Genomic DNA, 118,727 nt, shown 5'->3' on the forward strand with positions numbered 1-118,727 from the left:
TCCCCACGGCACAGGCTGCCTCTACACCTGCTGCTGCTTCCGCTCCGTCTGCCACTGGTGATTTTAATACTGCCAGAGGCTTGACAGGGTCTGCCCCGCTTCCCGAACGTTATGGGGGCGACCCTAATTTGTGCAGAGGTTTCCTGAACCAGGTCAGTATCTATCTGGAGATGGTACCTCAGGCCTTTCCGTCTGACAGGAGTAAGGTGGGCTTCGTGATTTCTTTACTCTCAGACAGGGCCTTGGCATGGGCGAATCCCCTTTGGGAGACACAGAAACCTTTAGTACACAATTACCCTAAGTTTGTTGCGTCTCTAAAACGGGTATTTGATGTACCGGCACGCTCTGCTTCGGCTGCCAACTATTAATGTCCATTCGGCAGGGTACAAGGACGGTTTCGGACTATGCTATTGAGTTTCGCACCCTGGCCGCTGAGGTTGGTTGGAATAATGAGGCTCTCGTGGCTGCTTTTTCTAATGGGCTCTCGGATATACTTAAGGATGAGATTGCGGCCCGGGACCTTCCCAGTGATTTGGAGGAATTGGTCTCTTTTTGTATCCTTATTGACTCACGAATCCGTGAGAGACCATCCTTCCGGGAGCGCCTGTGGAGGCCTCCTATACGTTTAGCCCCGAGCTTTTCATCCCCACCCGTGCCTCCCTCTCCTCCCATGCCTCCTGGTCTCGACACTTCGGGCTTTGTGGAACCCATGCAGCTTGGATTTACTCGTCTCTCGGTTGAGGAGAGGGCCTTTAGGAGGAGGGAGGGTCTCTGTCTTTACTGTGGTAAAGCAGGGCACCTGCTGCGAACTTGCCCTACACGTCCGGGAAAACGCCTGCACCTAAGGCTCCAGAGGGGACAGTCCTTAGGTGGCGTCTCGGCGTCCCCAGATGTCCAGAAGGATAAACCTCTAGTCTCGGTGGGTCTCACTTGGGGCAAGATTTCCGTCATTTCAGAGGCACTCATTGACTCGGGGGCAGCGGGCCTTTTTATTGACAGCACCTTTGCTCAGAAGCACTCTATTCCGTTGCAGCTTCGGACTGCTCCGCTTGCCATTGAGGCGATTGATGGCAGACCGTTACAGCCTCCGCAGGTCACCCATGAAACCGCTCCTTTGTCTATGGCTGTCGAGGCTCTCCATCATGAAATTATTAAACTTCAGGTGATACACTCTCCTCATTATCCTGTGGTTTTAGGATATCCATGGTTGCGCAAACATAATCCCGTGTTTGATTGGGTAAGGGCCGAAGTCTTGGCATGGTCGCCTAATTGTTCCAAAACATGCCTAGGGAGAGTGGTGAAGGTGCTAACCACTTCTCCGGTCTCTTTGTTGCCTGAGGAGTATCAAGAGTTTCATGATGTTTTCGATAAGGGCCGGGCTGGTGAGCTCCCACCTCACCGCCCGTACGATTGCGCCATTGAGCTGCAACCTGGTGCCATACCCCCTCGAGGTCGAGTCTACCCATTATCTGTCGCAGAGAATAAGGCCATGGAGGAGTATGTTGCGGATGCGCTGTCCCGGGGGTTCATCCGTAAATCCTCTTCCCCTGCTGGGGCCGGATTCTTTTTTGTAAAAAAGAAGAGCGGCGAACTGAGACCCTGTATAGATTATAGGGGGCTCAACCGTATCACGGTTAAAAATGCCTACCCGATTCCACTCATTACCGAGTTATTCGATCGCTTAAAAGGGTCCAAGGTATTTACAAAGCTCGACCTGCGAGGGGCGTATAACTTAGTAAGGATAAAGGAGGGCCACGAATGGAAAACCGCGTTTAACACCAGGAGCGGGCATTACGAATACCTAGTTATGCCCTTCGGTCTCTGCAATGCCCCCGCGGTTTTCCAGGAATTCATAAATGATGTCCTAAGGGACATGCTCCAACAATGTGTGGTGGTATACCTAGACGATATTTTGATCCATTCCACCTCCATAGAAAGCCACCACGCTGATGTAGCCCGAGTCCTACAGAGGTTACGAGAGAATAATCTCTTTTGCAAATTGGAGAAGTGCGAATTCCACCGCAAGCAGGTCACCTTTCTGGGGTACGTAATTTCAGAGGTCGGTTTCGCTATGGATCCTGAAAAACTCTCGTCTGTTCTCGAGTGGCCACGACCTGTAGGTCTCCGCTCCCTTCAACGGTTTCTCGGCTTCGCTAACTATTATAGGAAATTCATTCGGAATTTTTCCTCTATTGTTAAGCCTCTTACGGACATGACCAAAAAAGATGGCAATGCCTCTCTTTGGTCCCCAGGGGCCTTCTCCAACCCATACCTACTGGTGAGAGGCCATGGTCTAACGGTAACACAGTTATCCTCATGGTTGTTGACCGGTTTTCTAAAATGATACACTGCATACCATTCAAAAAGCTCCCTTCCGCTAAGGAGTTGGCTACAGTTTTTATCAAGGAGATCTATCGGCTACATGGGGTTCCCAAAGTCATACTTTCTGACCGGGGTAGCCAGTTCGTCTCGAGATTTTGGAAGGCCTTCTGTGCGCAACTGGGTATCCAACTCTCCTTCTCCTCGGCCTACCACCCACAATCCAATGGGGCTGCGGAAAGGGCCAATCAGGGCTTGGAGCAATTCCTGCGGTGCTACATCTCGGACCACCAAAATAACTGGTCGGATCTGCTACCCTGGGCGGAATTTGCTCATAATAGTGCTGTCTCGGCCTCTACCCGGTTCTCCCCTTTCATGGTGAATTATGGGTATCAGCCCTCCATGATTCCTGATAATTTCACTTCCCAGGGGATTCCGGCACTGGAGGATCATCTCCAGCAGATCCGTTCCACATGGGTGCAGGTTCAGGAGGCACTTCAACGCTCACAACAGTGTCAGGAGCTCCAGGCTAATCGTAAACGCCTACCCGCGCCTTCCTATCAGGTCGGGGAGAGGGTCTGGTTATCCTCTAGAAATCTCCACCTCCGGGTGCCCTCCCAGAAACTGGCTCCCCGGTATGTGGGGCCTTTCCGTATCCTTCGACGGGTAAACCCTGTGGCCTATGCCCTGGATCTTCCTTCTAACATGCACATCCACAATGTGTTCCATGTCTCTCTGTTGAAACCTCTGATCTGTAATCGTTTTACTACAGTCACTCCTCGCCCCCGTTCGGTGACTGTAGACAACCATGAGGAGTTCGAGCTCCGCTCCATAGTCGACACTCGTTGGTTCCGTGGGAAGCTCCAGTATTTGGTCCATTGGAAGGGGTACGGTCCCGAGGAGAGATCTTGGGTTCCAGCCTCAGATGTCCATGCTCCCGCTCTCCTTCGTGGCTTTCACTCGCGTTTTCCCCTGAAACCCAGCCCTGCTCCGCGGGGAGGGGGTCGTTGAGGAGGAGGTACTGTTATGGTCTAGCTGCTTTTCTGCTGCATTGCTGGAGGCTATACAGCCTGGCTGGGTTGCCATGGCTACACTCCTGTCACTCCTGTGACTCAGCCCATTGTCCAGCCCACAGCCAGCCCCTTTTGGCTATTTAAGCAGCTAAACTTCTCTTCCTCCTTGCCCTTGTGTTGTTTCCGGCTGCAAGTGCTATTGCTGTGTTCCTGTGTTCCTGAATTCCTGTGTATGACCTGGCTTTCTCTGACGTCCATCCCGGCTCCTGATTCCTGGCTTGTTCCTGACTTCGCTGATCTCTGTGTTCCTGAGCCCGGCTTGTCTGAGTATCTGTCTTGGTTCCTGACCCCGGCTTGTCTTTTGGTATATGCTTTTGGATCACGATTTGGCTTTGTTCACTATTGTCATTACAATAAAGGTGATTGCATTTTACGTTTTGTGTCCGTCTGGTTCCTGGTCCCTAACAATACACGTGTGTGTGTGTGTGTGTGTGTGTGTGTATATATATATATATATATATATATATATATATATATATATATATATATATATATATATATATATATATATATATATATATATATATATATATATATATATATATATATATATATACAGGGCCGGCCCAAGTCAAAATGCCTCCTGGGGCGAATTTTAAAATGTCCCCCCCAACTACCCTTTCTCTCCCTCCATCCCTGCCACCCCCCCTTGTACTTACCTTTCAGCAGTCCTGCGGCGAGTCTCCCTGTTCGGTCTCGGTGCCGAACAGGGAGACTCGCCGCAGAGGAGTGAGAGGGGCGCCGAGCGGGTACTGACAGCTTGGTAAGTGAAAACCACTCGGCGCACCTTTCTCTCTCTTTCGCTTCAAAAGTTCCGCCTGGAGCGGTTGCCCCACTCGGCTCCATTGTCGGGCCGGCCCTGTATATATGTATATATAGATATACTTGACTTCCACAGCGGTACCTTTTTCCTACTTTACTTAACTAGGATGAATACCTAGCTCTGCCTCAACAAAAATGTCAGCAATGTGTGCAAATACAGTATCTCACAAAAGTGAGTACACTGAATAAATGACCCTCTGCTACAATGTAAAGTAGTGAGTACAGCCTGTATAACGGTGTAAATTTGCTGCCCCCTCTACACACTGCCATTAATGTCTAAACCTGGGCAACAAAACTGAGTACACTCCTAAGTGGAAATGTCCAAATTGGGCCCAAAGTATCAATATTTTGTGTGGCCACCATTATTTTCTAGCACTGCTTTAACCCTCTTGGGCATGGAGTTCACCAGAGCTTCACAGGTTGCCACTGGAGTCCTCTTCCACTCCTCCATGACAACGTCACTGAGCTGGTGGATGTTAGACCTTGCGCTACCCCAGCTTCCGTTTGAGGATTCCCCACGGAAGTTCAACAGGGTTTAGGTCTGGAGACATGCTTGGCCAGTCCATCACCTTTACCCTCAGCTTCTTTAGCAAGGCAGTGGTCATCTTGGAGGTGTGTTTGGAGTCAGAGGCGTATATAGGGTATGGCAGCTATGGCACGTGCCATGGGCGCCATCTCAACGGGGGCGCCGGTGAGCGGCTTTTAAATACCGTTTTTTTGTTGTTTTGTTTTTTTTTTTCATGCGGAGGAGAGAGAGGGGCGCCTAGCAACCGCTCGGCGCCCCTCATTCTCCTCCACGAGCCCTCTACCCCCGTCCCAGTGCCGGCATTTCATGATGAGCGCCGCAATATGACATCATTTTGCGGCGCTCAGCAGTGAAGCAGCGGGCACCAGCGAGCGGCTTTTAAACACTGATGCGGAGGAGAGAGAGGGGCGCCGAGCAAAAAAAAAAAAAGCTTTTAAAAGCTGGTCGCTGGTGCCCACTGCTTCACTGCTGAGCGCCGAAATATGACATCATATTCCGGCCCTTAGCAGTGAAGCAGCGCCGGGCAAAGCAGCAGACCAGCAGTGCAGGAGGAGGACACAATACTCGTCGTGCTCCCGTCTCTAGGTGAGGGAACTACAAAGGGGGAGAGGAAGAGGGTAGTAGGGAAAGGGGTTAGAAAGTGACAAGGGAGGGAGAGGGGGTAGTAAAGAGTGTGTGAAACTGTGAATTAATGTATGGATGCATTGAGTGAATGAGGGAGAGCATGAGTTAATCTTGCTCTCCCTCATTCAGACAACTCATGCTCTCACTCATTCAGACAATACATTCACAGTTACTGTATTGTCTGAATGAGTGAGAGCATGAGTTGTCTGAATGAGGGAGAGCATGAGTTAATATGGGGATAAGTGGAAGGGCAAAGATGGCACTAGCAACATGTGTCAGCCTTGGGGACCAAGATGGCACAGGCAGGGTTAGGGTGTATATGGGACAAAGATGGCACAGTCCGGACTGTTTGGGGACAAAGTTGACTTGTGCTGGGCTATTTGGGGACAAAGATTGTAAATCTAATGTGTGTTATCTGGGTGCTGGTCAGGTTCTATGTGGGCAGTGTGGACACCAGGGCTGGCTTTGGGGTGTGCAACCTGTGATCTATGTCCGTAATTTAGGGGTTTTTAAATATACCTTTTAATGCCATGTTTTTATGTGAATTCCAATTGATCTTTACCTGCAAAGCTGGGTTTTTGTGTTATTCTGTAGATCCATATGTGCTATGCTATGTTTCCATGCATTATGTATTTGTACCTGCAAATACAGGGTTAATATGTCTTATTCAGTTAATACCTGCAATGCTGTTTCCATGTATTTATGTGATCTATACCTGCGATGCTACGTTTCATATATTATTATTGTATACCTGCAAATACAGGATTTGTATGTCTGATTCTGTTTATTTGATATATACTTTCAGTGCTGAGATCACAAGTGAATTTCAATTGATCTGGGTTTGTGTGTTAATCTATACCTGCTATTGGCAGCAGGGACTAACTATATATATATATATATATATATATATATATATATATATATATATATATATATACATGGGCAGAGCAGGGGCTAGTAAATGGGTTTTAGATATTTGGATAGGGGCGCAATTTCAGTGCTTGCCATAGGCGCTATTTTCAGTAGATACGCCTCTGTTTGGAGTCGTTATCATCTTGGAATAATGGCCTGTGGTCCAGTCTCTGAAGGGAGGGGATCATGCTCTGCTTCAGTATGTCACAGTACATGTTCACATTCATGGTTCCCTCAATGAACTGTAGCTCCCCAGTGCCAACAGCACTCATGCAGGACCATACCATGACACTCCCACCACCATGCTTGATTTTAGGCAAGACACACTTGTCTTTGTACTCCTCACCTGTTTTCTGCCACACAAGCTTGACACTATCTGAGCCAAATAAGTTTATCTTTGTCTCATCAGACCACAGGACATGGTTCCAGTAATCCATTTCCTTAGTCTGCATGTCTTAAGCAAACTTTTTACGGGCGGTCTTGTGCATCATCTTTAGATGAGGCTTCCCTCTGGGACGACAGCCATGCAGACCAATTTAATGCAGTGTGCGGTGTATGATCTGAGCACTGACAGGCTGACCCCCCACCCCTTCAACCTCTGCAGCAACACTGGCAGCACTCATACGTCTATTTCCCAAAGACAACCTCTGGATATGATGCTCAGCACTCAACTTCTTTGGTCGACCATAGCGTTGCCTTTTCTGATTGGAACCTGTCCTGTGAATGGTGACCCTGTATGGTCTTGCCCACAGTGCTGCAGCTCAGTATCAGGGTCTTGGCAATTTTCTTATAGCCTAGGCCATCTTTATGTAGAGCAACAATTCTTTTTTCAGATCCTCAGAGAGTTCTTTGCCATGAGGTGCCATGTTGAACTTCCAGTGACCAGTGTGAGTGAGTGTGAGAGTGATAACACCAAATTTAACACACCTGCTCCCCATTCACACCTGAGACCTTGTAATACTAACGAGTCACATGACACCAGGGAGGGAAAATGGCTAATTGGGCTCAATTTAGCCATTTCCATTTAGGGGTTTACAGGATCAGGCTGTGTTTTACATTTTGTACCCATGGGACCAAGGCTGTTTTAACACTTTTGCGGTGCTCGTGTTTAGATATAATTTCCTCCTCACTTATTTAGGGTACCCACACAAGTTATATATTGTTTTTTCAGGACAAGAAGGGCTTTCTTCAGATACCATAAAAGATCCCATAAAAGAATAATAAAATATGATGAAAAATTTAAAAAAAAAAAAAATCTGACAAATCTTTTACTCATCCAAAAAGCTAAAAACATGCTAAATAGATTTGACTATTTGTCCTGAGTTTAGAAATACCCAATTTTTTTATGTTTTTTTTTGCTTTTTTCTGCAAGTTATTGGGCAATAAGTAGCGTTTTGCTATTTTAAAACCAATTTTTCCCAAAGCTGGTCATTCTGCCCCATGTGCTATTTCGGGTATCTTTGAAGCCAGCCAAACCATATATCTTTGAAAAATAGACACCTCAAGGTATTTGAAATGCTGGTATTTTTAACCCTTCCCATGCACTAATTCTACTACCACCCTTTGTCAAACTTTGTGGTAGTAATTTATTTTGTTTTTTTATCACTAAAATTGTGCTTCAGGTATAGATTTACAGCTCCTGGTATACGTCACTTTCAAACAAGACCACAATATGTGTTCAGGAACATCTCCCTAGTACAGTGATACCCCCATGCATGGGTTTGTCTGGTGTTTGGGAGGTAAAACGCCACATTTAGGAAGTGCGCATTTTTAAACTTGGAACTTTTACATCTGGTCCTACTGCCCCCATGTCCTAATAGGGCCATCTTTGAAGCCAGATAATTCAATTTACCCAATCAAACCATATATTTTTGAAAACTCGACACCCAAAGGTATTTCAAATGCTAGTATTTTAACCCTTCCCATGCATGAGATTCTACCACCAGCCTTTGCCAAAGTTTTTGGCTATCAAGCGGAAGATACAGCGCTAATTTTAGCACTTGCTCATAATAAACTTTTTTTTATTTTATTCTTTTTGGACTGTTTTTACATTTTGTTGGAACTGGATGGTTCCTCTGATGCATAATAATTTTTAAATGTTACCATATATATATATTTTTTTTTAAATATTTTACTAATCACATAGTGATTAGAAAGCTGGGCTCCATTGACTTGCATGGTTGAATGCAGTACCTGTATTGAACCTGCAAGTGGAGCCAGAGTTCTCTAGAGGGTCTTTTTTTTACAAGGCGGCCGCCATCTTGCGATTGGCGAAATCACTCGCAGTGGCAGTTGTGACAGCTCTCTGGAGCAGTCACAGTGCGTCCTGGGGTGAGTGTTCGGTGTTGCTGAATGCCTCATGATCAAGGCATTTCAGCAACACCATTGAAGTTTAGGAGGTGATTGTTAATCGCCTCCTAAACTTTTAAAACGTACGTCCACCGCCACACAGTGTATGGCGGATGTTGACGCCCATGGAGAGGGGCCAGACATTGATCACTTTCTAAGCTTGTTTAATGTCATGACGTGTCAGACACATCATAGGTCGTTAAGTGACCGTTTTGCATGACGTGCCGGACCCGTCAATGGACGTTAAGGGGTTAATGGCTGTGTCTTGAGTTATTTTGAGGGGATGGCAAGTTTACACTGTTTTACAGGCTATACACTCACTACTTTACATTGTAGCAGTGTTGTCACATGAAAAGATATTATAAAATATTTACAAAAATGTAAGGGGTGTACTCACTTTTGTGAGATTATGTGAAAGGGAATACTTTTTTATTATAGTGTGTGTGCTTATGGGTGATGCTATAAAATAACACCAAGCACAATCATTAGTCAACAATACCCGAGTGGAAGTATATCTCACACATGGCATTCCTGGTCTCTTCCCTTTGCATTATTACATTAATTATTAAATTATTTGTTTTAGTTATTTGATAATCTAAGCTTCTGATATTGTTAACCATATAAATAAAAAACTTAAGTGACAGTGGAGCCAACTTTCAGAAAAACTACATTTGGCATGCTCCTCAAAAAAAAAAAACAGTAAGATAAATAATGCCCAGTAAATTAGTGAAGATATACCTATCCAACAATGTTCCAGTAAGGCTCAAATCATAATGGAACCACGAAAAATAAAGTATACCAAGAAATGTGTGAATCAGTTATAATAATGATTACAATGAAATCAAAATCTGTGTGATTTCACACTCACATTTACTATAGCCACCGAAATACGGTCTCTAGCATGTACAGGCGTTGTGTATCTCTATGCTCCCTTTCATCAAACAATGGGTTCTTATTGAGGTGCAGAGGGAATCAAGGAAACTCCCCCCGATAATACACCGTACTTTAAAAACAATCTTTAAAAACATGACAAGTGGTTGACTTGCGCGTAAGGTCCGTTTGTAAAAAGTCAAACGAAGAAACGTGTATCGGTGGCAGTCCGGCGTCCACCAGAATTCCATCAGCGTTTTCATCTTTACAGCAGTCAGAAAGAAGACACTACCACTACGTCATGCACAACATTTTTCGCCGCTAGAAGCATTATTCACTGTCCTGAGATAGAGGAAGGGGTCAGAGTCAGAGTCTTAAAACAAAACCAGAGTTAAAGCCTCTTGGCATCAGAGTATGAAGGTTGTATATCCATCTAATTTCTACTATTCCTAAACTTTTCTCCTAGTCGCCCCCTCTCCAATGGGTTTACACTTTTTCTATACCCATAAAACTGAAGAGAGACAGATTGTTTTGATGGCATAAGGCAAATACAGCAGTAAGATTTTTTTTTAATGCTTTTATATGCTCATTACACGTCCTGCTTATATAATAGAGATTGCACAGACACTGATATATAAATGGAGGTGTCACATGTAGTTCCTTAACTTAAAAAAAAATTCAGTATGTGTTATAGAAAGTTCTCATATAGGTTTTTTTATTTATTATTTTTTTTTTAAAGATTTCAGATGTTTTTTTTGTATTAAGATAGCCTTTACTTAAATGCATGTTATACTATGTACTCATCTATAAATAATTTTAGGTTTTTCCTTGTTACACTACGAGCAGATGTGTGTGTATGTATGTGTGTATGCATATATGCATAATCGTTGTCTTAGTGTAATTGATATGCTTGAGGCGTGCCTGAGGGTTGAATAGGTCATAAATTCCAGGGGGTCTGTATCAGGGTGATAGATCTCTTGGGCACTGTTTTAAGACCCCAGGTGGTGATAAGAAGTCTCATTTGGGCCAGGGAGACATAACTTCAAAAGGAATATCAACCAACCAATCAATGGGTACCTTCTCCCATATGACATGCAGACATTCAGCGACACTCACCCCAGCTGCGAGTGATTTTGCCACTCGCAAGATGGCGACGTCCTTTAAAAATAAACAATGGAGTTGAAAAGAGTTCTCAGGAGGGTCTGGAAAGACCCTCCTGAGAATCTGGCTCCACTTGCAGGTTGAATACAGGTACTGCATTTAACCATGCAAGTCAGTGGAGCCCAGCTTTCTAATCACAATGTGATTAGTAAAATAAATTGAAAAAATTAAAAGAAAATAGTAAAAAATAAAATATATATATAAAAATATTTTCATGAGCAAGTCCTAAAATTAGCGCTTAAGCTTAAAACAATTCTCGCATGGAAAGAGTTAAAATACTGGCATGTTAAATGGCCATGGGGTGTCTACTTTAAAAAAATATATGATTTGACGGGGTAAATTGAATTGGCCGGGTTCAACAATGTCCCAATTAACACCGGGGGAAGGATGACCACACGTCACAAAAAATGCACATTCCCCAAATGTGGCCTTTTATCCCCCAGAAATCCGATGTTGCTGAACACATATTGGGGTGTTGTGTGACAGTGACATATACCAGGAGCTGTAAATTCATACCTAAAATACCTAAGTGTGGGAAAAAAATACACACAAAAAATACTACTGCAAAAATACAGAAAAAATACTGGTGGTAAAATGTGTGCATGCAAAGAGTTAAAATACCAGCATTTGAAATACCCTGGGATGTCTAGTTTTCAAAAATATATGGTTTTATAGGGCACACTGAACAGGCTAAGCTCAAAGATGTACCAAATAGGGCATGGGCAGTGGATCACCAAATGTCAAAGTTTAACATTGAAACATGTGTATGCCCCAAATGTGGCCCATTTGCCCCCACACATTCATGTGGGGTATCACTGTACTCAGGAGATGTTGCTGAACACATATTGGGGTGTTTTATGACATATACCAGGACCTGTTAATTCATACCTGAAGTAAAATGTGTGTGAAAAAAATGACTACGACAAAGTTTGACAAAGACTGGTGGTAGAATTAGTGCAGAGAATTTGAAACACCCTGGGGTGTCTAGTTTTCAAAAATATATGATTTGATGGGGTTAATTGCATTGGCTGGCTTCAAAGATACCCGAAATAGCACATGGGGGGAAGAATTACCATATTTGGAAAAAATGGTTTTGAAACAGCAAAATGCTACCTGTACTTATTGCCCCATAACATGCAGAAAAAGAACATAAAACTGGATATTTCTAAACTCAGAACAAATAGTACAATCTATTTTGCATGTTTTTTCATTAGTTTTTATAGATAAGTAAAAGATATTTTCAAGTAAAAGTTAGAAAAAGTCATCTTTTTCTAACTTTTTAACCATTTTTTTTTTTAGAGTAAATAATATGATACAATCAAAACAATGACATCTAAAGAAAGATGTCTTCTTGTCCTGAACAAACAAAAAAAATTATGTGGGTTCAGTAAAACGGGAAAGAATAAAATTACAGCTAAACACGAGCAGCGCAGAAATGTTAAAACAACCATTGTCACAAAGGGTACAAAAAATAAAATCATAGTATATTTCAGATAGGCTTTTATTCATACAATTCCTAAAGGATTTTAAGTAGCAACAATATTACATTTAATCACAAAACTATATTAGAATACCCTATTACACATACTGTAATCCAATTACATTTGACACCTCAGGTGTTATTTTTTTAGAATGGTGTCTATTAGGATGGGCAGGGTTTGTAGTCCCTTCAAAATCAGAATTAATGAGCATATAAGAAACATTAGAAAAGGTTTCTTACAGCGTAGCGTATATCTGCAAATTTTGCCTTTCAAAATAATCCGGCTCTCCTCAGTTTCATGGGTATAGGCATGGGTATTAAAAAAGTTAGAACCCATTTGAGAGGGGTGACAAATAGAAGAGCTTAGAAATGGCAGAAATGAGATATATGGAGATACAACATTGACACTTTGATGCCAAGATCTTTGATTTTGAGCTTTATCACAAAAATATAAATTTTTAAATTTTTTTTTAAAATGTTTAATATAATAAGATACCCATCCAGTCAACTTTGGAAGGGTTAATCTTCCGAGATGACTATAAAAATACATTCCCCTTCTACTACTTCAGAACACAGAATAGGCTGTCTAGTAGCAAAACATGTTATGCATGCATCACGTAGCTATATTTAATAAAGCATTTTCTTTTGCTCAATTGATCTTCGAGCGATACATAATTATATTGACTAATGCCCTATTTCCAACCCTGGTCCAGTTTTTGTTTAATCTCCCGATTGAAAAAAACACAGAATTTACTAAATTCTGGATGTTAATGTGCCTTGAGGACTGGGTTGGCAACTACTGGCCTAGATGAACTTTTAAGTGTTGGGATGAAATTTAAATTAGCATGGTTTATATATATACACACCGATGTAAGTTATAATTACATTTACATGGCATATCGTCAGGATACTTTTTAACCATATATAAATTGTAAAACAGGTTTAGAGGCCGTTTATTCTATTACATAGCCAGATTTAACAGGTTTTTTTTTCCATGCATTCAAATGTTTTCCTGGAATAGAAGGGCCTGACTAAAAAGTAGAATACTAATCATAATATGATTTTGAAACGTTAGCAATGTTTTCAAAACCAATAAAATAAAAAAAAATGTATGCAAGAATTAGAATAAAATCATAAGGCTGTAACAAAGGGAATAGATATGCACCATCGCAACAACAGTATATTAAGTTGTTATGCTGTTGCCAAGACTTTAAGATTAGATTGAATGCATTTTGGGAAACAAAGAATATTCCATTTTAAAAATGACTACTGGTTGACTAGAATTAATCTGAATGATGTCATAAATTCTTCCTGGGCTAAACTGGCAACAAAGAGATGTTTCAACTAACTAAATATGCAGGAAAGTTTTCAACCGGTCTATAGCTTTAATATACTTCCTGAGTTTAACAGTTACCTAGAAAACAATACAGTAATGATTCAAGTAACTTTTCATTACAAATATAATAATGAAAATTAACAGTATTATTACTAAGAAAATGTATGCATACAACCTGCAATGATTCTTTTACATTACAAATTTTGTAAGAAAATAATAAATGAACAGAGTTTGTGTGCTATGGGGAAATGTAGGGGGAAAACAAGATTTTGTACATAATAGGAACATATGAACCCCATCAGGAAATCCAGGTGAAATTAATATTTCACTGATTGAGAAGGCTTTGTCCTCATTGTAATATGCAAAGTCAAACTTACTAGACATGATGTGAAATAGCTGATGGAGGGATATTTTAAAACTACTGTCTAATCTAACAAAAAATGTGAATTAGAACAATATGTCTGTAAACACGTACAGAAAGTAGGACTTTTCATAATCTACCCGTCTGCATAATGACATTCACAGTCCACAGTTGGCATAATGGAATGCAGAAAAATATCTATATATAAACCTTTGTTTATCCATATGTTCCTTACAAGCAATCAGCATAATATAAGCACAAAGAAAGTCCAATTGCAGTTGAATATATAATTATTCTTTAGAAGGAAGACAAAATCATTCTCTGAAAGGAAATACTTCTTCAGAGGAAAAGCCAAGGTCTTGCAGAAATCTAAAATAAAGAACAAAAAATAGGTATAGTTCACTGGATTAAATTACCCAATAGATGCCTTATGAATGCAGTCCAAGCACTAAAATAGGGAAAACATGTAAATTCATGTAAATGGTAAGGAGGCATCATCTTGGAAAACTATTCAGAGCAAGAGTAAAAGCACCAGATTTTTTAAAATTCCAATATAAAATATATTCAGTAGTAAAATACTGTATATGTAGCTAGACATGCCAAATATGTGACTACCCCATACAAATGTATGTAAGAATATCAATATAATGTTTTCTCAAACTCTGTTTTTGTGGTTAGATCAGTGGTTTCTGACCCAGTCCTTAAAGAACATCAATGGTCCATTTTTTTTTTCTATTTCAATCTCTTTGTCTTCAGGACTTGGTTGGTAACCACGGGCCTAGATGACCTTTTAAGTGTTAAGATAAAATTTAAATTAGCATACTTCATAAGAGATGCACCTATGTAATTTATCATTACATTTACAATGCATATTGGCAGGATACTTTTTACTCATATACAGATGATACAGATTTAGAAGTAGTTTATTATATAACCTAGCCAGATTTAACAGTCTTGTTTTTTACATGCCTTCAATTCCATATGATTTGGAAATGATAACAATGTTTTGAAACCAATAAAATGAAAAATATGGGTGTATGCAAGTATTCAAATAAAATCATAAGGATGTGACAAAGTTAATATTTATGCACCATAGCAACAACAGTATATTAAGCTGTTTTGCGGTTGTTAAGACTACAGAAGATGTTATGGCATAATTAATTCTGAATGTCTCATAGATTTAATTATCTCATAGATTCTTAAACTGAAGGAAGTTAAAAATACACCTGTAGATATACAGAGGATGAGGACTGGAAATGTGACCTGAAATGTCATGTAAACTTATATAATTTATTTGGAGGTGTATTAAAATCTGAAAGATCAGTCTTATAATTGTTATGTGCCTCAGGGCAGAGCGTTGGAACTGTAAAGACAGAACAGATTACATCATATGACATCAGGATGCACAGCTGACATGTCCGTCAGAACAGCTTCTGCAGTAAAGAAGAAAACGCTACAAACATCCGTCAGCACCAGCAAGTGAGATGAAATCTTGTGATCACATAAGCACCTCTCTGGGATGCCGCTAGCTGCTATTGTGGTACAAGAAAGCAGGAAATGTCATAATAAATATTGCAGGAAGAGCAGAGAAAAACATATTCGTTTTTGCATACTTAAATATGAACTGTTGAATCTACGAAACTATAACCTTTAAAAAATAACTCAATATTGCTTCTCTGTTGCAATGTACCAAGAAAATGCCTGGCCTGAATCATAAGCTAGCCCATAAACATTTAAGAAAAATAAATATTGCGTGTAGCATGGGTCTTCAGGGTTTGCAGTCATTACCGTATTCCTTGATCAACAAATCCATTGGGACCACAGATACATATAAGCACTTTGGAGTCTCTTTCACTTCTTCTGATAGTGTCTGACAACAGCTGCAATGATATGTGGCCCTTATATCCATTCCATCCATTGCTAGGCTCAGAAAGTACAAACTGGGCTTCAAATCTGAATGAAAATAACAATAGTATGATTAAATATTACATCGTTAAATGCCTGGCATAGTTTAATGGAGATGTGATGGGTAGAAATACTCAGCATCACATTAATTATTTAGACCAAAACACACAGCAGAACAATTGACATTATCTTCAAATATTTCATTATTTCTATTTTCATTTAATCTGTAAAATAACTAAAACCTCCAGTGCCCATCACAGTGGTTCTCTTGGGCTAAGATAATGTTACTCCAATTGTCTTGGTTGACACTGGAACCTTGGTCTGTTTTGCAGGCTTTTATGTAAATGGCACAGACAGGGATCCTCTGTTGAGCCCAAAACCCAAACCAAACATGGGAAAATGACAGTTCATCCAATGAACCCATAAAATCGGGAGGTAGCTGCCTGCTGAGAAGCCACACACTTGTAAGCTTAAATGTTCCCAAAATTCCTCCTGCAGCTGCTTAGCCACAACAGAGACATGTTATTGTGCCTCTGGTCACCTCTTTGTTTTTCTCCAAGTGGAAGGAATGGTGTTTGGTCACAGAGTCATCTTTAAAAGTAAAATAGGACTGATAAGCCTTTCCCAGGAGACCCACAACTACCCAGTCTCTGAACCCATTGATGGAGCTTCATTCTTGGAGATGCAGTGCAATGGAGGTGGACACTGACTAGCTATTCCACAGTATTTCAAGTTTTTTTACACAGTAAAGATGAGCTGGTGGCTGTACAGATATCAACCTCCATTGAAACTGTTGTGGCCCTCTAAGGTAAACCTAGGACCAGGGAACATTTCCCTTTGTCCTTGGGTAAAAAGGGCCCTGCTTTGCCCACCAAGTTCTGGCACTGCCTGCCCTCTTTGTGACATTATATGGGCTAGTCATGCTCCTTGTGAGACCTGTCCAACCAACCCAGCTTCTATATGGAGGAGGACAGCTATTCTGGTCCCCAGATACATTCATAACAGATTAAGCAGGAAACACATGCCCACACAACTAGCAACCCAGATGGATCTGTGATCAGGTGTCAGCCACAAACCATTATCCCTTCGCCACCAAATGTTACAGTAGGAACTATGCATTCCAGTAGATAGCATTCTCCTGGCATCCACCATACCCACATTAATCGATCAGACCTCCAGATAGTGAAGCGTGATTTATCACTTCAAAGGACATATTTCCAGAGTCCAGTGGTGGCATGCTTTTCACTACCCCAGCCGACACTTGGGATTGCGCATAGGGATCTTCGGCTTGTGTGCAGCAGCTGCTTTACCATGGAAACCCATTTTGTGAAACTCCCAACACACAGTGCTTATGCTGCTGTTACTTCCAGAGGCAGTTTCAAAGTAAGTGATGCTACAGAGGACAGGTGATCTGTTTATGCACTATATGCTTCCACACTCACCAGTCCTGCTCTATAAGAATGTGTGGTCTACTGCTATGTGGCTGAGTTTTTACTCCTAGACACTGATAGCACTTATAGTGGATGGGGCACATCAAGTAGCGTCAAAATTCCCCAAACTGACTTGTGGCAACCTATAATAGTGCCCTGCATAATGATTCTACTGCTAATGTTTGTCTATGGAGATAGCATACCTATCTGCTTGATTTTATACCCGTTAGCAATAGATGTGGCTAAAACACCTAAACTCAATCAGGGGAGTGTACACATACTTTTGGTCACGTACGGAACAATCTCATAGATAAACCAATTAATTTTCATTTTTTTTGCGGTAATACATTTTTTTTCAACATAAACAAATATCTCAGACTACAGTTCCTTTGGCAAATTTTGGAAAAAGGTTTCTCTCTTACATGTTCTATGTTTTGCATAGAGCTTAGGTTTGAAATTGCGCTTGCTACTTTTCTGCGGGTTAGTAGGAAAAGTTTTTCTCTTCGCTTATCGTGGTTTTTCAGCAGGCACATTATGCAAGGTACATTACAAAGTAAAAAAGTAACAGCCCAGCAGAAAAACAGCAAACGCTATGAACCTTTCTAAGAAGGTACGGAAAATGACTTGTTAACCAAGGGCAACGTCGCATGAAAACACACGAGAAACAATCTAACTAGAGACATAAGAAGGCAGACAAGTATATGCTACTGCAAGTGTTCTATTAAAAATAATTTATTACTTTTTTTTTTTAAACTCACAATGAATAGACATATCCAGCTGATGGTGGTATTTCTAAAAATACACCTTGAGCATATATAGATGTATGACGGTATAAGTCCTTAAGGGATTCAATATTACCGCCTCCACTAAAGGCAAATCATTATTACACTAGAGATTTCTCATACATAAAATAATTTTTTCTTGTAAGATATATGACAAATGTCCCTGCATACAATTATATACCTGAAATTAAAACAAGCCAAAACAAAGAGGTTTTTTTTTTTATTTCTAATATACTTTACCGCTTATCTGTTACACAAAGTTTGTCGATTTGTTCTCTCCATAAAATATCATCCTCTGTTTTGTTGAAAAATATCAGCTTGACTTTTCTGAGGGTGGGGGATTGGGGGTGGTGAAACAACATTAAAATAAACAAGTTATTTTTTTATTTTGGCATTAAAACAATACAAAAATAAAATCCACTAAGCAATGCCACTTAAAGGTCAATGTCATTTTCATTTATATAGGAAAAATAGGAAAAAGTAACATTGCTGTATAAAGTAATGTAGCTTTTCATTAATGACAATTGTGTTATATTTCATTTTGTTTCAATAAACTTCTTTTATCTGCAGACTTGAAGGCTGCCAGTTTTGTCAGTTATATGATATTTCGGGGGGCTTTCTCAAACACTCTGAGCATGTCCATGCATACCATTATATACCAGAAATTATAATTGTATAGACCTATACACTTCAACCACTACAGGTATGAAACTTCCCAGCAGAAAGATGAAGCTAAATAGACCAATAATGTAATAATCCTCTTGGCTGTTGAGCACTAGTGCATAATAACTGCGCTTTTGCCAATCTATATAATAAGACTTACCTGTTGCTACTGGAACAAAAAAAAAAACGACTTGATAGAAATACCATGATCCATACAAAGCGTTCACTAAAATATTAGGTGCTGTAATCAATTACCTGCCATGCTAACATAGCACATTGTGCGCAGCAATTATTTCTGCAATACTAATGATTTCATACCATGCTTTTCAACAACGTATTTATAAAGTCTCTAGCCTTTGTTGTAAAAGTTGACTGTTGCTTACATTGAACATTTGCAGAAATTATGTATGCCCTTCAAGATTTGGTACTTACAGCTATACAGCTAGGTCTCTATAACAGTATACTGTATGAATGAACAGACATATGAAAGTAATATTCACCTGAGGTTTGAAACATTATGTAAAACATGCCCCAGTAGTTGTATCATTGGGGTTATACCAGTTCCTGCTGACAAAAGAAAGACATCCTCCACGTTTCCAGTCTGGGACATCCTGAAATCTCCCTGAGGGCTGCTGATGGAGATATAATCACCTGTATAAATGTAAAATAAATAAACACACCACTCTAATGCTGATGAATTAGAAAGCCATAATAAAAATGTAATGAAGTGACTTAAATACATAGAGCATTAACACTACGAAAGTGTGTGTAGTTAATTCCAAATATTAGCCAAAGATAAATGTCCAATTTAAATATATATATATTATATTCATTGTATTTTCACTAAGCCATAGGTTTGCAGATGGGTTAAACATTTCAACTCCACCAATATGCATTAAGAACAGCTCCTGTGAACACTATACATTATGCCAGGCTAACTGATTTGTAACTATACATCATGTGGGGCTAACGAATAAACAGGCCTAAGTCTAAGTGATACCAAAGAAAAATAATCTATAGCCAAATTCACTCATTGCAGCCTTTAGTTCAGGTATTTTCCTGAACTAGATTACCTTTACCCAAGGCAGCATTCAGTTAATGGAAGACATTTTACTTTAGGTAGTATTCAGGAGCTATTTCTGCTGGTTTGACTTCCTTTTCCCAAACTAACAAAGATATAGTTGTGTTACAAAATACTTTCCCCATATTCATTCATGTTCTTCACACTGTTTTTTAGTCAGATCATGCTGTGGGTAGTAATATATATATATATATATATATATATAGGTAATTAGAGAACAAATGGCACCAAAGTCTGATGATTGCTTCATTTATTTGATGTAGAACAAGAAATATACTTGTTTTGAGATTATTTTTCTTATGTGTTAAAAGACTTTAATAGGCAATTGGGTTTTAATTAGGCCAGTCTTACCTAAATCAAGTGTCGAACCTGGCCATTAGACTGGAGGTGTCAACACACAAGGTTCCATAGTCAAGAAAGGCTCAAAAGATATTCTTTAGGAACACTGCAAAGCAGGTGTTCATCAGTCCAGAATGGGTTACACAGTCATCCTACTTAACTACTGTCAGAAGTATATTTAACGGATGGAGAAGGTTTGGGACAGCAGTCAACCATCCCAACAGGGGTAATATTGCTAAAACAACTCAAAGAGCAAATCATAAAGTCATCCAGGATGGCAAAATGCCCCTAAAACAACATAAGGGATCTGCAGGACTCTCGTGTCAGCTAAAGCCAGCGTTCATGACTCCACGTTCAGAAAGACACAGGATTCATAGGGCACCAAGGCAGAGGTCAATGCTCTCTTATCACCTTGACACTCCACAGCAGGACTGGAAAAAATGTTTTGTGAACTGATGAAACTATGGTTGAATTGTTTAGAAAGAACACGCAGTACTATGTTAAAAAGGGCACCACTAACCCACTTGAGATGATGTTGAATGACCTCAAGAGAGCCTTTCACACCAAACATCCAAAGAATATGGCTGAGCTTAAGCAGTTCAGTAAGGAAGAATGGTCTAAATTCCTCCCAAGCATTGTGAGCATGTGAACATGTGTCTTTGTTTGGGTACGTTAATATTTGTGTCTAGTTGTGTTGACTATCTAGGTATGATTATGTTGGTATCTGGTTGTGTATTTTAGTGTGCACATTTGTGTTAGTTTCAAGTGTCTGTGTATGTTCAGTCTTAGTGTCTAGTTGTGTGAGTGTCTGTGTGTTAGTGCAAGTGTCTGCATGTGTGCATCTGGTTGTTAGTGGGAGTGCCCTTCTCGAGGTCATGCTCTGGATCCGCCCTTTGCTCAGCAGTAAAGCTGGGAGCACCGTAACAGAGCAGTAAGACAGAGGCCTTGTGCTCCCATCACAGGACATCAGCAAGGTAAGTGATGGGGAGAAAAGGGGAGATATATAGTGAGAAAGGGGAGATATAGTAAAAATGGAAAGATAAAGATATAGGGGAGAGATGATGAAGAGAAAGGAAGAGGAGATATGGCGAGAAGGGGAGATAATGATAAAGATGAGAGATGGGAGAGAACGAGAATTCAAGACAGGGATTAGTGGCAAAGAAAACAAGAAAGGGGAGATGAAGAGAGGGCAGATAAAGAGGAAATTGAGAGATGAGATACTGAGAGATGGGGAGAAGGGGTTTATGAAAAAAGGGAATGATGAAGAGAGATGGGAGGAGGGATAAAGAGAAATGGGAAAGATGAGATAAACAAAAAGAGGAGACCTGGTGAGAAACAGGGGGAGAGATAATAGAATAAAGGGGGTTAGGAGAAAAAGAAAGCGAAGAGGAGGCTAGATAAAGAGAATGACCAAGACAGATAAACAGAAAGAGGAGAAATAAGCCAAAAGGTGAGGGATAGTGAAAAAGGAAGAGGTAAAGTAAAAGAGGAGGAGAGAAAATATAGATACCAGACAGAAACAGAAAGAGAGAAGGGGAGAAATAAAGTCAGGGACAAAAGAGAGGTGGGAGGAGTTCTGAATGCTGGGGCACGTCCTATGTGTGCAATTTGGGTGCTGGGCAGTTTTGTCGACGTAATCTTGGTGCTGGGGCAAGTTCCATGTCTTCAATCTGGGTGCTGGGCAAGTCCTATCTGTGCAAAAAGGATGCCAGGGCTAGCTGGGATGTGTGACCTGTGATCAATGCCTGCAATGTACCGTGTTTCCCCGATAGTAAGACACCCCCGATTGTAAGACGTATCGGGGGTTTCAGAGGGGTCGGCTAATATAAGCCGTACCCCGAAAGTAAGACATATGTCTTACTTTCGGGGAAACACGGGGGATTTGCCGGGTCCGCCACTCTAAGGGGCCGGGAAGTCCCCACCAAGGCCGGCCTTACGTGTCTGCGGCCGCACAGGATTTAAATTAAAACATCGGGGTTTTTTTTTTAACTTTATTTAACATCCTCCATGTTAAATAAAGTTTTTTTAACTTTATTTAACATGGAGGATGTTAAATAAAGTTGAAAAAAAACCCCGATGTTTTTATTTAAACCCTGTGCGGCCGCAGACCCCTAAGGCCGGCCCCTTAGAGCAGGGCCGACCTTTGGGGTGTGCGACCGCACAGGGCGCCACACTCCAGGGGGTGCCAACCTGCGGCACCCGGCACCCCTCCAGAGACGGACAGTAATGTCCGCCGCTGGAGGAGCAGGCTCGCAAGGGAGCGGTATCGGAGGTCTTTAACAGACCTCCGGCTCCCTTGAGTGATTTTAAGCCGGGTTCAACCCGGCTTAAAATCACTCAAGGGAGCCGGAGGTCTGTTAATGACCTCCGATACCGCTCCCTTGTGATCTGCGCGGCAACAGCTGTTGTGCGCCGGGGTTTCTTGTCAGATCCCGGCGCACAACACTGAAGCCGCGCCCACCGCTGTCCGTGCCCTCTGACCCGGAAGGAGACAAGAACTGAAGAAGAGGAGCGAAGAGGAGGAAAAGAAGCTGAAAGAAGAAAGGAAAGGTAGGAAAGCATTAAGTGAGAGTGGATTGGTGTATATGTGTGTGTGGATTGGTGTATGTGTGTGTGGATTGGTGTATATGTGTGTGGATTGGTGTATATGTGTGTGGATTGGTGTATATGTGTGTGGATTGGTGTATATGTGTGTGGATTGGTATATGTGTGTGGATTAGTGTATATGTGTGTGGATTTGTGTATACGTGTGGATTGGTGTATATGTGTGTGGATTGGTATACGTGTGGATTGGTAGGTGTGTTGATTGGTAAGTGTGTGAGAGTGATGGGTGTTATGCTGTACCATTTCCAATGTCTTTTTCATGATCTAATTATGCTCTAAAAGTACATCATAACTCCCATCACTCTCAATTTTTTCCCAATATAAGACATACCCCGAAAGTAAGACATAGTGGGGCTTTTAGGGATAAAAAGAAAGTAAGACACTGTCTTACTTTCGGGGAAACACGGTAGGTGTCATGTGTATGTTGCACTCACATGACTCCGCCTAGGGTGACAAACATCCTTGCACCAGCCATGTCCATCTGCAAGATCAACACAGCTCTCCATATCGCCCTTGCTACAATCAACTCATCCTCACTTAAGTAGTCTCCTTCTACTGTCTCTGCTCTCCCTCAAACACTAAACAGAGTGTAAGCTTGCAAGAGCAGGGCACTCTTTTCTCTTTCTGTACTATTATCTTTAACGCCTGTTAATAATATTTAAATTGTCTTAATTCCAGCGTTACGGAATCTGTTGGTGCTATATAAATATAATGTAATATATATATCCATGGAACAAACACTAGACAAAGCTGGTTCAGTAGGGGTTGTAAAAGAAACTGCATCATGCATTTTGTATTTGTCAACATAAAAATGCATTCTGTAGGCCACACTAATACTTAAAAAATATAGCTTCAAAATAACAGAAATAAGAAAATAATATTAACCTTACCTACTGCCAAGTGATCTATTTGTGGAGAAAAACATCCATTGGGATATATTTTTATCATTATATATAAATATCGACTATAGTGGTTTGGTGTCTTCTGGTCGTCCAATACTAAGCATTGTGAAACTGGTGTATATGGTTTCACTACTTCTACACCTGAAATGAAAAAAAAAGGTCTGTACAATGTACACAACAATCCACAAAAAACATACAATTTCAGGTAGGTTTTTGTGTTCGTCTTTTGATTTTTACTTTTTACATTTCTAAATTAGGCTCTATCAAACCAGTTTCACATGTTAGACAACAGTTAGTAAAATACAGCAAACTGACTTGGACTGGCCTTCTGGAAATCCAGGGAAAATACCAGGTAAACCAAAGACTTACAGATACTGCTGCACCAGCGGTAGATTGGGTTGTGCAGCCGCCGACTGGATAAACAGGGCCACACACTGCAAAGTAAATGTAACTTGCATCCACGCTTATGCAGCCTGCTGGCTTAAAGTGCCAGTCATCACCACTCTGTTTAACTTAATTTTTATTGGGGTTTTCTCATGTTCACTTTTCATGATATTATCAGTTACAATAAGTCATCTCTACTCTGGACCTGATTATTAACACGTTTTCACCTCACATGGTATAGCTGTAAATGCAGGCGACCACATCAGCCATTTTTTCCAGGGCACATGTAATTTTCACATATTGCTGACCAGCGCATATAAATTGCTGCCCTGCACCAAGTGGGATGTAAAATCTTATGGATGGGAACCAGCTTATCAATTGAGTTATACATCTAAAAAACTGCAAGGGAGCACTGACCTGTGTTGGTCAGCAATGGGAAAATTATTGGTACTCTGGAAAACATGGCTGAGAAAAGCCTGTGTTAGGCTAACACAAGGGTTTGGCATGGGAAGGGTTAACCTGATCAGATGCGTTTTTACAACCAACAGCTAGTCCTCTTAAGCCACACAGACTGACCCAACACCTTGTACATACCAGAGCTCTCCCATAAATTTATTCTGGTTCAGCCTCAGTGACCATTAATGGAAACTCCCATATGATATGGAATTTAGGCTGATGGTCTTCTATGCTGGGTTTGGGTCATCTTGAGGACACAATGAGATCTGTCAATCTTAACAGATGTATGTTAAGATGTAGTTTGGTATGTGTGTGATACTAAGGGCTAGGCCTGGGACGTCTCTCTGTGACAATGGAGGGGCGGAACATCTCACCAGGGGATAAAACTGACTGTTTTTTGGAAAATCGGAGAACCTCTCCTGGAACTTTCTATGGATTTGGAACATCACTGGAAATCCTCCAACTCAACAAGGACATTGAGGTTCCTGCAGATGAACTATATGGCTTTTGTACCATTAGGTTTTTCTCTGTTTCTCCTTGTTTTATTTTTCCAAACTGTATCTATGTCTCAATTGTTATCACCTTTGTTCATATAATTTTTGTACATAAGCACTGTGACATTAGTCAGATTAAACTACATATTAATCCAGTGTCTGTCTCTGTGCTCTAACCGAACTCTACCTTTCAGAGAAAGCCAGAATAAACCACATCACTTAATTGTTTTAGTTAAATTGGGTTTTATACATTTTTGATCCGTTCAATGTGAAACTGGGCGTTATCGAAATGTCCATAAGCTGTAGTCAGCTTTGAACATAGCTTGGTGGTGACAGCGTATTACGTATTATGAGCTTGGTGTGGTTTTTGTGGTGTGTTAAGTGTGTGACCAAAGGTGCTTGTCTCGTTAACCCTTGCACACCCATACCCTATGTGTCCAGTTATCTGATAGAAAACCGTGACATGGTCATACAATTGTAAACATGCTATCAAATGCATTTTACTGCACCAGCAGGGGTGTTATGCCCTTCAAAAGCAATGGACCAAGGGTAGAACTCTCAAATTCATGCTTGAACACAAATTAACATATATTTTTCTGACAGAACGGGGTAAAATAACATTTTAGAAACCACATTTGTCCTGCAGGCCGCCAGTTGGACAACAGCTTATATTATGATCTAAATCAATACATTCAAATCCACATGTAAAAATGTGACATGTTACACAAAGTGCAAGGTGATTTGTCAGACCACTCCCCAAGCTTGCATCCTTTATCACTTATGGTATACTAAAAAGCATTTCAGTAGAAGAAAGTGCTGTATATCTATATTTCACTATATTTGTAATGGTAAGTCTTGGTTCTAAGTGCTAAATGTGAAACAATCAACATTCCATTTGTTTCCAAGACAACTGCTCCAATTTAAGCTCTTTGCTTTGGAAATGTTCTTTATACGTACGGCCCATTAAAGGTTATTCTCTTTTATTAAAGTAACTTGCACAAAATGATGAAGTGTTTTTACAAGATAATGATATAATAAGCAAAACGAATAGCTCTCTAAAAAGAAAAACAACACATGCTGAATTATGAGTGAGGAGAAGCAAAGTCGTCTATTGCTTAGCTCAGTGATTTTCCAAAATGTTATTATGAACCCTGTTTACGTGCACCAACAATTGCCATTTTCTGCATTGTATCCCAGTATATTTCACTGTATTTCATTGTAAAACATGAAACATCACAATATTGTTTTAACTTGATATTGTTTGACGGTACGATGGGGGAACATATACATGTATCTGCTCTGTAAGTTAAAATTATTATGGAAAGCACTGCTCACATCATGTTTCTCCTTTGTACTATACTCTATATGAATCAAACAAATAATAATATATTATATATATTTGGAGTGACAAGGCAGTGTCTGTTTTCTTATATTACTTTTAGCCTGCTCTTACTCTTATTTTGCACCCTCATCCACTATTTTTAACCTTGGCTACTAGACAAGAAGACACACATTGTATCAGAAAGAAGGAAGGGTGTCTGAAAAAAAACCCATGCGCTGATTGGCGGCTTGAAGCATCCAATCAGTGGTCAGATCATAGAGTAAGGGGGGCTATGCAGCATCTCCCTAACAGAAGTTATTTTTTAGCCTTTTAAAGATGGGGCAGTCTGGCACATTAAATTGTCCCTTTAATAGAAGTAACACTAATATGAAGGTTAGCATTGGCAATGAAAATGGGCTTCCATTCTCAGCAAACCTAGAGGCTGCCATTGTTGTTTTGAGTGATTTACCCAACTCAAACACCACACTGAGCAAATCCTTTGTGGCAATGCCAATGAAGTTAAACCTGGGTAGTGTATAGTCTATTTAGGTTTTGTTATGGAATTTCAGAAAGCCCATCATTAGAAGTTGGCTTTCAAATTAATGGGACTAAATCTAAATCTTTCGAGAACAAATTACATTTTGACAAGTATGGGTATTCATAATGTTTTTAAATAGTGGTTAATCCATTGTTTATTCTGGCTGCCCTTGGAGCCATGAAGGAATATTTCCCTTTTCTGGGCAAAACTGGTTTGATCTCAAGTGGAGGTTTCTGTCACCTTCATTTGTACCAATGCATTCTAGTGTATCTTTACTCTAGTCACTCTAGTCACATATCTGCAACAGAGCTTCTCTCCTTGCATTTAAATATTGCTCTATAAATTATGTATAGTAAGGAAGATCACAATTCAATCTTAACATAATTTATCTACCTCCTTATATAGTTTATAATGTATTTCCCTTTTTAAGCCAGAGAAATCTAGTATGTACAGAATAGAAGAACATTTTCTTACCTGCGATGTGTAGCTTGAGGTAAACATGATGTCCCACAGGCACTTGAAGATAACAGCTCTTAGGTAGTTCAAAGCAAAATAACTTGGTATTGTAATTGACATCACTTTTTGAAAGCAGTGTGCACTTCCTATAATAAAGTCCTACAAGACAGGAAAAACATTGTAAAATGATTCACACTAGAAAGTCTACTTGTGTTCCTGTTTCCAATGAACTGATCAACTAAACTTTAAATTTAAACAACCACCAATGTGCATAGGATAGTTTAAGATCAATACAAGATTATAGAAGTTAAGGATCAATTAGACAAACAATAACAAGGTCATGAAACCACATTTGAAAATGGGGGGCTTGATTGAGAAGGATCTATCACTTGATCAAGATTTGTTGTAAAGATAGGCCATATATTTGACTTGGATCACAGCATAAAATAGTAAGTGTAATAGGACTTTGGGTTTTAGTTGTTGGCTTTTATCAGTAAATTGAGCCATTTTGTTCTTTCAGAGTTTAGGGCTAACTGTAATTGACTGAAAATGCCAGAACCATTAAGTGTTTACGCATTTATGGCTATAGAATCTTAAAACAGAACCGACTACTTGTCTGGCATTTTACTAAAACAATAACAGGAAATCAATGGGTCATCATTTAATCAAAATAATACATTTTCATAGAGCGTAAAGAAGGACGAACCCCTAGCTGCTTGTTGGGGATGTAAAAAAATCAGTACTATTATTAATTGACCAAAGCAATAAAGTAGGCTTTTACATTCACCAATAAAACCTAGGTGCAAAGAATGATTATTTTGCAAAACCATGAATGTTATGCACTTAATTTCAAATTGAACAAAAACTATATTTTTGCCAATCATGATCTATAAGAAGTGCCACAAAATTATTTTTTAAATGATAAAACAAGTTGAATTCAAGGAGAGTCTAGCGAACCATACAGCCTCACTAATGAGAAATACTTTATAAGGCATTTTTTAACCTGTACAGGAAAAAAAACTTAAACTACCCCAGGCAGTGCACTGCTTTAATCAGCCAATAAATGCAAGACAATGGCAAGTATTGAAATCTAGTACTTTATGCCCATGTACATTGGGGGTTATCATTAGACCCACTTGCACGTGTGTGCCAAACACCTTTTCTGCAAGCCCAAGACTTGGAGGTATGGAAAGATTGTCAAGATTCTGCGGGGGAGAACTTGTCGTAAATTGCATATAATGGCTGGAGTCTCACATTAATCACCGATTTCTAAATCACCAATAAAATAAACTCTGAAGCTTGTTCACATACCTCTCTGGGAACTTTTAATATAGGAGTCATGTCCTTCTAAATATTTCCCTAAACTTTTCCAGATAATAGGATCCTTCTTCTGAAGCACCACTTCAAATTTCCCAGCTTTTTCACTGACACGAACTGAAAACAAAGTGTAGGGCAGGTTAGTTGTATGAAAGTACCAAAAAACAGAGGACCAGAGAGTTGAAAAACATCTTTGTTGTTCTCAGGACAGACATAGCGACACTTACATAACCACAACAGGTAAAAATCACTATTAAAAGAACCCAAAATATAAGAATTGGAGCACTTTTTACAAATCAATGCTTAAATGTAATTTGACAAAATGTCAACTTTGCAGAGTGGAGGAAAATGTAGGTGTGTTAGAGGTAGCAGGATCGTTATAAGTTATATGTAATTTTATGTCTACCCATTAAGGTATTATAGCAGGAGTCATGTAGCCATGGTTCCTAGAATTATAAATACCAGTATATATTAGGCTCATAACTGCACAATTTTCAGACTGACTCACAGATTTGTCTTTCTGACTCCTTCTACAATGTTTAGGCAGCTGCATTCTGACTTTATATATGTGTTGAGTCCTTTTCATAACGCTTTGCAGCAAATAATGAAAGGTCTCAGTCTTAAAATGATATTAGCAGAAAAATAACGCACTGTGAATTTAGAAAGTAATTTACCTGTATATGTTTTTTTCTAACATAGAGCAGATATAAACAAAAAAGATAAGTAACTGTTACCGGCAGCTCTGAAAGGTTTATTTCCCATGATGCTTCATTTTTACAATCCTACGAGCAGGTCTCTGTTCTCTTTGCTTTCACTGAGCAGAGCTTAAGGGCTAAATGCCAACAGAGATGTGATTTTATTCTCTATTTGTTTGCCTGTTTTTGCTATGGCTTTGTCCATCCCTAGCAACACCCAGCCTTAGTTATTATTATTAATGTTTTATATAGCACCATCAAATTCCACAGTGCGGTACAAAAGGTAGACAGGACATAACAATTAGTATATATAACATAACAAGATGACATACAGAAATACAGGGGAGGAGTGCCCTGTTCAAAATAGCTTACAATCTAGAGGTACCAGTTCCCTGAGTTGCACATTGACTGTATTAGATCTTAAGTCTGACAAATGCAGGAACGAGGTGTCTATTATATATATACACTCACAGGCCACTTTATTAGTTACACATTGCTAGTACCAGATTGGAACCCCTTTTCCCTTCAGAACTGCCTTCATTCTTTGTGGCATACTTTCTACAAGGTGCTGGAAACATTCCTCAGAGATTTTGGTCCATATGGACACGATGGCATCACGCAGTTGCTGCAGATTTGTCAGCTGCACATCCATGATGTGAATCTCCCGTTCCACCACATCCCCAAAGGTGCTCTATTAGATTGAGATCTGGTGACTGTGGAGGCCATTGGAGTACAGTGAACTCATTGTCATGTTAAAGAAACCAGTTTGAGATGATGCGAACTTTTTGTGACATGGTGCATTATCCTGCTGGAAGTAGCCATCAGAAGATGAGTACACTGTGGTCATAAAGGGATGGACATGGTCAGCAACAATACTCAGGTAGGCTGCCACATTTAAACAATGCTAAATTGGTACTAAGGGGCTCAAATGGTACTAACGGGGCCCAAAGTGTGCCAAGAAAATGTCCCCCACACCATTACACCACCAGCTCGAACCGTTGATACAAGGCAGGATGGATCCATGCTTTCATGTTGTTTACAACAGTCTGACCCTGCCATCTGAATGTTGTGGCTGCAATCGAGACTTATCCGACCAGGCAACGTTCTTCCAGTCTTCCATTGTCCAATTTGGGTGAGCCTGCGCCAAATGTAGCCTCAGTTTCCTGTTCTTAGCTGACAGGAGTGGCACTCGTGTGGTCTTCTGCTGCTGTAGCCCATCTGCTTCTAAATTCGACATGTTGTGTGTTCAGAGATTGTATTCTGCATAACTTGGTTGTAACAAGTAGTTATTTGAGTTACTGTTGCCTTTCTATCATCTCGAAACAGTCTGCCCATTCTCCTCTGACCTCTGACATCAACAAGGTTTTTCGTCCACACAACTGCCGCTCACTGGATATTTTTTTTTTTGACCATTTTCTATAAACTATAGAGATGGTTGTGCGTGAAAATCCCAGTAGATCAGCAGTTTCTGAAATACTCAGACCAGCCTGTCTCGCATCAACAACCATCCCACGTTCAAAGCCACTTAAATACCCTTTCTTCCCCATTCTGATTCTTAGTTTGAATGTCAGCAAGTTTTCTTCACCATGTCTACATGCCTAAATGCATTGAGTTGCTGCCATGTGATTGGCTGATTAGCTTTTTGTTTGTCTGCAACAAGCAGCTGAACAGGTGGCCAGTGAGGATAGATAGACAGACAGACAGACAGGCAGATAGATAGATAGATAGATGGATGGATGTATAAATGCTGTGGGTCAGCTAATGCCCCTTAAGTATCTGAAGATGGCAGCACATGGGAATTAAATTAATCACCCAGGTCACGGACCCTACATTGTTTCAATTCTATAGTACATAATGGCAAACAACTTGTGTTTGATGCTGAAAAACAAATAATTTATGTCCAGCAGGACCTCTTTTTTAAGTACAAACAGATGGTGATACGGATGTGGTTCTTTAGTCAGGTTTCTGGTCAAGGTATACACAAAATGTTCTCCTCTACAGAGGTCCACAATGTCCAATTTTTACATTAGATAAAAAGCATCTGGTTCATATACTGGAACAGCTCAATCGAAGCACATACAACCCATACATACATCTAGCGTATTGGTATCTGTCTGCTCATTAATAACCTTTAAACTAAAAGCACTGTTTTCCTTCTGAATTGTGTCTACTGTAGACTGTGTATTGTATCTGTTGCAGACTATTAGCGGGTGGATATGTTGCACAATGAAAAGCAAATCTGTCATCACGTTATACAAACATGTTTAGATATGTGGCCACACTTAGAAATTTTTTTCATGGCAAATAGAAGAAAACATATAATTTAAAAATCATATAAAGAGAGTCTTACTCATACATACTCTGTGAAATGATGTTCACAGCAACATGTGTATTTTGTACTTAAATGTCTAAAAGTCAAATAACTCCTTAAAAACAGTCCAGGCTTTCAATTTTTGTACCTGTTCCGTATAAAAAGGTCATTACTGATTTCTCAAAATTAAGCAACTCAAGTAAGCTTTCAACAAAGCTTCTTTGAGACTCATCTTGCACATTCTCCAAGTGGGCTTCCCATACCACACAGATGACAATCAGGCCACACTGAACGTGTATGACAGACAGATAAATATAGATAAGGTGGTGGCACAGGGTTTAATTAAAAAGTGAAGGTATTGTGTTAGCTTACCGTCAATATCCTTCTCTACCGCATGGTTTAACTCTAAAAGAAAAAGAAGAAGAAGAAGACAACAATTTAAAATACTGCATTGTACATAATAGGGGAATACCCCCAGTGTGCAACAGGAAGAAGGAACTGGTGTTTAAAAATAAATATTCTAAAAACATTTTAAGGAAAATCTTGTTTATTAAACTATACAATGATATTTGTGACACTATGCCTGATGGCAGGGAAATAATTAGTTATTGGCATTACACTTTAACACTGAGGTTTGTTACAGCCTTGTTCGCTCATATTTAACAAGGGTGCCAATATAAGTGGAAGGCACTGTGTATATATCTATAAATATATTCATATTATACATATATTACACACACACATATATATATATATATATATATATATATATATATACATACACACACATATACACACACACACACGTATATAATCTATAAATAGCTGGTGTAGAATCTTCTGTAGCAAGAACTTCGTAAATCACACCAGATGAATAACGCATTATATTCTAATTCACAGAATATTTCTGTATGAATTCCATATGTTTGCCAGAGATCAAATCTCTCTCCTGTATTACACTGCATAATGTAAGACTTATACTATGCTAGCATGATTCAACTATTACCCAGAAACATGTGGTTCAAGTTCATTTTAATTTTAATGTTTTATATGCTGGATCAATTTATACGTAAATCATTTGTCCATTAACTATTATTTTGGACTTGACCCAAAGTAACACCATCATTTTCCTGTAATTATTGACAGCAGCAAATGTTTACATATATATCATGATAGGTTACATTGACACACTACTTGATTATTATAATCAGGATATTAAAATGTGGAACACTAACCACTTACCTGTAAGATGTGGGTATGAGTTGTTGGCTAATAACTACTGACATGGTATGCCACAATAACAGTGCAGTTCCAAAGTTTAGGGGATGATACTATAGGTCCTTCAATTACATTTATACGGTTCTAAATGCAACTACTGCATTATTTTAAAGGCACTCTTGCACCAGCCAAACATATCAATTTCTTCCAAAGACAGAATGGGAACCAAAGGAAATGTTTTGTCTTTTCTATGGGCTCCTGGAGTGGATCATTTGGAGAGCTAGGTGAGCCAAAGATCAAACTCCAATTTTGCAACTGAATGCATTCTCAAGTTGGGTTTGCATGATACAGTCTAGGGTTCTCATGAACTGTGCAATAGGTGCACCAGACAGACATTTAAGCTCCCTCAAGCCAGATAAGCAACATACTGGCCTTTCAGGGTACGCAAAAGGCCCTGAAAAGACTATCCCTGAGCCAAGTGTAGCTCTACCTGCCTAGATTGGGTGTGTTGTCTGGAAGAGGTTTTGCAGAGCCTAGCTTAACTGGGTCTGGCAAGTGGATGGTTGGGCTGGCCAGTCAGGGTCAGCAAAGTTTAACCAGAGAGGGCTATGATTTTACTTTGGTGTTTGCACTGTACATAACACTCGCAGTTGCTGGAAATACGTTTTTCTTGAGCCTGCGTGCCCTAGAAGACCATGCTAAGATCCCTTTAAGGGTGATTTATGACTTTCAGATAAAAGGGGCTTGTCATTATATATATATATATATATATATATATACATATATATATATATATATATATATATATACACACACACACACTATTTTAAATTATGTGTTCATACATACCAATTAATGCAAGATACGAAAAATCTCCAATAATTATTTCTCCCCTCAAGATATTCTCTTGAAGATCAACAATGATTGAATCAGAGCCTATATTCTAATAAAAAGAGAAGCAAAATCACCCAGGAGGTTGCAGTTTATTGAAGCAATATACATAATACCTAACTTAAGGAAGTCTCATTCTGTCAAATTAGAATCATGGAGTTCTACAGTCACTGTATTATGTTCTAAATTTAGAATTTGGGTTTGCGCAAGAATTAGCACTATCCAGAATTTAAGTGGTAGTTGCATTTAAATGCATAAATATAGTAGAGAACATTTTAGCCTTAATGAAGGCTAAAAAATGTCAGCTATATTTGCCCACTAAATCACAAAGTCTTTTGTGCAAAGTTGACATAATATACGCATAACAATATATTATATATCATACATACACACTTTAGCACATATTTATAGTAAATAAATTATGGGGCAATCAAAAAGGTGTAGGCCATTTGCATCCTGGGACGCACCATCATATCTACAAGAAACAGAATCAAGACAAACATTAAATCTTTGCCTGTCCTCTGTAGCATCACCCACTACAGAGTTCCAGACTATGCCCTGGAAGCAACATTAGCATAGGTACTGTATCAAAGCTTCATGAAATGGCTTCCATGGCCGAGCAACTGCACGCAAGCCAAAGATCACTATGTGCCGTGCCATGCCAAGTGTCAGCTAAATTGTTGCAAAGCAAACTGCCACCAGAATGGAGCAGTGCAAATGTTCTCTGGAGTGATGAATCATGCTTCATTATCTGGAAGCCTGATAGACGAACCTGGGTTTGGCGTATGCCAAGAGAGTGCTACCTACTAGAATGTGTAGCACTTACTGTAACGTTTTGTGGAGGAGAGATAATGGTCTGGCTGAAAGTAATTATAAAAGAGCCAATGATTTAAAAAATAGGTAAAAACAGAAAAAAATGGAATATAGTATGTTCTACTGAGATTGAGTTTTAGCATCCTTAGTTACAGCGGAGTAGTATGACACGCCAAAGTCATCTGCACAACTTAGAGGAGCTGCCTGCAATTAAACTGGCTAAACTGAACCTCATTTAAAGCAAAAATATTGAAAAAATAAAATCTCAAGGATCTGGAAAGGGTTCAGGCCATGTTAACCCATGAGATCCTCAAAACAGAACAATGAGGTCCTTTTAAGTTTACAGCAGGACACAAAGCCAAACCGGTTTGAATTGAACCATGTCAGAGGGAAGACTGAATACACTTAATTACTCTTCCTATTGTGCCATCCACGTATTCTCCAAAGTGACGGCCCTGTAAACCAGAAAATAAATCATCTGATCCGGCGTCAGGAATTGGAATCAGCAAATGGAATTAAAGCTTGTGTGTGGATGGCAGGGTTATATCTGAGAGAGGAGTTAGTGATTTTTTCTGTAGCTCTACACTCTTTCCACACAGAATAGTTTTTCTATAAGAAATAGATGAAAAAGCAAGACAGACACTACAGACCACATATAGAGATGGCTAACAAATTGAAAACTATCCATAATATTTAACTAATGGACTTCAAAGCAGAACTGAATAAAGGGTACATATATGCTTTGTATTGGCAGGGTTCATGCAGGGCACATGGGGATTATTTTTCTAATACTCACTTCTAATGATGTTTTAGTTATTATTAGTGCTTTGTACATAAACACTTAATGCGTTGTCCTGTTATATTTCAAAATACACATTTTGAGTGTTCCTGATACTTTTGGGGGGTCTTGCAATAAAGTGCATACAAAAAAAAAGGATTCTTTTTTAAGAAACATTTTCAGTTCACATTCATATTTTTTGCTTACCACGAAGGACCAATAATATCTCACGTATACTACAAATAATTAATGTAAAACTTCAATTTGGAAAAACTTTACATGTTGTCCTTATGTATAACAAAAAACCCTCATTCTTAAGTGTCCTAAAAACATAAAAATATGAGTGGTATACATGAGTAAACACGTATTATTAAGCGCAAACTAACTGGAAGATGATATTCATAATACATTCAAAGTGATCTTCCTAATTACACCTGATTAAAGCACATAAAATGAAGCACCATGTTTTACTAATGTACCTTTTGTTTGGTGTAGATAACAACAGTAACCACAGAATCTGTTTGGAACCAATCAGACCTGGCAATGAAGTAAGAAAAACATGGCAATAAACACAAATACACAGATAGAGGAATCGCTTAAACATTAATAAATACGTAATGAGGAAAATAATTGTATCTGAACAAGATTATTTTTTTCCAGCGGGTTGTTTTCTTTGTTCTTTTTTTTTTGAAGAATCAGTGTAATAATGCATACCAATAATAGTAAGCATTGTTCAGCGACGTGTCCGTTATATGTTCAAGAAAAAAATAATGTCCAGTTATGACATTAAGAAAACAATAAGGTCAGCTTCCAATAAGATACTGTAATGTAAGTATACCCTACAGAGTAGAAAAACAAGCATACATCAACTGCAGGAGGGGAACAAAGGAATACATTGCCTTAAGCTTTCCACGGATAGTGAAAATTATTGATTTTTTTGTTAACTATAACAACATCCCTAAGGACACCTGTTCTGGAAAAATCCATATGAGCACATGAAATGTGTTTGTACTTGGAATGTGCACTCTATTTATAATTTCGCTTTAACACAGATATAACGTGCAGTTTTTTCCAATAGATGCACAATATTAATGTTAAAAAATGCACACAATCGCTCATCATAAAAGTAACATTCAAACGTTTGAAATGACCAAAACTAAAATGCCCCATTTTAGTTTAGGTGGTGTGGCCAAGGGCCCTCTCACTAAGTTCCCTAATTCCCCTTTTCCCCTCTCTGACCATCCCTTCCTTTCCTGCTCTCCCACCTCCCCTTTCATTCATTTTCTCCCCTAACCAGAAACCTTAGCCCTCTCAATCTTCAGAAATTCTCAACCAATTTACTGCCTCTACTCTCCCACATCAAATATGTCAAGCCCTAACCTTGCTACCTTTTTTTTTTACTAACCTTAGTACCTCTGACTTTACCACATACGTCAATAATAAAATTGATACTATCAACCATCTAACTCACCTCCAAGCTTCTTGTACAGATTGTACAGTCGTGGCCAAAAATTTTGAGAGTGACACAAATATTAGTTTTCACTGCTGTCTCAGTTTAGATGATGGCAATTTGCATATACTCCAGAATGTTGTGAAGAGTGATCAAATGAATTGCAATCAATTGCAAAGTCCCTCTTTGCCACGTAAATGAACTTAATCCCCAAAAAACATTTCCACTGCATTTCAGCCCTGCCTCAAAAACACCATCTGACATCATGTCAGTGGTTCTCTCGTTAACACAGGTGAGAGTGTTGACATGTTCAAGGCTGTAGATAATTCTGTTATGCTGATACTGTTAGAATAACTGGCTGGAAGCTTTAAAAGGAGGGTGTCCTTCCTTTGTTAAACATGGTTACCTGCAAGGAAACACATGCTGTCATCATTGCTTGGCACAAAAAGGGCTTCACAGGCAAGCATATTGCTGCTAGAAAGATTGCACCTAAATCAATTTATCGGATCATCAAGAACTTCAAGGAGAGAGGTTCAATTTTTGTCAAGAATGCATTAGGGCACCCAAGAAAGTCCACCAAGCACCAGGACCGTCTCCTAAAGTTGATTCCGCTGCAGGATCAGGGGGTGCCACCAGTGCACAGCTTGGTCAGAAATGGCAACAGACAGGTGTGAATGCATCTTCAAGCACAGCGAGGGTGTGGAGTATGGCCTGGTGTCAAGAAGGGCAGCGCGAAGCCACTTTTCTCCATGAAAAACATCAGGGACAGAGTGACATTCTGCAAAAGGTACATGGATTGGACTGCTGAGGACTGGGGTAAAGTTATTTTCTTTGATCCCCTTTACCGATTGTTTGGGTTATAGGGAAAAAAAAACTTATCCGGAGAAGACAAGGTGAGCGCTACGATCAGTCCTGTGTCAGGCCAACAGTAAAGCATCCTGAGACCATTCACTTGTGGGGTTGCCAAGGGAGTGAGGTCACTCACAATGTTGCCTAAGAACACAGCCATGAAAAAAGAATAGTAACAAAACATCCTTCAAGAGCAACTTCTCTCAACCACCCAAGAACAGTTTGGTGACGAACAATGCTTTTTCCAGCAACTTAGTGGCCCAGAGAACAAAACATCGAAATTTTTGGGTCCTCCAGAGGCGGGTGGACAACCCCCCCCCATAAATTCTGACAGACTCCAAGGATTGATTATGCAAAAATGGGCTGCCATCAGTCAGGATGTGGCACAGAAGTTAATTGACAGCATGTCAGGGTGGAGAGGTCTTGAAAAAGAAGGGTAAACATTGCAAATATTGACTCTTTGCATAAACCTAACTAGGGCTGAAACAACTAATCGATAAAATCGATAATAATCGATAATGAAAATCGTTGTCAACGAATTTCATCATCGATTAATCGGATCGATTTTTATCGATTATAAAAGAGGTTTTTTTCAGAGCAAATGCTCTGAAAAACTCCTCTCCTTATATAATCCGACCTCAAACAGAGATCGGATTATAACACCGGAATCCAGATCCCCCGCAACGCTGCAGGAGACCTGGATTCCCCTCACTGTCGGCCGGTCTCTCACTTCCGTCTCTCTCCCCCCTCCCATCTGCCTCCTCCCCCCTCCCATCTGCCTCCTCCCCCCTCCCATACATCACTCTGCCTCTCTACCCGACACCGTTACTGAAGGCACTTTCCCTGCAGCTTCATAGAAGCCTCAGTGTAAGTGAAGGTGAGTAACGGAGTCTGTCTGTGCGATGCAGACCCCCACCGGCTGACAGAGAATCATCCTCTCTGATAGCCGGTGAGGGTCTGCATCGCACAGACAGACTCCGTTACTGCCCGTCACTTACACTGTGGCTTCTATGAAGCTGCAATGAAAGCGCCTTCAGTAACGGAGCCGGGTAGAGAGGCAGAGCGGTGTATGGGAGGGGGGAGGAGTCAGAGGGGTGTATGGGAGCCACCCTCCAATACACCACTCTGGCTCCTCCCCCTCTCATACGCCACTCTGCCTCTCTACCCGGCTCCCTGGTGTCTTGTCAGAAACGGAGGTTCACAGGAGGCAGAGTGGAGTATGGGAGGGGGGAGGAGGCAAAGTGATTTATGGGAGGGGGAGGAGCCAACGTGATGTATGGGAGGAGGCAGAGTGGAGTATGGGAGGGGGAGGAGCCAGAGTGGTGTATGGGAGGAGGCAGAGTGGAGTATGGGAGGGGGAGGAGCCAAAGTGATGTATGGGAGGGGAGGAGGCAGAGTGGTATATGGGACGGGGAGGAGGCAAAGTGATGTATGGGAGGGGAGGAGCCAAAGTGATGTATGGGCGGGGGAGGAGGCAGAGTGGTGTATGGGAGGGGGGAGGAGGCAGAGTGGTGTTTGGGAGGGGGAAGAGCCAGAGTGGTGTTTGGGAGGGGGAGGAGCCAGAGTGGTGTATGGGAGGGGGAGGAGCCAGAGTGGTGTATGGGTGAGTTATAGTGGTGTATGGGGGGTATTATGAATTTTTAGGGCATATAGGGGGTGTAAGGAATATGGATATTAGGCATATCAGGGGGGCATAAACATATCTGGGGGTAAAAGGTATATCAGGGGGCTCAGTGGCATATAGGGGGTATAAGACATCGATATTAGGCATATCAGGGGGGCATAAAACAAACCTGGGGGTAAAAGGTATATCAGGGGGCTCAGTTGCATATCACTGGCATATAAGGAGTATTAGGCATATCAGGGGCACAGTGGCATATCAGGGGGCACAGTGGAATCTGGCATATAAGAGGTATAAGGCATATATGGGGGCAGAGTGGCAAGCTGGGGGTCAGATGTGCATAACTGGGGGCAGTTTGGTAAATAAAAATTTTTTTTCTCAGTTTTTATTAAATATGAAAAATAGTTAACATATGAATTAATATTTACTAATAACTTTGTATTAAAACCTAGTTTGAGAAGCACCGTGTTTGGGTTCTTGTAGCTTTTATTATTATGTCAGTAAAATAAGAAGGTGAATAGCGAGAGGCCATTGCAATAAAGAGATGAAAGTGTAAATTGTACGTTTTTTATTGCAATTTTTCTTCAATTTAAAATAATGTATTTTTTTATCCGATTAATCGATTAATCGACAAAATAATCGGCCAACTAATCGATTATTAAAATAATCGTTAGTTGCAGCCCTAAACCTAACGTAATTGTCAATAAAAGCTTTTGACACTTATGAATTGCTTGTAATTATACTTCAGTATACCACAGTAACATCTGAAAAATATCTAGGAACACTGAAGCAGCAAACTTTGTGAAGATCAATACTTGTGTCATTCTCAAAACTTTCAGCCACGTATACGCCCAACTAACTAGGTTTTCTGACTCCAACCCTTTACTTGACCCACTTCAATCTTGATTGTGTTCCTGACATTCTACGGATACCACCCTTACTAAAGTTATTAATTACCTACTCACTGCTAAATGCAAGGGGCACTACTACTACTACTTCTTCGCTATTCCTACAGGGCCTTTCTGCTGCTTTGATCTCCATGACACTGCTTTCTCCTGGTTCACAGCCTACCTTTTCTGATCATATCCTTAGCACCTCCCTATCCAGTAACACTTCCCCTCTCAGTCGGTGTACCCCAAGGATCATCTCTAGGACCCCTTCTGTTCTACACTTCTTCACTTGACAATCTAATCCCAACCTTTGGTTTTGAATACCACCTGGATGCTGATGACTTCCAGATCAACCTATCCACTCCTCATCCTGCCCTCTTAGATCAAGTAACTAACTGCCTTGCCTCTTTGACTGGATGTCAGCACGATTACTTAAACTCAATCTTTCCAAAACCATACTTCTAATCTTCCTACTCTCCAATGCTAGCTTTCCAAAAACTGCTGTTTCCATTTTAAAAACATTGCCCACATCCATCCCTTCCTAACACAAGATGCCATTAAGGATCTTATTCTTTTTCTAACATAGGGTCCAAATATTTTTAAGAATTTCTTCAGTGTTAGTCTATTTATTTTTAAATGTATTTTTATAATATTTCACATATAATTAAAAAGTAACACCGTTTAACTATAAAACATGTAAAAACACACCCTAAACATGATAAAAGGGCATGTCACTGCAAATTGTAGCAAGTGTTAATCACAGGTATAATACAATTTATTTTATACAGACATGTGAATTCAATACATACACTATTTTACAGTATTCTACATTGTCTTCATCATCCAACTTATGTAACAAATGAGTGTGAGTATATGTAATAGAACCCATGCAGGTTGAGCTGTATACAGCACACCTACATAGGTCAAACAATTAGATGACTCACATAAACAAGTATTTATTTCTCACAGGTCAGATATCATTTGTTTTGCCATGTCATCATTTTCAGCAATTTGTGATCAGCCTCCTATTCGTGAAAATCCATGATGTAATAACGTGTGAAAAACAACAACTGCAAAAGCTTAGTTCTGCTGCTAACAACTATTGTCAAGAGTTTGATTACACATACTAAAAGAGAAGTATGCAAATGAAAGTCGAGAAATGTGCCTGCGTAGAAATGTTAATTTGGCCACAAGTCAAATTTCAATAAAGAAGAATTTATGACACATGCACCTGTACTAACAGCTTGCAATAGAGACACACTGGACATTGAGGCAATGGTAATTGTCACTTGGAATGAATGATGTTTCAGAAAAAAGGAGACCTTGCTGGACATTTTATTGTTAGAGTGGGAAGATCCACTTATTGGCCTCAAAGGACTGACCCAAGTCTAGGGAGTGACGGATACATTTTCATAATGCTTGCCATGGGGCTGTAAGGAAATTTGTTATTTATGCATACTTTCAAATATATATTTGCATTAAAATCAGAGTTTTTGAGCAATCTGATCACCATTCTTTTAAAATCTTTAAACAGGTAACATCCTATATATGGAAATATACTGCATACTGGGGTGTCATTTCAAGTTATAATTTCCCTAAAAATCAAAATATCAACTTGTGATCTCCTCTGTCAAAATCAACCATTTTTTTTTAACTTTTAAATTGTCCAACACTTCAGGATTTGTTATAGCTTCTGTATTCTACCTTTATGAGAATGAAGTAGGACTCTAATAGAAGTTCAATCTTACTTTTACTAGATTGCTGATTTTCCTGCCATGTTTTTATATTTTTTCCTATAGGGTGTCATACTTACCTAGGGTGTAATTCTCTGTCTGTTACTGCTGACACTTTACTTTGGGGTAGCGTACCTAAAGAAAAAAAGTTTAACTCAACATATCTCCAATTTATCTCCATTCACTTCTGATAAATAGGGGGATATATATTTGACATCTTTGCCCACATTGATGTAAGTGGTCTGTCTTATGTAAGTTTTCATTTCGCACCTGTGTATGTACTATGTGCCGGTAGTTAATATTATAAATGACATTTCACGCTAAACCTTGTGCTGTTTCCAGTACCAGAAAAAAAAAAAAAAAAATGAATAATCAAGTCAGGAAGGAGGCAGTTACATTCTGGGATATGGCATATTCTTAGAAGAAGAGACAATAGAACTTGCTGCAAATCATATACTGCAAATATCTTAAATTACCAAAAATGTAAGCAACACATATGTATTTTGTTGATATGTTTCTTTATGGGAATTATTGATATATTCAATATATAACATTTTAGTAACATAATAAATAGTAGTAAGCCCACTTCCTCAAAAAGAGAATACATGTGATTCTTTGCAATATGAGTAAAAAAAATTTTAGGAGGAAAACGAATACTTCTCTAATATTTGTAATAAATTAATTACTCTGGGAATTAAACATAAGGGTGAAAAAACGCTTACCATTTAAACTTTTTTTTTCCTTCAGTTCTGCCGATGTGCCCTCTAAAAAAAAAAAAGGAAAAATGCTGGTAGTCCCGGCTGTCTGGTTTATACATTTTATTGCTATCACAAGAATGTTCTTTAAGTCCATTATTCCATTAGTCCATTTTCCCTCACTGCCACCCTGTTATACCTGTACAAAACAATAACAATCTGATTTACAAAATGTGTGTGTGTATATATATATATATATATATATATATATATATATATATATATATATATATATATATATATATATATATATATATATATTTACACTGATCAGCCGTAACATTATGACCACTGACAGGTCTAGTGAATAGCACTTCTTTTCATGGCACCTGTCAGTGGGTGGGATATGTTAGACAGCAAGCAAACATTTTGTCCAGGCAAGCTACTGTATATCAAACTGCTGGAAAAGTTAATGCTGGTTCTGACAGAAAGGTATCAGAAGACAAAGTGCGCTGCATTTTGTTGAGATGCTGATCCTTGGTTATTGCATACTATGGGTACTTGAGCATTAGAAATGGACCATGGAGCAATTGAAGAAGGTTGCCTGGTTTGATGGTCGGGTGCGGGTGCGTTGCTTTACGTTTGCATCGCTGCAGCCGGTGAACGTCTGCACGATGCGCTTTAACAATCCCCCTTGCCGGCATTTCCCACGCCGGAAGTGCCGGCACCAGAAGTTGTCTAAGTGTATTGCGTAGATGTCCCCCGCCGGCCCCGCAAGATACCCGGGAGTCTGCTTTGGTAAGTCTGGGGGGGCACATCTTGGGGGCAGAGTGGCAGCATATCTCAGGGGGGACAGAGTGGCAGCATATCACAGGGGGGCAGAGTGGCAGCATATTTCGGGGGGGACAAAGTGGCAGCACTAAGAAAACAATTTCTTTAAAAAAAGCACCTAACTTTTAGGGTACGCACTATAATTGAGCCGATACGGTAATCCACATACACTCTAACACTGTAAGCTGACATACACACTCATGCTAATGGAATACTGTAACACAAACACCACCATAAACGCTAGCACCACACTCTTATACAAATGCACACACTCTGGCTAACAATATACATATATAAAATTATACACTAACATTATGGACACATACACACTGAATCGGATACTACAATACAGTAGACATACTGATTCTGGCACTATACATTTACACACACGGTGCCTCTAGCACTATACATATAGGACACATACACACTGATACTACAATATACACATATTCACAGAGTAACTCCAGCATGACACATATACACACTGACTCTGACACTATAATATACACACACAATGACTCCAGCGCTATACATATATGCACTAACTAGAGCACTTTACATATACACACACACAAACACACTGACTCTCACACTACAGTATGCATCTACTGACTGTAGCACTATATACATACTGACTTCAGCCCCATAAATGTACACACATACACAATGACTGTGACACTACAGTATACAGTACACACACATATTCACTACTCCCTTGTGGAGGCCAGCCACACCACTCTCTATCTTCTGCCATCCTGAATCAGGCACCCTGCAAAACTGTGGGTGTCAGGAAGGAGTTTCTAGTCGCCATGGCGACAAGGACCAAGGCCCTACCCTAAGTCTGCTGAAGGCAGTTGACCAGACACAAAACCACTGACACTCACTCTCCATAGAACCATCACAAAGAATGTCGACAGCCAGCCTAATGGCAGCTGAACAAATGCAAACCCTCAGCAGCTGCTGCATGATCTGTAGAAGCCAGTGCAAAACGGACCTAGCTACTACAAGAAAAAAAGCATAAAAAAGCCATATATGAGACATCTGTCTACCAAAAGTTAATCCGAAGAAAACCACAAGGTAACAAGTAGGGAGGTACCTTTTAAATGTTTGTTCTTTCTACCCTACCTAGATGTGTAGTCTCTTTATCTTGTGAGATGTCAAGGAAATACATACATAATCCATTTTTTGCTGAGGGAGGGCTTTGTAAGCTAGCTAAATTGTGAAGGCTGAGTAACTGAAACGCAAACATAAATACAGAATATAAAAATTCCCACATGTTCTATATAACTGAATTGTATTTTTTAAATGAGAGTTTATTTTTTCCCATAAAAAATATTTTTGCAAATTCACCCTAGGAAAATATCTAATCATTTTCCAGACCATCATATTTAAATGTTACTCTCATAGATCACAATGTAGCTGTAGTTGAATGCGCTCAGCTAAAAATATCTCCACCACTCATATTAGCACTACTTCCATTAAGGTAAACTAGCTATAACATGAAGTCAAGTAATTATATACAGCTATTAAACATTCCAAAAAAGCAAAATTTCACTTGAATTACTGTTGCTTATTACTGGAAAGCATTTACTCTAATGTGGCATTTACTTCAGCACTTCCTTTAGCATAAGCCATTAATACAACGCATGTACAAAGTGTACACGTACTGGAGCCGAATACAGTGTTTCTTACAAAGGGTGATCTACGCAGGGCTGTATGTTACTTCGTTATAAAGAACTATATTCTAGAAGCAGTTACATAGTTAGTGAAGCTGAAGCGTTACATAAATCCATAAAGTTTATACGATGATCAAGATCTATTCTTCATAAACCCATGCTAATTTTACTTATTATCTCTTCATGGAATTTTCCCACAATTGATGTTAAAAGAAGGCACAACATTACTCTTAAAGGGAAAGTTTAACATTCCCTACAGCATTTCCGAGCTATTTTTCTTTGTGCGTTTAACTGTAATTTTCTTCATTTTTGTTTAGTGTACCCACACAAGTTATACATTGGTTTTTCTTCTTCAGAACAAGAAGGGCTTTACTCAGATACCATTTTTTGATATTATCTAATTTCCTATTTAAAAAAAAAAAAACCATGGTGAAAAATTGAAAAAATAAATTTTTTCTGACTTTTATTTTAAAAAAAATCTTTTACTCATCTACTAAAGCTAAAGTCTATTTGTCCTGAGTTTAGAAATACCCAATGTTTCTAATGCAAGCTATAGGACAATAAGTACAAGTAGTGTTTTGCTATTTCAAAACCATTTTTTCCCAAAATCTGGTCAATCTGCAATTTACCCCATCATATACCGTATTTGCCCGAATATAGGCCGCACTTTTAAAGACTTAAAGTGGGGGTGTGGCCATATTTTCAGGGTTTATCGCAGGAATGCGCAATTCGTATCACCCGGCGCCTGGGACATGCAGTTCCGGGCGCCGGGCAGGCAGCAGGGTTAGGATACAGATCCCCCACAGCGCTGCAGGGTACCTGCATCCTACTTTCCGATACGCTGAGACAGCCTCCCCTGCCAGCACTTTCCACGGGGGGAGCTGGCACTGGATATTGTCTAAGCTCATCGCGCAGACGTTCACAGGCTACGGCGAAGTGCATAAACAGCCTACGCTGCCGGCACGTCTGCTCGATGTGCTTTAACAATATCCCTTGCCGGGACTTCCCACGGGGGGAGTCCCGGCAAGAGAGATTGTTAAAGCACATCGTGCAGACGTGCCAGCAGCGGACGTTGTTTACACTCACAATAATTTACCCCATCAAACCATATTTTTTTGAAAAATAGACACCCAGGGTATTTCAGATGGTGGTATTTGTAAGTTTGTGGTAGTTATTTTCTGGAGGTTTTCTTCACACAAAGTTTAACTATGAATTTACAGCCCTTGGTATATGTCACTGACAAACATCACCCCCAATATGTGTTCAGCAACATCCCCAGAGTACAGTGATGCCACCCATGCATGAGTTTATTGGGTTGCTTGGGGCTAAAAGGTCACATTTGAGAGGTGTGATTTTTTTTTTTTTTTTGACATCTGGTCAGTCTGCGCCTATGCCCTATTTGGGACATCGTTGAACCGGCCAATTCAATTTACCCTATCAAACCATATATTTTTTCTAAACTAGACATATTTTAAATGCTAGTATTTTAACTCTTTCCATGACAGGATTTCCGGAAAATACCGCATTCATTTTAGCACTTGCTCATAAAAATAAAAAAATAAATTGTATTTTTTATATTTTTAGACTTTTTTTTGTACATTTTGTTGGAACTGGATGGTTTCCCTGATGGTGACATCACTGCATAATGTTTAATAATCACATTCTGATGAGAAAGCTGGGCTCTACTGATTTGCATGGTAGCACAGCGTTCACAGGAGGGTCTGAAGAGACCCTTTTTTGGAAACATGTTTATTTTTTAATGGCCACCCTTATCTCTTGGGAGAGGAAAAATCTTTTGCAGTGGCATGGACACAGAGAGTCCTAGGGTGGGCAGGCTTTTTGGTTTTCAAACCATTGAAGCCCTTTACAATCAAGTATGCCCCACCATACAGTATATTGCGGACGTTGACGCCCTAGGTAGGGGCAGCAGGGGGCCCATACTACTGTTCTTGATGTTGCTGAATGCCATCAAGACATTACAACAACACTGTTTAAGGAAACAAAGCGATCTTAGATTGCTTTCTAAGCTTATTTAATGCCATGACGTGCCAGGCACGTCATCAGCCATTAACTGACCATTTTTCTGTAACGTGTTTGCCACGTCATTGGTCATTAAGGGGTTAAACACAAAGGCACTTATCTTAAGCAGACTACTACTCCATGGTCTGATAATTCTTTGCCTGAAGCAGCCAACCGGTGGCAAAAAATCTCTCCAACTGAAATTAATGGGGGAGCTTTCCAAGCATGCGCACAGGGGTCTGAATAGCCAGCATTCCAAAGCCAGCACTGGAGCAGACTGGCGCTGAGAATATCACAGGTGGGGAAATCCATTCAGTACATTATTATCCATTAATTTATATAGTGCAATATATTTCACGGTGCTGTTCAACAGGCAAACAGGACATAACAAGTAGTGTATAACATAACAATTATGACAAAAGGTAAGGAGGGCTCTGCTCAAACAAACAAACAATCTAGACAGAGTTAAAGTATATTACACAAGAGGTAAAATTGCCATTCTTTGCAATGGACCAGTCAGACTAGGTAATAATATTAAGGACATAAGCTCAGTCTGAAAGCTGGGGGACTAGAGAAGCTAAGCTTAAAGTAGGTGGGAGAAAGGGAATTAGGATGTTAGTTAATAGAAATCCCTAAACACTGGGTAAATTCTGTAGAATTACTATTATTATTTTATTTTTTACTTCAAAGCGTACCTTTAGATACTGGGAAATGTTTCACAGCCATCCTACCTACAAGGCATTCCTTCAACATTGATTCATAATTAACCCAGCGATGAACCTGTCAACAAAAAAATATACATCTCATTGTATGTTGGTAAGGGCCTTTTTGTTTTTAAAAATTACCAGATCCCCATATAAAACAGCATTATCAATGATTATATAAATATTGTTTTTACAGTTGTAATGACACAACAATAAAACATTCTCTATTAGCTGGTATTGTAATTAAAACTCCATAAGTCTACTTCTTCTGATTTTAGTTATTTTCCTTTTTGTCACATTTCAGCTTCCTTTCCCTTATGTCTGCCATTTCAGACTCTCTTTCTTTTCTCTATGGTTCCCCTCACAAGCAGTTGGAATTTTAGCCACTGTCAGAGCCATGCCAGCAACTGTGAGCCACAACTACAATCAGGCTCACATCAGACTTTTAAGCATGCTGGGACATGTAATGCAACTGAAGAGGTTAAGGAGAAGATATGACAAATAAGTGACATAGTAGATCTCTTACCCTAAATTTTGCTTAGCCACAGAGAACAAATTATATTTTTGTATATGAGAATGAATTAGGTACAACTAATGTGCGTCTTTTAAAATATGTACATGTCTGGGGAAAACAAGCAAACTATGCTTGTATGGAAATTATTATTTCTTCTTTTTCTAACAACTATTAACCAGTGCAAATTTCCCAGCTGCGAACATACCTGATTAAAAAGATCAGTGCCATCTGCTCCAGCGGCTTTCATCAACTCATCCTCTCCCCCTGGGTGATACTCCATGTATGGACTGATGTTATACACCATTCCTGAAACAATAACATAATTATACTGAGTCAAGTTCATTCTGCTTATTGCCACTTAACTCGCTTTTATATTGTACGTACAAATTAAGCCTGCTTCTTGCAAGTAATGGCAACAATGGTTGATAATGACAACAAGTGTTATCCTAACAAATGAATGATAGTCATTAGACTCTATATTTATATGTGAGAACAAATCCTGTAAAATGCACTCATCAGGCTGAAAATAGTAGCCTGTATATGTACTATGCATGTATATTTCTGTTTATATTATGCCAGCAAGCGTATTAAAATACTTACAACAGACTTTCCTGTATAGGGAGATACAGCGAGTGTAAATGGTATACAGCCAGAGATAGCGCTAGACTTTCAGAGACAATTCAGAGAAAATTTATTAAATACTTCCTGACTTTTTAACACGAGATTGACTCTTCCAGGTGCAGTAAATGAGCCAGTTAGAAGCAGTGGGCCAGTACAAATGTTATTTGTCAGGGGTAGAAAAGAATATATTCGGCAGTGAACACACTATTACTGAACCCTTCAAAGATGGGAAAATATGTTGAGATCAACTCTTGGTCTGGGGTAGACAGAACAGCACTGGGTCAAGAGTTTCAAGTTTCCTAATAGAGTGATCAGTACTGGGTCAGGGGTTTCAAGTTGCCTAATAGAGTGATCAGTACAGGGTCAGGGGTTTCAAGTTGCCTACTAGAGTGATAGACACTGTGTTTTCATGAGGTCAGGGGTTTAGGGTTTTCTAATTAACGATAAACTCTAAAGACAAGGTTCCTCTTCTCTTTCTGTACTAGTATGTTCTAAAATGTTCATGTTATTGTGAATTGTATATAATAGATTGAATTGTATATTGGCAAATGTGCGTTCTCCATGTTGAATTAACTCTACACTAAAATGCAATGCTACTTATAAGATGCACTAGGCAAATGCAAATCATAAACCAAGTGTTAATACACTTTAGATATTGGCATACATTATGTCCACATTTATTCCATATTTTCTGGGCAGCAGCAAGACATGAACAATAAACACATTTAAAGCCGAAAACAAATTGCCAGCTATTGCTTCAATAAACTTGAGGCCTTACTACTGTATTTTGCACGCAGAACACATAAGCTCACCTGCATTCCAAATATCTATGATAAGAGGGCAGGCTTTATATAAAACTCCGGGCGTATGTGCTTTGCCCAAAATACACTATTAGAGCCGCATGTTTATTGAAAATATAAATGTGTTGGTCTGGTTTTAAGCGCTGTTTATTTGGTGTTCTCACATTTAAAAGATTGCCATACTGTTCCTTTAACTTTGTTTTGGAAAACTTTGAGATGTGTCACAAGAGGGAAAATGGAACTGGACACAAACTTTTCAACAGTTGCTAAAAGTAATCTATTCATGACAAAAAGAAATCTCAGCAGCAGAATGTTCCAAAATTCATGTCATCTAATTCTAACATTTCTTGTCTCCTTGAAATCACACATGCTAATAAGCATTCATCAAAAATGCCTTTGCGAATCCTTACAGCATGTGTTTTAAAAGAAAGCAATTGCTATAATTATCAAACCTGAACTGAATTAAAAGGAGGGTGAGGTTCCATGTTAGCTCACTTGTATTACTTTTTGACATCTCTAAGAAAACGTCAATTAGTCACTGTACCAAACTATTACTAGAACAAAAGGAACCAATTTAATTTAAATTGATGCTAATTGTATGTGTGAATATTTCTTATTTTTTTTTCTAGTAGACAGCTCTTCATACCAATGTTAAAATAATATCAGTAAAATAAAGTGTGGGTTTTTTTTTTTACCAGAATACAGGTTTGAAATGTAGAAAACCCCAAAATGCTAGAAGGTACATGATGCCTAACTATACAATATAGTATAAACCTCAACAGAACATAATATTTCTTGTATGTACCCCTACAAACATATATATATATATATATATACTGGCTAAATGCATTTTGTAAGGACTAATCGCATTTTATTTCATGTACATAAATACATGCATTTAACCCCTTCAGTCCCAAGGGTTTTTGGTACCTCAAGTCCCAGAGCAACTTTGCCATTTTTGCGGTTCAGTGACTATTCCCCTTTCCTGCAAATACTGTACCCATGTAAACTATATATTGTATGTTCAAGGAGAGATGGAGCTTTCTTTTGATACCATAGCTGAAAGGTTAGGATGAGAAATCTAGTAAAAACTAAAATTAGAAAAAACCCTATTTTTTTATATATATTTTCCCCTCTGTATCCTCACAAAATTAGGTAACGTGATGGAAAATCCCCTCCAAGTTTATCAATTCAGGTGCCCTGATTTCAGAAATACCTAATTTATATAGATTTTCCAGACCTTCGCAGCAGGGATCTACATTATTCTCTGCAAAGCTATAGAATCTTTACATTAGGTACAATGGGATTGCAACTCTAAATTTTAAACAAATAAACCAAAAATACCCACAAAAGTATATATTTCTGTAAAACAGTCAACCCAGACTGCAGACTTCGTATCAGGGTTATATGGGCATTCTTCATATAGCTATTTGGCCACCAATCGCTGTCAAATGTGGGCGCAGAAATGATTTCCTGTGCTTTTTTTCACCAACACTTCTGTGTTGCTTAGATTTTTTTGCACAGGGTATGTGTTACGGCAGAGAAAACCTGCCAAAATTGTTTAGCTTTGTCTCCAGATTACGGAAATACCCCACATCCTTAGGTTTTTTCTTTCTAGAGAGTCCTATCCATCCCTTTGTCACGGACCGGGTGAACAGGTCTGATAGGAGCCCAGGTGCAGGGGATACGAGGGGCTCTCTGGATGGAGCACACACGACAGGAAGCCCTCTAGATGGGGCACACATGACAAGAAGCCCTCTGGATGGGGCACACATGACAGGAAGCCCTCTGGATGGGGCACACACGACTGGAAGCCCACTTGCAGGGCACACGGCAGGTTGTCCACATGCAGGGTACTCAGCTTTGGAGTCCACTTGTGGGGTGCTGGCCGCAACTCAGGAACCAGAACAGGAACAGCTCAGGAACCAAAACAGGAACAGCTCAGGAACCAAAACAGGCAGTCCTATAACGTTAATGTCAAGGCCCATGGGGGAGTAACCGTTTAGATTTTGTGTTAGGGCAATTTTTTTAGGGCTGCAACAACTAATCGATAAAATCAATAATAATCGATAATGAAAATCGTTGCCAATGAATTTTATCATCGATTAGTTGAACCGATTTTTATCGATTATAAAATTATGTTTTTTTCAGAGCAAATGCTCTGAAAAATACCCCTCGTTTTATAATCTGTTTCATTCAGTGTGACTTACAGCAGTTACTACTTACCAGTCCCTCCCTGCAGTCACACTGCCAATTGACCCTGACCATTTCCTATAGCGTCCACATGGCTAAGACACTCATTTAACTGTGAGTATAACATTAATATTTGGGCTGCTGAAACTTAGGGTAGGTAGTGGTTAATTTGTGGCAGTTATGGTTAATGGGGTGTTTAGGGTTAATTTAGGGGCAGTTAGGGTTAATGGGGTATTTAGGGTCAGTTATGGTTAATGGGGTGTTGAGGGTTTATTTAGGGTCAGTTATGCTTAATGGGGTATTGAGGGTTAATTTAGGGGCAGTTATGGTTAATGGAGTGTTGAGGGTTAATTTAGGGGCAGTAACAGTTGATGGGGTGTTTAGGGTTAACTTAGGGGCAGTTATGGTTGATGGGGTATTTAGGGGCAGTTATGTTAATGGGGTATTTAGGGGCAGTTATGGTTAATGGGGTTGTTAAGGTTAATTTAGGGGCAGTTATGGTTGATGGGGTGTTTAGGGTTAATTTAGGGGCAGTTATGGTTAATGGGGTCTTCAGGGTTAATTTAGGAGCAGTTATGGTTGATGGGGTCGTTAGGGCTAATTAAGGGGCAGTTATGGTTGATGGAGTATTTAGGGGCAGTTATGGTTAATGGGGTGTTTAGGGTTCATTTAGGGGCAGTTATGGTTGATGGGGTGTTGAGGGTTAATTTAGGGGCAGTTATGGTTAATGGGGTATTTAGGGGCAGTTATTGCTGACGGGGTTGTTAAGGTTAATTTAGGGGCAGTTATGGTTGATGGGGTGTTTAGGATTAATTTGGGGCAGTTATGGTTAATGGGGTCTTCAGGGTTAACTTAGGGGCAGTTATGGTTGATGGGGTCGTTAGGGCTAATTAAGGGGCAGTTATGGTTGATGGGGTCGTTAATTAACTCTAACGACCCCACTAACCATAACTGCCCCTAAATTAACCCCCACCTCCCAGCAACTTTCAGCAACCCAAATATTAATTTTATAATTATTGTTGGATGAATTGCTGAGCAGTGTGGCCGCTATAAGGAATGGGCGGGGCCAATCATCAGTGTGACTGCAGGGATGAACTGGGAAGCAGAAAGGGGCGGGCCAATCATCAGCGTGACTGCAGGGAGGGACTGTAAGTAGTAACTGCTGTGACATTGAATGAACCGGATTATAAAACAAGGGGTATTTTTTAGAGCATTTGCTCTGAAAAAACCCTCATCTTATAATCGATTCAACTAATCTATAATTGAAATTCGTAGGCAACGATTTTCATTATTCATTTTATTGATTAGTTGTTGCAGCCCTATATATATATATATATATATACAGTGGGGAATTATTTTTAATCACTGCGATGCAGGTATGTAACATCAGCCTGTATATGTACGGGCTTTGTCGCGAATGCATTGCATCGTGAGCCCGTACAGGCGAGAAGGGTTAATATTTCCATTTAGATTTGATACATATTTCGTTTTTAAAATATTCTTTTGTTTTATGGAAGATCAAGAAAGTTTGTTTCTCCTTGTCCTCCCTCTGACCTCCTCTGTACCGATCAAATTGTGATCAGCAAGCATGGCTCCATAATATAGAAATATTCAAGCATTAAAATGATGATGTAGTTATTTCAATTTCTACTTCATCCTTGGGAAGGCTCTCTCAGCTCACAGCATTCTACCGTACGCCATCTTGCGCAGCTTCATTCTGAGTCTCCTGAACCAGAACACTTCTGTTCACTGCGCTCTCTTTACCCTGACTCTTGTAGCCCCTAACTGGTTATCCCAGAATCCCTTGTGCCTCCCAAAAATTGGTTCACCCAACACCTTTTTCCAAAGAGTTCCTGCATAGCCCAGTTATGGAGGAGACAGACAGATGTGTGTTTTCACATAGACACACACACAAACCTTCCCAAAAGCATATGTTCATGTATTAAATGTACTATATATATATATTTAAAGGGGTTTTGTTTTATACTAACATTACACAAGAGTCATGAATCCGGATGGTAAAGGCAATCCATCTACACCTAATATGTTCACTAGGATGGACCAGCGTTTAGGTCTCTTTGTTGCAGTGAACCAAGAAATCCAGGACGTATTTGACGGAGGTCAGGCCGGTGTTTTGTTGCCACACTGGCCTAATGACTGCACAATTGACCTCCAACTTCCCAAAAATCCTGGCATGGAAAGTGTTAAATTGCCACCATTTAAAATACCCTGGGATGTCTAGTTTTCAAAAATATAAGGTTTGGACACTGATTGTTTAAAATATATTTCGTTATATTTAGGCAAGAAACTGTGATATGAAGTGCTTTTTCACACACATGCACACTATAATATATGCTTACTATGGCAGCCTACCTCTAATGCACATCCAGCAGTCATTCTTCGTATTGTGCTTGGAAAGCTCTTCCTCAGAAACCTCAATCAGTCTTCCCCTTAACCCAGTCAGATCTTGACCACTTTTTGCCACTCGAATCCAATCCATAAGACTTCTTCCAGGCTTGAGAGGCACCTAAAAATAAATATAATAATAAAATATATTTTTTAAATCTCACTCACAATTGCTGGGGCACATGCATATGAAAGGATTAGGCAGAATCCCCTCATGCATTTGCAGTGGGAACACTATGAAATGTAACCTCTTAACGACGTGCGTCATGTGCCAGGCTCCGCTTAAACAGTGTTTAACAACGCTGAGATTGGCAGCAGGGGGCCCATGTGCCCCCTCCCCAAGGCATCAACGTCTGCCATTCACTGTATTTAAAATACACCTGATTTAAAATGGTATTGTTTGCGTAAAAGATCAAAAGGTTAAACAATAAAGGCAATTTTTCACAGAAAACCTGTGTTTTGCTCAGAGGAGCAAGCATTTACTGTATTTGCTCGATTATAAGACAACTTTTTTTCAGAGCACATGCTCTAAAAATACCTCTCGCCTTATATTCTTATAAGCCGTCTTATAATCAGACCTCAGATCTCTGCAGGGGACCTGGATGCTCCTCTCTGGTAACCTCCGCTGCTGCCAGCCCTTCCTCTGGGGGCTTCTATGACGGAGTGCCAAGGTGATAGGAAGTGTCGGCAGCAGCAGAGGTTGTCTTTGCTCTTCTGAAATTCAGTGTTTCCGTAGAGTAGTTACCTATTTGCTTTTTCAAATGAATCTCAGATAGAACCATGTTATGGTCACTATTCCACAAGTTCTCTCTTACTTTACTTCAGGTGTGAATTTACAGCTCCTGGTATATATCAAACAACACCTCTACTGTGTCCCAAGTGAGACATGGACCCATGGATCTGTCAAAATTCCATGTTTGAAAACTAATGCGCATGTTCCAATTTTGAACCCACAGTGCCTTAAAGACAAGAACTACCCATGCATATAGGGTATTTCTGTACTCAAGGGGTGATTCTGAATACAAATCATAAGTTGTTTCAGTAATTCTATGTACCCAGTGAAAGAAATGTACTGAAATACTGTTTGGATAGAATGTTTTTTTGTAAAGAAATGGAATTTTATTGCTATATTTAGGACAGACTGTCACTAAAATGATTAAATCAAAAGTGTTAAAATGCTAAAAAAAATATATACTCTTGTTTAGCAGTTTTTCCCTTTCTGGCCGCTATTGGGGCACAACTCCCAGGATACCACATCCTTGTTTAGAAACAGTGATGTGCATCATTCATATTTAACCCTGTAAGTGCCAAAATAAATGAAAACACCAGGCATATGAGGTGTTTCCAAAAACAGGACAAATACCTAAATACACTTTTGGATTTTTTTTCATTTGCACTGGTTATATAAAGTTTTTATAGGTGAAACTGTGAAAAGATTTCCATTTTTTTCTATAATTTTCCAACATTTCTTTGTAATACTAAATGATGGTTTATATAATTATTATTTCAAAAGGAAAAAAAAACAATATATGTGTGGGTGCACTAAATAAGTTAGTGGGCAATCACAGTTCAAAAAATACATAGCAAAAACACAAATACAGCTCTGGTCATTTAGTGCAGACATGATAAAAAAAAATAATAATAATAAAAAAACATCCTGAAGGGGTTACCACTTTTTTTTGAAAAATCTTTTACTCATCCACAAAAGCTAATGAAAAAACCTGCTAAATAGATTCTAGTATTTGTCTTGAGTTTAGAAATACCCAATGGTTTTATGTTTTTTTGCAAGTTATAGAGAAATAAGTACATGCAGCGTTTTGCTATTTCAAAACCATTTTTTTCTAAATCTCGTCATTCTGCCCCATGTGCTATTTGGGACATCTTTGAAGCCGGCCAATGCAATTTACCCCATCAAACCATATATCTTTGTAAACTAGACACCCCAAGGTATTTTAAATGTTGGTATTTTAACCCATTCCATGCACTAACTCTACAAGTTGTCGCACTTGTTTTGTGGGTTTTTTTTGTGTCCGGCATTTCAGCGACATCATTGAAGCTTAGGAGGGGCCACATGGGGTACCTGATACCGATCTCGAGGCATTCAGCAACACTGATCTCTTTCTAAGCTTGTTTAATGCCATGATGTGCAAGGCATGTCATTGGTCGCTAAGTGAATGTTTTGCGTGACGTGCCTGGCACGTCATTTGTCGTTAAGGGGATATATATATATATATGCACACCATATGAACAAAAGTTTTGGGACATCTGACCATGCAGTTACATTACATTCTAAATATATACAGTAGATGATTATATATATATATATATATATATATATATATATATATATATATATATATTGTTGGTCCCTCTTTGCAGCCATAACCACTTCCACTGCTGTAGGAAGGGTTTCCACAAGATTTCCAATTGTTTCTGAATTTTTGCATATTCATCCAGTAGAGCATTTGTGAGGTCAAGAGTTGATGTTGGACAAGAAGGCCTGGCTCTCAATCTCAGTTCCACAATTTCATTCCAAAGGTGTTTGATGGGGTTAAGATCAGGGCTCTGTGTGAGCCAATCAAGGTCTTCCACACCAAACTCATCCAAACATATCTTTATGGACCTTGTGTACTGGGGCACAGTCATGCTGAAACAGAAAAGGGTCTTCCCCAAACTGTTCCCACAAAGTTGGAAGCATATTCAACATTCATTAAAACTACACGCTTACATTGATTCCAACATTATACATACACACTGACTATAAAACTACAGCAGAGTATTCTTCCTCCCAGCATGCTTTCTACTACCACATGTTATTTAATATATGACACTGCTGGGTGCCTCGGTTACCTCAGCTGCACTCGACTCATTATGCACCAACAGACAACCAGGGGTCCCTTGCCTTGGTGCTCCCTCGCAGGGACGCCAAGCCAGAGACACCAGTGCCTGGCGTACCCACCTGATAGTACTGTGAGTGTGCCCCATGTTCTGCAAAAGCCCTAGGTGCCACAAAGTAATTTCTTGTTGACATGACGTTAGAGTTTGTCAAGCCATGCCATAAAGAATCCACTAGTGTAGTAAATGTGCAGGGTCACCTAAAATATTGCATGATTGCCAACAATGGCAGCCTCCAGGTCTACAGATAAAGGAAGTATATTAGAACATTAGATAAAACCAGGTTTTTGTCAATGCTATGTAGGGCTGCAACAACTAATCGATAAAATCGATAATAATCGATAATGAAAATCGTTGCCAACGAATTTCATTATCGATTAGTTGAATCGATTTTTATCGATTATAAAATGAGGGTTTTTTCAGAGCAAACGCTCTGAAAAATACAACTCATTATATAATCCGTTTAGTCTGACTCACAGCAGCAGCTCCTACTTACCAGTCCCTCCCTGTAATCACTGTGACAACTGGCCCTGCCCCTTCCTTCTCCCAGAAGACCAGAACCACATGGCTGTGACACTCATCTAACTGTAAGTATAAAATAAATATTTGGGCTGCTGAAAGTTAGGGGAGGTGGGGGTTAATTTAGAGGCAGTTATGGTTAATGGGGTGTTTAGGGGCAGCTATGGTTAATGGGGTGTTTAGGGTTAATTTAGGGGCAGTTATGGTTAATGGGGTGTTTAGGGTTAATTTAGGGGCAGCTATGGTTAATGGGGTGTTTAGGGTTAATATAGGAGCAGCTGTGGTTAATGGGGTGTTTGGGGTTAATTTGAGGCAGTTGTGGTTAATGGGGTGTTTAGGGTTAGTTTAGGGGCTGTTGTGGTTGATGGGGGTCTTTAGGGTTAATTTAGGGGATGCTGTGGTTAATGGGGTGTTTAGGGTTAATTTAGGGTAGTTGTGTTAATGGGGTGTTTAGGGTTAATTTAATGATGAAGACTGAGGGTTAATTTAATTAATTGAATAAAGTTAACTTAAGGTGCAGTTAGAGGTAAAGGGGGGCAGACTAAGGGGAATCTAAATCCTGGGGGCAGTGAAGATTAACCCAGTGCTTATTTATAAAAGTATGGTGTCAGTGTGATGCGAACGGGTCTGTGACTCTATGAGGGGACTATGAGATATCTGGGGGGTATAAGGCATATCTGGGGAGGATGGAGTGACATATCTGGGGGTATATATGGTATATATAAGGCATATGTGGGGAGGGCAGCGTGGCATGTCTGGGAGGCAGTGTGGCATGTCTGGGGAGGATGGAGTGGTGTATCGGGGGTATAAGGCATATCAGGCACAGTGGCATATGTGGGAGGCAGCGTGGAGTGGTATATGTGGGAGGCAGCGTGGAGTGGTATATGTGGGAGGCAGCATGGCATGTCTGGGAGGCAGCGTGGCAAGCCTGGGCTCAAATGTGCATAAATTGGGGGGCCTGGTTGGGAAATAAAGACAAGAAATGCATTTTATCAAAGTTTTTTTTTATTCTGCTGTTTGTATTTAACATCATTTGTTTATTAAATTATTTAAAATAAATGAAAAATTTACATTCATTTTTTTTATCCGATTAATCGATTAATCGAAAAAATCGGCCAACTAATCGATTATGAAAATAATCGTTAGTTGCAGCCCTAATGCTATGCTCCGTTACTGTATACAGCACTGTATTATATGATCAAGTCAAAAAATATTATTTATGGGAAGGGAGGTATGACATTTGTAAGTTTTTTGGTTAGTATGGGGTTAATTTAACAGGTGCAGGTTTATATGGATACACACAGGGAGCTTGCTGGATAAACAAGGTTATCACATGTCAGTGTTGATCAATTTTCATTCAGGATACATACATATTTCTCATTTCTTTCTGCCTCTGCTAACCAATATGCTAATGCAGCAGATGTTACATTTTATTAAATATTACAATGTAATTTCTAGGGCACATTTTGTGCAAAGCTTCAAAGATGAGTTTAATACAGTGTTTATGTGAGTTCCTTAATAACATTACAAGTAAACCTATCGAGCATGCCAGGGAACTCTCCGAGTTTGACCTAGAGTATCCCAGGAAATTTATGCTTTCCAGGGTCTCTGGGTCAGTTCCTTCTTTCTCCGGGCAGACCAAGCCCACTCCCTGCCCATGTTCTACTTATTCCCCACCCCACTTTTCCCTGCCCAGCTGCCTTGCACTAAAGAAAGTCCAGAGATCAGAACAGAGAGTGCTCCGGGTAGCCTACCCTATGTTGAGGAACAGTACAAAAGTATAAATATGGGTGAATTCTGCACACTAGACTGCACATGGACATACTGCATGGCTAGCTCCTGGAAAAACATCTATATGACAACTGATTCAAGACAAATAATGGTATGATATGGTTTGCAAATAATGGTTTGCAAATAATGGTTTGCATAATGGTTTGCAAATCCTTAGATCATGATAGTCTCCAAGATGAAAGAAAAAAAATGGTCATTATCACTTCCTCACCAAGAACCAACTTGACTCTTTGTCAATGCCTCGACATTCAGCAACACCAAGATCGACATCACGGGCCATGTCTGGCCCCTCCCCGTGGAATCAACATCCGCCATACAGTGTATGGCGGCAGATGCCCGTTTTAAAAGTTTAGGACGTTATCAACGATCACCTCCTAAACTTCAATGGTGTTGCTGAAATACCTCAGCATTCAGCGACACCGAATACTCACCCCAGGACGCGCTGTAACTGCTCCGGAGAGCGGTCACAACCACCACTGAGAGTGATTTAGCCACTCGCAAGATGGCGGCGCGTCCTGTAAAAAAAATAAAATAAAGTTGGAAAAGTTCACCAGAGGGTCTCCAGAGAACTCTGGCTCCGCTTGCAGGTTGAATACAAGTACTGTATGCAACCATGGAAGTCAAAGGAGCTCAGCTTTCTAACCACTTTCTAATCTCAAATGTGGCCTTTTAACCCCAAACACTAGACAAACCCATGCATGGGTGGTATCACTGTACTCGGGAGACGTTGCTGAGCACATATTGTGGTGTTGTTTGATAGTGATGTATACCTGGAGCTATAAATCTGTACCCGAAATACAATTTGTGTAAAAAAAATACAAAACAAATTACTACCACAATCTTTGGCAAAGGCTGGTGGTAGAATCTCAAGCATGGAAAGGGTTAAAATACTAGCATTTGAAATACATTGGGGTGTCTAGTTTTCAGAAATATATGGTTTGATAAGGTAATTTGAATTAGCTGGCTTCAAAGATGGCCCTATTAGGACATGGGGGCAGTAGGACCAGATGTAAAAGTTCCAAGTAAAAAAATGCCTGGTCCTTAAGGGGTTAAGGTCCCGCTACAGCATTTCAATCGGGTTGAGTACTGGACTTTGACTGTACCACTGCAACAGCTTATTTTCTTTTTTCAGCCATTCCATTGTAGATTTGCTGTTATGCTTGAGATCATTGTCTTGTTGCATGTCCCAATTTCGGCCAAGCTTTAGCTGCTGGACAGATGGTCTCACATAGGATGTTTTGGTATACCAGAAGAGTTCATAGCCAACTCAGTTACTGCAATGTTTCCAAGTCCTGTGTCTGCAAAACAAGGCCAAACCATCACCCCTCTGCCATCGTGCTTGACAGTTGCTATTAGGGGTTTGTGCTGATATTCAGAGTTTGGTTTTCACCAAACATGGCACTGTGCATTATGGCCAAACTTCTCCACTTTAGTCTCATCTAAAAGTGACATTGTTCCAGAAGTTTTGTGGTTGGTTCAGATGTGACTTTGCAAACCTAAGCCGTGCTGCCATGTTCTTTTCAGAGAGAAGAGGCTTTCTCCTGGCAACCATTCCAAACAAACCATTTCCTCAGTTTTTTTTTAATTTTACTGTAATGAACTCTAACATTTAACAAGCTGAGGCTTGTAGAGTCTGAGATGTAACTCTTGGGCTTTTTGCAATGTGTCTGAGCATTTCACAGTCTGACTTTGGGGTGAATTTACTGGGAGCTCCATTCCTTGGAAGATTGGCAACTGTCTGGAATATTTTCCACTTTTACATAATCTTTCTCACTGTAAAATGTTAATCACGTCTCTAAGGTCACTGTTGATGCTCTCCTTGTAACTGTGTTAACAAACACCTGAATGCCCCAGACTGGGAAACTGCTAAAACTTTGGCTTTCATAGATTTTGGTAACACTTGCTGATAATTTCATTAGCAGCACCTAAGTCTGCTACTTAGTATCTTAATTCCTGTGGAAGCAGTAAGGGTGCACTTAGATTTTCACACATGGCTTCTCCATTTTGGCTTTATTTTTGTTAAATAAATCATGACACGGTGTACTATAGCATGTGTTGTTTATCTTTTGTTGTATTTACCTAATTTTTAGACAAACTAAGGAACAGATGATTGTTATGTTGTGATATGTCTAGAAATCTAAGAGGGTGCACTTTCTTTTTCACACGACTGTAAGTGTGTATGTGTTAGCATGAGTGTGTTTAGCTGGTATAGTGGACATATGTTAACCTCTTCAGGACCGGGACGTACCTGGTACTTCCTGGTCATACGTCACCGTCAGACCGGGACATACCAGGTACGTCATCGATGATGCGCGATCCAGCGTCGCTATGGACGCTGGGGTCGCGAGAGGCGGCTACTACTGACCGCTGGGTTTCCCCAGCGATCCGTAGCAGCCACTCCCCCTCAATTCCGTGCACGTGATCCCTTTGAAGCGAATCATGAGCACGGAATTAAAATATTTAAATAAAACCGTGGTCTTCAAGGGAAGACACAGTACGAGGACGCCGGTTCTGAAGGAGTTAATATGTATGTGCATTAACATGACTGTGTGTTACAGTGTACGTTAGCGTAAGTATGCGTGAAAAACGCCCACCAGCGTGTACCTTAGTTGCTGGGGGGGTGCAAGAGGCCAATGGGGCCACATGGGTTTACCTGCCCCCCAGTGTAGAAGGTGCCAGCCCTCCCTAGTGTATGTATATGTTTTGTTTTACACAGAAGCAAGTAAAATATTGTAGCAGCTACTGACTTGCATGTAGTTTATTCTCTCATTTGACAGCTTGTTTGACAGCTAGGAATGGTTTTACCAAGTAATGCAAAGTCAGTACCTTCAGTTGAATACTTTAGTTGTGTTGATGCTGATATCGTGACACCGCATGGGGTATTACTGAGGTATTATGAATCAAAGCTAACACAGATAGACTAGACCCTACCTTACTACGACCAACTGTGGCCACTCTCTGCTGGGACCGGGGGGCAGGGAAGGATGAAGACGGGACGTTCAGCATCTTGTTCAGTTAGTAATCCGGAGGCCTTAACGTGACCACAGCGACTAACACAGACAGCTCCGTTCTGTGAGACATGAAGAGAGTGTATGATCATACAGTTGTATTGTCACGTGTAGCTTTCTGACAGACAGTGAATGCGGGGATTTCACACAAACCTTTCCGTTCACTAAACCCCTATAGCGCCATGTATCCCTCAAGCAGAAGTCGGCTCCGCTAAACAGCAGAGAAACCCGGACGTCATGTAACAAAACCGTGAACGACGCCTCTTATTCCCTTCTGTCCAATAGTAAACAGAAAGGGTGTGGCTTACAACCCGTAATGGACTGCCCAAGAAAACCTCTTCTTACTAGTGCGTCCCAAGCCTCGCTCTAGGTTTTGCTTCCGGTTAGTGTATGGTTGTATAGGCTTTGTTTTACAGGGATCTTGATATTTAGGTTTATTTTAGTTATTTAGAATAATAACAATCAGAAGTCCCTTGGCCTCAAGCACAGAACTTCGATACAGAAGGACAATTGTGCCCATGGATATAGGTCATGCTACTGAATTTTATTGCGATCTGTATATTGTCAGTAGGGTAGTCAAGAATTCCATCCCTGTTTGTGTTTAGATTCAAATCCCTATTCTTTCTCATAGTTGCTATGTTCTAAGGAACTCCTGTTTCAGATCCTTAATTTCTTTATAGATTATAGGAATCCATCCCTAAAAAGCATCGACTGCACAATATTTAGTTAATGGGGCATTTTACTGCCAAGTCATTAAAATGCAGCACTAAATGATACATGGCCGTTTTTAAAACATTACAATCCACAGAAAATATCTTCCTGAAGTGATCCAAATTTGTATAAACAAATAGAAAAGCTCATGCAAAAAAATAACTAATTCAGTCTTGTAAATATAACGTTAATTATTTGTCCATCACAGTTTATATATTATATTACTAAACATTCCTGCAAACAAATGATTATATGGTGAAAGCCATTAATGATGCAATAATTATTCAACGTAATTTCAATTATCAAATAAATCAAGCTTACATTTTTATTATGTGAAATATGTTGAACTTTATTTATTTTATTTCTTTTAAATATTTAACACATTTTATGAGGATCTAAAAGAAATAGCAATATTCAATGCTTAATTTCAAGAATCTAATTCAGTCTAGAAATTAACTGCTAAGAGAGAATGTTGCTGTTAACGCAGACTTCTTATGTCTGTACAACTGCACACCTGCGTTCATGCACAGAAGCATCAGTGCTGCCAAAGAACTGATGTAGACCTCCGCTGCTGGTGGCCAGTACTTCCGCCGGGCTTCTATGACTGAGCGCCAGCGTCACATGACCTTCCGGTGCTCCACCATAGAAGCCTCGGCGGAAGTGCCGGCAGCAGTGGAGGTTGTCTGTGCGCATCCCGCAAATGTTCGCCGGCTGCGGGATGCGCACAGACAACCTCCACTGCTGCCGGCACTTCCGCCGTGGCTTCTATGGTGGAGCACTGGAAGGTCATGTGATGCCTGTGCTCCATCATAGAAGCCCCCAGAGGGAGTGCTGGCAGCAGCAGAGGCTGCCAGAGAGGAGGATCCGGGTCCCCATCGACAGGTTTGGCTTCAAATACCACCTCTATGCAGACGACACAAATCTATCTCTCTGCATCTGTCCTCTCTCAGATCAGCAGCTGCCTATCTGGTATCTCTTCCTGGATGGCCTCTCACCAAGAAAAATATGTCTAAGACAGAGCTCCTTCTAATCCCTCCCTCTAACTCTATTTCCCTTTCTGACCTTTCTATCACTGTCGACGGTACTATCTCTCCATCACCACAAGTCCGCTGCCTCGGAGTGACCCTAGACTCTAACCTATCTTTTATCCCTCACATCAAATCACTCTCTAAATCCTGCCACAAATAACTACGGAACATTTCCAAAATTCGTCCATTCCTGACTGCCAGCACCGTAAAAAAAACAACTAATCCGCTCCCTTGTAATCTCCCGTCTTGACTACTGCAACAACCTACTTACCGGCCTCCCTCTCTCCCGACTATCCCCCCTCCAGTCTGTCCTCAATGCCTCTGCCAGACTAATCTATCTCACCCGACGCTCTGCATCTGCCGCACCTTTCTGCGAGTCCCTCCACTGGCTCCTCATCCATAGCGGAATTAAATTCAAAATACTCACTGTATCCTACAAAGCTCTCACTAACGCCACTTCTCGCTACCTAACCTCCCTCATCAGCAAATATACTCAAGCTCGCCCTCTAAGATCCAACAATGACCTGCTTCTTGCATCTTCACTCATCACCTCCTCCCATGCCTGCCTACAGTACTGTACTGTCGCCGGTACTGTACTGTAATGATCGCCTCCTAAACTAACACTCCAGAGAGCGGTCCCAACCGCCACTGCGAGTGATTATGCCACAGGTACTGCATTCAACTATGCAAGTGAATGGAGCCCAGCATTAGGGTGTTGTTTGATGCAAAGAAAATTACTACCGCAAACTTTGGCAAAGGCTGGTGATACAATTTCATGCATGGAAAGGGTTAAAATACTAGCATTTGAAATACCTTGGGGTGTCTAGTTTTCAAAAATATATGGTTTGATGGGGTAAATTGATTTAACTTCAAAGATGGCCCTATTAGGACATGGGGGCAGTAGGACCAGATGTAAAAGTTTAAAAATGTGCACTTCCTAAATGTGGTTTACCTCCCAAACAACCCGACAAACCCATGCATGGGGGTATCACTGTACTCGGGAGATATTGCTGAACACATAATGGGGTCTTGTTTGAAAGCGATGTATACCAGGAGCTGTTGATCCATACCTGAAGTGCAATTTTAGTGAAAAAAAAACCAAAATAAATTACTACCGCAAAGTTTGACAAAGGGTGGTAGTAGAATTAGTGCATGGAAAGTGTTAAAATACCAGCATTTGAAATACCTTGAGGTGTCTAGTTTTCAGAAATATATGGTTTGTTGGGGTAAATTGCATTGGCCAGCTTCAAAGATAGCTGAAATAGCACATGGGGCAGAATGACCGGCTTTAGAAAAAAATGGTTTTAAAATAGCAAAACACTACTTGTACTTATTGCCCGAAAACTTGCAGAAAAAAGCAAAAAAACATTAGGTATTTCTAAACTCAGGACAAATAGTAGAATCTATTTAGCAGGTTTTTTCATTAGCTTTTTGGGCTGAGTAAAAGATTTTTCAAATAAAAGTGAGGGTTTTTTTTTTAAATTTTCCATCGTAATTTTTTTGAGTAAATTAGATAATATGATCAAATGGTATCTGAAGAAAGTCCTTCTTGTCCTGAAAAAAAACAATATATAACTTGTGTGGGTACACTAAATGAGTGAGGAGAAAATTTCATCTATACACGAGCACCGCAAAGGTATTAAAACAGCCTTGGTCCCAAAGGGCACAAAAAGTTAAAAACAGCCTGGGCCTTAAGAGGTTAATGTGCAGGTAAAGTTGTCCAAAATAACACAGGACTGAAAGCAATGGCAGCCTCCAGGTCTACAGTAAACACATCAGTGTTGATACATTTTGATTCAGGATACATACTGATTTGTCATTTCTTTGTGCCTATGATAGGTTACACCAATATCCTAAAGAAGCGGATGTTACATTTTATTAACCCCTCAAGGACAGAGCTGTTTTATTTTGTACTCTTTGTGACAGTAGTTTTAACATAACATTTTTCCTGTGTCTGTGTTTAGCAGTCATTTTCTTTTTTATTTACTGTACCCACAGTATTATTTTTTTCGAGGACAAGTAAGTCTTTCTTTAGATACCATTATTTTGATCATATAATCAAATTTACCATAAAAAAGAAAACTAAAATATGTTGAAATGTTTTCATTTGAAAAATATTTAAAAGTTCAGAAATACTCAATGTTTTTATGGGGTTTTTTTGCAAGTCATTGGGCAATAAGTACAGGTAGCAAATAGCTATTTAAAGCATTTTTTTTGCCAAACCTGGTCATTCTGCCCCCATGTCCTATGTGGGACATCAGTGAAGCCAGTCAGTTAAGTTTACCTCTATCAAACCATATATGTTTGAAAACTAGACAACCCATGATATTTCAAATACTAATATTTTAACTTTTTCCTTGCACTAATTCCACTATTGTCCAAGTTTTTTGTAGTATTTTTTTGTGTTTCTTTTTTCACACATATTGTACTTCAGGTATGAATTGACGGCTCCTTGTATATGTTAATGCTAAACAACACCCAAATGTGTATTTCACAAGTACAGTGTAAATGTGTATTTCACCTGAGTACAGTGATACCACTATTGCATAGGTTTGTCACATTTGGGACATGTGCATTTCAGTTTTTTCAACTTGGAATTTTGACATCTAGTCATCCTGCCCCAGTGTTTGAGACATTTTTGAAGCCAGCCAATTCAATTTACCCTATCCAACCATATATTTTGGAAAACTAAACACCTCATGATATTTCAAATGCTGGTAGTTTAACTCTTTCCACTCACTAATTCTACCACCATTGTACTTTAAGTATGAATGTACAGCTCCTGGTATACGTCACAGTCAAACAACGCATATTCAGTAAAAACTCCTGAGTACAGTGATACCACGTATGCATAGGTTTGGTGTGTTGTTTGGGGCTAAAAGGCCACATTTAGGAGGTGTCTATTGACTTGCATCGATTAATGCAGTACCTCTATTCAATCTGCAGAGTTCTCGGGAGGATCTTGATTGATCCTTGGGAACTTGTTTATTTGTTAAGCACATACAAATATGTGTGCTGAAACACTGTGTATTATTCCCTTGTTGTGGGGTTAGCACAGGTTAAAATCATCAGGAAAAACTAAAGGATTGTCATATATAAAACTTGGAAGAAGGAAGAGAAAGAGGGGATGTGAACTTTTAAATACGGTTTGACCGTATCATGGTTTCTTCCTTTTCAGGCAAAGTCCACTCCCTGCCCATGTTCTACCTGCTCCCTTCACAGTTCCCCCCAAGTAAAGGAAGTTCAAGAATAGCCACACCCTTACAAAGAGCCAGCTCCCAGAAGAGAGAGTTCGCTGGGTAGCCTACTCTATGTTGAGGAACAGTATAAATAATATAGTATTATAGTAGTAAATTCTGCACACTTAGACTGTACATAGACAAATATGATGGTCAGCTCCAGAAACAAAATCCTTAAGAAATAAACATGGACCTGGTCACAATACTCTCCAAAAGTAGAAAGAAAAAAAAAGTTTCATCATCACTTTCTCAACAAGAGCCATCTTGCCTCTTTGAAACACCTATTGTTGGCTCCTTATTCCTAAGAAACAGGTGAAGAGCTAACTGTGAAGTCATTGACAGGAATATATTGGTTTCCGTGACGACTTTTCCGCATTAAGAACTCCCAGCCTGAATTGCTCACATTTTTTCCTCCAGTAATATTCTTCATCAACTTGTCTGGTGTTACCTGTATAGGGTTTAAAAGTGCCACATAGTTCTTACCACTGTGTATTTGTGAAGCACCAAGGGTTTAAACAAGAGATCAGCTTGTTTTATTGGGACCCCCTTTACTTTTTTCTCTGAATTGTTATGTACATACTACTTGTTTTCTCCTGTTTACCTATTGCACAGCACTACGACATATGAAGGTGCCCTATAAGTCAATACATTGTTATTATTATTATGCAACTAGTGCTGTGGAATATGATGGTGCTATATAAAACTATAATAATAACAATAATAATAATTAAAAAAGTTATATAAACAAGCATATGGAGCTACATTTGACAGATGAACAGGTTGGGATTTCCAACAGGTTACACTACAAAGGTAATACTGCCACCGTGTGGCTAAATAAATGTAATGCAACTTTATATCAAAATGTTTTATAACCTATTAAGCTGACTAAAGTATCTCTGGGAATGTGGATTTTATTAAGAAACATACAAATGTGTGTGCTTAAACACTGTGTATTATTCCCTTGTATATATACATATACACACATGCATAGATACATGCCCCCTAGAGGCACAGGCCCCTGTAGTTACACCCCCCTCCTGCAGAAATCGTGCAAAAGTAAAATAACTGGACCACACTCATTTATATAGAAACTATTTAATTATTTGTCCATCACAGTAGTAGCCTCACACATATATTATATACATATATAAAAGCCAGTAATGATGCAACAATTATTCAACGTAATTTCAATAATTAAATAAATCAAGGTTGAACACGATTTCAGTATGTGATTTTTTAAAAATAAAATATGCTTTAATAATTAAAAAAGAGATAAACAATTTCAAAAATATTTTTTTCCCATTGCTTACTGAGTTCTCTTCAGTTCACATCATAGCCAAAAGCTGAATATGATACTGTGACTCTTGAGTGTCAAATCTGCACAAATTAGATTAATAACAAAGCATTGCATATATTGGAAGTGCGAAAAAACGGATTGTATCCAATATTACTAACTCCATCCTGCAAAGTTTAAATAATGTGTACATAGTTAATGAACACTACTTATCTGGATAGCATTCGATAAACGCCACTCTGTTGTTACAGACTAGAGATTATACAGTTTTGGTGGAAGTCTCTTTGTTAGAGGCACATTTTTTTCTTTGCTTTCTTCCAAAAGATCTTTCTTCCAAAAGATCGTCACTTAAATGTAGAATAGTTTCAAGGAAAACATTTCTCATACCTCCTGTGAGTACATTCATGAGTATTTTCACTGGTTGAGGTTCTAGGAGTGATACAGTATATATATATTTTTTCTCTTTTGTATTTTGCTCCCGGAGAATTGTTTTTTGTTTAGTGTCAAGCAGATCAGGAAGGATTGTGTTGGGAAGGACAATACAGTATGTATTATATGGTTTTACTCCATTACTGATGTTCTGGAAGCAATCTTCAGCACTATTGGTTTCTTTGGCTGCATGAAACCTAGTGTGTTAAACTCCATGGGGATCTGGAAGAAATATAAAAAAATATACAATGCTTACATTTAAGGATCTAATTCAGTACAGAAATCAGCTGCTAAGAGAGAAAGTTGCTGTGAATGCTAGACTTCGTATTCGTGCAAACTTTATTTTTAAAAAATTGCCTGTTTTTTGCGTTTGTACAAATCAACAAAAACGAGGGCAATCTCCGACAAAACTAACGAAAACGAATTGCAAAAGTGACAAAAATTTGTTTGGATTCACTAGATTCAAGGACTGCAGCAGACATTTTTCCCCTGTTCCTGTGTAGAGCTTAGTTGGTTAAGACAGTTTTACGCTACTAGCCAAACCTCTAATTTGTGAACAAGTCATTTTTTTTGTTTTCTTTCTATCATATCATGTATTAATCTTCATTGATAAATAAATATTGGTGACCTATATAATACGGTATGTGCTCGATTATAAGATGAGCCTGATTATAAGATGTACCCACCCAAAATTTGAATATTAATTTAGGAAAACAAGAAAAAGCCCGAATATAAGACTATCCTATAAGAAAAAAGTTTTACTAGTAAATATTATTTCACATGTAAACTATTTTTTTCATATTTAATAAAAACTATGATTGAGAAAAATGCATTTGTATTTCCTTTTATTTGCCAACCTGCCCCCAGTTATGCACATCCACCCCTATATGCCACTCTGCCTCCCTGATATGCCACTCTGCTACCAGATATGCCACTCTGCCTCCCAGATATGCCTCTTGACCCCCTATTTGCCACTCTTCCCCCCAGATATGCCTTATATACCACTCTGTCTCCCTGATATTCCTTTTAACCCGCTATATACCACTCTGCCTCCCTGAGATTCCTTTTAACCCCTATATGCCACTCCCTGATATTCTTTTTAACCGCCTATATGCCACTCTGAATATCTGATATTCATTTTAACCCCCTATATGCCACTATTTGAGGTCTGATTAGAAGACAACCTTGCATATAATATGATTATTTTTTTGCTCTGAAAAAACCTTGTCTAATCGAGCAAATATGGTATATATAATATTGGGTTAATTCAGCCCTGCTCCATGGGGCTACATGTGCCAGTGTCTGCTCGCCATAAGCAATTAGCATAATATGTCGACCTGTGCAAGACCTGTGCCCATTAAAAATGCTGTTTAATGACCTAGCTTTATAGACACTTATGTGCTAGAAATGATTTCTTACCAGAGTGTCTTTGCAAGGCCTAAAGTTGAAGTTCTGCAGCAAGACAGTGATGGCTACTTTCATGCTAAGCAGAGCAAACCTCATCCCAATGCAGTTCCTAGGACCATCTCCAAAAGGTAGGAATGTGTATGGATTCTGAATTGCTTTGTTTTCTTTACTGAACCTGGAAATACAGAGAAAGTAAAAGGATCAGCAGTGTCAAGGTAGATGATCTAAATCATAGTTTGTGAGTTGTTAAACATTTTAACTCCAATGTATTATTCCATTATAATATATATATATATATATATATATATATTTATATATATATATATATATTTATATATATATATATATATATATGGGATAACATATGTGAAGGGCTTCTCAAAGAAAAGCCTGGTTGGCATTGTCCATGGCATAGCTAAATTGATGAGATTGCTTGAAAGACATTTCACCAGTTTAACTATGCATTATGAAGCGCCAACCCTTCTTTCAGGAGAAGTCACTGTAATTGGTCCTTCATTCAAATTATAATAATACTGATATGCAATATCACTGAGAAGGTGCTACACCTTCAACTCTGTGTTTTTGTATTGTTTCTGCTCCATCTAGAATTTTCTGCCTATGGTATCTGCTGAAATAAATCTTTTATTTATCATTTTAGAGAAACAATGCAGTACATAACGGCTTCTCCTCGTTTTTCGGCACTTCCCATTGCTTTTTTTTTAAACTCTGCGTAGATATCATCACTTAATCAAGGTACCGTTCTGGACGAAACTCTTCAGGTTCTGGCCATATTTCAGGGTCCATGTGCAGCACATAGGCTGGGATCATTGTGACTGTGCCTTTTGGGATGGTGACACCATTAATCTCCACAGTTTGCTTTGAGACTCTTTCTATTCTCCCTGCTGGTGGAAACATTCTAAGGTTTTCCTGAACCACCATATCCAGGTACTCCATCTGCATCAGGATATCATAGGTTGGGGTGGCCTACAGCAGACATAAATAAAAACATTGTTAGTGAAATTTACTTAATGTAGAAACATACAAGCCATGGTAAAGCTTTTAATAGAAGCCATAAGACCTTGTGTAATAGTGTGTGACATTAAGGCGGGAAGCCAAGCAATTTGGAAAGTGCAGCGAGAGACACTTGTTTTGGCAGTAAATTGGTACATGGGACATAGTTAAGAGTTTATTTATCAAGGTTAGGATACAGTCACTTACCACAGCAGCGGTGAACTAGTATAGGCGGCCAGATCACTGCTGCAAGCAAAAAGCACTAGGCCCTTAAAAAGGTGTCTGGCAACTTCAATTGTAAAGGGAAACATAACACTGGGTTCTTCATAAGTCTCCAGGGTTATTTCAATTGCTAGTGCCATTCTTAATAAATGCACTTAATTCTCTGTGGTTCCACATCTATTCTGTTATACCACTCTGGGATGCTTCCCATCATCGCTGTCCAGTTCAGCCAAGTGGCATAAAATACAAGAAGGTTAAAATATACGATGTACGTTTTCACCTTATTAGGTAGCAATGAATCAATTTCCTCCTGTAGCTTTTGCTGGACATCTGGGTGAGTGGCGAGATTATAAAACAGGTAGGAGAGCGACAAACTTGTGGTCTCATAACCAGCAAGTATAAAAATAATGGACTGAGCCATAATTTCTGCATCTGTTAGAGCTGTGAAGAGAAACAAATGGGTGAAATCTCTCATGAGTCCGCATTTTATGGAAAAACAACAAGACTTGCATATGTATTTGCCAGTACAGTATACCTATCACAACACATAGATGGCATTCAATTCCTTACTTGAAGCAAACGTTGTCATCGACAAAAATGATTATGACAGGTCTGCAGTGATTTATTAGGGGATGATGTAAATGTAGGTATATACACAGCCTCACCTGCTGCCCCTTCCTTACTACTGGGTATCAGGAAATGACATTATATGGTGGTGCTCCACATTTAAAGAAAGTGTTGAACTAACAGGTGTAAACGTTCATGTGTAGTATAAATCAAGTCAGTATTCAGTTTGTTGCGCAGGTATCAGATACTTCCACATACCTTTCTGTTCTCCACTTAGGCACTCATCTGTTGTTCTAGAATCCAGCATGAGCTGCAGTAGGTCTACACGACCCTTTACAGAAAGACAGACACAACTAGATTTTGATAACAGGCTTGGAAAAAGACACTGTGCCATTATGGTATTGAGAATCATGACATGTCCTATCACCAAAAACGTTAAATGTAAAAATATGTGAAAATATTGGAGCAAATTACTGGTTTTGTGCTCAGATCTGCAAAACCAGGACGGATACAAATGATACAAAAATCTTATTCAGATGGTTCTTACCAAATCTGCATATGAAACTGCCATGGTTTTATTTATTGAATGTAGCGACATTAATATTCTATAAGAAACATCGTCTTATGTTCTATGTTAAAACCTAAAATGTCTCAGCAACCCCCGGGGTATGATTTGAGCATGCCTGTAACCTGTCCTATTCTGGCTGTTGACAAATTCTCATCTGTGGGCCCATCTCTTGGGCTACACAGCAAAAATGTCAGTTTGAGAACGATTCAAAACCCCAGTCCTCCTTGGTCTGGTGTTAGGGTGAGCTCACCGAATGGTCTCCCTTCTTCCTCTTGTTCTTAAAGCTAGCCACTGCGTTCATGAAAAACTGTAGCACGTCTTTTGGGATGAATTGCACACTCATCATCTCAAGAACGGGGAGAAGAAATGGAAAAATTACTGAAAAGAAAAAAAAAACAACAGTTTTCATATTGAAAGTATTTAATACAATTAACTATTACTAAAAATACTGGATTATCATCTCATGCACCTGTAGGAACAGGATCTTTTGCAACGGTTAGACTAAAGTAATAACCCTATAGTTTACACGTCACCTTGGGAAACCTATAAATGTATTTTAGGACACTTTAAGCAGTTCCTAGATACCTAGTTTAATGCAAACCGTGCCTCCGGTCAAATTACGTAATGGTAAGAATGCAAAATTACAAAAAAAATACATTTTCCTAATATATAACAAAACAAATAATACAATTAACTAAGATGAAATAATTTCAAAGATAACTAAAAACCCTTATCAATTTAGTCAATGTGTGATATATACATGTAGAATATTCTTTTAGCTTGTGTCATTGTAGAAACAAAATCTTTATCTGCATTTGAGTCTAATATCGTGGACATGGACTGTTCCTATATATAACGGACTAACTAGGGGAAAGTGTGACCTATTTACGCAAGCTATAGACAGTTTTAATTGATTAATGAATTATTTTATTGCAAAATGTGTAAAAAAGACAAGTTCCCTGTATTCGACCATCTACCAGGAATATGTATATAAAACAGCCACGTTGGCTGGAAGTGCTAAAAAGAATGTTAAAATAAAACATTACCAGCAAAGATGAGCAATGGATTGAATAAGCTCAGTTTTAGTATCTTCTTGATGTGTGTTACGAAAGGATCATTGGGTTTATTCAGGGAATCAATATGGACGCTGAATGAAGTGCTGGCTACGACATCCATGCTGTACGCCCCAATAACACTATAAAAGAATAGATGTACAATAAATATTTAAGGATGAAGACACCACAGTATTTTTTAACATTATATCCTATTTAACCCAATAAGGAAAAAGGCATTTTTGCCTCAACTGTAATTTCCTTCTTTCTTATTTAGTGTTCTTATTTATTGTTTCTCAGGACAAGTAGGGCTTCCTTTTGATACCATTTTATATGGATAATCAGTCATTTTGTACAAAATATATCATATGTAATATAAAATATAATATAAAAAGGTTCATGGTTCATGGTACAGTGCCCATGTACCATGAACACAATGTAATATTGTACATTCTGTACATGGGCACTGTACCATGAACACAATGTACAATATTATAAGGAAACATAATCTGCTTTGCCTGCTACTTACTCCTTCATGATACACGGCTCATCCTTGTCTGCATAAACTTGAATATTTTTTACCAAAGCATCTGAGTAATCTTTCATAATCTGAAACATCTGAAACAGAAGAGGTTCAATTAGAAAGATGGATGCCTAATCTGGATTGAGTGAAATAAAAGCAGAATTAACATCTATAGGATGTAGTGTTATTGAGACACCTGGGCAAAATGGGAGACAATTGCGACCTAAATTCATGAATCACAGAGTTTAAAATAAGCTAACTTGATGTCAGCTCACTACAAATGCACACTTGAGAGTGACAACAGTAGATGTGTATGGCGAATTTAGCATTTAGTTGCTGTGTGATCAGTCCCTATTAGATTCAGGTGGATTCTGTAGCGCAACTTGAGAAACTTCTGGTGCCTGTGTTACAATGAATTTTCCAATAGATGAACGATTATGAAGATGCTCGCGGTGCATTTTAATGGAAACCACATAGTGAAGGATCCTGGCAAGTTCTCTCCTTCTGTCAGTGCGATGATCTGACTGAAGAAAACATTCATGTCCTTATCAGACCAACAAAGATCATAGCGAATAGATCTCGCCTTAATTTTCTCTTGCTAGAGGTTCAAAAATAGTTTGTTACAACGTAAAAATGTATTTTTGATTAAAAAATTGTCACAATTACAAGGCATTTTATGATCTACTATAAAAACTAAGTAATTTGATTACTTAGAGTCTTTGATATAAGAAAATACTTTATATGTCTCTCACTCTCGAGTAGTTTTGGTGTGTACATTGGTGTTTTTTTTGGATTACTTGCCTCTTTGAGTCTCCCACTAGTGAATGTAGGTGAGAGAACTGTACGGATCCTCTTCCACTGTTCATCCTCAGCAATAGTGAGTGCCGACTCCATAGGACCATTGAGGCCAAAGTTCTATAAAAAGGTGGAATGAAGAAGTGCTAAAGAAGGGGCAACTTGGTTAAAATCTGTTTTCCACTTTGTTTGTTAACTTACCCGTCTGTTGGTGAAGCTAGTGTAACACTCTTTAACTAAAATAACTTTGATTATTGCAGGGTCCAAAATAGCAAGTACAGGCTGTCTTCCATCGTAAAGCCTGAAATTGTCCATAAAGATGGTGGAAATCATCAGTACAAGGCAGATATTATGTACATATACAATCTTAAAATTATATATAAGAATGCTTTGGAAAATAGATTCATTATTTTCATAATTAACAAAATGGAAAGTGAGTGAACAAAAGAAAAGTATAAATCAAATCAATATTTGGAAACGTGCAATAAGGACTGTAGACGCAGTGGTTGGTCAAGGAAGCTTAATGCAGTAGCTGAAAGACACATCATGCTTACTTCCCTTTGCAATCAGAAGATGGCCAGCAGTGTTATCAGCTCAGCATTGGCAGAAAACAGTGGGACCCTGGTCCACACATCTAGGGTGTGGAGAAGTCAAAAGTGGTCTTCATCATCAGTGGTCTTCATTAATGTTGTGAAGAGAGTTTAACCACTTCAGTCTACTATGGATGTACCTGTACATCTTAAAAAGTCATTCAATAAAGCCCTTTAGGATGTACAGGGCTTTCTTTCGTTTAAAAACCTGGACTCCTCTCTGTCAGCAAAAGCCAGCATCACTTGCTTCCTGCTGACCGATCATTTGTAACTCCTGCCGGGGTTAGTCATAAGGAATGCTCGCTCACGAAATTGGGCATTCCCTTCCGGGAGTCACTGTGGACATTAAGGTCAGCAGAGGATGGGATATTCCTTGCCGGGTCTGTCTAGACCCCCTGCTGGCCATCAGAGCTGGCCTTTGGTGTTCTGGCGCCCTGTGCGGACTACTCCTCTGGCGCCCCCCCATCCCAAAAAAAAGAAAGGAATAAAAACTTGTAACAAAACTCCCCTTTCTCACTATCTATCCCCCTGTATCACTATCTACCACCTCGGCCCCTTCTCACTGACCCCCCCCTTCTCACTGACACCCCCCTCTGCCCCTTCCCCTTACTTACCTTGTTGAGTCCAGCGGTAGGAGCGGGAGGCGTCTGTCTTCCCGTGGTGCGCGCTTCACAGCTGGGCGCCAGAATATTCTGGCGCTCAGGATAAAACGCGGCACTGCGGTGGAGTCACGGAGAGTAAGGGGCGCCGAGCGGTTGCTGAAAACTTCACAAGCGACCACTCGGCGCCCCTGCCCGGGACATAAATGAAAACATTGGTTTTTTTTGTTTGTTTTAACTTTATTTAACATCCTCCATGTTAAATAAAGTTAAAAAACTTTATTTAACATGGAGGATGTTAAATAAAGTTTTAAAAAAACAAAATAAAAAACCCTGATGTTTTAATTTAAGTGCAGAGGGGGCCGTGGCGGACCCCGCGGCGGCGCCCCCTGGAGTGTGGCGCCCTGTGCAGTCGCACAGGTCGCACACCCCAAAGACCGGCCCTGCTGGTCATGCTCTCTCTAGAGGGTACTATGTAAGGGATGTGACCTTCTAGAACATTAAAACATTTATGTGGGGTATGTCTGTAATCAGGGGATATTGCTGAATATAAATTTGGTTATGTTTAACTGTGGCACCTAAACTGTAAAAGAAATTCGAAGAATCTTTTCTTATTAGGATTTTAAGATACTAACACTGGCAGTTATTACTTTTTGCATTTTTCTATGGTTTCAAAAGAAAGTCCTATTTGTTCTGAAAACAAAAAGATATGGAATTTGTGTAGACAGTTACCTAAACAGGGCAACAGAACAGTTTTAAGGCGTATTCATATGCTGAAAAGACACATTACAAAATATTTTGTAAAACAAAGGAACACTTTTGATTTGGAATTTTAAACTCACCCCCATATTTTTCCATATTTCTTGAAGCATTGCATATCAAATTGCACCACTCCCTAGATAGAAAGAAGCACCCAAGACAAACTATTAAAATACTAACAGACTAACAGATAACCATCAGCATAACCAAAGGACCAAAAGAGCTGGGCTCAACCAGGCATTATTTTTTCACTATTACATAGTCAATAACCTAATGATCATCCTGGAAATTAAGAGAGAGTGTGACTGTGATCATGAAGTGAGATGATGTTAAGCCAGGTAGACAGAAGTGGCCAGGAGATAATGGAGTATAGGGAGATAAGCGTCACGTGAAAAGGAGACAGGTGGGGTCTTAGAAAGAGATGGAAAAGGGAGAGATTGGGAAAAGATGTGGATGCAATGGGGTAAAGTGCTGGGGACAAGATTACAATAGTCTGACTGACAATTTAGAGGGGGAGAAGGGGGTTCTGAAAGCTAATATGTGGCAAGAATCATCAGTCCACAGACAAGGAGGGGAGCTGCAGCTTCTACTTATATATATTTTCTCCTGTTTATATTTTAAAGAATGCTTATTAACATACATTCTTCTTTACTGGGGCCACCAGGGGTAGCAAACTATCCCTTTAAATAGATATAGACTGAGAACCATGCAATTGTAGTTTAGCAACAGCTGGATAGTTGCCTGATGGACACCCCTTTCGAGTCTTTACATTCATTGTTTATTGGCTCAATCAGCTAAGGGTTGCAAAAAACCCAACAAAACATTAGTGCAATGTTAGTTTATTTAGTGCAGTATTAATTTACTACATTCGCTTTTTATTTTACATTTGTGAATTTATAGTAACACATAAGCTTATCTGTCAAATGTATGCAATAGTTCATATACAGTTTAAAATCCATGAAAATAATAATTACTCACTTTTCTGTATTCCAGGAATGTGCCAATAAATGGTAATGGTCTGGGTCCAGAAATACCCAACCTCTTAAAAAATCTATATGGATATATTCCATACCTGAAAATAAATAAAATGCAAAAGAAGTGCTGTGTTAAACCAGAATTGCTCTTTCCTATTATTATTACCAATTATTTTTATAGCCCGCATAACAAAACTAGAATTGACAGACTAAGACTTGTTTCCATGTTTAATACAGTTTGGAGTCGGGTGACTTCCACAATTGCACAACTCTTTACACACACACACACACACACTGTAAAGTTACTTTGGAATTAAATGATGTCATTTTCTGAATCAGGCAATTTTGGCTGTACTATTACAGACAACTTACATCATAATATAGTCTGTGCGACTACTTGTAGTTTAAGTAAACCAAGGTACAATTTAGAAAATCTACACAAATTGTAGAATAACTAGCGTGCGTCTGTGTGTGTTACAACACACAAAATAGAGATAATATGGATTAAACCTGGCCATCTTGCCCTACCAAGGCTGCCCGTGCTGCCAGTCTATTTATTCTAAAAATGGTGAAACTTTGTTATGCATACTATTGCCTAATACTAAACAGTTATAAGAAATATTGAACTGAGTTGCATAATAGAGTGTTAGAAAAGAAAAAAAACTGGAGTGGAAAGTGCCCAAGAGTACTATATGTACTAATATATATATATGTATATATATATATATATATATATATATATATATATATATATATATATATATATGTATATATATATATATATATATATATATCATAGTAGTTACAGCATGTCACAAGTAGATGGCAGAGAGGGGAGCTCAGACACAGATCGCACAGTTGTATTGTGTACTTACAGTAAAAAGAGAGCCCAGAAAACAGCTAGAAGAAGCCACGTCCAAGGAGACAGATTTGGGAAGAAGTCCATGATTCTCCTGCCTGGTGTCTCACTAAGAAACCGGTTGACTGTGTTGCTGCTGTTTATATCCTGTGTCTCTGCGTCCTCACACCCGTGTGTGCGTGTGTTGTAGGTGTTATGTCTTAAGTGTCGTGTAGCGCCCCCTTGCGTTGCAGCCCACGCCTAGCACGATAGTCCCTGTGCGTTCATGGTGATTTCTGTCCCCGAGTCTCCTTTCTTTCTTTTTATCCTGCAGATCAGTCATATGATATCAGGGGCTGGGTCATTGCGTGACATTGTAGGAAGGTGTGTGTGTGTGTCCTGTGATTACATCAGGTGGCAACAAACACACATGAAAGAACAAATCCTTCCTTATATGGTTTGTAGTTCTATAGAGTAACTGCTTGCAAGACTTAATAATAATTTACAGGTTATGAATGTGACTGTTTGGCATAGTATCCTTGCTAACAATACACAAATCTAATAAGGAATTTGCTCGAGTAATGGGATCGCGTCACTAGGGTTCTTTGGCTGATTCTGTAGGACCTATAGTTAATTTATTCCTTAGGTAAAGAGTATACCTTCAGTCAGTCCAGCAAAAGATAAGTTTAGCTATTGCCATATTGGCAAAACTAGGTCATTCTGTAATTGTACATATATGTGAGGACTCATAGCGTCATGGTATATAAGATACATGAGCTAAAGTAAAAAGATGATGCAGAAAGTGGATTTGATACTTTTGACAGGTCACAGTATGTTGCACCTAATAGCCATCTACACACCTTAAACGGTGACTTCAGTCTAAGGTTACTTTAAAAGGTAACATTTGTACTGATTGGTGAAAAAAAGAGTTGCTACTGGAGTAACAACAGGAAGTACAAAGTCTACATGTATGAGGTAATGCACCCTCAGTAGGGTCAGATAAAGTTTATGTTACTAGGCTGAACCTTGCAGAACTAAACGTAGATTGGTTGATTACCTCAAATGCTAGGTTTATACACTAAATAGACTTATGCTATGGTGTTTACAGATTAAAATATGTGCTATATTAGAAACTTGCTTTATGTATTTACCGTAGCTTCCTAGAAACATTTAATAAATAAGTTTAGTTATGCCAAAAGCTTTGTCGGTTCCGTAAGAACACAATACAGTCCAGTGGTTTTCCATATCTGTAAAACCTGTGTTAGGTTTAAATATATTTGTTTCCAGATAGAGACTCTTGTATTTTAAATACTGCTACAGGCACAGATTAAATAAGGCATTAGGAAATCTTAAAATTTAGCTTTCAGTAAATGTTAGTAGTGTCATTCTTTTATTATGTCCTGCCCTACATGCTTACTTTTCTTGGTAATGCTAATGCTTCTAATTTAGTTATAGTTTTAGTTATATTTAGGTTACAACTTATAAACAGCTTATTCTTTACCTAAGAAAAAAGACCATGTATATTTCAGGACAAGTCAAGAAATACAATAAGCCCAGCATACATTATGTTATATGATATACATATATGATGTAATAATACAAATGCAAAAAGAAAGCAAGAAAACCCCAATTATGTGCCAAATCACAACCCAACTCGTTCAAATATATATGGTTCTACATACATAGAGACTACTCACATAAGACGGAGGATGTTTGCCATAATTATACCAAAGAAACACAGCGTACACAATTTAGGAAAGGGGGCAACGGTTTTGATGCAGAACCCACATACTCCCAGTAAAGGTCTTGCCACCTCATTTGGAAGGTTATATCAGGTGATTAAGGGACCAGGCCTGCTCAAATACCATTATGTTTTTTGATGGTAAATGGTCCCTTATAGTCCCTATAGGCAGGACCCAGTCTCTCCAGATGGTCTTTCACACATTCCACAAGGAGGTTCTTGAGAGCTGGGCCAAGCCAGTCGTAGGGCTAAGAGTAAAAAGTGTGATCCAGTAGATATGGATCAAGGGACATAGAAAAACATTCACTCCACTGATAAGGTTCACAAGAAAATAATACTTTTGTCTAGGATGCAACTTTGTATTAATTTCAGATCAACAAAAGTTTTTTTTTTCTTGAGAATTTTAATTTCATGACAAGAAGATAAAACTTTTACCTAGGATGGTTGATGTAAATTACTACAAAGATGCGGCCCTAGTACTGTGTTCCGCTAGTACAGTGAGAGAAAAAGCATTAAAAATCTACTAGACAAGCCACAATTCTAATCAATTAAAATGCAACTCCAAACTACAAAGGAGAGCCACCTGTGAGTTTATGTTGCAACATAGATTTTGCAACATAGATTTTGCTCTTTGGTATATAAAGTAGGGCAAGCACATGCATGCCTCATTGAATGGAGACTATATCTGGTAACAGCCATTTCAGTAGCTACTGTTGCAAAATGTGACCACTAGATGTCCTCCATGAGCCAATGCCGACATTGGAGAGTTTATAGATAGAACATCCACCTAACTACCTATTACCGTACATTCAAATGTGTTATTTCTTGCATTATATATTACATGCTGCCCTGGGACCACCCTAACATTTGTGATTAGTGACAGACACCAGGAAAACATGTGAGCTAGATGCAAAATGAGGCTGATTTTTCCAATATTATAACCAGTTGTATAGTTCAAACAGGGAAAAGAAAAAATATGTTTGGTAGGCCTCATATTACACATTTGTATTATTTGAGCCTGAGACTAGCTTAGCGCACCAACATTTTTTCTTTTCCCTGTTTGCACATATTTGAGGTTGTTGGCTCCTCATCAGTCTGGTTGCAGCTTGCTGTCCAGGGGTTAATGGGGAGGAGGTTTAATTGCACCTCCCCCAACACATTAATAAGGTTTTGGTAGCAGTATAAACTGCTTTGTGTGCCCACTATGTAGGAGGTGAGAGTAGGTTCTCACCCTATTGAGAGTGTGCCTTGACGTGGCGGGTGAGCTTAATTATGCTTTGGCCAATTCATATAACCAAAACCTCTCATTTATATTATGTTTACATATTTGTTGCCAACTTTATTAGGGTAAGAAGCGCAGACAGTTTTTGTTTTTTGTATAAGTTGTATAGTTCAGTCTATGATATTTGCATGTATATTTCTTCGCATGATACAGGATACCAAAAGAGAAAAATCTAAGTCCCAGCAAGTTAGAATCTGTATGAAGACTGATATATCAACCGTCTCAGGGCTAGACCACTTCCAGTGCTTCTAAGAATGATAAGTTGATTGTTGGGTGTCACCTTCCCACCACAAATGGTTCTTCTTTGATTTTTATCTTATGCTCACTTGGTATCCCAGGGGTATAGAGGCATACATTCTATTATTTAACCAAATACAACAAAATAAAACAATATATGTAAAAGTGTTAAATCCAAATAAAGGGTAGAAGAACAACAAAGTGTGCCTAAAAAAGGGTACTCATTTGTTGGTGGTGAACTGAAGCATGAGAACATTGCTAAATTATACAATATCAGGAGGCAACCCCCACTTATAATGATTTATAACAGAGGACTGAAGGTGTGATAGAGCAGTGTTGGGACATGGCACAATGACTGCACAGCCTCCAGTGTGATATGTAACTTGAGGACACAGACAGATGTAGCCAGTAACAAGTCACCAGATGGACTTGACACCAGAGGAGGTGAACATTTTTTCCCCATGACATCTGTAAGATTGGCTTGAGGTGTGATATTATGAACTCACATAAGCCTCTTAGCCCTTAACACAACCTCATACAATGAGGGCACTGAGAGGGCACATGTATCTCATGAAATTAAAATTCTCAAGTAATGTATTTGAGTACATTCTACTTGGAAAAATAGTCTACTCATACACATTAAATAGTCAGCTGGAAACTAAATTAGGTTTGAAATGACAGATAGTCTGATTTTTTTTTTTACTTAATTAGATGTCAGAGTTACCTTAACATAGATAACATTTAAAAGGGGATGTACTGTGTTAGTGTAATCTCTGGTGTTGGTACCTGGATGAGTGGCTGGGTTGGGCATACTACTAGATATGCTGAGCATGTTGGGAAAGTCAGTGCCAGATGTCATATGTTTTTCTCTGGTATTTTTATGGCTGTAACCAAAACCGTCCCACCCTACAATTTCTTTACTGCAACTCCAGGGGCAGCACAGATTAACCCTCTGTGTCTACAATTTCTTATGTGGGCCAAGTTGAACATCCTAATTAAATGCCATATTTTGCAACTATACATTAAATAGATATAAACTGAGCCTGCTGAACATGAAATCATCTACTTTCTATGCTATGAGCAGTTGCAAACTGAAACATCTCACTTTGTTGCATTAGTTTTGGAGTATGATGGCCATACCTCTTATGTCTTACTAAGATTGCTTTAGCTTGGCAAGACTACCTGTATTTCAGTATATATATGTGTTTGTGGGGGGTTCCTATTGGAAATGTCAGTTTGGTCCCTTGTGCCACATAGTTAATGTCGTAAAAAAAATCTGTTATATGACTTCAACTGGAAGCATTACAAACTATCTCAGTTTATAAATGCATGTGCTTGTAGTCAAACACTATGGGGTTCATTATTCACTTAACAGGGAGTTTGCAAGTAAGTTAAGGAGAGTTGCACTTTTCCACTCACACTAAGTTCACTATATATATATATATATATATATATATATATATCAACTTTCTCTTGTAAAAAGGCCATCTATACAGTTAAAACTAGTTATAGGCACTTATTTCATAAACCTGTATTTTAGACCTGTATTAGCTACAAAAATCTTTCAGGTTACAACATTGCCCAAGGCAAATGATGAAACATGCTAAAATGTAAATACTTTGAACAGAAATCATATCCGATGATACCATGTCAACATGCAAAACCACAAAGAGGGTGTGTATAAAAAGCATGACTATAAAAAAGGGAAACTAAATGAATTGATCTTCAGAGTCTGTGGAACTATAAGTTTTTAGCATCACTTGTTTTTTATAGCCATTTAGGTACCCTCATTAACCATAGAGATTTCATGCAGCCATTTGAAGTTGTTACCCTGCTTCTGATTACATATTTAATGCACTGTTTATTAACACAGGTCCATCGATGGTCTTGTGATCAGATCAAGAAAACCTCTACTTAAGTGAGAGTTAAGGACAACTTTAAGCCCTCTATTTACAGGAAAATATGACCATCTCCGTACCATGGCATTCAGTAGAACTCCCACACCAAACTGATCTTTAATAGAGACATAACAGTGCAAATCGAGGGCAGACTAAATAACAGACATTATTTTGTTATAGTATTTTAATTATTAATAATATACATATACAATTCCATTCAAATAAATATAATTAATTTATGTATTTACATTTCTACATGACTTAAGGTATGCTATACAACAGGACCCAGGTCAGAAACTGATGGTGCATAGATACAATGTAACGCATAAAGTCTAATACACAAAATATATAAATCTCTAAATCCAAGTAATAAAACGTCTTTCTGCTGCTCCATCACTTTAATCAACCAGTACAGCACTGAGGTAATGCTGATATCTAAGAAGTAGTGGTTTTCCAGTTTAGGGAACCAAAGCTTATTGCTAACATAATAGATGAACATTCATATGTATGGGTTCACATGTTTAAGAAATGCATTACTACTGTACATTACAACATACTTTCTGGTATTGGCTTCTCCCCTTCTATGAAGATGAGACTTCATTGAAGAAAGGCTGTCCTACCCAGCTGACCTGCTTAGGATGTTTTTACAACATGTCACCCCTAGGTATTCTGATAGAATGGTCGGCTTTGAAACGCATCCAGTGATTATTCAGATTCAAATCCAGAATCTTGTTCTTCTTCACTGGGGTCATCTTCATTGTCTGTGTCTGACTCTGAGTCATTGTAGAAGGATATCGTCGCTTGGACTGGGAAATTTCTCAACAAATCATTTGCTTCTTGGTACATGTGATCTATAGACTTGGACTTTGGCCAGAATAATCTGTAAAAAAAGAGAGAAAATGCTTAACTTTGTTTACACTGCTAAAGGTGTAATACTAGAACAACTTCCAGTGTTTATTTAATACAGCTGTCAATGTATTCATTTATTTTTGTTACTACATATATATTATACAATACTAAATCATCTTTAGTATCATATTTAATGATCTAAAGCATAATTAATGATTTAAAGCATCTTTCATGATTTAGGGCATACTTTTATCTAGTTATAAAACATTTTATAGACAATTAGCATATAAGGAACTTGTGTCTAAATATTGTGATCACAAGATCATAACTTATAGACATATGATACATTAGTAATTAATCTGAATTTTTATTATGTTACAATTTTTACAATTATAAATAATATATCAAACTAATAATATTTTGTGTAACCTTTTTAGTTGACATGGGATGGACTGTATTAAAGATTCCCTATATGGTTATGTATGTAATGTCATATTCACTAAATACAGATGGCGGTTGGCATATAAATCACCTTTGTGAATACTGTATTCTTGCAATTAAACCCTGTGTATATTATACTGTACATTTAGTTTGCAGATGAGGTGTGATGAGATGAACATTTAAACTCCTTGTAATCAGTAATCATTGGAAAGATCCAACCCCAGTGAGCTTTCTTCAAAATATGTGGATTAGGGTTAATTGTAAGAGCTAAATATACTACTACTGTATATATAGTGTACCACAGGCATCAGAACAAATACAATTCAGTTTAAATAATTTGTTATTCCTTGTGAAATACCTGCATTTTTTTCTGCATTTAAAGTAACATTCCTGGTATAATAAAAGTATCAAAATGATACTAAGCAGTTGTTTTGTGATGCTAATGCATTTGAATCATGTTAGTTGCCAATTAAAAGGTATATAACAACAACAAAGTAAAATATTAGCCTTAAAACATGTTAGCAGATGAAGAAGTTGATCCAGCCCTATTACCCCCACAATTTAACTAATTCATACCTATCAATTTACACAAATACAGTACATCCTATTCTGCAGCAACTAAGGCACATACCCTACTGCCCATCAATTAACACAACTATAGCACACACACCCTACTGTCCATCAATTAACACAACTATAGCACACACACCCTACTGTCCATCAATTAACACAACTATAGCACACACACCCTACTGTCCATCAATTAACACAACTATGGCACACACCCTACTGCCCAGCAATTAACACAACTATAGCACACACCCTACTGCCCAGCAATTTACACAACTATAGAACACACCCTACTGCCAGGCAATTTACTACTAGATACCCAGGTATCCAGAGCTGAATGATCCAGTGTGGGATTCAGCGTAACACCTTGTTCAGCCAAGAGGGTAAGAATACAATGGAAGCTGTAATGGCTAGAAACAGATCTCCATAGCATAAAGGGAATGAGGACCTGCTGCCCTAGGTCTTATATTCCCTAAGGGGCTTTTGCACATATACTTCCCCCCACGGTCTAAATGTCTACATGCCTTAATAAAAATGAAGAATTGTCTAGAAGGTGCTATGGAGCAAACATACTGAATATCCCAAACGAGCCTACCACTGAGGAAAGATTGATTTAAAAAGAAGGCATTCGTTATATTATGTTTTTTTTTTTTTTTTTTTTTTTTTAACTTTGGCCTGCATTTGTTTAATAAAGTGTTGTAAAGCACTTTATATTTCAGTATATCATAACACTGGAGATCTAAGGTAGAGCCATGTATCATATCTTATCTGATAACAAAGGGATTGAGATGATTCATATAAACTCAGAAGAACACCAGTAGGCACAGATCTGGATTATCAGCTAAAATTCCATCCCCCATGTGAAATCCTCCCTAGGACTTAACATCTGCTTTCTTTTAAATAAGTGTTCAAAGCTATGTTTCATTTGAGTTTACATCAGTAACACATCTTACCTCACAGGGTGATTGTACTCTGCAGGCTTCTGTGGGGCTTGAGGATTTTCACACAGGCTGAATGCATCTGGCTGGGTTAAAAGAAGAGGACATGTTAACTACTGAAAGCTCTTTTTCAGATAACAGAGCTGTGTGTGTGATATCCATGTCATTTACCAGTTGTTTGCCAGGACACTATAAAAAAATATTCCATTGTCTGTAGACATTCCTCATTGCCTTGTGAAGGAACAAATTGATGCCCCATGTTTTCATATTAATGTATGTTTTTTAAAAAACTAATTATTTGATTTTATTTTGTGCATAGTGGCAAACCACAAGAGGGAATATTTTATACAAGTATATATTGTTTGGAATAAAACTATATATCACACAATGCATTAGACTTTTTGATTGACTGAGACATCTGTATATACAAAAATATTGCTAAGTAATAACATTATAATAGCTGAGCCCAAGAGCATGATTCAGACTATCAGGGACTTAAATATCCATGTTCAGTGTTATAGTCTCAGCTTGCGTGGCAAAAGATATTACAAATAGTAAGCCCACTTCAGAGCCTTCAAAGTGTGCTTTTTACAATATAAATGTCACTATTGTGGCAATGGCTTAAAGGCAAAAAATGCACATTAAAGGTTTTCCCAATAGTTCAAAGCAGTTAACATCAGTAATTGATATGTTAAAACACTTTTCTGAACATGTATTGAAATCATGGTGAGTGATGCTTACCAGTCTTTGGCCCTTTGGCCTGGAGCTGTTATGGACCCAGGGTCTCCAAAACATGGCATGTGGTCTGCAAGATACAGTTTATAGTGGCTAGTGAGCATATAAGCTTGCACTTTGCAATAAATATAACACACACAGTGCACTGGATTATATCCACATCTAATAACCATTAAAATTCAGGGACATAAACAGCGAGACTTTACCAAATGGCTTTTGAGTTTGCCTTATTTGTCAGCTTTGCTTTAACAAAATATAGTGTATTACACAAATTTATATATATTATATATATATATTTACAGGAAAAGTAGGGTTTGTCATACTAACATTAAGAAGGTACTTTAGGTGGCATTAACCTTGTGATATTAAGTATCACTGTTATATGTGATCAACTGTTTAAACACATAATAATAATAATAATAATAATAATAATAATAATAATAATAATAATAATAGATAAAAAATATGTAAATGTTTTTCCTCATTATTTTAGTACAGTTCACATATTTTCATATAGCTATTCCTGGCTTTGGTTTATTCTCATATCAGATACCATCTAGTGCCTCTTAGCCAAGAAGATGCCCCAAGGCTCCCATCTACAGGTTCTCCTGGCTACCGAAGATGCCCTCCCAAAGAAAGCACCCAGGATCTAGAAGTAAAGAGATTTATATAATTACCGATTGGGAGCTCTCCTGCTCACTGGTCTTCGTTCAGGAACAAATCCTTGGGTTAGGGGTCGGGGGCACTTATAGCTGCAACAGCCTAATGATGGGACACCATGAGCTCCTCCACCAATGTCCTTTGTCAGCCTTTGCTCCATACTTCTTTTTTTGTTGCTTGTCTCACCACGTTGTCTTAAAACTCAGGAGTGACCGTGTTCCTGCAACCTTTATAAGCCATCAGCAGCCATGATTAGCCCAACCCACAGTTTACATTACTGATTAACAGAGACTGAAGCGTGAAGGAGGCATCTAATGACCACTGGGTATTTAGACTCGTGTAACCATCCAAATGGCTTGGAGCTAGAAGTCACATGAAAGTGTTAATCACACCTCGACAGCCTCATGCCCGGGCCAAGCAAGCTCCAGCATATACAGGTCACTCAGATCTGGTCATTCTCATGGTTTGGACATAAGCAGAGATCAATCAAATGAATGCATCAGTGTAATAAGTTGCCTTATCGTACAATGTCCCATTCTTCACCTATAACTCAAGTAGATAAACATACCGTATGTCAATATGTCAATTCTTGTACTGGGTTCATATGTGAGACACACAAATATGCTCAATGTATTATAGTATGTATATATATATATATATATATATATATATATATATATATATATATATATTGTAATCGCACATCCATATTTAGTGAAAGGTTTGCACCAGTTTTATCAATGAAGTCGCTGTCTCCATGGTTACCGCCGGACGCGTTGTTAATAGAACCTCTATTGGAAAGTTGTAACTTTGATGTGCCCCATCTGATAACCTATTTTTTACTGTCAGTAAACACCGAGTCACTAAAATCAAACAACACTGTCCAGAAACATACAATGGATTAAACATGGCGTTTGGAAGCTACTGAAGCAAAACAAGTTTTAATTGAACCAGCTATAAGGAACCTTAAAGATAAAGAAGATCGACATACTAGATTATTTTTTACTGCTACAGACCGATAGTCTAGACAATTGTTACATTTCATGTTTATTCTTTAAGTCGCAAAACTCAAGTGGATGGTCTGGGTTTTAAGGACTGGCTACACTGTTACGCGTACATAATACACGTAAGGCATTGCCATGCTGTAAGTATATTTAGGTCATAGATTGAACCTTCTGGGATCCTTAAAGTGACTCGTTGTTTTAATGATCTTGTTATGATCTGATCTCCTCTATACTTTGTCAGCAACTTGAAAGCAGACGTTAGCTGCTTTTCTTTACAGACAGCATGTTAAGTTATTGGCCCCTTAAAGTCTTCGGATTTTTACTAACTTGGTTGGGTGACACCAAAAACAGAAAGGTTTTATTGTATGAACATTAAAAGTGTGCTGAAGGCTCGTGTCTCTTTCTTTCTCACCTTACCAGGGTGTTTAAAAAAAAAAAGATTGCAAAGCAAACAGAGTGGGCTTATCAGATTGGCAGAGGGGAGGAATGTGATCACAAATGGTTTAGGGAGAGATTTAACAAGTCAGTGCTAATGGAAGGTAGGCAGCATGGGGGTGTCCAGACTGAACGTTAAAACATGAGATCTGCCCTATGTGTTCTCATACACAACCACTGGAGGAGCTTTACATCCAGGGACTGACTCATGGATGAAGTAGGTATGTTACAGTGTGAAAATACACTACTCATTGTCTTCTGTTAGCCTTGAGGTGCATAGAAAAGGCTAGTAAGACAATAAGTGTTGACAGTGTAGAAGTGGTAGACCATAGGGGATGATGGTTTGGCTTCTTCAAAGTCCAAAGAAAAGGAATTGCACTTTGGGAAGCCACCTTTATTTATCTCATTATAATGCAAGATGGGATGAGTTTTTGTAATTAATTACAAAGTGTGATGTGTGCATATCTATAAGCATTGGTTTCATGAACCAGCATGGAGTCTGATAAAACACCAAAGAGACTTACACCTAATCATTGGCACAGAATGACATCTGTGTCCATCATTGCCTTGATAAGATTTACACTACTAAGACACAGATCAATTGGTGTAGGTCTTAAATTAAGTTTTCTTTTTTATATTAAATTAGTCACCAAAGACAATGATACTGCTGTTGTGGAGGTAGAAGCATCTCTTTATGTGGACTATTTATCCAGTCTATGGCAAAGCTAGCATAGATTGATCGGCTAGACTCAACACGAGAGCTTCCGTTTACCAACCAGTTTCTGGAAACAATGGACAAAGAAGAAGGCAGGGAGTTTTCTAATTTACATTTTTTATTATTATTTTCTATGGGTTTTGGGTTGATAATTTGCAAAACATTGGTGGGTAGAAATTGGTGGAGTCCTACCCACTGTAGCAATTACAGTTAATCAAACTATGGGTGGGGTAAGGTTTTCCTTGTTAAAATAACCAATTACACAAAAATAAAGCTTTTTATGGTGGGGCTATTCAAATGGAAATGACATTTTAGTGTTCACACATATATGATAACTGTGCTCTGTTTGTAAAGGGAGTTGTCTTTAAAATACATCATTTTGGTAGTACTACTATCCTCCTTGAACTTTAGAGAAATTAGTTTAAAAATAATACATTTCATGACTGCAGAAATCACAATTATTAAAATATTTCATAAAAACAGCTTGCAGGTAATGCTATGGGCCTCCATGAGTTCTACAGCCAGTTTAGCTGAATGAGGCCCAGTCTCCGATGGAGCCCTAGGTGCCACACAGTTGAGAACTGATGTCCACCCTCCACAGCCCTAATAGAATACTGTTTGAAGGTAAGGGGGGGTAACAGAGGGACTTGGGAAAGAGACGGTAGAGTTTTTAACATGGATTGCACCTTGGGGCATTAACATTTGAATCTGTGACAGAGTGGACCTCTGGACACAAAAATATAAAAAGCTGACCCTTGACCATGTGGTCAGGATGAATTTAATATGTCCTACACCCAACCAGCCTCGCTGAAAATATTCTCACGAACGAGCAGCTCACATTTCCCGCCACAGTTTCATTGAGCACTGAGCCTCTTTTCATACTTAAATTGTGGAAACATAGAATTTGACTGCAGATGGCAACCACTTGACCTGTCTAGTCTGCCCATATTCCTGATGTAAAAACCTCAAACCTTAAGCAGTCCTTGGCCTTGTATTATGTTCAGGAGAGCTAGATGCTTATCCATAGCATGCTTACATTCCTTCTACCTCTACCATCCCTGCTGACAACCTGTTCCACCTATCTACTAGCTCACAAGGAGATAATATAAAGTAGGCTAATTTTACTTTTACTTACACATACATATATCATCTCTCTTTTCCCTGTGATTTGCCATAAACATATAGTTTATATGTGATTTGCCATAAACATAGTGATAACCTAATTTAAATCTAAACTGGATCAGTTTTAAACCTGATTAAGATTTCTATATTGAGCAGATTAAAATTCCATAAAAGAAGGTTCCTGTTGTCCATAGTTTACACTTGTGATGAAATGGTCATACATTTTGTTTACATTCCAAGTATACATTTGCTTATGGTAGATACTAATCTCATTATAGCACTGTGCACTGTTGTGTTTCATTAATTTAACTGTATCAGTGGTAAACGAGTTACTGTCTCTTTAAATATTGTTTACATATGAAATACAAGCTATTAAACATATATACAAACACTAGACCAAATAGTGTCATTTATGTTCTCTGCCTTGGGTGAGAGACAGGTCATGTATGGTCAAATCCTCGCCAAATGGGTGAGAGATACTATTGAATGGAAACCACAGACCACTGGACACAAGTCAGGGTGAAGAATTAGACACTTCTCTGACTTTAAGACATTCCAAAGTCCTCTGGATGAATGAAGAAACATTCTGTCGCTGTGTTATGTCCCGTTTAACTGCATTATTCCATCAGATAATGTAAGCTATAGCAAACTTTATGGTTTCTATTAAAATATTTTTTATGTGTTATCTAAGGATCCATATTGTACCAAAACTAAAATCATGAAAGCATTACACACCTAGTTCAAAACTCATGGCACGTCTCAATAGTTATTTCATTTTTATGTAATAAATTGATTCTGTTAAGGTTATTTAAAAAAAAATTGCCAATATGTTTTTATCTTTTATTTCTACACAAATTATAGCAAAGAGAGGTTAACATTTGATGACTGACTCTCCTTGAAAGGGTATCGTTGGATTATATTAAAGGTAACTCATGAGTAAAGATACATATGGTGTGGTGATCTATTATCAGAGCACATATTGATATTATCATTATAATACGGCTTTATAGCCTGGTTTCTGGTCTTTCTGATCACCATGAAAAAATGTTAACAAGCTGAAATCCAAGATAATAAAAAAGAGAGACTTCAAATCTTGATCTTTAAATCCCCCACCAATATACCAATGTAACTGAAATATTTTAGTTATGTATCTGCCACCATGAAGCCAGGGTTCCAAGAGCAGCAAGTAAAGTTGAGGTCCCCAAGGGCCTAAGCGTGGCACTGGTTAGGCCTTATTAATGTTTTATGCTGTGGATTACTTACTAAAACCAACTTTAAAAAATGAAATACCCAAAAGCACTACTAATATAAACAGCTGGAAGGAGTGCTGACAATGACCCTAACTGGCTTTTTCCTGATTTAGTATACATTTTAATTTAGAGTGCACGGGACATCATGTAGGAAGCTGGGTACATAAGCCTGCACCTTTATTGAGTGATAGTTTGAAATGTATACATATGTAGGTCTTAACCACAAGACTGAGCTTTATGTTTATATACCAGAAACAAAGCAGACCTGGAAGCTAGTTACATTATCCAGTGTTCTAAAACTCAGTGGTAGAGACAAGAAAGAAAATATAATCCAATTTGACCTTTCAAGAACTTCTGCTAATTCCAGAAGAGCATAGGTCATTACGTACTCATATAAGGTACTTTGGCTATTAGCTCTAAAAAGGATGGTGCATTGACAACAATAGAATATAGCTTTGAACTGCTTTTGGGATAAAGAACTGGGTCAGGGTCCTTTCAGAAGTCTTTGAAAACCTGTGGATATAATATGCAGTTTGTGAAGGGGTTAAAGGACTAAAATAATGTTTCAGTGTTAAGGGTAAGGTGAGTAGACCGTCCTACTCATGAAATCAGATGCTCTGCGTGTGCAAAGCACACAAAAGCTGGTGCACAAATACAGTACACATTACTTACCAGTAGATGTCACTATTGAGACGCACTAAATCAGTATGTAGCAATTTTTGTGCAATCACAAGCGAACAAACCAAAATATTCACATTTTGTGAGTAATATTCTATGTTCTGTAATGTATCTTCATACATTATATTAATAAATATATAAAATGCTTACAAATTGAGGGGTGCTAATAACATTATTTTTCTATTGATATTTCAAAGACAGGTTGTCATTTTAATATTGGTGCTATTTTCTACTTTTTAAGTAATTAATTACTTGATACTTCTGTAAGGCACAAGTCGTTTAACAAAATGTACGTGCCATGGTTCTGTGTTGGAATGTGAATCTTTAACCTTTGGTGTTCCACTACCTGCTTTAGCCTCTTGTCTGTGATAGTAACACTGTTGACCTCTTGCTAGTGTCTTTATGATGCTTGTTACATTAGCTGCTTTGTTATTTTATCCAACCCACAGAGCCTCAGGTCTGAGTCAGTTTTTTAACCTTACATTGTCTAAATTCTATGGGACTGTTTAATGTGGAGGGCTGTATCTATTCTGAAACAATTCTTAGACTACTTAAAGAAAAGTTCCAAACAGCTTTTTGATATTTCAAGCTTTCTTCTAAAATGTTTAAACTTCAGTGGTAACCAACTGCATAATATTCACCTTTTAGAAGTTTGTTTATATTTTAGAAGTATTTTAGTGTGACACCTTTGGGAGGGCAATCCTTCTTTTTAACCCACAACCCACTCCCTGATGTTTGAAGCCAGTTTTACACAGCCCCAAAAGTCACACTAGTGTGCATAGAAAATATGTTTCTACATTCGATTTCATAAATAAAATAGGTAACAAAGTCACATAACAAATCTTCTAACACAAGTGTTCTATTTGGCCATTTACAATGTTGGGTGGTATATTTACTGGTAAAGCCATCATACACCTCTATATATCTATATTATATATTGTAGAAATACATATAACGGGTGCCATTTATAGCAGCACCTCTATTATTGACAGTTTATATGCCATCACTTGTATGTTCTATCACCCCCATATATTAAGATAGAAATAAACGCTATGACTTCTTGACCTAGAAATCTATGTTAACATAGGTTCAGTGTAGCTACCCTGAGGTTAAGTCACACTATGCCAGGCATTGTATTGTGCTCACACACTGGCACACATTACCCCAGAGATAAGTTTTTACTTAATTGAAAGTAAAATAGACTTTAAGTATATGTGGATCTAAATGCTTTACTGATGAATCTAGGGATCTGTTTGGTTTGCTGCTCAAGTCTTCTCCTGGTCTGGGTTTCTTCTCATGCCTTCTCTCTTGGCCCCTTGTACCCAGCCCGACTGGGGCTGAAAGTGTCAGAGGTAACAGCCTGGGCACTGTGTGTACACATGGAGAGGTGCAAATGGACACACTCCAGACACGTGCTGGGGGCAGATGGTCCAAGGAGATGATGATCTGCCCCCACGTTTGGTCCTTTTGCTGAAAGACTACATTCTTTAAGTCTCTATTTCTAAATTGCAGAACCAGAAAGGTCATCACTGTGCATTTGTAGATTTCACTGTGATATCTGTAAGTATCTCATGTTCTAATTGAAATTAAATAATTCGATCTATCAAATGAAATTAACAAGACAGAGCAGCCCTGCAGATGTAACATAATAAAGTAATTGTCTATCACATTGTCTGTGTTGTTACATTTAATTTACTCTATTATTTGTAATACCTGCTACCTGTGAAAAATCACACGTGCAAATCCAATGAAACCTGCTCTTAAATTCACAAAAGTAGACAATTGTGTTTTTTGAAAGAAAATTCTTTACAGACATTCCAAATAAAATGAAGTTCTAAAGGATGTAATCCATTACTTCTAAACTCTTCTCATTGAGAAAAAAAGAGCCTTACTTGTTACTTTTGTGTATTCTTAAATCTTACTGATTTATCTCCTTATTAGAAAGTAGACGATTATGCATTTTATGTTTAACTATGTTTGTTTACACAGTGAATGCATTGCATTTTTTGATGCATTGCTACTATGAATGTACTGGGTTGGACACATTAAGATTTGTTTAAGAAATCCCAGAAACAGTCAAGATTGTAAGCTTGTGAGCAGCGCTCTTTCCACCTAATGTATCGGTTTGTCTGTCTGTCAGTTCTCGACTTGTCAATTCATACCCCTTGAATTTATGTATTGTATTAAGCGCTGCATAAATTGTTGGCGCTATGATGCACATCTAAATGTTGGGTAGCATATTGTGAAGTAATGTTACACAAATTATTTTGTAAATAGTACCCTGGGTAGCTAATAATCGTATATGCTGGCATTCTTTATGCGTAAGACTATAGACTGTGCCATCCCTAATCATCTTTGTGTCCATATTAGTTGTGAGGCCTATTTCAAGACGCATATAAGAAAGACTGATGTTTGGATTACAAAGTCAAATAACTGGGCAAGACAATATGGGCTGAAGCCCGAGGTATTTGGCTTTTCAGCACTGGTAAAGAAAAGGAGCCATTGATTGTAAGTAAGTGTATGTAGGCCCTTCCTTCCTTAGGCAGTGCCAGATCTTCTTGGTTCCTTCTTGTGACCACCAAAGTCTTCACGGGAATGTTACTAAAAACACCGACCTTGCTTAAAACCACAGCGTGCAATGTAATATGTTTTCTCAGATGTCTACACATTACTACTTAGCTTATTAAATATTTTACCTGAGTAACGGGGAGCAAGTTGGGCATTTGTTGAATAATTCAGTACTGGTTGATATTTATGGAACAAAATGATATATAATATTAACAAAGTTATCTTGCTACATTTTAATGTAAGGAAGTTTTACTTGTAACGTAGGGAATTTTTACTTAACTGATAGGGTTGTAGATTAGTGGAACAGCCTCCCAGTGGTGGTAGGAGATAATACAGTAAGGGGATTTAAACATTCATGGGATAAGCATACAGTTATCCTAAAGACCAAGTACTAATTAAAGTCTGACTCTTTTCATCAAAATGTGCAGACTAGATGGTTCTTATCTGCCATCCAATGTTCTATGTTTCTTTATTACGAAATTGTTTATTGAGCATGTACTGTATATTAAATTCAATGTACTATGTTGTGAAGCACGACATACCTTCAATTCCACCTACGTACTGTTTATTTCATACTGTATAATAAAAATACTTTATGGTGGTGAATGTGTGCACAATGCTAGCGCATGCAGCTAAGGCACGCTCAAAATAAAGGCAATCCATATTTAAAAGCAATTCATGTTTCTTTCTTTTTTTTTAACTAACAAAGCCAAGTGACTCGAAGTAATTCTGCAAAGCACAGGGCAGTCAGGGTGGTGCCATATAATGAATTAGAATTAGGTAAAACATTAATGTGATTGTTCCTTTGATATGGAGTAGGATGATGCCTAGTTGTCTCCATCAATCAAATCAGTCCGATCCAGCCCTGAGGGCAGTCCAGAACGGAAATGAGAGGCAAATTTCACAAGGGAACCAACAACCCCAGACGTATGTTTCGACCTTGATTGGCCTCGTCAGTAGGGTCTAGGAACAAGAGAGCAAGGAGGTCGACGTCTGGACTAACCTGTTCACTTGGGATGGGCCCCAAGAGATCTCCGAAGGGTTAAATATCATACAAAACAAATTTGAGGGGCGCAACCAAGAACGGACAGCCTGTTCATAGCCTGCTTTGCGGTGCATCCCCGCTTGATACTGACAAGGCCAATAAAGGCCGAAGGTTTGTCTGGGGCTGTTAGTTCCCTCATGCAGAGTAAATTTGCCTCACATTTTGGTTCAGGACTGCCTTAGATACGTAATTCTTATGTAATGACACAAGTGAGCTAAAACTTCTGATGCTTCCAAATTGGGGCGCATTGTAGGACAAGCGTGTTACATTTCTGGAAAACTGCTTTTAGTAATCTTCCTATTAATTATTGAGTGTCTCAATACCAATATGTAATATACAGAGTTTCAAAGCAGAGGGCAAACTAACGTGGAATTTATATTTTCTTCCTTACATTAATAAAAACTCTTTCAACAGATCTATGAAGAAAAAAAGAATGTCAGCATTTTATTACAAATATAATACATTGTGTGAAAAAATACAAATGAAATAAATTAGAACATATATGTATATTTAGGGTAGAAAGTGCTTGGAAGATGTTGGGATAGCTACATGCTTTGCTTCATAAACATACTGTCCAGAATGGGGATAACGTCACAAAAATATAGTGATAAATATCTAATTACATTAAAACGCGTGTAAAAAAAAAAGGAAAACAAATGGCCCTACTGTAATAACTGTGAGAATATGCTCGATTGAACCACGTCTTCTTGAAATTCGCATGAAGTCTGAATATATTGAAGTACAATGGACTCTACGATTATTATCTGTTGTTGAAAGCTGGTAACTATATTATAAATTGTTCCATTTATTTGTTACCACTATCAACCCATATTATCTGTTTAGCATTTTATTGAAAGTGTTAGAGCACCAGAATATATACGCCCCATGGTATAATTTGGAACGTTTAAAACTTTCCCAAATAAGACCTTGTGGGGTTTCAATTGATCTCAGTAGTCAAACCAAATAAAGCAAATATTTTTTAATCAGTTCCTAGAGAGCAATGAATGAAGTTTGATTTCCTTCATGAGATTGGAGTCCTGTTAAGGGGTCTCAAACCATTAGCACATTCGAGAAGCCTAATTCCAAAGTCTTTCATTCTCTCTTGATTTAATTATCATCGCTATTGTCTTCTTCTTCTGAGCTGCTGCTGTCCGTTTCCTGATATAATGAAATTGTTGCCTGGACTGGAAAGTTTCTGAGCAGATATTCTGCTTCCTGATACAAGAAATCATAACACCGTGACCTGGGCCAAAATAATCTGAAAGCAACAGAAATCGATTTTTAGTAAATCAGTGTTGGTATTTCAAAAGTATTGTAACATAAATACAATGTAAAACAAGTGAAAATGCCTAGTAAGGTATTAGATATGAATGATAGAAAATATGCAATGAAACTATAAATCTCTTTACTAACAGTGTATTTAACTTTGTAGAATTGTTTTGTATCCACCTCTATAGTAAAATGATTTTTAACACTTCACATTCACAAACCCCATGCCCCAGGACCCGGGGCAATAGGAAGTCATGGCTCTGGGATATTATACAGAGGTCCTTGGCACCCTTTTTGTCTAGCTCCTAAAATCAAGTTGTGTCCTAAATAGGTTTGGCTAACTTCTAAAGACTGTACACATTTGTCAACTCTCATCAGCCACTTTTTCCACTCCTGTGACCATTATGCATTACCACTTTTAAAACAGATTGCAAGCTTGCAAGAAGGCCCTCATCTCCTTACCAGTATGTCTTAACGTATATAGCTAGCTGTCTGGTCTGCCAGCCTATTTAGGAAGGTGTAAAGAGCAAGAGAAAAACTAAATTCATTGTTAAAAAGCACAATTTCAATATAGCTGTGGCTTATTTAGATTGTATGTTTGTACTTACTTAACAGGGTGTTGAAAGGCTGGGAGCTTCTCTTTGTGATTGATGTGCCATTGGTCTCCATCGCATGTCTACAGATAACACACATACAATGTTATATAGGTATATCTTAGACTTCACAGCAGTTATTTTACAAAATAAACAGAACATAGATCTGTGTATGTAATAAAGTTTGTTCAGAAATGTTGGAAACCAGAGGCTGACTTTGAAAGAGGGGCAGTTAAAGGTGTATATATATATATATATATATATATATATATATAGATATCTATATATATATATCTATCTATATATATATATATATATAGATAGATATATATATATAGATATCTATCTATCTATCTATCTATATATATATATATATATATATATATAGATAGATATCTATATATATATATCTATATATATATATAGATATCTATCTATATAAATATATCTATATATATATATACACTGTGCTTATATATTGTATAAAAAGGAGTTTATCATTTATCAGCCTGATTATGTCATTTGTCAATGCATTGAACAGAATAGCATGCTATGCCTACATTATCCTCAAATACAATAACATATAATTACCCATAATTTTAGCCAATAAATACATTGCAGCAATATAAATTGTGTTATTAAAAATAATGTTTTTAGATAAACCTAAGATGCATGTATCTTTCCATTAGTCAATTAATGTCAATTGCCACTTGACCTAGGTGAGAATGACACAGGTCAATTCAAAAGCTTGTGGAGTGAAGTTACCTTTTGCAGGCTGAGAGATGGATTGTGTTCCTGCACCTGTGTCTTTGGTGCAACATCCCATGGTCTCCATAAAGTGCCACATCTGGAATACAGCAACAATATAACAAGGTCAAGATCACACCAGAGAAATACAAATACATAACAATATATTTTTTGCATCCCAGTGTAATCTATAATTGTTGAAAAAGAACAGAAGAGATTTATTTGCCATTCTAATGTTCAGCAAAGTTCATTTAGTTTCCCTACCTTGCTGGGTCAGCACCCTGTCTGCTCTTGGTTGGTCCACTTTTAGAGCTTCTTGGATTGTCCATCTCTCTAATTTGTGTCCTCAGGGTCCCCTTGGTATGTCTGTCTCCTTTGCAAGAGCTGATTCTGCTGGGTCTGCCCTGCATCTTCTGATTTTTATCTGGACTCCTTGCTGTTGGAATGAAGGTCTATTCCCCTCCCTCCTGGCCGGAGAGTGACACTCAGAGGTGACAGTGTGTACACATGGCCATGTGTGAATGGACACACCCCGGAGAGATGGGACACGTGCTGGGGCAGATGGTGCAGAAGGTCCTGGGATCTCTTCTCCTGCTGGGACCTCTGCTGAAAGCCTGCTGCCAGGCGCTATGAACATAAAGTATTCATATTTCACAGCATTTTATTGCAAAGTATATTGTGTTTTCAATATGCGTTGCATAGCAAACTTCTAAGCATTTAAACGATTTCATAGATTAGTTAGATAGATGTACAATTATAGATACAAGATAGATAGACAGATTTACAAATATAGATACATTATATTTTTAGAAATATATAAATAAATAAATAGGAATAGATATAGATAGGTAGGTAGAAAGATTGTTTTACATTGATCAGTACTTAATTTTTAGCTTAATTCATGTATAGATGTATGATAGACACACTTACAATTATAAAAAAAAAAACTAAATGATAGACTAAATTAGAATTATAGCTATTTTATAGATAGGTTTTCAATGATGGATGGATGGATAGATAGATGTACAACTATAGATATATGATAGATAGATAGATAGATAGATAGATAGATAGATAGATAGATAGATAGACACATTAGATAGATTTACACTTATAGATACATAAAACATAAGTAATAATTAGATTTACAATTATAGACACATAATTGATAGATTAGAAACAAAGATTACAAAAAACAGATAAGAAAAAGACATTAGCTAGAGGATAGATTTACAATTACAGATACAAGCACACCTGCTGACAGTGAGTCCATTCTACACTTAGATACTGTATATGTATCTGTTTACACATAATAGAGTAGCATATCTAATATATTGAACATACATTGTGTGCACAATTTTAATGGGAGATGTGGCTTGATACCATAATTTGCCATTATAGGCTGACTGGCTGGCACTTGTGAGGTAAGGTGTGAGAATGTGTATGTGTGTGTGTGAGAAAGGACGTGTAAGTGTGCGTGAGCATGGATGTGTATGTGTGAGCATTGGTGTGTGTGTGTACGTGTGTATGAAAATGTATATGTTGGTGCGTGAACATTGATGTATGTGTTTGTGTGTGTGCATGAATGTGTATGTATGAGCTTGGATGTGTATGTGTGTGAGAGGGAGTGTGTATTAATTTGAGCCTGTTGGTTGTAAGTGTGTGTTAGTGAGTATGTGTGTGCATGTTCGTGTGAGTGTGTAAGTCTGTACAAATGTGAGAGTGTTTGTAAAAGTATGTGCCAGTGCTTATGTGAGTTACCTGGGTGGGCAAGGGGCTTATTGGGCATGTAGAAAATGTTTCTTTTAAAGCTGGCAAAGTTTTAGACAACCATCATTGTTTTTATCATACTGCATAGTACTGTACCACAAGAATGTGGCCACCAATCCTAATTCAATACTATATTGTACTCCATGAGTCAGGGGAGGTGACTGACTACACAAAGATGGTTTGAGAGGTAGTGGTTATTACTGGCTACTACTTCTGCTGCATCCCATAAAATTGCACGATATATTATAAATATTATATAGAGATATTTGAGGTGTTGGTGGATGCTAATTTCTATTTGCAGCAAAGGGTTAACTATCAAAGGTTATACTATGGCCACCACCACTCATAGTAAGCCTTGCGATTACCACAGAAGTGGTAAGTATTTTGGGTACACTGCCTGATGCCGTAGGCCTGGGGTCTAGTAAGATTTGTGTACCAGATTGCAAAGGTACTCAATCTGGTGGAAGGAACCAGGGTATGACATCATTATTTTAGAAACATATTTTTTTTAGAAACCTATTTAATTGCACTCATGACCATTGGCTGGACCAGGCCTCAGTGGCAGATGTTCCCCCTGCATTCATTTATATAATCTCACTTTCTACCATATTGTATGATTGCATGTATATAACACTAACAATTTCAGTGCACAGCGACAGTCTATAGCTGATAATGTTGTAATAATAATTCTGGTCTTTGCATGCACAAGTCAAATTTATATTTACGATCTTTTTACTGGTAAATATGTTGGGTTTTTTAATTAATATATGAGTGTTGACTGGGTATAAGCTTGGATTTTAGCAAAGTGTGTTTTATACAATCATGGATATCAATGTATGCCTTGAATTGCGTCTTTGGGGGAAAAAAATCAGTTGGCTATCTTCCAGGAGTGGTCTTTAATTATGGAGTGCGAGCAGAGAGTCAGCATGGTGCATATTAGAACATAACCAAAAAATGCAGGGAACTTGCTGAAGTTTGGGCATTTCGACTTATTTATGTATTATGAAAGACCAACCACAGAGTGATTCTCCTGCAAGTTGGGCTTGCCCTAGTAAGATTTAAAATACATTACGCAGGGCCAGCTCAAGCCTACTTGCTAGAGAATCACACTATGGTTGGTTCTTCACAATGCATCGTGAAGTTGGTCAGTTGCAGTGTTCAATTTACCTGCATACTCACACTTAAATAAACAAAACAAAATAAGAAATTGAATATTTGTTATAATAGTGTTGAATAGCAGATGTTTCATCAACATGATACAAAGCGTTTGTATTGGAACTCAAATTACATTCTGATACCTTTGGAACAGGTTTCACTTCTAAATCATAAAAACCTATGATTTGATAAAGGAAAGTAGGGAATTGGTTATATATATATATATATATATATATATATATATATATATATATATATAGGAAACAACCTTCTGGTAACAAAATAACAAAAAATGTATATGTATATATATATATATATATATATATATATAGTTAAAGTATATATCAAATATAACAATATCCTCTAATATGCCAAGATCCAAACTCAACTATGTATTTTTTATTCTTTGTTCACAATTGATAATTGTGATAACAATTGCGATGTTAAACGGTCAGAGTATGTTCATTATTTCATTCTTATTTCAGTACAAGTCCTGTAAATGTCCTTTTCTTTCTAACCTGTCAATATTCATGGGAACCCTTACTGCAAGTGTTGCATTTGCTGTCTTTGTGGTTACATTTTGCTGCTTGTCAAGTGTTGGTGTGAAATTTGTTGGGAACCATAATGAAGTGAATTAAGGACATTACAGTGCATTGGCCAGATTCGGTAAACATTCACACTCTGCGCTGATCCTTATGCAAGCAGTTAAATCTCAGTGCAGCTCATGGGCAGGTTTGTAAGTGTTAATTCAAATAACACAGCTTAATCTGTTCTTGCTAATGGTCTGCAGAGGTGCCTAACAGAAGGGTGTTAACAACACCTCAAAGCCTGAGAATAAACCGCTCAAGATTCCAGCTGTAATGCTCGGAAAAATGTATATAGATAAGCAAACATGCTCAAGAACATTCATGAAATATTACATTTAATGTAAAGCATTTTGGAAGTCCAACATCTGATCGCATTTTTATTGCATGTTTGCACGTCTGCCTTATATTATTTTTTATTATTATATAATTATTTATTATTATTTATTTTTTAATCTTTCTTATGTATCCTTTTTTTCTGCATCTAATAATTAGCATTAGATGGACTTCGTATGACTAGACACTTAGGAAGAAGATGAGTTGGGATGATTTTTTTCAAGACAAAGAGATGTCTAACTCAATAATTGTATCAGGGATAACCCGTTAAACATTAAATCATTAAAAAAAGGGAGAAAAAAGAAAAGAGAAAACTAAAACTAAATAAAATGTAACCTTTAATCAATCCAGATTAAAATCTCATTATCCATAATCCATCCATAACATTTAAAATGATAATAAACACAACATAACGTAATGGATCTGATATGCGATACTGTAAACAGAGAAGAATCGAATGCTCCTATGAGCAGTCTGTTGTGGACGGCCTTATCTATCAGCACACAAAAAAAGGCTGCCATATATAAAACTAGTAAATATCACAGAGCATAAAAGATCAGACGGGTTACAAGAACGCCTAACACGTGTTTCACGAAGCCACTTGGAACATAGAAGCATTCTACACGTAATCTTCTATATACATAAATGTAATGTGATGTACTTCTCTATTCTATTAGTCCGGGGTAGCTAAGGGCATAATGTGTGCATTTTAATTTTGCTTTTTAATCATTAAGTGACATATGGCAATATAGCCTAAATCGTTACTATGTGCAACTAGCCACATGAACATTCATATTGTGTTCATACTGATTTTGAGTCTTATGGAGAGGATTAAGGGTAATGAGATATTAATATTGATTGATTAAACATTACTCTTTATTTATGTTTTGGTTTCCTTTTCCTTTCTGTTCCCCTTTGTTAATGAGGATGATTTTTACATCTCATTCTGAGGTTTTCACATGGCCTTATTCTGCCTTCTTGCTCACTGGAGTCCAACATTAACTAAGGTCTCGGATATCAAGGTTATGTACCTTCACTGTGACCTATGGTAGCCTGTCCTTAAAAACAAACCGGATGTTGATATGGCATGACCCGGGAATTCGCCTGGATCAACTGATATTCCCTTTAACTATGGATGCTTGTAGAAAATGAATACCTTGTATTTAAATCATTGGTTGGATACATTGGTTGGATACTGATTTCTTCCCTTAGAGGAAATCTAGTCACATTAAATTAGAGGTTAAATCATAAATTAAACATTGCTTTGTCGGTTTAGAAACTGAATAGCTATAAGCCACACAATGTATACATTTTATGTATATATTCCATAACGCCAGCATTATTTACTCACATGTTCTCTTTAAACTTAATTATGAGATAATGCTGTGAATTCTTGAGCTCATTCTGCCCAATAAACAGACCCATTTCTCACCTTTGCATTCCTCTAGTCTCCAGAACAGCAGGAGTAATGCTTTGTGCAAACAAGTATTTACTGTCATCGTGGATTAGCACTGTGTATTCTCAAGACTTAATTAAGAGCAAACATAAACACAAAGAGAAACACGATATAATAAGTACATATATTAAAAGACATTAAATATCTCCATTAGGGACAGGATTTTAACATATTTAATGTGATTCAAACAAGAGTAAAGTATAATGTGTAGTTTCCATCAATGGAATGGACATGGTTTGAGAAAATTTAGCATAGGAAAAGGTAAGGTACAGATTTCTTACAGGCAATATAAAGCTCTGCACAGGGTAGACATTTCCAGTGGAATCAGCCAAATAGCTAATGATGTAAGTAAATTAGAAGAATTAGAGTGTAGCAGCTGCAGTTTAATGTTGATAATTGTGAAATAATGCACTTGGGATGCAAAGATTCAAAGGCCAAATATAGCATTGAGGATACTGTGCTGCCAATTACAACTGAAGAAAGGGACTCGATATTATTTCTGACGACTTTAAGGTAAGCAGGCAACACAACAAAGCGTTGCATTAGCAGCAGAAAGAAGGAGGTGATTATTTACAGATTTCTGGTCAAACCTCAGCAAGTGCATTGTGCAAAATTCTTGAGACCCCATCTCCAGAAGCATACTCAAATTTTAAAGAGTGAAGGGCTACTAAAATTGTGAATTGCAGGACAAAAATGATCAGGATATACCAAGGGATTTAAATATGTATAGATTGAAGAAGAGGAGAGGGTGGTGATAGAATCATATAAGTACATAAAAGTACAAAGTACAGCTGGGACTTGTATTTTAAAGGAGGAAAAATGTTAGGACAAGAGGTCAAAGTTTAAAGCTATAGGGTCAGAGAAATAGATGCAATGTAAGGAGGGGTTTTTATTACAGAGAGAGAGTGGTAGATAGGTTGAACAGCCTCACAGCAAAAGTGGTAGATGTTAATACAATTGGGAGAAATTAAACATACATGACATATGGCATATGGGTGTCCTGGTCATAAGAAAGGACCATGAGAAATTTGAAATAATTTGGTCTCCCTGGATGAGTCGGTTTCCAGTGTCTTGAGTGGGACGGATCGGGCTCTGTGCGTTCTAATGAGTGCCTTTAGGACATACCCCCTTTTCAAACATATGTGTTTTCACACACTTTAGATAATTTAAAACTTTCTATGTTTCTAAGTACAAAATATCTGAATGGTGAATGTATTACTAATATAAAGGATAAATCCAGCCATGTCTTGTAGATGTCTGCATAAGTAATGTTATTTCACTAGAAGGAAGTATTTATTGAACTATTGTAACAAATGTATGTATGTATCTTATCTTTTTAAAAAAGGACAATCTAGTAATATACTTTAAAAAAGAAAAAAAACCATGTACAGTTGAAGGTTTGACAGCAGGAATAATTGGCAGACTTGTCAAACTGTAACACAGACAACATATACAAATTAAAATTATCCTATGAGGTACGCCTGATGATTGGATTATTCTGATGATGTCACGGTTATTTCTAGACCTTCCACACACACATTCTCTAACAGAACTCTTTTCTTGAATTAATTACAAACATTCATCAGAGTGTGATTAAAACTACTAACTTCTTTTTTTGGAAGCCTGAGGCTTCAAAGACTGGGATACATTGCAACCTCGTGGCTTCATGCTATCCCAGCCTTAAGGCCAGAGGACCAAGCTTTCCCCCTCTCACAGGTACGCACTTGATCTCAAGAAGCGACAACCACAATGTTAGCAACCGCTAACTTTTTTTTTTGAAGTCCCAAGGTAGATACCAGGTCCCTTTCTTCATTTTCTTCGGGGGTCTCACTCCCACAAGGTCTGCAGGAGGGCTGGATCTTCTTGGTCCCTCTCCGCAAGGGTTGTGACCACTGAGACAGTCGCAAAAGAGCTACCTAACTATCCTCCTCACCAGAAAAGCCAGACCTTTTAGGGGACCTGGCTACACCTTGGCTTTTCAGTGTTTCAAAAAAACATATACCCTGTCGTTTGTCGTTTGTATTTAAAAAAAATTCAAAAAGTGTAAAAAACATACATGCTCTGTGCAAGAAACAGTGCAATCATGTGAAAAAAATATATATACAAAAGTGCTCCCCATGGAAACCCAGCTCTTAGGCTGGTGTGAAATTGACCTTGTATACACCGCACACCGAGACCAAAGGCTGGAGCTAGTGCTGAGGTGCAAAAAGTGCATACCAGCATGTGACACAAAAAAGGTGAAGTTCGCCTAACCCCACACCGTCACCATTGTGCACAGCGCCCAGTCCTGGACCAGAGACTGGGGACAAATTACAACCTCGGGGCTTCATGCTATCCCAGGCCTAAGCCCAGAGGACCAAGTTTTCCCTCTCTCACAGGTACTCACTTGATCTTAGCCAAAAGGCTTGCATCTGCACTCCACAACTGTTTTTGTGCTGCATGGCACTTATTCAGTGTTTGTAAAGCATTTGTTGATAGGCCTATGTGCTGAATTATTTATGGTGAATTGCTGTAGATTCTGTGCTTGTAACTGGATATGGCCATCATTCACACTGTGATAACTATTAAATGTGGGATACATCCATAATTGAATCGGGAAGTAAAACCTCTCAGTTGTGTTGTTATTTTTAATTTGTGTTATGTTTTGCATTCATTTCCCATGGTTCCTCATTTGGAATCCTACAGTTTGCATTGTTTAGGAGATGCTGCGGGTGTCTCTATCGCTAGAGATTGTACAGGTGGTTTATAACGAGGCATTGTTTTCCTGTAAAGCTATTATAACAAATATCTTAGATAAAGGCATGTATTTAAAACACTGTATTTCAACAACAAATAAAAAGACACAAAAAAACACTAAAGGTGAAAAAATTGATATATTAGAGTTGTGTTCACCAGCCATGGCGTGCAGACTGCTAGGGACCAAGATCTGGGTAAATAAAACCTCTAACCTTCTTACACATGAGGTCTTTGTTGGTTCCTATATGATTTTGTGGAAACACTGGGACACAATGCCAGCAATTTTGATATTTTATGTAGTTGCTGGTGGGAAGGGATGAAAAGCTGCTGACAAGCGGACAGTGGCTTTATGAGGCTCCCAACTTAATTGTTTGTTAACACAAATAGCTAGTCAGCCAATCATATGGCAGCAACTCAATGCATTTAGGCACGTAGATGTGGTCAAGACAACTTGCTGAAGTTCAAACTGAGCATCAGAATGGGGATGAAAGGGGATTTGATTGATTTTGAACGTGGCATGGATGTTGCTGGTCTGAGTATTTCAGAATCTGCTGATCTACTGGGATTTTCACGCACAACCATGTCTAGGGTTTACAGAGAATGGTCTGAAATAGAGAAAATATCCAGCGAGCAGCAGTTGTGTGGATGAAAATGCTTTATTGATGTCAGAGGTCAGAGGAGAATGAGCAGACTAGTTAGAGATGACAGAAAGACAACAGTAACTAAAATAACCACTTGGTACAACCAAGGGATGCAGAATACCATCTCTGAACGCGCAACACGTCAAACATTGAAGCAAATGGGCTACAGCAGCAGAAGACCACACCCGGTGTCACCCTTCTCATCTAAGAACACGAAACTGGGGCTACAATTCGCACAGGCTCACCAAAATTGGACAATGGAAGACCGGAAGGACATTGCCTGGTCTGATGAGTCTCCATTCCAGCTGCGACATTCAGATGGCAGGGTCAGACTTTGGCGTAAACAACATGAACGCATGGATCCATCCTGCCTTGTATCAACAGTTTAGGCTGGTGATGTAATGGTGTGGGGGACATTTTTTTTGGCACACTTTAAGTCTGTTAGTACCAATTGAGCATTGTTTAAACGCGACAGACGGCCTGAGTATTGTTGCTGACCATGTCCATCCTTTTATGACCTTCTGATGGCTACTTCCAGCAGGATAATGCACCATCGCACAAAGCTCACATCATCTGAAACTGGTAGGAATCAACCGATTGCGCTAACTGTACCCAAGCCTCTGTGGTATCTATATACCACATGGGCTTGGTTGGAGGGTGTTGAGTAGTGAAGGGAGTGTTTTTGTATTAATAATATTTTGCATTAGTTAACTTAATGAATTATTTTTTATACTTATGCCCCAGATTGCTTCCCATGGGGGAAGTGGAGGTTTAACATGGGTAAGCATTTTTTATATTTTGAGGACCTTTTTCTTGATTACTACTTATGTTCTTACTGAAAATGTAATTAGTCCAATTAATATGTATATGATTAATATGTGCACTCCATGGTGAGTTATAAGTAAATAGTTCTGAAATGACTAAGCACTTTACAATTGATTCTCTATTTACATGCACTCAAGACACTTTATATTTATGCTACCATAATCCCTCCATATGCTCAGATTAGTCTTTTGAAAACCTCTGTTGTCTATATTATGAGATATATTATATGTTTTTATAACTTGATTGATTTTCTGTACAATAAAATTATTTATTTTTATAACAAACAAGGGCTTGTGTAGAACTCTATTTCATGTAAGGTATACAAGTTTATGGGAGTTTCCCTGATTTGAGGATGAGATCCTTATATACACCGTAGTATTCACAACATTATGTTATATATGGAAGGTGTGGTTGGATTCTTTTGTATTATGCTTCCCATAATAGTAGTTTAGTGGTGGTCTATTTCTTTAAAACCAATGTCTTTATTTGTCTTTTTTATGAGTTGAGGGTTTGTGAATATTGATTCGAGTGAACTTATGAATATATGTTTATATATATATATATATATATATATACATACATATATATAAGTTCAAGTAATTGAATATTGAATATCTTTAAGGATGGTTGGACTATATTCATTTTAGCACAATGTCTGTTTTTTGTGACAGAATTAACCAATCCCACAAGCTTTATAAATCCAACTTCCCCTTAGGCAAAACAAATATTGTGTCTTTCTTTAATCATGTCCAGCCCTGGGGTTTCTATTTCTTCTTCACCCATTTACCAAACCGATAGGGTCGACACAGTCCAAAAAAGTAATTTTCAGGATAAAAGCAGATCTATAATCATATTTTTGAAATGTTCTTTGCTTTACTAGAAGTAGAACATGCATAGGTTTAGCAGTATCAGTGTGTCTTTGGCAATGTCTTAATGCAAGACATGATGTAAATAAAGGCACTGGAAATTTGTGTATATTATGCATATACACAAATCTAAATATGCTGAAAACAGTGGAAATTGTGTTCTATCATGTATCTATCATGTTAATATGAAAGATAGAAAATTTTTGGAGTACAATCCAAAGTAAAGGTTATTTTTGTTTCTTTTTATCTAAATGAAATCACTCCTCTAATGAACATTTGTTCGTCGGGCAAAACTGTAATAAACTCATTGAGTCATGACTGTGAAGCAGTGACCTAAGCTATCCATTTCCTGTTATTACTGATAGTATTTAATTGAAAAGGTTTATACATGACACCTAGGCTTTTAATTGTTTTTCAGAATTCTCTAAATTGATCAAAGCTAGAAAAAGAATGAAACATTTCAGTTTTAATATAATTTATACTTTATTTTTTAAATTTTGTTAATACTCCTATCTACGTACTTTCATTATTAATCAAATATACAATTAAAAGGGTCGATCTGTAGTAGAGTTATTTTTGGCGTAATGCTGATCTGTTAGATATTTGCAAACATTATTGCACTTTATATGTTTTGTGCCAACAATGTGAGCAACAACGCAGCAATCGGTTTTAAAACGGCAATGTAACATTTGCATTATTAAATGAGTGAAGACTAACAGTACTCTTAGTTCTACCTCTGAATCAAGAGATTTACTTTTAGATGTTGCAGTCTTGTATAAATGCAGATTGTGATCATATTTATGTGAAAGGCGGTATTAAGATTATCGCCAGGATAAACTGGGACAGGAGCAGGTCTGGTCTGGCAATCTGACATACAGGGCATTTGCCCAGCGGTCCGAAGCCAGATGGCATGGGTCACTTACCTTTACTGCCGCTTATGTTGAAGACCTGGTCCCTAAGTGTGCTGCCACACACTGTAAGAGTGTAAGAGCGTAGCATTCTGCCGCCTGCTGGATACACATGGCCGCACGCTTTGCTCTTACACTCTCACAGTATGGGGCTACATGTAAAATATTGGTTGACCCTTGGCCTTAAAGTGCCAGGGCTAATTTAAATCCCCAGTGGAGTAGGAGCATTGCTCTTATACATTATAGGCCGTTACAATGTGAAAGTACTACTTGGCAAGTTCTAACTATACATAAGCTGAAGACATACTTTGCCTAATCACAGCTATCTAGTCCGCTACAATAAATATTCACCAGTGAGTTCTTGTTACTCCAGACACCCTGGTGGCTATATCTAGTATTACACAAGTAAATCACACAAAAAAGGAAAAACATGCTTATAGAAGTGTGATTCAATTAAGGAATGCCCCTTGCCAACAATTTCCCCTTTATTAACCCTCACTTAAAGGTGTAGGTATTTCCTGAGGGTTTACTCACTTAAGGGAGACTTTGCAGGAGACTTTTTTTTTCACTTTTCATTATGAAGGGCCAAAACTAGCAAGTTTCTACAGCATGAAGACAATGCATAATTAAATGTGTAAGGAGACATTGAATAAACCTTGATGATTTAAGTATACATTATAAAGGGCCAGCCAAGCTCATCCTGCAGCTCACTGGGGTTGGATCGTTTAATGCAATACTTTGCTGAGCAATCTTTTTTATTGGACCAACAAAGAAAAAAAATGCACATAGGTTTTGAGACCTCTTTGTCCAATGGCCCAAAAAACGGTATCTGGTTTCATGACCCCGCCTTCTTTTGAACAAATACGACTGTATCCATTTTCATATATAAGCTGCAACAAATTAAACATTACTCATTTTCAAATAGAAAGGGACAATATAAAAATAGCTAAGGTAATTATTTTGAAAATAAAAAAGTCAATCTGTAAAGCTAGTGGGGACACAATAAATAGAATATTATAAGAAGCAACAATTGAAAACATGTAGCTTTAAAAAAATAAATAGGTGAAAACAAAATATAAACTCAGGTTGTGGAATTATTGGAACTATTTATTTATATATTTGAATTTCTCTAGTTGTTTTTCATAAAGGGTGATGGTGACAATAAATGTCTGAGGAGCGATTTGGTGCCATCTATTGGTTATTGTTGGTACTATTCTTTCTTTCTTTATTTTATTTATGCTTTATTTCTCATGCATCCTTTTGTGTGTTCATTTTCGAGGTAGGCATACCACCTATTGTCAGAGCCACCATCAGAAATCTTGGGGCATAGTACATGCTTATCACCTTGCCCCCTCCCATCAGCCTGCCCCATGTCCATCCCGCTGTTCCACCCATTACTCCACCTATCGCTTCACCTTAAGATCCTTAACCTTAAGGGGCAAGCCTGTTAGTAATGTCTGGGTGCAGTATTTTTTTAAGGCCCCTATTACACACCTATTAACACGCGTACATACTACCACGCACACTCGCTTTAAGACTCACTTATTCTAACACCATACCCTTATATACGCACATTCTTTTGTCTTGCTTTTCCTCTTGTAGGCTCACCCCTGACACTTCAATACCATACACTGAAACACAAACTCACAATAAAATTATACACTGACACCGACATATACATGATAATATCAAATACCAACACACATACACCAATGCTAACATACCCTTACACACTCTAACACCTTATCACCATATGGTAAAAGACACACCAATGCTAACATTATATGCTCAAAAACATCAACACCTTCAGTAACAAAATCACACAAATCTTGGCCATGCTCCAGCCGCCCCAAACGCTAATGCAGCACACCTCCAGGTGCCACAATGCAGTTGGACTCACTTCAAGCCTGTTGTTTACTTTCAAACCAGCAAACAAGGGGGTGCACATCCGGGGGTGAGCAGAAATTAGTTCAACAACCAGGTGAGGTAAAATAAAAAAAACTTTATTCACGTCCTTGGACAGCAACAACAGACAGGTTAAGCTGACAGGATCAGACTTCATGCTGGACGTGTTTCGCACATCTGTGCTTAATCTAAAGTAGTCTGATGGTAACTGCTTACAATAACACACACAGACACACATGCTAACACCATACACTCATGGACAGGCATGCTAACCCCATACACCAATACACACACTCTAACACTACATGCAGATATACACCTTCATGCTAATGACATACATTTAAAAAAAAAGGTCTTGAGGGAGATGGTGATAGGGTCCTGCTGGGCCTCAATTCCCTGGCCTTACTGCTCTCTGAGGTGACAGAACCGGTCATACCCCCTGATGGTGCCCCTGCCTATTATGAAAAGATATCTTTACAGTAATCACTAAACCAGTAAATAAAACCCCTGGCCATAAATTACGATAACATTTGTAAATGTTTATCACCAGTTTCTGATGTTTCTGATGCATCTAATGTAGCTTAATTGTCAAACACCATTTGCTTCGGTAAAACAAGAATTGTTATACTCAGAAACGCCATTCATTCACCTTAATGCTACCCACATGCTCCTAATGCTTAAGCCAACATAACACTGTTCTGAAAGGGGACTGATAGATCCCAGTTACGCAAAATATAGAATGAAGCCTAATGCATTTTTAACAGTTATGTATATCTGTTTTGTTTAATAGCCTATACAAAAAACAGATACAGGTATATCTTAGTTGATGAAGTTCACGGGTAAATGGCAATGGCATATAATATAAGTCGATATTTAAATATATTTCTTCAGGACAATTTTAAACACGTTCAAATATAAATTCAAATGTTTTTTTTTTAAAGTTATTAGCAACCTTTCTTTTGCCTTAGAGCTCCCTCTTGTGGTTGTTTTATCTAGAACAGATATAGGTGTATGCATTCAACCATCTGGCTAAAACCAAGTTGTTTGATATGCCTTTGCTCATACTGGGATATCCAAAAACTATTCCCTGCTAGTGGCCATCAAGCACAGGAGTTTTGCGATACTGTAATAAAGGTATAGTTTTAGCTCCTAGGATAGGAAATAGATGGTAGGCCTAGTACCTATGGATGTAGGTAACATTTCTTTTTGGAGCTGTGCATGGCATGTAACTAATGAGCTAAACTGCTAAACTGCTTGGAAATGCCAAATACAAATTTATTGAGACATTAGTTTGGATGCATACATAATGACTATTTTTGACAAGGAAACCATAAATTGGACTCTTTGCCATTCCCTAACATATATATATAAATATTTTGCTAGGAGTGCTCAGGAACTTAAGTTTGAGGTAGCAACAATTTTTCTCCACACTGAGCTTTTAGATGTCTAATAACTACATACTAGTGAAACCCATCAGGTCATACACAGGGACTGGGTGGTCAAGCATCTCATTTCAATGATTTCTCACTGTATTACACCACATGGTGAAACAATATTATTTGTTGCCATGTAAAATGCCATTATAAGTCTATGTATGATTCTAGTTTTCTGTAGAATAGTTCTTCGACTGTTGTTCTTATTGACATTACATAGCTAGACTGATGCTTTCCCCTCAAGCAGTCTTGAAACTCCTTAGTAGGATTGCTATATTGACCTTTTAATGTACACATATACATGCTGTGAACAAGTATATATATATATATATATATATATATATATATATATATATATATACACAATCTCTAAATCAGCTCACTCACATCAAATAGGTTATAAACTCTCATAACTGTAGTCCTTGTTAAAGCTACTTTAAAACACCTTTCTAAGATGACAAAATTGGAGTTTTAGTCACATCATTTGTGCTAGTTCAGGTGAGTGCTTCCCTCTTGGATTGGGGGGGGGGGTGTTACTGCCCAGATCTGATAAGGGAGGGTGAGATGTTTAAAAGTATGTGTCCCTCCAGAGGGTCATAAATGTTCTGAGTTGGGAATTTTAGCACTGCTAAATACAAACTGACACAGAAAAAATAAATAAAAATAAGATGCTAGCGCTCACATGCAGGGAATAGGAATGCAGTGATGAATATAGGGATGGGAATGTATATGTCTACACATGTTGTCATATATACAGGTAAATATAGATGAACATGGTGCACTTGATACAGTACATATAGCAGGTGGGGGGTTATGTAAAACCTGTGTAGTGGGACAGGAAACCCAAATCAGCATTGAGTCCTCTATTCTTGATGTTGAATAGTTGAATCGTTCTGACTTCAAAAGTTTGTCTTTCTTTGGTATTACTGAAGTCCCCTTTGGTACTACTGTACATTCCCATCCATATATCCATCACTGCATTCCTATTTTCCTATTCCCTGTATGTGAGCACTAGCATCTTTATTTTATTTTTAATTTGTTTTCTGTGTCAATTTGTCTTTAGCAGTGCTAACCCCCCCCCTCAAAATTCCCAACTCAGAACATTTATGACCCTCTGGAGGGACACATACTTTTAAACATCCCACCCTCCCTTATCAGATCTGGCCAGTAACCCCCCCACACCACCACCACCACCACCACCACCACACAACATTGAATTCTACGTGTCGTTTTGTTTAGAAATGTTTTAGACTTGAGAAAGGGAGAAGAGCTCCAGAAAGCTTGTCATTCCTAAATTCTGTTAGTCCAATAAAAAAGGTATTTTCACAAGATACTTATTTCATCTGTTATTTGAGATATATTATTAAATGTTTTGGATCCTTAAAAGAATTTTAATATTAGAAAATACAGTTTTTAAATGATGATTTCATGTATAGAAACTACTTAATGGTTTTACATTAAGTAGCATTGTTCCATATGCTTGAAATCCAGTTATTTATTATGCTACTTAATGTAAAACCAACAGAGGGCAGCATTCTGCCCGAACATATATTAGCCATATATGCTAGTGTACTCATTTGCATTTATTCAAATAAAATATATTCCCATGATCCTTTCGTGTAATGGTGTAATACAAAAAAACCCCAAAATAAATAGAAAAAAAGAGTTTGCAAGTTCGACAGAATTAATGTCCGCGAGTGCAGACATTTAACTGTTGCAGCGGGTAGACCAGCGGATCATAGGAATATATTTTATTTAAATAATAAATAAATGAAAATGAACACACTACCACATATGGCTAATATATCATCGGACAGAATGCTGCCCTCTGTTGGTTTTACAGTGAGTAGCATAATAACGTATTAAGCTACTTTGGGCTGTGGAGCCTCAGAGACCTTACCATCGAAGGGAAAGTGCTGGTGCTGCGCAACGAGATTCTTCCCATGCTGCAGTACGTGGCTCAGGCGTGGCCCCTGCTGGTCACCATCCACCGAGCCATCAACCGAGCGGTTTTCCACTTCATCTGGGGCTCCAAAATGGACAGAGTAAAGCGCGCAGTGATGTACAAGGAACCCGGCAAGGGAGGCAAAGGAGTGCCTAACATCCCTACCATGCTGAGGACCTTCTTTGTGTGCAACTGCGTGCGCAGGACTCTCAGAGACGTAGTGAAAGGCTCTGCTGGAAACTCCATGTCTCGCTTCTTCCTGCTGCCCCTGTGGAGGCAGCTCAAGTGGGAAAAGTGGGACAGCTCCGTCCCTTACAATTGGACCATGCCCTGGTTCTACTCAGACGTGGGCAAATTTGTAAGGGAGCACCAACTGGAAGGAGTTAAACCAGACTTGTGGTTACCCCGTGTGATCCACAAGCTCATCAGAGCCAAAGACACTATCGAGAACATCCCAGGGCTCCCCGACGCCACAGCCAAGACTGTCTGGGCTAACGTGTCGTCGAGCAGGCTAACCAACAGGCACAAAGACATTGCATGGATGGCCATTCAGGGAGGCCTCCCCCTAAGGACATTTATGCATGCCAGTGGGCTGTGCAGATATAGACACTGCCCACAGTGCATTGTGGAGGAGGAGACTTCCCTCCACTTGTTCTGGCAGTGCCCGTTTGCACAGGCCTTGTTCAGAGCCCTGGAGCTGGATCTCAAGGACTCTATCGAGAGAAAGTACCTGTCCTTCCATTCGGTACTTTACGGACTTTTCCCAGGGACGCACACGGAGAGCGCCATTGAGGATGCTTGGCGCCTCATGTGCTGCGTAAAGGACGCCTTATGGTTTGCCAGGAACCGCCTGGTGCTGAGGAGGGAGCAGGTCACAGTCCGTGACTGCCGCAGGCTTATCCACAGCCTGCTGAGAGACTACTCTCTCAAGGACAGTCTAGAGGCTGAAGACTAGCCCCTTTCTCCTCGGCCCCCTTCCCCCCCCATTTCCCCAGGTTATGTTCCACTAAAGTGCTAACCATATGTGCCACGTCTGGGAATGTAATTGTACACTGCTTCTACTGAGCTTTCCGTAAACTGAAGTCGTACTGTAACGTGTATTGCCCTGCGCTGCGTCGCAGTACTGCTTATCGTCTATCTGTACCAATATTACTGAGCTATGTATTCCTGCTAAAACAGGTCGATGTCTGTTTTATCATATTCAGTTTTGTATAATAAACTTAAATACAAAAAAAAACAAAAAAAAACGTATTAAGCTACTCAATGTATTACTCAATGTATTAAGCTACTCAATACTGCCCTCAATAGAGGGCAGTATTCTGTCCGGAGTTATAATAAGTTATTATGCTAAGTTAAATGTCCGTACCAGAGACTTTGTTGGTCGCTGGCATGGACATTTAACTGACACAGCGGGGAGACCACTGGTGTCCCCGGTGTGTCAGTTAAATGTCCGTACCAGCGACTTTGTTGGTTGCTGGCACGGACTTTTAACTGTTGCAGCAGGGTCGCAGTTTTTTTTTCTTCTTTTTTCTGCATAGCAACTAGTGGTAAGGGGCCGTGCCAATTGGTTGATGCCAGAGGAAGACCCTGCAGGCGACCAATAGGCTCACTTGCACTGCCCTGTAACCCCTGACGACGAACCTGCGGATTTCCGCTTCAGTCAACTCCCTCGATGCCGTGAAGATAAGGTAGGCTAGATGGGGAAGGGACCAGGGAGATTAGTAGACAAAGACGAAGACGATCACGAAGATTCTTCGCGTGTGTCTTCGTCTTCGCCTACGTTTTACCGGCACTGTCTTCTCTTCGGCGTGTCTTCGGAACGAACACGAAAACGCACTCTTCGTGTTCGTTTTCATGTTCGCCCAAAGACGAATGCACAAGTCTTGTAATGGGTGTTTGTCCTTTAACATGTGCAATTAAAAGCATCTTGTGTATCATAGGCATCAAGGATGGAGATGTTGAGAGTCTAAGGTAGATACATACAGTGCCCTCCCCTAATATTGGCACTCTTGGTAAATATGAGCAAAGAAACTTGTTTTTATTATTTAACCTTTTTATCTTTCCTTAATGAATACACAAAAATGTGAGTATGGATGTGTAATTGTGTTAATGTGTGGATGTATGATTGTGTGTGTGTGAGCATGGATGTGTACTTGTGTGTGTGTGTGAGAATGGACGTTTAATTGTGTTAGTGTGTGTGTGAGCATGGATGTGCAATTGTGTGTATGTGTGAGCATGGATGTGTAATTGTGTTAGTGTGTGTGTAAACATGGATATGTAATTGTGTTAGTGTGTGTGGGAGCATGGATGTGTAATTGTGTGTATATGTGAGCATGGATGTATAATTGTGTGTGAGCA

At 38.6% G+C, this 118,727-nt stretch overlaps 4 protein-coding genes across 4 annotated transcripts; all 4 read right to left on the reverse strand.

Annotated features, from left to right (window-relative positions):
• Nucleotides 1-14,013: 14,013 nt before the first annotated feature.
• On the reverse strand, nt 14,014-62,484 carry LOC128484804 (cytochrome b5 reductase 4). Its single transcript, XM_053461345.1, has 16 exons — nt 62,350-62,484; nt 54,181-54,334; nt 48,399-48,499; nt 47,671-47,755; nt 42,477-42,518; nt 41,835-41,889; nt 35,691-35,748; nt 33,579-33,672; nt 31,884-31,916; nt 28,500-28,622; nt 27,207-27,347; nt 23,528-23,680; nt 19,114-19,264; nt 18,191-18,277; nt 15,622-15,786; nt 14,014-14,202 (listed from the first exon to the last, which is right to left on the reverse strand). Exons 1-16 carry the CDS (start codon nt 62,422-62,424, stop codon nt 14,148-14,150), a joined length of 1,572 nt encoding a protein of 523 aa, XP_053317320.1. The 5' UTR covers nt 62,425-62,484; the 3' UTR covers nt 14,014-14,147.
• A 6,523-nt stretch (nt 62,485-69,007) lies between these two features.
• LOC128484805 (cytochrome P450 3A9-like) lies at nt 69,008-79,293 on the reverse strand. Its single transcript, XM_053461346.1, has 13 exons — nt 79,070-79,293; nt 78,199-78,292; nt 77,304-77,356; nt 75,474-75,573; nt 75,279-75,392; nt 74,484-74,572; nt 73,949-74,097; nt 73,153-73,280; nt 72,593-72,665; nt 72,048-72,208; nt 71,292-71,518; nt 70,547-70,709; nt 69,008-69,349 (listed from the first exon to the last, which is right to left on the reverse strand). The coding sequence occupies exons 1-13, from the start codon at nt 79,138-79,140 to the stop codon at nt 69,260-69,262; spliced, it is 1,512 nt and encodes a 503-aa protein (XP_053317321.1). The 5' UTR covers nt 79,141-79,293; the 3' UTR covers nt 69,008-69,259.
• A 5,483-nt stretch (nt 79,294-84,776) lies between these two features.
• On the reverse strand, nt 84,777-88,543 carry LOC128483988 (protein ripply2.2-like). The gene is made up of 4 exons (XM_053460308.1): nt 88,401-88,543; nt 87,730-87,793; nt 87,004-87,074; nt 84,777-85,070 (listed from the first exon to the last, which is right to left on the reverse strand). Exons 1-4 carry the CDS (start codon nt 88,541-88,543, stop codon nt 84,896-84,898), a joined length of 453 nt encoding a protein of 150 aa, XP_053316283.1. The 3' UTR covers nt 84,777-84,895.
• A 9,082-nt stretch (nt 88,544-97,625) lies between these two features.
• LOC128483831 (protein ripply2.1-like) lies at nt 97,626-100,197 on the reverse strand. The gene is made up of 4 exons (XM_053460129.1): nt 100,074-100,197; nt 99,828-99,909; nt 99,078-99,145; nt 97,626-98,458 (listed from the first exon to the last, which is right to left on the reverse strand). Exons 1-4 carry the CDS (start codon nt 100,136-100,138, stop codon nt 98,308-98,310), a joined length of 366 nt encoding a protein of 121 aa, XP_053316104.1. The 5' UTR covers nt 100,139-100,197; the 3' UTR covers nt 97,626-98,307.
• Nucleotides 100,198-118,727: the final 18,530 nt, after the last annotated feature.

Source organism: Spea bombifrons, chromosome 3 (assembly GCF_027358695.1).
Source record: "Spea bombifrons isolate aSpeBom1 chromosome 3, aSpeBom1.2.pri, whole genome shotgun sequence".
NCBI classification, from domain to species: domain Eukaryota; kingdom Metazoa; phylum Chordata; class Amphibia; order Anura; family Pelobatidae; genus Spea; species Spea bombifrons.

Coding starts and splice junctions, on each gene's coding strand:
- LOC128484804 (XM_053461345.1), bottom strand. CDS start 62,424: ATGCTGAACGTCCCGTCTTCATCCTTCCCTGCCCCCCGGTCCCAGCAG. Junction 35,749..41,834: donor GACAGAGAATTACACCCTAG/GTAAGTATGACA, acceptor CTTCATTGCCAG/GTCTGATTGGTTCCAAACAG. Junction 18,278..19,113: donor CATAATGTTTCAAACCTCAG/GTGAATATTACT, acceptor CCCCACCCTCAG/AAAAGTCAAGCTGATATTTT.
- LOC128484805 (XM_053461346.1), bottom strand. CDS start 79,140: ATGGACTTCTTCCCAAATCTGTCTCCTTGGACGTGGCTTCTTCTAGCT. Junction 77,357..78,198: donor CATTCCTGGAATACAGAAAA/GTGAGTAATTAT, acceptor CTTTCTATCTAG/GGAGTGGTGCAATTTGATAT. Junction 71,519..72,047: donor ATTCATTGCTACCTAATAAG/GTGAAAACGTAC, acceptor TGTCTGCTGTAG/GCCACCCCAACCTATGATAT.
- LOC128483988 (XM_053460308.1), bottom strand. CDS start 88,543: ATGGAGCAAAGGCTGACAAAGGACATTGGTGGAGGAGCTCATGGTGTC. Junction 87,075..87,729: donor GGCCAAAGGGCCAAAGACTG/GTAAGCATCACT, acceptor CTTTTAACCCAG/CCAGATGCATTCAGCCTGTG. Junction 85,071..87,003: donor GAGTACAATCACCCTGTGAG/GTAAGATGTGTT, acceptor CTTTTTTTACAG/ATTATTCTGGCCAAAGTCCA.
- LOC128483831 (XM_053460129.1), bottom strand. CDS start 100,138: ATGGACAATCCAAGAAGCTCTAAAAGTGGACCAACCAAGAGCAGACAG. Junction 99,910..100,073: donor CAGGGTGCTGACCCAGCAAG/GTAGGGAAACTA, acceptor GCTGTATTCCAG/ATGTGGCACTTTATGGAGAC. Junction 99,146..99,827: donor CATCTCTCAGCCTGCAAAAG/GTAACTTCACTC, acceptor TGTTATCTGTAG/ACATGCGATGGAGACCAATG.